The 141214-nt window shown below is 43.3% G+C and overlaps 9 protein-coding genes across 12 annotated transcripts in view; 1 reads left to right on the top strand and 8 right to left on the bottom strand.

Annotated features, from left to right (window-relative positions):
* LOC120536502 (tripartite motif-containing protein 16-like) overlaps positions 1–5270 on the bottom strand; it is an 11326-nt gene extending 6056 nt beyond the window's left edge. The window contains exons 1-2 of the mRNA XM_039764896.1: positions 3570–5270; positions 663–758 (exon numbers count right to left, since the gene is read on the bottom strand). Of these exons, the coding sequence (XP_039620830.1) occupies positions 663–758; positions 3570–4157 (684 nt within the window). The 5' untranslated portion in view covers positions 4158–5270. The remainder of the gene's footprint in view (positions 1–662; positions 759–3569) is intronic.
* Positions 5271–9845: 4575 nt separating this feature from the next.
* On the bottom strand, positions 9846–13851 carry LOC120536501 (E3 ubiquitin/ISG15 ligase TRIM25-like). The gene is made up of 6 exons (XM_039764895.1): positions 13240–13851; positions 12149–12310; positions 11623–11778; positions 11410–11529; positions 11285–11318; positions 9846–11087 (listed from the first exon to the last, which is right to left on the bottom strand). The coding sequence occupies exons 1-6, from the start codon at positions 13825–13827 to the stop codon at positions 10546–10548; spliced, it is 1602 nt and encodes a 533-aa protein (XP_039620829.1). The 5' UTR covers positions 13828–13851; the 3' UTR covers positions 9846–10545.
* A 13877-nt stretch (positions 13852–27728) lies between these two features.
* LOC120536500 (tripartite motif-containing protein 16-like protein) lies at positions 27729–35065 on the bottom strand. Of its 2 annotated transcripts, none has more exons than XM_039764892.1 (6): positions 34475–35065; positions 33331–33426; positions 32539–32772; positions 32287–32446; positions 32150–32209; positions 27729–30320 (listed from the first exon to the last, which is right to left on the bottom strand). In XM_039764892.1, exons 1-6 carry the CDS (start codon positions 35006–35008, stop codon positions 29770–29772), a joined length of 1635 nt encoding a protein of 544 aa, XP_039620826.1. In that variant the 5' UTR covers positions 35009–35065; the 3' UTR covers positions 27729–29769. The 2 variants fall into 2 exon arrangements, with proteins under 2 accessions (XP_039620826.1, XP_039620827.1); XM_039764893.1 differs by having other exon boundaries at positions 32296–32446.
* A 7276-nt stretch (positions 35066–42341) lies between these two features.
* Positions 42342–60715, bottom strand: LOC120536499. Of its 2 annotated transcripts, XM_039764890.1 has the most exons (7): positions 60586–60715; positions 49964–50059; positions 49462–49695; positions 49210–49369; positions 43873–44099; positions 43264–43448; positions 42342–43026 (listed from the first exon to the last, which is right to left on the bottom strand). In XM_039764890.1, exons 1-7 carry the CDS (start codon positions 60688–60690, stop codon positions 42342–42344), a joined length of 1692 nt encoding a protein of 563 aa, XP_039620824.1. In that variant the 5' UTR covers positions 60691–60715. The 2 variants fall into 2 exon arrangements, with proteins under 2 accessions (XP_039620824.1, XP_039620825.1); XM_039764891.1 differs by lacking the exon at positions 49964–50059.
* Positions 60716–68272: 7557 nt separating this feature from the next.
* Positions 68273–79266, bottom strand: LOC120536497 (E3 ubiquitin/ISG15 ligase TRIM25-like). Its single transcript, XM_039764887.1, has 6 exons — positions 77977–79266; positions 73568–73663; positions 71467–71700; positions 71214–71373; positions 71062–71118; positions 68273–70372 (listed from the first exon to the last, which is right to left on the bottom strand). Exons 1-6 carry the CDS (start codon positions 78556–78558, stop codon positions 69828–69830), a joined length of 1674 nt encoding a protein of 557 aa, XP_039620821.1. The 5' UTR covers positions 78559–79266; the 3' UTR covers positions 68273–69827.
* Positions 79267–82450: 3184 nt separating this feature from the next.
* Positions 82451–90986, bottom strand: LOC120536498 (tripartite motif-containing protein 16-like). 2 transcript variants are annotated; one of them, XM_039764889.1, is made up of 6 exons: positions 90236–90986; positions 88168–88263; positions 87154–87387; positions 86902–87058; positions 86744–86803; positions 82451–83768 (listed from the first exon to the last, which is right to left on the bottom strand). In XM_039764889.1, the coding sequence occupies exons 1-6, from the start codon at positions 90647–90649 to the stop codon at positions 83173–83175; spliced, it is 1557 nt and encodes a 518-aa protein (XP_039620823.1). In that variant the 5' UTR covers positions 90650–90986; the 3' UTR covers positions 82451–83172. The 2 variants fall into 2 exon arrangements, with proteins under 2 accessions (XP_039620823.1, XP_039620822.1); XM_039764888.1 differs by having other exon boundaries at positions 86902–87061; positions 90236–90983.
* Positions 90987–94378: 3392 nt separating this feature from the next.
* On the bottom strand, positions 94379–103504 carry LOC120536496 (tripartite motif-containing protein 16-like). Its single transcript, XM_039764885.1, has 6 exons — positions 102961–103504; positions 100484–100579; positions 99785–100018; positions 99538–99691; positions 99375–99434; positions 94379–97071 (listed from the first exon to the last, which is right to left on the bottom strand). The coding sequence occupies exons 3-6, from the start codon at positions 99893–99895 to the stop codon at positions 96530–96532; spliced, it is 867 nt and encodes a 288-aa protein (XP_039620819.1). The 5' UTR covers positions 99896–100018; positions 100484–100579; positions 102961–103504; the 3' UTR covers positions 94379–96529.
* Positions 103505–112302: 8798 nt separating this feature from the next.
* Positions 112303–117119, bottom strand: pagr1 (PAXIP1 associated glutamate-rich protein 1). Its single transcript, XM_039764884.1, has 5 exons — positions 116834–117119; positions 114509–114730; positions 113518–113824; positions 113338–113426; positions 112303–112754 (listed from the first exon to the last, which is right to left on the bottom strand). Exons 2-5 carry the CDS (start codon positions 114726–114728, stop codon positions 112552–112554), a joined length of 819 nt encoding a protein of 272 aa, XP_039620818.1. The 5' UTR covers positions 114729–114730; positions 116834–117119; the 3' UTR covers positions 112303–112551.
* Positions 117120–123087: 5968 nt separating this feature from the next.
* Positions 123088–138625, top strand: kif22 (kinesin family member 22). The gene is made up of 14 exons (XM_039764883.1): positions 123088–123240; positions 132847–133048; positions 133166–133293; positions 133432–133592; positions 133717–133935; positions 134023–134253; positions 134634–134787; positions 135159–135282; positions 135378–135510; positions 135609–135810; positions 136919–136995; positions 137213–137413; positions 137488–137547; positions 138540–138625. Exons 1-14 carry the CDS (start codon positions 123210–123212, stop codon positions 138567–138569), a joined length of 1953 nt encoding a protein of 650 aa, XP_039620817.1. The 5' UTR covers positions 123088–123209; the 3' UTR covers positions 138570–138625.
* Positions 138626–141214: the final 2589 nt, after the last annotated feature.

The raw sequence follows: 141214 nt of genomic DNA, 5'->3' as shown, positions 1-141214 counted from the left end.
GAAGACCGGAGCACATTTTATGACCAGCTAATACATTAAAGTGCTTTTTCCTGCTGCTGTACACTTCCTGACATTACAATTCATTGTCCGCTCATCTTCCCACTCCTGTATGCTGCCCAGATCCCCCCGTGATTGATTGATTACACTGGTTCTGTGTTGTCTTCACTTTCACACTCTGGTACCGTTGTCACACTTGCCCAGCTTGTCATTCGGGTCCTCATCAGATCAGCTGACCCCTGCTGGACACCACTCTTAACATCACCTAATTCAAATTACATTACTCTTCCCATAACTCTTTCTTTCGTCTTTGAGCCAATCTGTCAGCCATTTTCATGCTGTGCCTTGCATTCCCATTTCCCTGAGGTTGATCACCAGCCTCTCTTATCAAAAACTTTATAAAATCCACATAAATTATATCATATACTGCTCACTGGTGATTTGAGTTTATTCCTTCCTCTTGTGCGGTAACCATATTTAAGTTAACCATTTAAACGCATGCCAGCTGTGTACTTGTCGCCTGTTCTTGCCATGCCATGCCCAATTGTTTCCTTAGTACACGTGACAATAATGACACTATAAACCGATAATAGCCCAGGATTCTTCTTAAGCTTACTGTCTTTATTTCCATGCGGTGTGGTTTGTGAATTGGACACAAGACTCACCTGAATCCTCCTTTCAGTCTCCTTCATTTCAGCCAGCTTCTTCTCTTTCTCCTGGACTCTCCTTTTCACTTCTTTTGTTGTCTTTTCCAGCTGACTCTGTGTGGAGACAAAATGAATGTGAGAAACCTCAAGGAGAGGAGAGTGATGGAAACAGATACAGTATCCCTAAAAAAATCAGCCACCCATCTGACTTGTCAATGTCTCCCATCCCTTCTTCTCTACTCGTTGTCTGTTATTTTATTTCTTACACACTGCAGGCATCTTTCACTGTTTCTGAGGTAATGGGTGAAAAGTCAGAAGGTTAGGTGAATCAGGCCGAGGAGAGCTGAATGTGTGAAGAGAAGCAAAAGTGGAAGAGATTAGACCAAGAAGGACAAGATAACCATACTGAATATCATCAGACAAACTCGTCTTAGTCAGCACAATTAGTTAGTACAATTCTAAAGAGGACAGGCTATTCATCCCAACAAGCTAATTCGGCCTTCTTCCTAGCGTTTCTCCCACTACTTTGCAGGATCTGTTTTATCTGAGCAGATGCAGTGCACTTTTTTCTTCCATGAAGAAGATAGAAGTACCTTCTAAACAGTAATAAATCATTTTAATTTCACAGGGTCTCATGCATTTTCTGAATTGGAGAAGGTGACAGTTCCTTTAAGGTCTGATTTGACTTGTCGCTTCGCCGCATGGCTAACTGCACGTGTATTCAGCTAGCATGCAAAATGGCGTAGCGGCGAGTGAGTGAGTGAGTGCACAGGGATCAGCTTATTATTCTGTCCCTCATATTATATTCTCTAATGTGCCAGTCAAGTGAAAATACCAGTGGGAGACCAAAACAGGAAGTGACATCACACATGCCCAAAGCCAATCAGGCAGGAGTGTAGAATGTGAGTTGGAGTGCACTGACGATACACGTGCATGAGAGTTCTGCCAGCTCTGTGATATCATGTGCGTTATGGAGTGCTGGGAAAAATAATTCACCTTAAAAGAGGACCGGTGTCTGTGTGTCCATCGGGTTGCTATGTCTCTTTCAGTCCAACAGATGGCACATCACAAACCTTTGTAGTAATAAAGTGCATTGGCATATCGCAAACATTTGCTGTAAAGCATTGTAGTACTAGAAATGTTTGTGATGCACCAACTGTTGGATTGACAAATGCAATGCATTTGTTTACAACATTCATTATAAAACCCATAGATGCTGCACTGCATGTTAAATGTTAAAGCTGAGGTCTACGTTTATTACGTAGATTTCAATCCATCTTAAATGATTAGCACAGCTAGTATTCCACTAAATCGGTTATATTCATAATTTCTAGGAAAATATTTGGCAAATGAGGTCACCATCGAATACAGCATATTCGTTACAAAAACATCTCAGCTAATTTCACTGATCTTCACAACTCATTGAATTTCTCCCCTTATAAAAATACCAAAAGGACACGTGGGTATATTACTTGTACAAAACAACTGGCACTAACTGGCATGAGTTTAAAGAGGAATGTAACGTCAAGTCCTTCGTAAAAGGATCACCTTTCCAGGTAACATTCTTGTTACAATTTGAGAGGAGTAGTTGCTCGTTTGCAATGAATTCCTTTCTCTCAGTCACGGCCCCAACTCTGGCACTAAGTAGTCGTCTTTACGTCACAATTAGTCGGGCTGAAGCTGACTGTGGGGTCTCCCTTGGGTGGTGGCAACTCCCAGTTTCACCTGAAATTTCACCACCCTTAGGATTTCAGGCACCTCCCTTAGGCTGTTCCCTGGTGCCAGCTCCATATTCTCTCTGAAGACCTTTGACAGAAAAGAAAATGAAGTGCAGCTCCCTGCTTGAAGTTCAACTTGTGAGACTGTAAACCCGAGACACTAATGATGACCAAATGGCAAGTGAGGAGTGGGCATCAGTGCCCTCAAATAGCAGAATCAAATAAAAGTCATTTTCTCAAGTTTCCTTCTTTGCCACCACCTCTCTTTCCTGAAGGCCAGTGCTCATGGCTCCCCAACCACAGTTCACAGCCCTTCCGTGAGAACCCTAAATCCAAAGAGGACTGTTTCATTTATGTGAGGTAGAATGCCCAGAGGGGACTGGGTGGTCTCATGGTCTGGAATCCCTACAGATTTTATTTTTTTCTCCAGCCACCTGGAGTTTGTTTTTTTTTTTTTTGTTTTTTCTGTCCACCCTGGCCATCGGACCTTACTCTTATTCTGTTAATTAATGTTGACTTATTTTATTTTCTTATTGTGTCTTTTATTTTTCTGTTCTTTATGTAAAGCACTTTGAGCTACTGTTTGCATGAAAATGTGCTATAGAAATAAATGTTGTTGTTATTGTTGTTGTTCTTCCATCCTGCAATTGGTTTTTCTAACCTGGAGCTGCAGCTCACCTGGCTCAGGTTGCCCAGGGGTGTGACTTGGCACGTCAGCTTGGCAGACCTCTGTGTGTTTGTCAGGACTGAAATATGAGCTCGATCTGCACCTTGACATGCAAAGTGCTGTGAGGTGAGCTTTGACAAGACACCTGCTTATTAGAAAACAAAAAAGGAACCAGAATAGAAGAGAATAAACAAGTGCCATTTGCATACAATGTGTCTAACTAAGGAGAACATCATCTAACTTATACAAAGCATCAAGAAAATGACATTAGGTTGCAAGTAAATGAAATAGCGAATAGCGAGAAACAAGAGTCAGGTCACTAACAGGCAGTGATGAGTGATGGCCTTCTGCATGAGGATTCTGGAGACACCAAAGCAGAGCTGCTGCCATTCTTTGATTGACTTTCACTGAATACTGGATAGCATCGGATATCTGGGGGTAGCTGGGCATGCCCAGTAGTGACATATCTGAACAATCCCACATACAGCACCCGTGTCCTGGAGTGCGGGTGACTTGTCCCTACCCCGGTCCGCTCCTTACCTTTCTCTCAGTTATCTCTTCAACAAGTATCTTGGTGTGGTGACTCTTGTGCTCAGTCGCTGCACACATCGAGCAGATGCAGATCTCGTCGGTCCTACAGAACATCTCCAGGACTTTCTGGTGCTTTGAGCAGAGTTTCTCTTCCAGGTTTCCAGTTGGGCTCTCCAGTTTGTGTCTCTTGAAGGCTGCCGAGTCCAAGTGTGGCTGCAGGTGACTCTCGCAGTAGGAGGCCATGCAGGTCATGCAGGTCTTTGAAGCTCTCCGTTTTCGCACTGGACACAAGTCACAGGGCACATTGGCAGGTTCTGCATTACCATGAGGTGAAGCTCTGATGACTCCTTTTTCCTTTAACTCTCCTATCAGATTTGTGAGAGTCATATTTTTGTGAAGCTTTGGCCTTGGATGGAATTCCATTCTGCACTGAGGACACCTGTAAATCCCCTTTAACCCTGACCGATCCCAGTGCTTATTAATGCATTCCATACAGTAGCTGTGTCCACATGAGATGGTGACCGGCACGTTTAGGACCTCCAGGCACACTGGACAGGTGTAGTGATCAGTGGACAGAGGAATTTCAGCTGCTGCCATCGTGAGAGAAGATGCCGTCTGACACACGGGAGTCGATTCTGAAGAAACGAAAATAAAAGGAACTCGACTGCTGATGACAGAATGCAGTCATACTGGTATTTATAGTCTGTGAATGCGTCACACTGCAGTGTCATTGAAACAACAACCTCTGTTACACAAATAACAAACAAATGACCAGTTACAGAGAAACTAGAACCATCTTCTTCCATATTACTGGAAACAGAACAACAACAACCGCAGATTTACATTAATGGAGTCAGGTGAGGACTTCACATATGGAACAAAGAAACAAATCATGAAAGACATGGATCAGCAGGAGGCTCCTGGACTCAATCCTCTGAGAAGCTCATGGACATCCCTAAAGTGCATCTGCATGAACCAGGGCTGATGAACAAGTGGAAAAATTCAAACCTCACCAGTGAGTGACTGTGGTATGCAGGGCAGAACATGAATGACATGACAACCTGAATGGCTGCTTTATTAACATGAAGGGGATACCGAAGAGATACGAACCGATACTCCTGACGTGGTCTCCCAGCGACAAAACCTGATAAATTACAATGTACAATGAAAACAGCAGCTTTGAGAAGATCTACCAGGACACAGGCATCCAAAGTAAAAGCTGGGATCAAAACAGGTGGCGTAAAGCCACAAAGTCAAAATGAAAGCCAAACTCCCAGGGCAAGACATGAAACAAACATTAAAGGCAAGAAAGCATCTGACAGTAAATCATTAATCTAAAATCTTTTTAAAGCATTACCACTTCACCGTGAGAGGTTTAATTGTATTAAGTTGAAGGAGCACCGCCATCCTAATTTCTGGCCAGGAGGTGAAGTTCATTTCTGTGAATACTGATCATCAAACATCAAACTCCATGTCAGACTCAATCAGGACATTGACAGTAAGCATCAAAAACCAGAATCTTAAAAAAGAAGTCAAACACAAAAGTTTTTGTGATTTATTCATAAATCGTTTCCAGCAACAACCCAAGCTTTTCCTAAGTGGTCTCCCATCTAAGTGCTGGCTTAGCTTTAGGTAGGTTACCAGCTCTGAAAAAAATCTGAACATCAGAAGAATCTGGACAAGAAGAGGCCATTCAGCCAAACAACCTTGACAGTCTTGTTCACCTAATTCTTCTAAAATGACATCAAGTGGAGTTTCAAAGTCCCTCAAGTCCTCCTGTCCACCACACCACTTGGTCACTTACTCCATGTGTCTGTGGTTCTCTGTGTGAAGAAAAACTTTCTAATGTTTGTGTGGAATTTACTCTTCACAAGTTTTCAACTGTGTCTCTCGTGTTCTTGATAAGAAAAAGTCTAACATGTGTCTGTATGTCATTGGGGGGCTTATCAACGAGAGTCTGGTGGTGGGCATGAGGGCTACGTGGGTGTTTAGGAAACTCGGTGGCATTTTTAACTGCTCTTGCTCTCGTTTTGCTTTTTAATGTTTTGGAGTACAATCACTTTAGTAAATTAATTTACAGTTTTTTTCATTGGCATTTTGGACTTTGCCGCTGTTTTTAAACTTCCAGATTTCAGACTGGCTTTGTCTTTTGTGTTTTGGAAATAATGATACAGTGGAATCACGTATAAAATGTGCCCACTCTCAAAAACATTTGTAAGTCATTTCTTACGCAAAAGTTGAGATTTATAAGACACGGACTTGGAGTGAAAATTTGGTTTTGTGTTTTAGAAAATTTCAACATATCCAAAAGTTCTACGTGACTTTTTGGTGTTGGCGTTTTAGGAACTCCAGGTGGCAAAACAATGAAGCAACCAGAAAATCTCATTTCATTGCACATTTTAGTGACACGTCAGTCCCATTCTCATGTTCTTGATGTAATTCTATCACAGTTAACTGCCGTGTTCTCCCAGAACTGCGGTCTCCAGTGTTGGTAATAACACCTCCTGCAAATGCATAACATTAATAACCTTAGCGTGTAGCCTGTCGATTTTTTTCTATAAAACGGGTGAGACGTGTGTTGTACGACATAACTGGCAATGGCAGCGTTACCCAGAAGCCAACTATCACACACAGCATGACTCAGAGGTCTGCTTCCCTCACTACTATTTAATAAAACAAAGGAATTGTGGGTTCAGCCTGTCAACATTAGTCAGGCGTATCTGAGCATCATGTATTAGTACATAAGTATATTAGTATTGTCACACACGTGCAAGTAGGAGGCACCTAAAGGGTCTGAGTAAGGGTAATGAAACATCTGACCAGGGGCAGCGGAGTGCACTAACTGTCTTTCTCAGTTCCCTACAGAGCTTTCCCGGGAAATCCTGCAAGGGTCCTGCTCCTCAGAAGACGTCACTTCCGAAGCTGTCCCCTTTGATGACGTCACTTCCGAAGCCGCCCCCTTTGATGATGTCACTTCTGGTTACGGCCCCTTTGTTGACATCAGTTCCTCTCCAGACCTTTAAAGCCTCCATCTTGGGCTACTATAGCCAGTTCTGTTGTGGACTCTGTGATATACACATCGTGCTTCAAAAGCAAACTTTTGCAGCTGGAAAAAACAATATACGGGTGGCTGCCCGAAACCTTTATGATGTCTTTGGTGTATTATTATCACATTATACAACATATATAATATATAATTAGTATATTAATTAACCGAATGCAAATTCATTCTGTGCTGGTGTCTTTATCACAACACGTGTGCAGTCGATAGCACTGATGACATTAAGAAAATCTCAAACTGCTCACCCTGACTGCAAGGAAACTGGGTGTCTCTGGGCAATTATGCCATCCCGTTCAGTTGGCATGTGACACGGCTCAGTGATGGCCGCGAGATCCCTGACTGGTCAGCCAGTTCTTACTGGTTATTAAAGCCTGTGACAGAACAGGAATTTGGAAAGGGAGCGCACACAGGGTGTTGCCCCCTGACCACAACTAAGCAGCGTGAAGAAGGAGATAGTGACATAAATGTGCAGAAATGGGACGCAGTAGGCAAAAGGTCCATAGGGAAGGGTTTATGAAAGAGCAGAGTGGCGGCAGGCGGCCGAGGAAGGAGATGTGAGCTAGCAAGACAGAGACACATCGGCTCTCCATGTATTAGGCCACCAGCCCCAGTGATGATAACATGGCTGCTGAACAAACTAAAGACGTATCCAGAGTGATTTGTCATACAGTACAACCACCAAAGGACAGGATCAACACAGAAAACGTAAAGGTCACTTATTATTGGTATTTGATCCCTCTTTGGTGAAGCTTGGCTGCTGCCCTGGTGACAACAGATTCAGTCTGACACATGGGGCGTCAACTCGAAAGGAATTAAAGTGAAAGCAACGTGACTCAAGAAGCAGAATGGAGACGCACCCACCATTACACTTAATGAATTAGTCATTTGGTAGTAAAGTTAAAAACAGAAACCTTGCCTCCAGAAATGCTTACATACGTAATGTTCTGCATTGAGCAATTCAGGTTACTTTAGGAGATGGAATCCCAGTTGTGTAAGGACACAGCAGACACACCTTTACTATAACAGTTCGACTTCAGGTCATCAGGTACAGCGCACGTCACGTGGGATTCAAAGAAAATCTCAAATAACCCAACGTGCTGATTATTCAGATCAGGGAATGAGAAGAGTCGTCGTCCTCCAGGTTTGGAGTCCATAAGTTTATATTCAGACGTGACCTGCAAACAATGAAGCCAAATGAAGCGACTGCCTTTAAACAGAAAGTGATTTATTAAAACACATGAAAAATGAAACAAAGTCACATTGTTAAGATGAAAAGAATTTTAAAATTAACAATAATTAAAAGAAACTAAAGGCAAATAAGAAGAAGAGATGAGATCACAAAACAGGGACGGAAAATAAGCTGATTTAGAATAAAAGACAGAGACCCCAAAAGATGGAACCAAACTGTGGAGAGAATTATTAAAGAAACTGAAATAAATTATCAATAATACAAGTGGAGCTTAGAAATCTTCACATAATATCAACAAAGTGTAGGATTAGCAGTGAAAAAAAAGTTAATTTGATAATTAAATAACAACAAAAACTGAATTAGGACACTCCAAAAAAATGAAAACAATTAAAAGGATTTTTATGCACCCAGTAAGCTTAAAATAAAACGCAATAACTCAGCAAAGTCCCCGAGCTCTTAGCACACAGCAGACTTGAAGAAAGAGGACCTGACGTGCTGATGCTGTACTGATTCAGCTTTAAGATGTCCTCCTGTTTAAAAAACAAACTTTCGAGAAGCTAATTATTGGCATTGCACATAAATCTACCATGAGGTGTGGACAGTAAGGACGACTGAAGTGGCGCCATCGCTCTTTACAATGAACTTCTATTTAGATTTCTGCTCATACTCAGGTCACTCACACAGATTATGTGAAGACATTTTCTTTCATGAAGTTGTTTCTGGTAGATAAGCTGGGATCACCAAATCGTGTTGCCTTTCCTATGTGAGGGAATCACTTTTTTGTGTTTCGATTTACACTCAAAAGTATCCTGGAAAGTCTGATTTCAAGACTTTTGATTTGTGACAATAAAATGCCTTGAATTTAAGACACACGTCAATTTTAAGTTTACAAAACTAATAAACTAACTAATAGTAATAAAGATCAGTAAAAACAAAGGTAAAAAAAGAGAAGGGAGCTGGGATCAGAGCACAATGGCTACAGGACACAATGCTCGAGCACTCAATTAGAAAAACTGCTCCGACTTTTTGATTTCAAGACTTTTGATTTGTGACAATAGAAATGCCTTGCATTAAAGACACAATTCAATTTTAAGTTTAAAAAACTAGTAAACTAACTAACAGTAATAAAGATCAGTCCAAAAAAAAGTAAAAAAGAGAAGGAAGCTGGGATCAGAGCGCAATGGCTACAGGACACAATGCTCGAGCATTTGATTAGAAGAACTGCTCCAACTTTTTGGTAGGAGATAGCCAGGGTTTGGGAATGTCACAAATTTAAATATGTACCTCATTTTTATTTTAGGTACATTTTGGAATGTGAATATTTTAAACATTGTACTATTAGCATTCCCACACCACCATTTTCTTTTTTTACTGCCACCACCATTTTGGAGCAGCCTGAAGCGTAAGTCACAACACATGACACCTGCGGGATGGTGATGTTAAAGTCAGCATCATGGACTTTCAGCTTGACCACAACTGGATTCTCCCAAAAACTTTTGCTAACATTTATTTTAATTTCTCAATCCCTGTTTTTTGAAATTCTCGCTATGCTTTGTCACTGTGATTAATGCCTAACAAGTTGACTTGGGTTCCTTTTTCGAGTTTTTGATTTTTGACCTCCCAGACCATTTCTTGATTACAGTTCCCCTTGCATGTTCTGAGCTAGTTTGTTTGATCATTCATCTTTCTATCGCAGATCACATATAATTCCTGTAGTTTATTTACTAGGGCTTGTTTTCCTGCTCTGTTTATTTCATTTTGAATTTTGGATTACGTGTTTAAAGTGGGGCGGCACGGTGGCGGAGTGGTAGCACTGCTGCCTCGCAGTTAGGAGACCTGGGTTCGCTTCCCGGGTCCTCCCTGCCTGCGTGGAGTTTGCATGTTCTCCCTGTGTCTGCGTGGGTTTCCTCCCACAATCCAAAGACATGCAGGTTAGGTGGATTGGTGATTCTAAATTGGCCCTAGTGTGTGCTTGGTGTTTGTGTGTGTCTTGCGGTGGGTTGGCACCCTGCCTGGGATTGGTTCCTGTGTTGGCTGGGATTGGCTCCAGCAGACCCCCGTGACCCTGTGTTTGGATTCAGCGGGTTGGAGAATGGATGGATGTTTAAAGTGCAAGTTATTGCAGTCTTTAGAGCATATGAGTGTGTCCCGCAAATTGGGTTTGGTGCTGGATCACTTGTCTTTTCATTTAATTTCCTTGTTCAGTTTTTATTAGTTATGGAGGATCAAAATTAAATTAATATAAATGAACGAGTCTACCAGTCAGCTCTAATTTCTGAATTTACACTTGCCAATTAACATATAGAAAACAAATTAGGATTTAATTTTCAGGATGAAATGGACTCTTCTTACGTGTCCCTTCTGTCCCAACAGCTTTATTTGCCTTTTCACTTCAGAATGAATTCAAAGCTTAAACAATTAGGAGTGCGCCACCATGTGGTCATTAACAGGTACTGAGCATAAACTGGAGGTGAATGGGAACCCCGATGATGAAGGGTTTTCAATCTGAAGTCAGACAAATGGAAATCAGCTCACTGTTATCTCTTCATGCCCTTGATGGAATATCTACTGACCAAAGGGAGAGATGACATGGTGGCAGTGTGTCTAAGTGTGATGCACCAGGAATTAAATAATGAATGAACTCTTGCACAATCCATGGAGTTTTCCTCTTCACTCCAAAATAACAAGTAGGCCGGTGTGAAAGAAGACATGAGGTGACCAGCAGATGACACCAGTCACTGCTTAAAGGGGTACAGAGGACAGATTGTCACACTGGAGTAGGGTGAAACCCAAAACCCTGGATAGAGCGGCCCAGTGAAAAAGGGGTTGAACCTGTACATGAGGGTCGCTGTGTCTGAGACGCTATAAAAGGACAGAGAGCCAGCAATACAGTCCAGAAACACACCTATTCTGCGACTGAAGGGGGCAAGAAATTGAATCTTCAAGCTATCATGTGACACAGAGAAAGAGGAATAAGAGCAGGACAAAGACCAGGACTTGTCATTTAAGCCAAGAAGACACTTGTCACTCCATTGTTTCTTTCCTATTCCTTTATAGGTGACTCCAATCTCGACCCTCTCTCCTCTCCACTCGACCTCCCAGTAAAAGCAACTCTCGCTCAGACCCTCTTTGCCCAGAACTTGGAAACTCCCATCAAATCTGTCCGGATGGTCAGGGTAGCCAGTCATTGTCCTGACAAATGTCACCTTCCTGTTTTCTTCAGACAGTTTAAGCCACCTGTTTGCCGTGTTGGGGTCCAAGGTGAGCGGGAAGGAGTCTGAATAGAGAGAGGAGAAAAGAAATCAGCTGACATGTGACACGGGAGACGAGCTGAGTTGGAGCCATGCAAAGCGGTGGCACGTGACGCTTCTGCACAAGAAGCCAAGACTGTTTCTGTCAGGTGACCAGGCTACTAAATTTTTTTAGCTTTTCTTAAATTAATTTATTTTAGTTCTCCAGGAAATGTTGACTTACATTTTAAAAGCTCTGTTCTATCTGTCGTATTGAGCTGGAAAAGAAAAAGAAAGAAGCAGAATGAGTGGCTTGAGTGATCCCAGACTCCTCTCTGGATTGACTGAGGAGGCCACAACCCCACCCACCTCAGTGGTCTTCAGAAAGTTCCCGCTGCTGATCTCGTCCAACACCTTCTTTAGATCAGAAAGGCTCAGGCTCAGACGATGAAAGAGCAAACTTCTATCTTCATTAACGTGAGAGAACTTCTACATAAGAAGGGGAAAGGAAAGCAGAACATGAGAGACAAAGACTTGTGTGCCAGACAGGCCTGCTGGGGTCTGCTAGATTGGCATTCTCACATTTAGGTCGTTTGTCTGTGGAGGTGCGGCATTTGTCATCTTTAGATTCTCAATGTGGCTTTCGGCTTGCTTGATGAGTATTTCAGCTTTTCTCACCTCCTTCTCTTTGCGATCTCTAATGCGCTCAGCGATCCCCAACCTTAAGCTTGTAAGGAACTGAATGAGAGACATGAAACAAAACAAGGCAACGTCAGGGTTTCAGAATCTTCTCAATGCATTCCACAAATTACTGAAGCTCCCTTCACTTCGTGTTCATTTCCAGGTGAAGGAGCTGCTATGGTCCACTGTGGGTAAATTGGGAGACACCTGAACAGAAATATGGAAAGTGCTCAGTCTTGACAACGAACAAGAAACAACCATAGTTTAGTGAGTTGATGGAATTTACACACATTCATTCATTATTGTGGGCTTGTCTAACACTGGACAAAAGTCATCCGTATTTCAAAAATTGTCACTCAAGGGTTCTTTGTGCCTCATTACTACACTTTTGTTTAACTGGTGCCTCTGAGCGGGACGCAAAACTCACCTGAATCTTCGCTAAGGTGTCCTTCACCTCCTCCAGTTTCTTCTCTTTCTCTTGAATCATCTCCTCCAGTTTCTTCTCTTTCTCTTGAATCATCTCCTCCAGTTTCTTCTCTTTCTCTTGATTCATTTTTTCCACTGCTGCCTTTCTTCTCTTCGACTGACACTGTAGAAAAGCAAAATGGTGGAGAGACAGCTGAGTAGCAGGCAGAGAAGTCAAAAACGAGCCGTCGGGTGAAAACGAGAGCGGGGTGGAAGGCAACTGAGGATGGTTGACTTTGTATTCAGTGTTTGAGTTTGTGCAATCAGGCAGAGGTGCAAATGCTGCGCACGTATGTCGGCCCAGTGGGACAGCTGTGGTTTTGTTTTGTCTCCTTGATTTTGTTCATTTCCCCCTTCCTTGTCATTTGTATCCCCTTTTCAATTTTATTGCCCCCCTGGTCTTCACTCCTGGTTTGCAGGACAGCTCAAGATCCCCCCCCCCTACTGTACACACTGAAAGAAATCCCCTTCATTCCCTCTTTCATCTTAAATCAGTTGATAGAAGAAGCATTGCTCTGTCGTATTGACAAACACAAATCAATAAGATCACAAATTTCCTAACACACAGGTGCATTAGGGAGGCTCTTTGGAGAGATGGAACATTTTTTATCTGCCTCTTAGGTATCTAATGAGGGACACCATCTTCTAACTTAACAAAGTGACAAGTGTCACCAGAATTGTATTATATTACTTGTAGTTGAAACTGCAAATGAAGACAGACAAGGGTCATGTCAGTAACAGGCAGGAATTCTGCAAATATCCAAACAGAGCAGCTGTCCTCCTTTGGTATAATTCTAAGGAGCACTGGACAGTAAAACATTCAAGGCCAGCTAGACCTGCTCAGTACTTGTACAGCCAGAGCACAGGCAGGTGAAGTGACTTGCTCGGTGTCACTAATAATCAGTTGAAGAATTTGAACCCACGTCCGCAGAGTTTGAGGTCCAAAGCCTTAACCACCACACTACACACGGTCTGGGCCACTCTGACTGGTCATATATACAGCAGCCTGTCCTTCACTCCTGTGACTTGTCCCTACCCCTGTCCACTCCTTACCTTTCTCTCAGTTGTCTCCTTATCTAGCATCCTGACGTTGTGACTATTGTGTTCAGTTACCGCACACAGTAAGCAGATGCGGCTCTTGTCGGTCCTACAGAACATATCCAGGACTTTCTGGTGCTTTGAACAGAGCTTCTCTTTCAGGTTTCCAGTCGGCTCCAGCAGTTTGTGTCTCATGAAGGCTGCCGAGTCCAAGTGTGGCTGCAGGTGAATCTTGCAGTAGGAGGCCGTGCAGGTCAAGCAGGTCTTTGAAGCTCTCCGTTTTCGCACTGGGCAAAAGTCACAGAGCACATCATTCCGTCCTGCAGTACCCTGAGGTGGACCTCTGATGGCTGCCGTTTCCTTTAACTTTTCTATCAGATTCATGAGAGTCGTGTTTTTGTGGAGCTGTGGCCTTGAATGAAACTCCATTCTGCACTGAGGGCACCTGTAAGTCTCCATTAAGCCTGACCGATCCCAGTAACTATTAATGCATTCCAGACAGAAGCTGTGTCCACACGGGATGGTGACCGGCTCCTTCAGGACCTCCAGGCACACCGAGCAGGTGTACCCATCAGCGGACAGAAAAGGTGCAGCTGCTGCCATCGTTGGAGAAGATGTCGTCTGACACAGGAGTCGATTCTGCAGAAACGAAAATGAAAGGAACTCGAGTCCCTCAGGCAGAGCACAGCCGGCCACACCTGCAGTCACTCTCTGTGAAGGTGTCACGCGGCAGTGTCACTGAAACAACACCCTCTGTCACAAAATGTACCGAGATGAACGGATACACAGAAACACATTCCTGGAAACAGAACAACAACAAACGTAGTGTGACATTGAGGGACATTGAGGGGACCCTCATATAATATTAAGGAAAAGAAATATAAAGACTTCAAGAATAAAGAGTTTAAGAAATATAAGTTGATTTAGTTAAGTAGAGAGTTTCTCTGAAATGCGTTTTTGTACGTCACATATTTACATTTGGTGTAAGATGATGACACTGTAAGCACATTATAAGCACTTAATATTAAAATATGGGATAAATTATTTATTTTATGTATTTATGTAATTGGATGAACATTTAATGATAAAGTCATTTAAACTTCTGCAGCATTGGTTTTTTATTGAGTGGGCACCACAGGAGATGTGGACGCTTTATTGTTTTATCTGCTCTTTTCATTAGAGTGCATGGCACGTTAATGACAGAAAGCATACGTTGAACTGTATCATGTCTGATCAGTTTGTTATTCTCGGTACTTCATATAGTTCATTCATTACACTTTATAAAAATAATGTCACACCAATAAACTAGCCCGTCGTTGTTAATCATATTCTCATGTTCGCAACTGATAACTTCAATATCACAATCAGAACTAGAAGACTGTCCTTATAAATGCTAGTCATTTAGGAAAACTAAGATATTCAATAACATTTTGCCAAATTCATTGGCGAGACGTCTTATTTTTATTTTTTTGTGTCTCTCTTTTTATTACAGGGTATTGGTCAAATGAAACCACCTGACCAGTAACAGCTGCTGTTACACCTTGGAGATGAGCTGTCATTGGTCCAGCGCTGGGGTTCTTAACTGTTTTAATCTGAAGACTCAAATAAGAACACCAGTGCCATACTGGGACCCAAGAAGCGGATCATTACAATAATGACAACAGAGCCACAAACAGACAAATACCAATAGCCATTTAATAATAATGATAAAACAATAAAGGTTTTGTTTCATTTCATGCATATTTCATATATAAGTAGTTCTAAAAAAGAAAAAATAGAAAGTAACCATATTATAAGTTGTAAACAGGGCCATGTTTCACCCAAGTCTTTATAAAGGTGGACGGCCTCATGCAGAAGTAAAACAAACTCTGAGTTCATAGACTTTAAAATAGAAAATTCAGATGTGCTTCAAGGCCTCCATCCAGTGAAGCCTAATTAAACCCCTGGACCTGATGGGATCCTCCCAACTGCATTGAAGTAAATGAAAGACGCCATCCATAATCGCTTACTGGGCATACTGTAGCAGTCACTTCAGACAGGAGAAACACCTGAGGACTGGAAAGTTGCAAATGTGACTCCAGTCTTCAAGAAGGGAGCCAAGATGGACCCTAGGAACGACAGGTCAATAAGTCTTACTGTGCCATGGGAACTATAATAAAAACTAAACTAGAAAGGTACCTGAATGAAAATAGCGGTCATCATGGGTTTATGAGGGGAAGATCTGGCCAAACCAGTCTTTTAGATTGTGTTTAATGAAGTAACCAGAATAACTGACAAAAGGGAAGCATAAGACACAATTGACTTTGATTTTCAAAATGACATTTTTGAGCCAGTCGTCCCAAGCAAAGGGACCTCTGAGAAAGATTTAGGGGTTAATGTTGGCACAACATTTTCGTCAGCTAATCCATGTGCAGGGATGGAGGAGTTGTGGAGAATAGTTTTTATATTCTCATGCCATAGAAACAAAAGCTCTCTGTGAAGGGTTAATGACGCTGCCTTGCACTCTAAAGCGAGAGCTGTATAGGCCTGGTGCTTGGACTAACTTTATTACACAGTCCTGTGGCGGCCCACCACAAGTTTGTAAAACAGCGGTCATACTGTAATCGGGGCAAAGAGGCTGATTCCATTCCTCCATCTCTTGCACCCACTGGGTTGTTACAGAATAATTGATGGAATATAAATTGAAGGAATGCAATTTGAAGAATACAAAGTGTGCTGATGTAACGTCAGACGTTGTGTGTGTGGACACTTTTTCTATAGTATCGTTTCTTGTGACTGAAGACAGAGAGATATAATTAAAGTTAGTAAAAATCTTTAATTGATGCACACCAGGCAAAGGCAAAATGACAGAGAAGTACAGTCCTAGGACACCTGCCCTTCGTCTGCCCTGAGGGGTTGGTGTCCCACATTTTTATAGGGTTTTTGTCTTATGACTTTAGTTACACAAGTATTTCAAAATATTAGCCTGAATCAGCACTAACAGAAATCTACAGGTGGAATACATCTGTTAGTTTCCTTAGCTTGGGGCTGGATGAGTCCACACTTGTGGTTTTTCTTTTGTGTAGTATCCTTAAAACAAGAAGTAGCACTTAGCACGCATACTTTAGGCACGCAGGGTCTTCATGACCCTTGTCACGTACACCAGATTGATCAAGCTGTTTTGTATTTTTCCACATTCCCCCCTTTTGAACAATCTGTGCGTGACAAGGGATAAGGGAAAGTTAGACGGCGGAGGCAAGAAGTGGGGAAGGAGGAGGAGAGGGGAAAGGGGATGTGGAAACTGAAGAAGCAATTTGGAGTATACATTCCTCGTGTAACATATAGGCCTTGGCCATGGAAGCAGTGAAGTACTTAGATACAATATAGCGAATAAGATGAATGATGCAACATCCAACAAGGAGAAGGACGATAAATGCTACTGCCAAAGAAATAAACACTGACTTTAGCCATTGGCCCCAGGACCCGAAAGTGGATGTAAACCACTGATCCCAAGGGTTAGGGATGCCAGGGTTAGCAGCGAGTTCATTAGAAAGGGCAGTAAGCTAATGAACGAGTGATAGAGCCGTCAGGAGCAGTATTATTGGGAATGTAGGTGCAGCAAGTGTCTCCAAACATTGCACAGACTCCGCCTTTCTCTGCTAAAAGCATATCTAGGGCCAACCTGTTCTGCCAGGTCATTAGAGAGGTACGATCCAACTGCTCATGAATTCCTTCAACGGCATCTTTTGTGAAATTAAGGAATCGTTGTTGGTGATAATACAAATAATTGATCCAATCGACATTTTTATTAATGGTGATCTGAGGTATTATGGACTCGAACCCAGCAGCTACCTGATCCCTTGCTTTAAATTTATCTGGGACTCCTCTGCGGACTCCTATGGAATCAATATATACTCCTGGGCCGTGTAGGGAGAAACTGGAAGAAGAGTCTGGGAGAGAACGGGTTCGGCGGGAAAAGTGGAGAGCTGGGAATAAGAGGGGTGATACGGAGGGTGTGAAGAGGGTAAGGACAGTAATCGGAAGGGCATAACTAGCTGTACAGGGGCACAAGTGCCAGACCAATCGGAGGGCAAGATATCGAATAGTTTTGACCTGCGGCACATTAACCAAATATCAGACCTACGGGTAGTTTGGGAAAGCAAAAATTTTGAAGAGTAGAATTAAAAGAGGAGTTGACATGGAAGGTTTGGGAGCAGAAGGAAGAAGGTAATTCTCCTACCCAAGCAGTTCCATTTGATTTAAAACATGTGAAATTGCCTTTGTGAGACTGAAACATGGGGGTAGTCATATGACGGGTGGGGGGAAAAAGAAAAGATAGAGTAGCACAATTGGAATTAGTGGGGATTTTGGGGTTAGTAAATAAGTAGAGAAGACAAGGTAACCCAGTGGGGTCAGAAATGTTGGATAGTGGGAAAGGGACTGTAGCTAAATGAGAGCGTGCAGCTGCCCAAGCGTAGCAATGTGAACGGTTAACCTGTTTTGCTGAATAGATTACCCACTGCAACCATCTATTCTGATCCCCATAGCCTGTCTCCACAGAGAAAGTGCTGGTTAAGGTATTTAGATTCAAAATCTGAACCAGGGGTGTTTCGTCGCGTGGAGACACAGTGGTGAGAAACTGAGTAGGAGAGGGGGACGGGGGAGAGAGAGCGGGTGTCCTGACCTTAATTTGGAAAAAATCCTCGGGGATCATAACCACTTGCATATGCAGCTAAGACATAAGTTCCTGAATCATGCAAAGAAGGATTCTTCAGAGTAATGATTAATGGATTACAATGATTCTCGGCACACTCATGAGGAGCGTGTCCTTTTAAAATAGAGAATCGAGTTTTCAGGCCATACTGTGTAGCCTGCCAAGGTTCATAACCCCAGTCATTTGGTCCTGTATTTGCAAACACGTCGCTCCAAAATCCACATTCAGAGTCCTCTGAGGAGGAACCTGAATCAGAGTCATACCAAGGGTAGCTTACACAAACATATTTGTCAGGCCATTCCCATTGTTCCTGTCTGCCAGTACAGGGGGCAATTGCACAAAAATCAATCTGGAATGAGGCAGTTTCTTCCACCTGGAAAGTCAGTGTCACCCGTGAAGTGGATAATGGAATGGAAAACAATAAGATTATGTATATTAAGGGTGCCATCTTTTGCAGTGTGAAGCGTGAATCCAGGCGGACAATCCTTAAACCTTTACGGCGTGTGGTATGGACAGAAGAACTTGGAACGGTCCTCTCCACCTAGGCTGATGCCAATGTTTCCTCCGAGTGTCCCGAACCAGGATCCAAGTACCCAAGGGAATTGATGAATCCTTAGTAGGTGGGCTGGTCCTCCAGGCCTGATTAACCTGCTGGTGGATGTCCTTCAATGAGGCTCGGAGACCTGCAAGACTGGAGAGAAGATCTTTGTCCACAGTGTGCAAATTCACATTACCCACAACCATGGGACGTCCGGTCAGAATTTCAAACGGTGATAGACCCAATTGTCGGTGTGTCCTTCCTCTCAATCCCATTAGAGCCAGGGGTAGAGCGTCCGGCCAAGATAAATTGGTTTGTTCACAAATTTTTGCAAGTTTGGCTTTTAGGGTACCATTGCACCGTTCCACGATACCCCCACTCTGTGGATGGTATTTACAATAATGATGTACATTGATTTGAAGCCAGGTAGTTAATTCATTTATAATGGAATTCACAAAGTGAGTGCCATTATCTGTTTGTAATTTCTGCGGTATGCCCCATCTAGGAATAATTTCTTTAATCAGAGCTTTGGCTACTGTTTTAGCATCATTGTGTTTAGAAGGGAAAGCTTCTACCCATCGGGATAACACATCGACAATCACAAGGCAATAAAGGAAACCTCTAGATGGTGTTAGCTCAATGAAATACATTTGGAGATGTTCAAACGGACTCATTGAATTAGGAGTAACGGCGGGACTTACCTGGGTGCCTTTACCTACATTAAACTTTTGATATAATGCACAGCGTCTATAGAACTGCTCTGCATATGTAGAGAAGCCTACAGCTTCCCAATGTTTTTCAACATCTCGAACCATGGCATCTCTTCCAGCATGGTCGAGGCCATGGGCAATTTTTGCCATACCTGGAAAGGAAGCCTTTGGGAACAAAGGTTTGTTAGTTTGCTTATGAGTCCAGACTCCATCAGAGAGGGACCCTTCTTTAGACCATTTTCTCTTTTTAGTGTCCGTGGCTGCACTCTGTAAAGAAATAATTTGATTATCAGGGTCCTGGTCATTTCTCTGTTGGAATAAAGAGATTGGTGTGTTACTGTATGCAGCCTTTTTAGCAAAATAATCTGCTAATTCATTTCCTTTGCTGACAGGATCCTGTTTTCCTGTGTGAGCTTGACATTTAACAATCGCTAGCTTTGATGGTTTAGTTATGGCTTCTAAAAGGGATTCGATTAGCTTTTGATGTTGGATGGGCTTGCCAGTACTGGTCTTAAATCCCCTGAGTTTCCGTAATGCTCCATGATCATGGCAGACTCCAAAGGCATATTTGGAATCTGTATAGATGTTATGATTTTTTCTTCGGACAGCTGGCATGCTCTGGTGAGTGCTATTAATTCAGCTGCTTGTGCACTTAAACTTGATGTAATTCGATTTGCTTCCAGCAGGCGGTCCCCTTGGACCACTGTGTAACTGGTTGAGGGTGCTCCATTTTCCAATCGCAAGGAACATCCGTCCACAAAAACCATTTCTCCATTTTCTAAAGGTGTTTCCTGTAAATCTACTCTAGGCTTTACAACCTTTGCTATTTCATCATGGAAATTATGCGGTTCACCTTCGTTGTAAGTAGGGAGGAGAGTGGCTGGATTTAAGGTGATCATCTTTCAATCGTAACGTTTGACAAAGTACAGAGTACATTCTGATAGTGTATTGCCCTAGCAGTAGTGAGATGTGAGGTCTTAGCCTGTACTAAAATGGAGTGTACAGCGTGAGGCACCTTTACTGTTAGGGGGCTCATGAGCACTATATCTGTACTGGCTAGCACAGCTTCTGTTGTGGCAGCCACAGCCCTAAGGCAAGGCGGAAGTGCTGCAGCCACTGGATCCAATTTTTTCGAAAAATAAGCTATTGGCCTTTGTTTGTCCCCATGTATTTGTGTTAGGACAGCATTCATATATCCCCCCTTTTCGTCCACAAACAGAGTGAATGGACGAGTGTGATCCGGAAGGCCAAGCGCAGGCTCAGAGATAAGAGCACTTTTTAAGTCACAGAGAGCCTTCTCAGCCTGTTCATTCCATTGCACCTGGCCAGAGAGAGGGATGCCAGGGGTATTAGCCAATTGTTGCAACGGCTGTGCTCTTTCAGTGAAATTTAAAATCCATTGCTGGCAGTAACCTAGAATGCCCAATACAGACAGAACCTGTTGTTTTGTGACAGGTCTTTGAAGATTTTGAATGGTGTTAATGCAATCGCTAGAGAGAGCTCTTGTTCCACGTGATGTCATGACCTAGATATTTTACAGTTGTTTGAATTAACTGCAGTTTAGCCTTTGAGACTTTATGACAATTGTCCCCCAGAAACAACAATAGTCTCTGAGTGTCCTGTGCACAATCTTCTTCCGTAGCACTACATAACATAATGTCATCTACATACTGTATTAATGTACTACCTCGATCTGGCCAGAACCCTTCTAAATTTTGAGCAAGCGCTTGTCCATATACACAAGGGGCTTCAGTATATCCCTGAGGCATGACAGTCCATGTCCAGCGGCGGCTTTGGAAAGTAAAAGCAAACCAAAATTGAGAATCAGGGTGTACAGTAATAGAGAAGAAAGCATTGGCTAAATCAATCACTGAAAAGTAACGAGCAGAGGGAGGGATTGTAGAAAGAATAGTGGAAGGATTAGGAACAATAGGGGCCCTAGGAAAGATTGCAGAATTTAATTGTCGTGAATCTTGAACAAAACGGCATGAACCGTCAGCCTTTTTTATAGGTAAAATAGGGGAATTGACCGGAGAATAATTAATTGGAATAATCGCACCGCGTTTCACGAGATCAGAATGTACGGCGGAGATGCCAGCCTCTGTTTCGGGAGACAGAGGATACTGGGCACAGTGCGGGTGGAAGGAAGATTTTGGGTAGATCACCAGAGGCTCACAATTGGCTATTCTTCCATAATCATTCTTTCCCTGGGACCACAGTGAATCAGGAAGCATAGAGAGCCAAGAAGGGGAAGTGGTTTGCATGAAAAAACAGAAAGGGAAGTGCGGCACAAAGCACGATTTACTAAAAAATCAGTTTGAAGCACAACTTTAGTTATTGAATGGTCTGAGGTATCAAAAATACCAGGGGCAACTTGTAACCAGTCTGTTTTATTAAGACATTGTTCTACCCATGGTCCGATTTCCACCCAATGAACAGAACTTGATTTGGCTAAAGAAACATGGGGTACTGCACCTCCAAGATAGAAAATATGCTGTGAACACGTAAGATGGACGGACACAGCAGCTCTTGTGGATGAAATGAAGATACAGGGGATGTGAAGGGTTTCGGGGCAAGTGCCTGAAGAAAGAAAAGATTCTAGTCAGGGGTGTCTACTTCTACAGGGAAATATTGAGCAGTACAGTGTAAAGTGTCAGGGACCTGTAAGTGGGGAAAAAGACAGGAGGGAAAAGAGTGAAGGGCTTTAAGAAGAATGGTGTGTGGGGAATATTTAGAGTCCAGGCTGCAAAAGAGGGTTTGGGGTGAGGGGCGATTTGACACAGTAACTGGGGGGACGAGCAGAAAAATCCTTGGTCAGTCATAGAAATAGAGAGAGAAAACTTCATCATGAGATCCCCTCCTAGAAGATTAACAGGACAGAGCTGATTTAAAAGAAATTGGTGTGTTAAAGTGGAACCACCAGAAAGCAGCTGAACTCGAAGGGGTTTTGAGACCAGTAAAACATGTGGTTGTCCAGATGCAGTAAGCACAGTTACAGTTTCGCCCGAGGCAGGGACCTTAGCCAGCGAGAGGGTGGACCGAGTGGCCCCAGTGTCAACTAGGAAAACAGTCTCAGCGCCATTGACAAGCAACGTCAATAAGAGATCAGTCTCTGACTTATGAGTGAGCAGAGGCAACTGAAGCGAGTGGCTGGGGGTCCCTGCGTGTTCCTATGCCCAACGCTGTTGATCCGGTGTGTCTGGAAAAACAGGCGGGGGAGGGGGTGCCGGGGATTGTTGCTGTTTCTGAGGACATTCCCGGCGGAAATGTCCAGGTTCGCCACAATTATAACAGGAATAAGGAGTCATATTGGGATTAAAGGAGGAGGGTGTAAAGGGGTTTCTTGATTGTTTAACGGACGGGGCTCCAAAGCCTCGGCCTCACCCTCTTCCTCTTCCTCGACCCCGAAAACCAGCTCCTCGTCCTCTTGCTAAAGCCCCTCCTGTGTAATAGTTCATCTGGGCGGCTATTAGCTTAGTCTGAGTGTCAGACTCTTTTTGCTTGCTTTGTTTTTCAGCATGTTCCGCGTGTCGCTTAACTTCCTCAAATGTAGCGCTCTCCCATCCAATACAGGAAATACGCACTTTGGTCTGTATGTCAGATCTTAGTCCTGAGACAAAAAGAGGAACTGCAGCACGAGTTCGATCATCTGCATTCTCCAAACCTGAGTGATTAGCCATAAGGTCTTGAATTCTATGTGCCCACTCATCAACTGTCTCGTCTTTCTTTTGTTTAGCGGCCGAGATAAGGGACCAGTCTGTGCCTTTCTTATATTTTTCTGAAATATTTTGTCTCAATGACTCCAATTGTATCTCAAAATCAGCTTCTCCACCGGCACCCTCTCCTCGATGAAAGCTTTGATTCCACGCCCAAGGCGCACCGTTTCTATGTCCCCAACTCACAGTCGCCCAGGTGGTGCCGAGTTTCCGTCTTAATACTTGCGTCCACTCTGCAGCATTAGGCTTATACATGCTGTCCAATTGCTCAAGCTGTTCAACAAACTTCAGTCCCCCTACGCCCTTAGGATCGGGCAGCTCAGAAACCACAACTTTTAATTCTTGAATGTACCAATTTCGATGAATCATGACAGTAGTAGGGTTCTGGGGTCCCACAGCCAGGGCGGGGTTATAACGAGGATTGGGAACCTCTATGAGTGGACATGTGAGCTGGGGAACAGGCGAGGTCTTTTTTCCCTGTCTTGTGCGATGTGCTATCGGGGATTCAAAAAGTACTTCATTCCCAGAAGAGTCGTCCTTATTGGGGTCATATCGATATTGCTCATCAAAGAAACCTGGTTCATCTGTTACTTGGGGTGCTGTTGGTGCATTGGGAGGTGGAAGTGGAGGGTCATGTGGTGGTGGTTGGTAAGGTGGGGGAGGGCAAATAACAGGGTACAGGGGATCTTTGCTATTGTTACTCTTCTTCTTTCTTTTAACTATCTGTGGTCCCGGATCTGTCTGAACTTTCTGCAACGCAATCAACAGCTCTTCCTTTTCTTTTCTAGCCTTTCCCTCATTTGCTTTCAACAATTCATTCTGTTTCTGTACCGTTTCCAAATTCCGATCTTTAATAACCAATTCCCATCGATCGAACATATCCATCCGATACAGTCCTCCATTACAACAACCTTGTGTATTTCGACATAAAATCTTTCTTATTTCCTGTATCTCACTTGCATCACCTGTCCCTTCAAGCGGCCAACGCCCACCGCTCTGCTGATTCCACTTTTTACATGCCTTTTTGAAATCCAGCCCTGTCCTTTTCTCTATTAACTTCCTGGGTGACCCATGTTTACGTGGCGTCTGTTGATCCTCCGAAAATAACCCTTCCAGCATAAAAGACTTCGAACTCCCGGAGCGCCGGTTGGCAGGCTTGCTGTTATGTGTTCCCATTATGTTCCCTTGCCTTTCCCCGAGCCCTGTGTCAGATTTTCCTTTAAATACTTATCCTATTCCTTCCCCTGTCCAATGAACTATTGGAGCGCTCAGTGTACCACTCACCCGCCCCCAATGTTCCCCTTAATATTCCCAGAGGAAGCGTACCGCACTATTTTCTTACATCGACTGTCACAGTGCACGGCGAAAACAAAGTATGTATATTCCAGTATATAGATAAAAATCTTCCTATGTTTCCTAACAGCAAGCCTATGCCGGCGGTGTACAAAAATGGGGATTTCCCCAGTACTTACCCCAGCCTGGGAGTATTTGAGCTCTGTCTGGAAATCTTTTCAGTCACCGTGGATCAGCCGAAGAGGAGACCGGGGGGCTCCTCACGCAGGAGCCGTCTCCAGGAACTGTAGTGATGTGTTCATGTTTTCTTGTTCTTGTAATAATTCTTGCAGCAGCATTTTGGATTATCTGGAGGCTGAATAAAGAACAGTTTGAACATCCAGTGAACACCGCATTGCAGGAGTCAATCTTTCTAGAAATAAATGCAGGAATTAATTTCTCAGTATCCTGCATATTTAGAAAGTGCCTTAATTTCCCAACATTTTTAAAATGAAAGGAAACATGTTTTGGACAATTTTGTAATGTGTGATTTAAATGACACGCTAGAGTCAAAGATAACTCTGAGATTGTGGGCTGATTTAGGAAAGCTAATGGTGATTACAGCTGAGCTAAATAATGACATAATAACATTGTGATTCCCTCCAATAATTACCATCTCAGTTTTATTTGTGTTTAAAGACAAGTAGTTGTCATCCATCCACTCCTGTAACTCATTCACACATCTAATTAAGGACAGCAATGGAAGTGTACAGTTTAAGCAAAAGACGATTAACAGGAGACCTGACAGGAGTGTTTAAAATTAGTCCAGTGGATCGAGACGGTGACTTTAAAATGAATTCATCAAGGACACGGGGACACAGTTGGAAACTTGTGAAGGGGAAATTTCACACAAACATTAGGAAGTTTGTCTTCACACTGAGAAACACAGACACATGGAGTAAGCGACCAAGTAGTGTGGTGGACAGGAGGACTTTAGGGACTTTCACAACTCGACTTGATGTTAATTTAGAGGAATGAAGTGGACAGGACTGGCGAGCTTTGTTGGGCTGAATGGCCTGTTCTCCTCCATATCATTCAAGTGAGTTTACAGCTTTTTTAATGTTTTTCATAGCAGTGCAATCTGGTGGGGTATGGAGGCCAGGACCCCACCAGCCCCTTAAAGCATAAGCTCAGTATTTTTCAAGTCCAACTTATTTCTTCACAATAATAGTACTGTATGTTTGCATTTGCCACATAGATTTGTGTTCTAAAGTTAAACATTTTCTATAAATTTTAAAATATACATAGCCAGTCCTGGCGTTTTTCATTAAATCCTATAGGGCATGGGGCGTAAAGCCTAAAAATGTACCAAATACGTCCATTTCTCAAGACAAGACAGTTGTGGAGTATCAATCTGTGTCTTGTGATTACACGCACATTTTAAAAGAGCTTGTCCTTTTGGAACAAACAAACACCAATATTATGAAAGTCAGCCATTTTGAAAGAAGACCCGTGTTGCGCACCACCTCAGCGCTTGTCTTCTTCTACAATAACCTTTCACCCCCCCGGGTAAGTGGCTTCCTCCTGACAGATCAAATCAAAAAAAAATTAGATTGACTTCCAAAAGCTCAACGAGACTAACCCAAGAATATTGCCTCAAGGTCTTCTACAAAGTAGTGAATTAAAGATCGGAAGGAAGAACTCATAGGAATGAGATTTCAGTTTTTGATTTTTAATACATTTGTAAATAAAAAATATTATATTATGGCAAACAACAAATCCCCCTCAAATGAACAACAGAAAAAAAATAAAAAGAATGAAAAATACAAAGAAAGAGTGTGTCTGACTTGACTTGACTTGACTTGACCAGTCCCAGTTAAGAATGATACAGGTGGAATGCTGTTGGTATGAAAGACCCCCGGTGGCATTTCTTGGCCCACTTCTACTGAATTATTCTTTCCTCTGAAAGTCCTCAGTGTTGGTGTGTTAGAGAGAGGATGTGCAGCTTTGTTCATAATGGCACTCATTTATGTTTTTATTCCACTACAACCTCCAGCAGGTCCAGAGGTTGTCCCATAGCTAAACCTGCCCTTTTAATGACCCTGTTGATTCAGCAGGCCTCTCTAGAAGTGATGTGACCAGCCCAGACCACTACACTGGCCATCACAGAGTTGTAGAAGATGTGAAGTATGTCACTACCCACATTAAAGGAGCTCAGTCCCCTAAGGAAGAAGAGCCCGCTCTGCCCCATCTTCTCCAGTTCCTTTGTGTTCTGAGGCCAGTCCAACCTGTCATTAATGTGGACCCTCAAGCACCTGTAGGAGTGGACCACCTCTACATCCTCCCCTTGAATAGTGACTGGCCATAGAGGCTCCTAGGTGCTGGGAAAGTCAATAAACACTTCCTTTTTTGTCAATGTTCAGTTGCAGACAATGCTCCATGTTCTCCCTGTGACTCCCCTCCTTTGTTTCATCCCCCTTATCAATAGACCACTGTGGCAAGTGGCTGGGGTGGTACCCAGCCGGGACACCCAGAAGGACCGGAGGAGGGCTTATGCCTCCTCCAAACCACGAGGGGGCAACTGCCCTGGTGGCTTTGGGGACCACGGGAACTGAGCTTGGAAGCTCAACCCAATGCCTATGGAGCCCTGGCCCTCAGCACTTCCGCCACACCTGTAAGTGCTGGGGAGATGAAGACCAGGGACACCCCATAGTGCTTCCGGGTGCACACTCGGTACTTCCACCACACCAGGAATGGGCGGCGGAAGCTCATCAAGAGGCACCTGGATCCAGGTGTGTATAAAAGGGGCCACCTCCCTCCATTCGATGGCTGGAGCTGGGTGGAAGAGGACGGAGCTTGGAGGAGAAGAGCGGAGATGGTCAGGAAGAAGGAAAAGAGGCATTGTGTGAAGGGCCTGGACTTTGGGGTGATTGGTGCTGCAGCACTGGGTTTGTGTGTGTAACTATTGTAAATAAACGTGTTGTGGTACTTTAAAATCATGTCTACCTGTCTGTTTCTGGGCTGTTTACCACACCCCATAAGTGCAGAGTCATCTGGGAATGTCTGCAAGTGACCAGACCTGCTGTTCTATTTCTAGTCTGAGGTGTGCAGAGCGAAGAAGAAATGGAGACAGGCCTGTTCCTTCAGTTCTCACAAACTGTGCTCTGCCCGACAGATGGTCCATCATCCAGAGGCTTGTCTATCTGCATATCTCTGTGGTGACCCCTTAACAGGGGTACTGAAGGTGCTGGAGAAATCAAAAAACATCATCCTCAGAGTGCGGCCCGGTTTCTCCAGCCTTGTGGAGCAGATACATCATGGTATCCTCCTCCCCTCTGGTCATTGTCCAACAGGCAATATCTGTCTGTTGTGGTGGTCTACCACAAGAGGACTCATGCAGTTCAGGGACAGCCTGTCAGAGGTCTTCATGAGGTCCACAACAAACTGAAATGTAGAGAAACAACTGGAGTCCAGAACCTTCCTGAACTCACTGCAAGTTTGAAATGAATACCCAAATTTTCACAAAAACATTTAAATAGTCATTTCCTTTATTTAGTAAAGAACACTCAAAAGAATAGCAAAGGAGCCAGCATTTCCAAAGTTACATAGAACATTAGGAATATTACATGAAATACACAGTAAGAGATTTAAATTAAAAAAAAGAAATACTAAGCAACAAAAATCCTAGAAAAAGAAAGAAAGACAAAATATAAAATAACAATCCAATATTTGAAAAAACCAAACGTCACAAGTGAAATGATGAAAGTAAAAAATGGTGGGAAAAAGACCATCAGAAACGAATTTACAAGAAGGGAGCCAAAGAGCAGCAGCAAGCGCATAACGGGGGCAACACCCAAAGACCCTCATTGAATGAACCTGAGGAAAGGAACAGGGCAACAAAAAACCGTACCGTCAGTACACTAACTGGAGTATTTTAATTGAGAAATCACAAGACGGTGATCAAACAAAAAGGGTCAAAGCTGGGAGATCAATGGAACTAAAATTGAGCAAAAACGAGCGGCAAACTCGACGACAAAAGACGAAGCACAAGGCCAGCCCTGCAAAAACAACAAGAGAGAATTTAACGAAAGACTTGGAAAGGATTTGGATACGCAGATCGGATTGGATACAGTCGACCTTTGAACCTGATTACCAATGGGTCATGACCTTTGAGGCCCTGCCCCTGACAACACTGGACGCTGGCCTAGCAAAACAACAGCAGCAGCCATAGGAACTCGAAACGGTGGCGAAAGCAGACTAAAAAATAACATAACTCCATAACGATTTGGAGAATGAAAAGAAAAATCTCAGAAAACCCCTTAAACGATCATGACAAACAATGAACAATATAGAATAAGAAATGAATAACACAACCCATCACATGACAAAGACCAAGTATTGAATGATTTAAAAGACAAAAAACTATGAAGGACTCAAAAACACAGTCCTTGCAACATCTCCCAATAAACGCCACATGTCATTATGGGATTTGGAAGTCTCTGTCAGGTCAGGTGGTCTCGTGCAGTGTTTCCCAAACGCCGGTCTACTTTAGGCCAGTCTGTTATGGCGTGTATATAAACGCTGTTATTGCCTATTGGAGGTCCACATAAAGCTGACTATGAAATGTCGGCACTCTGCTGAGCTCTTCTTTTAGTGAATCTCGAAGCAATTCACTCTTCTATTAATTGTTAACTGATCGAGCTGCTCAAAGTTCCAAGTTGGACCTTCCCTGCCCCTCAATAAAACGTTATTCAATCGAGCCACTTGAAACTCCAAAGGGAGACCATCAAAGGTCCACAAAGAGATTCTAAACCCAAAAATGTCCCAGTTATCATAAACATTGAAAGACACAGATGTGGTGCATCTGTCCATCTGCTGAGGTCAAAGCTGCTGATACAATGGTGGTCACCACCTTTTTGTGTCCAGCAACAAAAGTGAAGAGAAGATATGAAAAGGGTGGGGTGGTCATCCAAATCACGGTGTTGTGAGGAGCATCGGTCTGTCCTGGTCACAATGCAGGAACAAACACTGGTTAGGATGCCAGCTCATGACACTCCTGCTCGTGCCCATTAAATACTAATTTTGTGGCAGCAATTTTCCAAAAGCGTGTTGCACTTTGATCTAAGAGGGAGACTGGAGGAATCAGAGAAAGCAGGATATGGACATCAGGAGAACATGAACATTGAACTAAGTGTCCTGAAGCTGTGTGGCAGTAATGGTAAAGGGCAGGACAGGATTAAAATAATTCCATATTTACTATTTACAGACAAAAGTAGAATTTCTCATGCTGAGTGACAGGAAGTCCCATGTCCTTATTGAGTTTGAATTTTTAAAGTATCAATAGAGCACCAATGGCCATTGAGAAAACTGAACATAAACTGAGAGAAAAGGGAAATCAACTAATGGTCAGGGGGTTTCCCTCTGATGTCCACTAAATGAAAGTCAAGTCTGGTCATCTCAGGGGCAACCCAGCAGAAGAAATGGCAGGTCAGCGAGCAGGAGTGTGAGTCAAGTACCAGGAATGAAGTGACAAAACCTCTCTGACACGGTCCGTGGAAGTTTCTTAATGACTCTAAAGTTGTGAGACAGCCTGTGTGACAGAAGACATGAAGTGACCTACAGATGATAGCAGCTGGACTGGTTTGGAGGGCAGATGGCTACAAAGGATTCAGATCCAAGACGGAAAGCTGGATAGAGTGACTCGGTGAAGGAGGCGCTGAACCTGTACAGGAGGGTCATTGAATCTGAGACGCTATAAAAGGACAGCGAGCCAGCAGAATAGTCCAGAAACACACCAATTCTGTGACTAAAGGGGGCATTGATTTGAGTCTCCTTCTTATTGTGCCATGCAGAGCAGGAGCAATAAGAGCAACTCAAATTCCAGGACTTGTCATTGAATCCGAGGACACACTCATCACCCACTCCTTTCCTGCTGATTCCCTTATATGTGACTCCAATCTCAACATTTTTCCCACTCCACTCGACCTCCCAGTAAAAACGAGTCCCTTTCAGCTCCTCTCGGCACAAGACTTGCTGCCAGTAGTCAAATCTGTCAGGATGATCATGATATCGGCTCTCTTTTTCCTCTTGGGTCACCTTCTTTTTCCTTTCAGACAGGTGCAGGTGTTTGTGTGCCGTGTTGGGGTCCAGAGTGAGAGGCCGGAAGTCTGAATGGAGAGAAAAGACAAGAAAAAGAGTGTAGAAATCATTGTGAGTCATAAACCTGAGGGGAGAAGAAGATTGTTTGAGAACATCTGCATTGGTCAAGTGGACCAGCACAGGGCAGCACCTTGGACTCTACATTAATACCTGTAGTAGCTGTACTTGGATGTCTGATGAACTTCTGCAAGTGACCTGACCTGCTGTGTGAACATCTATCTATCTATCTATCTATCTATCTATCTATCTATCTATCTATCTATCTATCTATCTATCTATCTATCTATCTATCTATCTATCTATCTGTTATATAGTGCCTTTCACATCTATCTATCTATCTATCTGTCTATCTATCTATCTATCTATCTATTATATGGTGCCTTTCACAACTGTCTGTCTACACTCACCGGCCACTTTATTAGACACTCCTTTCTAGTACCAGGTTGGACCCCATTTGCCTTCAGACCTGCCATAATTCAACAAGGAGCTGTAAACATTCCTTCAGTCCATTCCAGTCCAGAAGATGGGGACACTGTGGTCATAAAGGGATGGATATGGTCAACAACAAAACTCAGGTAAGCTGTGACACTTGAACAATACTCAGTTGGTACAAAGGGGCCCAAAGTGTTTCAAGCAAATACTGTATCTCCCACACCATTACACCACCAGCAGCAGCCTGAACCGTTCATAGAAGGCAGGATGGATCCCTGCTCTCATGTTGTTGATGGCAAATTCTAAGCTTACCATTGAAATGTCACTGCAGAAATTGAGTCTCATCGGATTGTATGATATTCTTCCAATCTTCTGTTTTCCAATTCTGGTGAGCCGTGTGAATTGTACCCTCATTTGCCCATTCTTAGCTGGCATGAGTTGGCTCCCAGGTGTGGTCTCCTGCTGCTGAAGCCCACCTGCTTCAAGGTTGGACATGTGTGTATCATATAGTGCCTTCCACTTCTACATACCTGTTTATTATATAGTGCCTTTCGTGTCTGTCTCACTATCTATAGTCAGACATGTGTGCTTGGTGAGCTCATTTCAGGGTTTTGTTACACAAATGTCGTGACAGTTGTGCCCCGATACCTGGTGTTATTTCAAATCCTTTCACTGTGGGTGTTGGACTCCATCAAGGCTGCATCTTATCATCTCTCTTTGTTTGTGGTTTTCATGGACAGGAAATCAGTGTGCATCTGTGGATGTGAAGGAGTGTAGTTGAAGAGGCCAGAGATGGCATTGTTGCTTCATGCAGAGATGTTGTCCTCTTTGCGTCACCTGACTGTGACCTTCACCACGCACTCAGGTGTGAAGTGGCGGGATGAGGATCAGCGCCTCCAAGTCTGAGGTTGTGGGTCTCTCTTGGAAATGAATGAATTTCTTTGCCCAGGAGAGGGGGTGGACAACTGACCTTAGCTGGAATTCTGGTATCTCAGGATCTTGTTCACAAGTGATGGATAAAGGGAGCATGAGATTGACTTGCGGATAAGAGCAGCAGCAGCTGTTGTGCAGTTTGTGGTAGTAAACTAAGAGCCGAGTCTAAAGACAACCATCTCGGTGTGCTGGTTAAACTACATTCCTGTCCTCGCCTGTGATCATGACCATAACAATGAGATCACAAGTACAATAAGGAGAAGTGAGGTTTCTTGGCAGGGTGGCAGTGCTGAGAGTCTGTGACAGGGTGACAAGCTCACAGTAGGGTCTCTGCTCCTAACCAGTTGATAACATGGCCACCAATGTAACATCATAAAATCAGATTATAAAAGACCCTGCGGTACCGCTGGCCTCCACTAAATGTGTCGTTATTTAGTAGAATATTCAGACTCAATAGTAGAAGAACGCTTACATTTTAAAAAGTTGTTTCTACTTCTCAGGTTCTTCAGGACATCCCCTGAAACAACAGCCCCTAAAAGAGAGGAACAGTGAAGCAGAATGTGAGCTACCAGCTCATGTGATTAGGACATCTGAGGAAACACAACCCACCGGTCTTACTGGTCTTCACAAACTTCCAGCTGTTGATCTCCTCCAGTCTTTCCTTCAGAACGGTAAGATTCTTCCTCTTAGAGTCAGGAAGGAAATCTCCATTACCAGCATCCTCAGGTGAGCTGTCATCTTCAGGAGGGAGACTGAGAGATGGAAGTTTCTAAAAAAGGAAGGAAGAGAGATGGAGAACGTGATAGTCAAAGACACGTGTGTCAGAGGACCTGCCGGTGTCCTTTAGATCATCCCTCTCACCTTTAAGAAGTAGATGTGGTTGTCTGTCTGTGAAAGTTCGGCCAGCTCAGCGTCTCTCCTCTTCAGCTCCCTGATCTCCTTCTCCAGTCTCTTAATGAGCTCTTCTTCCTGTCGCACTTTCTTCCGCTTTTGATTTCTGATCATGTCGATCACAACTAACTTCAGTCTCTCAATGGACTGAATTGCAGACTTGAAGGTTTTCTGGTGTTCCTGCACCTCTTCTTCTGCAGAAATCTGAACAAGAAGACAAGAAACATTTCAGAGAAGACGTTAAACAAGACATATTAGCAGACAAGGGACAATGAGGACAAAGTGGAAGGCCATGAGAGAGGAGAGTCCTGACGGCACAAATACAGAAGGAGTGAACATTTCATGGCAGTGCCTTCCTCTCACCTACTGAATCATCCCCCAAAAGCCACATCATAAAATCCTTGGACAACACCTTTCCAACTTTGCCAATCCTTGGCCACTATGGACACCAAGAATTCTATGTTGTCATGTCTGAAAGAACTGACACTGCTAGACATCCACTAAGTCTTAATTGGTCCCTGCAGTACTAGGGTGTTGTACCGTGTTAGCCATTATGAATGTAGTGAGAAGTCAAGCAAAATGAGCCCTTTTATTGGCTAATTAAAAAGATTACAATATGCAGGCTTTCGAGGCAACTCAGGTCCCTTCTTCAGGCTTTGTCTTTGCTGGAAGAGAAATGTTCTTGAAAGGCCTGTGTCATCATTGTCTCATTTCACTGCTCACTTGACACTCTTCCCAGCGTGCTGTTATAAGGGGACTCACCTTGATACTCGCTGAAGTCTCCTTCAGTTTCTCCACTCTCTTCATTTTGTCCTGGAGTCTCTTTTTCACTTCTTTTGTTGTGCTCTCAAGCTGACTCTGTGTGGAGACAAAGCAGAGGAGATAAGTTTGAAGGAGGCTGAATCCTGGCCATTATTCTGTCCTCTCCATGTCCACTCCTTACCCGTTTGATGAGTCAATAATCATCTGCATTGTTCTGACATTTGTGTTCATAAGAATGACTTCTGAACTCGTTGAAATCACTTCCATTATTGGTCTGGCATATGACACACCCTTGGACTCGTCTTGATGTCTAGTTGTGTAAGAAGTCAAGCTTTCTTGGTGTCTAATCCTATGTTTGGTCCTCTAGACCCAAAAAAACACTCATTTTAGGTCTTCTTTGGACCATATTTTATTCAGGAAATTCCAGCCTTAGGGTGTCATTCTGAGAGAGTTCTGATGGAGCTGCACCTCTTTGACGCAGATGTAATGAAGGAAGGATGGGTGTGGATGGGTGTTCCTCACCAGCACCTCCTCATAACAAGGCATTCTGTTTCAGGACTAACAAGTCTATTTCTTGGCCTAAACCTATCTTTCCTCGTCTACATATCCTGACCATCGAACATTTGTAGAATTCCTTCATCCTTCCATTCTTTTTGTGCTGCATCTCTGCTCAGATTCCCTGGATGAGTGTGATTTAACAAATCGACTTGTGTGTCAGGACTGAAATACGAACTTTATCTACCCAACACGTACTCAACGTGCAAAGTGAGATGGGCTTCAACAAGAAATCTCCAAATTAGGCCAAATGCCACAGAACAGATCCTGCTAAACAGACGTTAACAGTATCTAACGTACGTAACTTGGGACAAGATCTCCTTACTTTAGAAAAGAATCAGAATGACATTAATGATGACAATTTGTGTCAGTGACAGTTAGTCACAACTGATATCACTGCTGCTTCATCATTACAGAACATCTAAGCCAAGCAGCTGCCATTTTTTGATTTCACTCAACAGAGCAATGGACATTAAAACATCTGAGGCCAGCCGGACGTGGACAGTACTGACAAATCTGAATGATCCCACATACAGCCCCCCCGTCCTCGACTCCAGGTCACCTGTCTCTTCCCAATTCCTTTCCTTACCTTTCTCTCAGCTCTCTCCTCATTGAGCGTCTTGGTGTCATGACCGCTGTGTTCAGTTACCACACACTCTGAGCAGACAAACACCTTGTCGGTCCTACAGAACATTTCCAGGACTCTCTGGTGCTTTGAGCAGAAGTTCTCTTTGAGATTTCCAGTCGACTCCTCCAGTTTGCGTCTCTTGGGGGCTGCAGACTCCCCAGGATGCTGCAGGTGACTCTTAATGTTGGAAGCCATTAAGGTCATTGAAGCTTTCTGTTTTCTCTTAGATGGAGTTCTTCTGACTCCATGTTCCTTTATCTTTTCCATCAGATCTGAAAGAGTCGTATTCTTGTAAAGCTGTGGTCTTGGGTGAAACTCCATTTCACACCGAGGGCACTTGCAGGTCCCCTTAATGTCAAACTGATCCCAGTGCTTATTAATACATTTCAGGCAGTAGTTGTGTCCACATGGGAGAGTGGCCGGCTCCTTCAGGACCTCCAGACACAACGAGCAGGAGTAATGACTCACAGAGAGGGAAGAGAGAGCTTCTGCCATCACCAGCGACGATGCCGTCTGACACCCGGGGATTGACTCTGCAGTAATGAAAGTGAAAGGAGCTTGAGTCCCTCAGCAGAATGCAGTCGCTCTCGTATTTATACTCTGTGAACTCATCACCCATTATAATCACTAAGACAACAGGCTTTGTGTTGGAGTTGACGTATGCTCTGAGTTACAGGGTGTGCAGAGTTTCATATTCCTGAAAAACAAAACTAAAGCTTCAGGTGAAGGAGAGCTGGGCCAGGAGATCACAAATTGACCGGACAGCAAGACACAGACAAGAACATCGTGAAGGACCCGACATCTTCCGCCTTCAACCTGAACCTCATCTGCACAAACCTGGGCCAGTTGACATAGCAGGTAATTGTGGTGTCTACAACAGACCACGTGACTCATGACGACCAAATGACAGATCTACAGATACAAAGGAGATATGAGAGGAACACACAACACCACCCTGACATGAAGTCCTGACTAGAAAAGATGGTAAAAAGAAATGGAGAGCACAATCAGCACTGCATTTATTGAACAGGAAAGGGTCGTGATGGGTATCAGCTCTCCATATTTGATGTCCACTCATCCTGGTGATGGTTGTAGTGGTGTGAGAGTAATGAGACCCTCTGGTTAGCAGGCCAGAGGGTACAGAGATGGTGATCAGTGGTCACATGACTACACTAAGCCCTAATTCACAAGTCGCCACTCGTCTCTCCTCTCTTCTGATTCTCTGTTATGCTTTGAGCTTCTTTGTCATTTATCTTGGGTTTTGCTGAATCTGAAATCCTCGTCTCGATGTCATATTGAGGGGCTTTACCACCCAACTCTGCAATCTGAATTTTGTTTAGAGTTTGACTGAGAGGTTTGCCAGCATAATTTGGTTTTGGGGATGGCGCTGCTATTTGGTGGGTTTGCATGATCCATTTTCATGGGGATTTCCCATAAACCACCGAGACTGCCTCACAGCTTGTGATGTCATCAACGAACCATTAAGAAGATCACAGCCAAACAGCAGCAAGATTCTAACTTAGTGCCCTGCTTACCTTGAAGTGTGATTTAAGTCCGGTTTTTTCCGGCGGCTGGCGCCACCACCACCTACTCAAAGCATCATGAGGCACCTACATTGATGGACTAAAAGCCAGAAGTCTAAGTGACCATCATCATCAGGTCCTTCCATGAAAACCCTAAATACAAAGAGGACTGTTTGACTTATGTTAGGTAGATTGCCCAGAGGGGACTGGGCGGTCTCTTGGTCTGGAACCCCTACAGATTTTATTTTTTTCTCCAGCTTTTGGAGTTTTCTTTTTGTTTTTTCTGTCCACCCTGGCCCTGGCCACCTTACTTATTCTATGTTAATTAATGTTGACTTATGTTTATTTTTTATTGTGTCTTCTATTTTTCTCTTCATTTTGTAAAGCACTTTGAGCTACATTTTTTTGTATGAATATGTGCTATATAAATAAATGTTGATTGATTGATTGATTAAGGGGGTTTAGAAGCAAACCTCCGCCCTGTGACTACCGTTTTTGGTGTATGATTTAACTTTTTTCAGTGTCAAGGAAAGAGGTCCCTGGCAGCTTCAGGACTTGTGTGCCAATGCAAAGCAAAATGGGTGATTGCAGTCCATCCTACATCACCAGCCAGGAAGAAGCCAGCAGCACTGGGCACAGATTCACATACCAGAAAGGGGGATGGCAGATGTATCCAGCAGGGGGCGCTAGCTCCCTTGTTGTAATGAGCTCTTTTGTGTATGTGGCGTGTTAATAATCCCAATCTATATAGATATGATATTAAAAGGCGATACTCCTCCCTTAGTGATACGGTGGTAAGAAATCACATAGGAGAAATAACTTTGCTTTCTTTAATGACGGTTTACGCGGCATAACAGATGAAGGAAGCCATGACAAGACCTTCAGTAGTAGGAGCCCGATGTGTAGAGTCTGTCATTTTCGTCATTGCGTTTGAAAGATTTTCCGAATCGGATGACGTTATCTCCCATCTGTCTGTCGGCTTCAAAGGTGTGCCAGGCAATGTGCCAAGGCTTTCTACTCTTTCTTCATGTGCAGGCCCCCACTTATGTAAACCATGCCAATCCCAAACAAGGCAAAGAGGATAGCGTTTCATGCTGACGTTGATGTTTCCCCAGCTGTCTTCATCTGTCTTGTCTTCTAATGCTTGCCTAGCAATTCCAAATGTTGAGCCCCTGCGCTAACCTGGCCTTGTGTTAGCTGGCCATGTGAGTAGAAAGAAAGGTAGATTTATAAACTTATATTTGTACAGAGCACAGTGACATAATAAACTTCTACGCTTATTACAGCAGAGAACGTAGAACTTGGAGTGGAGTTGCGTTTGCCATCCTAGTAATACGCGTCACAACAGCGCCATCTGCAGGATCAAAGACGCTACTGGAAATCAGCACGGCCAGTTATAGGACATCGTGAATTCCTGCTGCTTGCCGTTGTGGTTCTGCCAGGGCTTTATGCCCACCTTTAGTTTCTTTAACTCTTAGTTGTTTACTTTGTTACTTTTTTTGAGATTTATTTTATTATATTTATTATTGAGAATGTGTCTGTTGATTTCTTTCTGTTCTGGTGGGCCAAGATAAACACCATGCTGCAGACGGGAAGAAAGTTTGGTGCCCCAACCCAGTTGTCCCCATTTACTTTTAGAAAGGACTACAAAAAAAGTAATAATGCATGATGGCATGGAAGCGAAACAAAAGAAACTTCCATTACAAAATGTGGCTTTCAATAACGCGACTGCATTGACGCTCTCTGTAAGTTGGGGAGCCCTTTAGTTCTGGTCTCTCCATCTTCTTCTACTTTCATTTAATGGACGTTTTCAATCCAACTTAAGGTGCATTACCACCACCTACTGGACTGGAGTTGTGATTCAAAAAGGAAAAAACAAAAAATTTTGACTCCAAATACCTATATCTCCAATTAGATTCTCTCAAATAACTTTATAGTTTTTAAATAACTGAATATGAAGCTATGAATCAGTTTACATCCATCTTTATACCTTAATAACTGATCTAGCGTCAATTTACCATTTCCCAGGATTTAAATGTTGACCTCATTGTAATTTACACTCCATGCACCCTAATAATTCATGCTTAACTGTTTCTAGTTGATCTCATGGTCTACACACTCCAGACCGATGCTGTCCTATCTTGAATTGCGTATAATTTAGACTAATATGTCCATTCTGGTCTCTCTGGCCTCTCAGGCGGTCAGATCTCTATGAATTTGTCGAGTTTAGAGGAGCAGCAAAACATGGAGGCCTGCTGTGAAATTACCAGTGCATCTTTGAGTCATCCTCAGGGCTCCTCTGCGGTATGTGACACCACCCCAGGTCGAGAGGGGGCACTCTCGATAACCACGTCCCCTCCTTTTCTTCCTGCCCCCTGCGGGCACCTGACTCCTTCTGTATTTTCCTATTTATCACGAGTCCGGCAGGAGGTCTTAAAGCAGAGCTCCGTGGCCTTACCTCAATTTGACCCAAGACCCCCCTTTTGCTGTTATTACTTAGTGGACGCCTGCAGTTTCGTTAAAGTTTATAGAAGTTAACGTGGATGATCAATTTGTCCCCCCAACATTTCCTTGTCTGGAGACTTGCAGATCGTCCACACATCACAGATGAGAACTGAACGTATGAAGGGGAGGCTGAGCTTAGCAGCAAGGAAAACATCAGGGCAGCTTTGTGTCTAAATGTTCAAATATTTCAAAGTGGACAAATTCAGCTCTAACACTTTCAAGCCGGGTGTCAACAAAAGTCGACATCGAGGGCTAGAAGGACAAACTTTGTCTGGAATTTATTTTTGGTTTTAGCCTCTGAATAAAGCAAAGGCCATGAGATAAACTTGAATTGCCATCCACGGCCCTAACAGCACAGTCGCTCTTGTCAAAGTAAATCATTGGCAGAGGACGATTTGTGCATTTTCGACGACTCATATATTGAGAAAATGGTGTGACTTAGCATTTGTTTTATCATGAAAAAATATTCATGAGAGACACTCTAAGGCTCTTTGATATTGGTGGGCAAGTTAAAGTTAGAATTAGAAAAGCCTTGGTTTACATGTACAGCCCACTATTGTATGTGACATTCTGTCACCTCTTTATTCTTCAGACACAACAGTGGCCACAGCCCGGTCGCTGGCTCTGCCAGCTTACACATATGGCACTCTGCACCCGGTGTGAGGGTATAACAATAACTTCAAATACAACCCAAGAACACCTTAGCAATGGCTGCAGTCGGCTACCTCAGCTTCAGTACCTTTAAAGAGGATCTGCTCATGAGCCGCACTCCTGCTGGGCGCCTTCAGCTCCCTCATGGTTACCCCCTGAGAGGTCTGCACTTCAAACTACTTTAGCAAAGGCCAAGGGCTGCTTGAAGATCTGCAATGCCAACTGGGTGGCCTTCCCTTTGAGGGACCTGCATGGATGGTCTAACAAAGACCAGTAGAGCCTCCTGCCAGGTTACCTTCATGCTTTGGATCCCAGAATGCTTAGATATCTCTAAATATCTCTTAATCATGTGAAGATATCTTGAAATGCATCTCAAATTAAGATATTTTTAATGCACTTCAAGATATCTTTAAATGATTTGCAGATATCTTTAAATAAATACTTGTACATTTAAAAATATGTTTACATGAATTACAGATATCTTCAAATGAGCACTTATATATTTAAAGATATCTTTAAATGATTTGCACATATTTTTAAAACGAATTGCAGATATATCTAAATCACTTGCTCTTTATTTAAAAGTTATATTCTTTATTCAAAAATCACATGACTTCCTGTGAACGGCTCCCGTTATTCGTTTGCTTATTACAGAATTACAAATATACTTATATTGGTATTTTCCAACGTAAAGGAATAGTGCAGTCTCACAATCACGCCCCAGAGCTATTGCACAACATTCATTTTCTAGTAATTTTTCACAGTTTTAATTATAAACAGCACCGTTTCACGTGAAATCACAATGGCAGCTGCCGCACGTTTGGGTTTCTTAGTTCGAATAAAGGCGGACGTTTCCAGTCCGACTCCTCGATATTTTACCTTTTTATCCTGGCGTTAGTATTTTTTTTTTTCCATATTTTTTGTCCATGTTTGTAGAATATGAAATATGAGAGCGACTGTCTGCGCCGTTTATGTTTGCTGTGCATGAGTTGCTCTCAGCGCTGGTGTTTACTTATTTATATGAAAGGCAATTTCAAATGTTTATCATGCGGCTTTCCTACGTAGACGACATTTACATAACTGTGTGCTTCTGTGTTCTGTTTGGCTTTCCTTTTGCAGATCACATGTCCAGAGAGAGGGGTGACGTCCAGCGAGTGTTAGCCCAGGCGCTGACATCCGGACATCAAGCAGAAGACGAACTTGGAGCAGACATGGAGGGGCAGAACTCGGCTGCAGATTCTGAAGCGGCCGCATTGGTTCGCGACACATGAGCCTGCAGAGGAGGTGATGACTAAATAACTTCCAGATCGTGATACGGAACAATTCACTACATCATTAAAAATTGGACGTTTATCACGATTCATTCATGATGGAGCTTTATACCCACCTTCCTTTGCAAGTTTGTCAGTCAGTCAGTCAGTCAGTCAGTCAGTCAGTCAGTCATTACTCAACCCGCTATATCCTAACACAGGGTCACAGGGGTTCTCTATTGTAATTATAATGAGCGCATACTAACAAAAATGTGATGTATTAGATTTAAACTAATTTGTGAAACAGAACCTCCCACTGTATTTTAATAGGCAGAAAATATAATGGACAGGTTAGAGGAAATATTTGGAAAACCAACTTGTTTCTGTTACAAAAACATAATGAAGACTTTGTCCTCCACCATTAGAAATGGCCAGGATGACAAGAAATGGTCTAGGTTAGTAATTTTAATTTATAGGTGTCTATATTTTGGCAGGTAAAGTATTAATTGTATTAATTATGAAGTGATTTCAACATCTGTAATTACATAGTCTATAACTAAAACCTCAAAAGCGTTGTAAAATATAACACTACAAAGAAATGGCTGTAGTTAACAATTTCAAATATTGCAGGTGTTCCTAAACATGAACATCCCGATTCTACTGAAAGATATGGCTCAAGATCAATAATTCAAAGGAAATGGAATTTCTCTCATTTTGAGAAGCTTTCCTGAAGCACCATTGCATTTGACCGGCTTCACCTTTGCAAAAGCAGAAAAAGGCCGACGTCTTAAAAAACTTGCTGCAACAACAATACATGATTTAGAATTGGAAATTGGAAAAGGGAAGATTTGTGTAGTCCCCGGACGAGATACACCTCTACCAGTTCAGGTTTGGAAGCAAATGAATATTGATAATAAAATTGTGAATATTTTTTTTATTTCTTTCATTTTCACAGTAACATGTTGGAAAAGAAATCAACAGGCAGCTAAATTATTTCATTGAAAGTACAAAGTTGCAGGTCTGTCAGCAATAGCTAATGTAATATTTGATCCTGATGTCTTTATGTCAGTAAAGTTGTCTGGTAAAAGAAAATGATGCAAGTATCTATCTATCTATCTATCTATCTATCTATCTATCTATCTATCTAATCCTGCCGACTACATCTATCTATCTATCTATCTATTATATAGTGCCTTTCATATCTATCTATCTATCTATCTATCTATCTATCTATCTATCTATCTATCTATCTATCTATCTATCTATCTATTATATAGCACCTTTCATATCTATCTATCTATCCATTATATAGTGCCTTTCACTCTATCTATCTATCTATCTATCTATTATATAGCGCCTTTCATATCTATCTGTCTATCTATGATATCACACCTTTCATATCTATCTATCCATTATATAGTGCCTTTCACATCTATCTATTTATCTATCTATTATATAGTACCTTTCATATCTATCTATCTATCTATCTATCTATCTATCTATCTATTATATAGCGTCTTTCACTCTATCTATCTATCTATGCTGTAGATAAACCAATATGGTGGAAAGAAAAGTCTGTCATGAACAGGCAACCACATCTGGTCGAGTGTGTGGCCTTATTACACTTTCTTACAGCAGCACATGTATTTTAAGGCAGTATTTTACAGCATCAGGAAATATAAGACATACATTTATTAAGGATGCAGTCAAAGAAAGAGACTGTTTACTAAGCATAATTGTAAACCTATTATATTTACTGCCAGCATAATATAAACTGTAGGAAATTAAAAAAAAATGTAACATGAAATGATATCTTTAGGGTTCTTCCATTAATACCAAAACTGAAAATGAAATCATATTACTTTTGTCAACTCACTTAATCCTTTTTCCAATATGCTGTTAAGCTGATGACGTAGTGCTGTCTTCATTAAGCTCAACAACACAATGGACACATCGAGAATTGTCATCCTGTAGTCCTTCTCCATGCTGAAACTCAACAGAAAGCGTTTCCATCTGCTGATTAGTTAAATTTAATGTGTCGGGTGACTCGTCTGCCTCAATCACACCTGAAGAAACTAAAGCTGGCCCCCCAATTCTTTGTAAGTTTTCTAATAAAAGCTGCTCAATAGTAACATCTGGTGGAGCAGAATTTGTGATGAGAAGCCCATCTGACCAAATCTGTTCTGGTGTTTGGTTTCCTTCTGTTCTAATTCTGCGCATATTCCAACCATTTCTAAATAGTTCAAGTCGTGTGTTGATTTCATTACGGTACACTAAATGAAGACAAGCTATGTGTACATTATTGTCTGCATTCAGAATAAGAAGATCCTCCATTTCATAGAACTCCTTGTAAAATGGTTCAATGACCTGTGAGAGTACGTCTTTCCAAAGCCTTTCGATTCTTTGGTTACGTACTGATTTTTCTCCTCTGTGATCTGATCTTACTCGAGGTGGTAAGCTATACTTCATGACAGCCTTGCAAAAAACTTCTAAAACTCTGAACGATTTGTTATCCAATGCACAATTTAAATAAAGAATAAGACGCAAGACTCCATCAATGCATCCAGGAACAGTAAATCTCCATCTACAAAAAAAAAAAAAAATTAAACCAGAACATAAATTATATACCCTAAATATTTTTTGATCAGAAAATCCTGATCATTATGTTGATTGACATTACTTTTCTCAAATTAATGAGATTGCAATAAACTGGCTTACTTTGCTCAGATCAAATTCAGCAATAAATAATGCGGGTAACTAAAAGTGTAAGAGCTACCTAATATACTATACAGCAGGACACACATGTACAAGAATGATTTACCGTATCAACTTCACGTGGCTGTCCATGTGCCAGAGACGGTTTGGGGATACAACTCGGTGGGATCTTCTTTGGATTACCTCGGCCCGTCTTCCTGCGGTACTCAGAGGCTCAGTTCTCATTAAAGAGCGGCGTCTTCTTTTACTTTGTACATTTAATCCCTTTGCTTTACGATGTCCACTGATCATCTGTTAGGAATTCATACAGCAGAAACCTAAGTTACACTAATATGTCGTGTGTGTGTATAACCACAGGATTAATTAATGAAAGGCTTCTTCTAACTTTTTAAAGTTATGCATAAAAATACCACATGAAACCAACTTAATAAGCGATTGCAGAGAAGCCGAGGTCGCTGGGGCAGAACTACTGGAGGTTAAAGGAAGGAAGAGAAACCGAAGCCAAGCCTATGAAAGAGTAGAGCTACACACATTCACCCATCACGTTCCAGATAAGATTAACGTAATATCCTTGGCCTTTGCATTGTGAGAAAAAACACAGACAGAGACAACACAAACACGGGGAAAACTTGTAGACTCCACATTGTTATTAATACTGTATATCAAATATGCACAGAAACATAATTCAGCTATTTAGAAGCTAAAAAAGCCTCACCTCTGTCCCAGAATTTGGACATTGAGAATGGAGCAGTTCGACTTCATCATCAAGCTCATTGTCAGTAACGCCACTGAATTTACGGCGTGCAGACAGGCCTTCCTTTGTAAGCCCCTTGTAGGTACGTGACGCAGGACAACCTAAGTGCTCAGCCGTCTTCTGTTCAGTGTATCCTCGTATTTGAAGATGTCCTCCAGTAATCAATTTCTTTGGTAAATCATGGCTACCTGTGTGTTATATTGTTTGAATAAGCATGTATTCTAGGTATTATTTTATATTGCATATTCTGTTAAATATACACTAACAGTATTACTGTATAGGAAAAAAATAAAACAGAGAAAAATCGACATAGATTTTTGTATTGCAGTTGTACCTACACTCACCTAAAGGATTATTAGTAACATCTGTTCAACTTCTCATTAATGCAATTATCTAATCAACCAATCACATGGCAGTTGCTTCAATGCATTTAGCGGTGTGGTCCTGGTCAAGACAATCTCCTGAACTCCAAACTGAATGTCAGAATGGCAAAGAAAGGGGATTTAAGCAATTTGGAGCGTGGCATGGCTGTTGGTGCCAGACGGGCCGGTCTGAGTATTTCACAATCTGCTCAGTTACTGGGATTTTCACGCACAACCATTTCTAGGGTTTACAAACAATGGTGTGAAAAGGGAAGAACATCCAGTATGCGGCAGTCCTGTGGGCGAAAATGCCTTGTTGATGCTAGAGGTCAGAGGAGAATGAATGGGCCGACTGATTCAAGCTGATAGAAGAGCAACTTTGACTGAAATAACCACTCGTTACAACCGAGGTATGCAGCAAAGCATTTGTGAAGCCACAACACGCACAACCTTGAGGCGGATGGGCTACAACAGCAGAAGACCCCACCGGGTACCACTCATCTCCACTACAAATTGGAAAAAGAGGCTACAATTTGCACGAGCTCACCAAAATTGGACAGTTGAAGACTGGAAAAATGTTGCCTGGTCTGATGAGTCTCGATTTCTGTTGAGACATTCAAATGGTCGAGTCAGAATTTGGCGTAAACAGAATGAGAACATGGATCCATCATGCCTTGTTACCACTGTGCAGGCTGGTGGTGGTGGTGTAATGGTGTGGGGGATGTTTTCTTGGCACACTTTAGGCCCCTTAGTGCCAATTGGGCATCGGCTACCTGAGCATTGTTTCTGACCATGTCCATCCCTTCATGACCACCATGTACCCATCCTCTGATGGCTACTTCCAGCAGGATAATGCACCATGTCACAAAGCTCGAATCATTTCAAATTGGTTTCTTGAACATGACAATGAGTTCACTGTACTAAAATGGCCCCCACAGTCACCAGATCTCAACCCAATAGAGCATCTTTGGGATGTGGTGGAACGGGAGCTTCGTGCCCTGGATGTGCATCCCACAAATCTCCATCAACTGCAAGATGCTATCCTATCAATATGGGCCAACATTTCTAAAGAATGCTTTCAGCACCTTGTTGAATCAATGCCACGTAGAATTAAGGCAGTTCTGAAGGTCAAACACCGGATTAGTATGGTGGTCCTAATAATCCTTTAGGTGAGTGTAGTTGGAGAGCTTGGAACAGCATACTGTACATTACAAAGCAAAACAGCATGATTGTTATAAAGAATAGTAAGTAGTAAGATAATAGAAGAAATGTAACAGCAAATATATCATTTACCAAGTTGCATATTTAATATTTTAAAGTTGCATACGTAATTAAAATATTTTTAAAAAGCAGTGAAATCGTACTGCACATCACGTGCATCTAACCAAAGGGTGACTGTTCCTAGCATAGAATATAAAGGAGTGAACTTCTTCTTGGCCTGTTTAGTTCAATTTAAACTGAACAGCATTATGGCCATTCATCATATCATAAGTAACTCATGAAACAGTGAAGCACTGTGAGCTCATTTTCAAAAGTCACTCAAGTAGTTGGCTTAGCGCGGTCAGAGTGAGGCACGTTGGTCCTTTACAACTCCATGTTGTCCGAGTACATTAACAATTGTGTTTGGTGAAGGAGAATACGATAAAAGGGCTGCTGTGTTCAGTGAACGTAACCCTCTCTCTGCTAAACCCGCATAAACCTCACAACCGCAGGTGTTATAACATTCATCTCTTTTTACAAGAAGATACAATACGTCCAGCTTGTGGTCTCGTCTTGACTATTTAAACTCACAAATTGTAACTGACATATTCAAAGTTTAATGTGAAATGGACGTACAGTACATGTTACTAAAAGCTGACATATCATTTTGAGATTAAATATAAAAACATATAAGGAAGAGTGAGGTAGACTGACTGTCACATCCCAAATAGTGATTTTAAATGTTTTTAAAGATGAAGTAGGTTATTACATTAGGTGACTAGTCATTCAAACCTACGCTGTTTACATCACATATAAAATCTTTGTGGTGCCTTGCATTGTCCTTTGAGTCAAAATTAGTTTCACTTCCTTCACCACATCTTGACTAACATTCTCCTTGACTAGAAATTAAGAATAGTTAAATATCCTGAATTTGCATTGTTTTTATTTCCTTTCCTCAAGAAGGATACTTAGAACAAAATATTAAATTAGATTTTGTTCCTCTATATATAGGACTTATGTAGTATACACATTCCATTCATTTATTTTAAGATAACGTAGCTTCTCGTCTGTGATGAGTTGTAAAAGTACTACTGCTTGACTGAATTATCTCAGAATCTTCCATATCTTCAAAGAAACTCAACAAATCCTCGAACGAATGTGATGTTTCTGTACAAATGTACTCTGGTATTTGTGCTGAAATTCTGTCAAACTGTGCTTTTGTCATTGGAAGCAACCTCAAGTCAGAAATGTTCATTTCCAAAGAGTCTTCTTCGGCATTTTGCTGAAAGGTTCTACGGATATTTTTAACTTCTATGGGAACAGAACGTGCTCCTGATGTTTCTGCCATGATTACTGGTTGATAGAAAATAAATATGATCCAGAAATGTTGTCAGTTGAGCAGGAAGTGATGTAAACATAAATTTAAATAAGGAGGAAGTGATTTAAAGAAATCTGTAATTCATTTGAAGATATCAGTAACAACCTTGACTGAAATATTCTAAGCCAAAGTGACATTTGTAGATATTTGTAATTGATTTGAAGATATCTGTAAATCACTTAAAGATATCTTTAATAGCATTTCATAAAGATATCTTTAAAAGATTCAGATGTATCTTACAATGTTTTCAAGATTTCTCTAAATGATCATTTGGCTTGCCATACACCTTGGTTGTAACGAGTGCTTATTTGGGTTCCTGCTGCCTTTCTGTCAGGTCAGACTAGTCTGGCCATCTGACCTCTAGTATCAACGAGGTATTTTCGCCCGGAGAACTGCCACTCACTGAACGTTTTCCCTTTTTCAGACCATTAACTGTAAACCCTTGGGGTGGTTGTGTGTGAAAATCCCAGTAGAGCAACAGTTTCTGAAATACTCAGACCAGTCTGTCTGGCACTAACAGCCATGCCATGTTCAATGTCACTGTAATCACCTTTCTTCCCCATTCTGACTCTCAGTTTCAACTTCAGCAGGTCATCTTGACGACTACAGGCTGCAATGCTTTGAGTTTCTGTAATGTGATTGGCTAATTGGATATTTGTGTTAACAAATAGTTGAGCAGGTGTACCTAATAAAGTGGCCACTGAATCAATCAATCAATCTATCTATCTATCTATCAATCTATCTATCTATCTATCTATCTATCATAAATTGCCTTCCACTCTACATACCTGTTTATCATATAGTGCCTTTCACGTCTGTCTCTCTATCTATAGTCAGACATGTGTGCTTGGTGAGTTCATTGCAGGGTTTTGTTACACAAATGTCGTGAAAGTTGTGCCCCAATACTTGGTGTTATTTCAAATCCTTTCACTCTGGGTGTTGGACTCCATCAAGGCTGCATCTTATCATCTCTCTTTGTTTGTGGTTTTCATGGACAGGAAATCAGTGTGCATCTGTGGATGTGAAGGAGTGTAGTTGAAGAGGCCAGAGATGGCATTGTTGCTTTACACAGATGATGTTGTCCTCTTTGCGTCTTCTGACTGTGACCTTCAGCACGCATTCAGGTGTGAAGTGGCAGGATGAGGATCAGCGCCTCCAAGTCTGAGGTTGTGGGTCTCTCTTGGAAATGAATGAATTTCTTTGCCCAGGAGAGGGGGTGGACAACTGCCCTTAGCTGAGGAATTCTGGTATCTCAGGGTCTTGTTCACAAGTGATGGATAAAGGGAGCATGAGATTGACTAGCGGATAAGAGCAGCAGCAGCTGTTGTGCAGTTTGTGGTAGTAAACTAAGAGCCGAGTCTAAAGACAACCGTCTCGGTGTGCTGGTTAAACTACATTCCTGTCCTCGCCTGTGATCATGACCATAACAATGAGATCACAAGTACAATAAGGAGAAGTGAGGTTTCTTGGCAGGGTGGCAGTGCTGAGAGTCTGTGACAGGGTGACAAGCTCACAGTAGGGTCTCTGCTCCTAACCAGTTGATAACATGGCCACCAATGTAACATCATAAAAATCAGATTATAAAAGACCCTGCGGTACTGCTGGCCTCCACTAAATGTGTCGTTATTTAGTAGAATATTCAGACTCAATAGTAGAAGAACGCTTACATTTTAAAAAGTTGTTTCTACTCCTCAGGTTCTTCAGGACATCCCCTGAAACAACAGCCCCTAAAACAGAGTGTGGAGGATGGCCAGCCGTTTATCCCGGCAAATACCCCCAAGCCACCAGGTGGAGCCCTCCTTGCAGCATGGAGGTCCCCAGAACACCAGCAGGGCATCATGGACAATGGAGTTTTTATACACAGCCCTGCTGGATGCCATGGGGGCCACAAGAGGGAGCTGCAGGGAGGACCGAAGACTTCTTCGTGCCCTACGACCCGGAAGTCCGTCATAGGAAGAGCGATGGGCTTCCAGGATGAAGAAATGAACTTGCACCTGACCCGGAAGGGATTAAGAGTCACATGGACTGGGGATTAGGAACACTTCCGGGTCAGGGAATATAAAAGGACTGTGGGAGCTCCCAGACGGCAAGCTGAGCTGGGTGGAAGGGTGGCAACGCGTCTGGAGGATTGGTTTGTTAGTGATTATTGTGTAGTATATGAGTATTGTGGAGAAGAGTGTGCTTTGGGCACTGTGGCGATTAAATAAAGTCAACTGTTGGACTTTTACCTGGTGTTTGGAGTCGTGGACAGGGGTTCAAGGGAGCGAGAGCACCCCCTATCTACCAGAAGAGGAACAGTAAAGCAGAATGTGAGCCACCAGCTCATTTGATTAGGACATCTGAGGACACACAACTCACCGGTCTTACTGGTCTTCACAAACTCCCAGTTGCCGATGTCCTCCAGTCTTTCCTTCAGAACGGTAAGATTCTTCCTCTTAGAGTCAGGAAGGAAATCTCCATTACCAGCATCCTCAGGTGAGCTGTCATCTTCAGGTGAGAGATTGAGAGATGGAAGTTTCTAAAAAAGGAAGGAAGAGAGATGGAGAACGTGATTGTCAAAGACACATGTGTCAGAGGACCTGCCGGTGTCCTTTAGATCATCCCTTTCACCTTTAAGAAGTGGATGTGGTTGTCTGTCTGTGAAAGTTCGGCCAGCTCAGCTTCTCTCCTCTTAAGCTCCCTGATCTCCTTCTCCAGTCTCTTAATGAGCTCTTCATCCTTTCGCACTTTCTCCCGTTTATATTTTCTGATCTTGTTGATCACAATTGACTTCAGTCCCTTCATGGACTGAATTGCAGACTTGAAGGTTTTCTGGTGTTCCTGCACCTCTTCTTCTGCAGAAATCTGAACAACATTTCAGAGAAGACGTTAAACAAGACATATTAGCAGACAAGGGACTTGAAATGACGAAAAAGTAGACAGCCGTGAGAGAGGAGAGTCCTGACGACACAAATACAGAAGGAGGAGTAGACATTTCAAGGTAGTGCCTTCCTCTGAATCATCTCCTAAAAGCCACATCCTAAAATCCTTGGACAACACCTTTCCAACTTTGCCAGTCCTTGGCCACTATGGACACCAAAAATTCTGCATGTTCCTAAATGTATTGACTCACCTTGATACTCACTGAAGTCTCCTTCAGTTTCTCCACTCTCTTCATTTTGTCCTGGAGTCTCTTTTTCACTTCTTTTGTTGTGCTCTCCAGCTGACTCTGTGTGGAGACAAAACAGAGGAGATAAGTTTGAAGGAGGCTGAATCCTGGCCATTATTCTGTCCTCTCCATGTCCACTCCTTACCCGTTTGATGAGTCAATAATCATCTGCACTGTTGTGACATTTGTGTTCATAAGAATGACTTCTGAACTCTTTGAAATCACTTCCATTATTGGTCTGGCATATGACACACCCTTGGACTCGTCTTGATGTCTAGTTGTGTAAGAAGTCAAGCTTGTTTGGGGTCTAATCCCATGTTTAGTCCTCTAGACACAAAAAACACTCATTTTAGGTCTTTTTTGGACCGTACTTTATTCAGGAAACTAGCAAAATACCCGCACTTCACAGCGGCGAAGTACTGCCTTAAAATTTTTATTAAGAAGAAAAGTAAACCTTTTTAAACTGAGGGAAAATATACCAATAATTATTTGTGAAGGATCTCTTTGTGTACCACATTGTGAGTTCGGCCCTCCGGTTGTAATATGACCAAGCTGTGCGCTGAGCTTACTCTGAGCATGTAACGTACAGTTGGCCATGTGAACAGTAATCTTGTTTCAAATCTCACAGCTTGGATTGCTGCTGTCGTAATCGGTTTGAGTTTCATGGTTTGTTTCAGTGACGACAGTATTTGTAGGACTTGTTGTGTTGAAGTGACATTCGGCATCTGTCAAGTGTTGTAAGCACACAACCGGTTTTATCGATAACTTCACATCCAGCTTTTGAGAGTTTAAACATTCATAAACATCAAAGTGTCCACTACTGAAATCGTCACCTGTCAGTCTAAGATGTTTAAGAGGCATTGGCGGTTGTCGAAAGGTGTAAAATATTTGGCCATTTTGGTACACTTGAAAGCGACAACCGAACAATTCAGCGGCAGCCATCAACTCACATGCAGATCCATAGGTGAAGGGCTTAAGCATTTCACTCTTCTAGTGCTCCTGTGTAGTCTAATTATCTCCTGTACGTCATCAGTCCACACCTTGAACCTGTCCAGTCATTCAATACATAAGACACAATGGATATCAAGAGTGAGCCTGATATGGCCGTGCAATATGTAACACAGAGAATGGAAAAGGCAGGTGGCATCTCCGGGCATGGAAACCACTCGGTAAGTGACAGTTCTTTGATCGATGGTGATCACCTCGATAGACATGTTAATGGGGTACAGTTGGAATGATAAAGGAAATGGGGACCTGAACAATGTAAAGTAAGTCTAAAATACCTACACAATAACTATAATCGTAATAAATGAACAATAAAACAGCGGAGAAGCCGTGGATTAAATAAAAAGGCTGTAGTTATCAGCAGGGAGACGGGAATCCCGTGGCGAAGCAAGGAAGGGAATGTAGAGACCGGAGCGACAGACGGCCTTATATAGGCAGGCAGCCAACAACGTGGGAGGCGTTAAGATGGGGGACCCAACGCTGCCTCACACGGTGACCGAGCTGCAGGCTATGGACGTATATATGTATGTAAGTAGGATTCAGTTAGCGTTGGGAACCCGCGTACCAAATTTCTTGAAGATGGGCCCATAAGTAACAAAGACTGTTGAAAAGTTCAATATGGTGGCCGACAGTGGCATCATACCACCGAAATAAATACGTACATTGGTTTGGGTTAGCGCAGGGAAGCAACCTACCAAATTTTGTGAAGATGGGGCCATAAATAAGAAAGTTCAACATGGCATTGTCGACCGTTATGACCATTACATTTAGAATTTCAAAATGAAACCTGCTTAACTTTTGTAAGTAAGCAGTAAGGAATGAGCCTGAGAAATGTCAGCCTTCTACCTACACGGGAAGTTGGAGAATTAGTGACGAGTGAGTGAGGGCTTTGCCTTTTATCAGTACACTAGCAGAATACCCGCGCTTCGCAGCGGAGAAGTAGTGTGTTAAAGAAGTTATGAAAAAGAAAAGCAAACATTTTAAAAATAACGTAACATGATTGTCAACGTAATTGTGTTATCATTGTCATGAGTGTTGCTGGCATATATATATATATATATATATATATACACATATACAAATATAGACATATATATATACATATCTACATCATGTATACACACACACATATATATATACACATATACATATCTACATATGTATATTAGGGGTGGGACTCGATTAAATAAATTTATCTAATTAATTAGAGGCTGTGTAATTAATTAATCTTGATTAATCGTATGTAATCACACATGAAAATTTGCCCCGAATTGCAAAATGTTGTTTTTTAATTTAAAAGGGTTTTAGTGGGCGACAGAATCAAATAACAGACATGGACATGAATATTGTAAACTCAAGCTGTTTTAATTTCTGAAAAAAAAAATGCTTTTAAAATGCATTTCAATTCAAATCAGAAACAAAAATACCATCCGTGGCTAAAATTGGGCAGACTTAAAAATAAAGTGATATTTTAATTACTTTAAGTACATGTTCAGAATGGTATTGTCTTTAAATAATAATAACTAAAATGTCAACATAAAGTGCAGTTTTTCTTCTTAATAAAATAAGGCAGAATTTGACCAACTTCACCTTTAAACTCTGAGTAACCTTAGCCAAAATTATTTTGTACATTCGTCTAAAACAGTGTGATGATTGAACATTTTGTAATTAGATGTAATTAGAATTACTGACGGTCACGGAAGTCCAATGATCCCCAGTAAGAGCCACAAAGTCCGCTTTCTGTAATTCATCTAATTTTGATTGTTTTTCAGTTTGCACCAAACCAGGCTTTTATCAAGGCTTCGCTCAGGTAGTCTTTTGAAATGAAATTTGCCTCCGATCAGTCGTAGGAACGTGCTTCATTCCAACTCTAACATTTTTGTAGCTCTGATGTGTGCATCAATGTAATCGATGTACCAGGAAATCATGCATTGACAAAAGTTCCCCTTTGCTTGGAATTGAAAGTGTGATTAAATGCGTTATTTTTTTTTAACGGGTTATGGAGTACATGCATCGAAGCTTCTCAGCTGTGCTTGTGCTAAGAAAAGGAAAGATTTTAAAAATAACATAACACGATTCTGCGTTAACCGCATATTTTTTCATACGTCTCAAACCAAGGGGATGCGAGGGTAAAATGAATCAGGAAGCGCGCGTACATACTCAGTGCACCCCCTCTTGGGAACCGAACCTCGGACGTCGGCGCTAGAGGCGAAGCCTCTACCATTGCGACACGGTGTGTAGCTTATCTATTTGAGAGTATGTAGATCGGGGTATATATATATATATATATATTCGCAGCGGAGAAGTAGTGTGTTAAAGAAGTTATGAAACAGAAAAGGGAACATTTTAAAAATAACGTAACATGACTGTCAATATACAGTATTTGTTTTGTGAGTGTTACTGAGTGTTGCTGTCATCAAGGATTTGATTCTCATTATTTCTTTCAATCAGGTTCGTATTTGTAGGATGTGTTGTGTTCAAGTTACATTCCGTGTTTGTCAATCGTTGTAAAGATGACAGGTTTCATTCATCGATTCGTTTCTTACTACATCAATAAACAGCTCAGCTCGTCTTCTTCTTTATCTGAGACCTGACACACTGCATGCACGGGTTTTTTTTACACTGTCTTCCTTTAGCGGGACGTTGACTTTTTCCAGCGTGTGCTTTGTTTCCGCAGTAGTTGCATTTATGAATATGCTTATCAGACGCTTCATATTTTTTGCTGCCTTTTCAATTGTGTAATTCGGTTTTTGTTTAGAGCCCTTTGGAACTGTTGCCTTTTGTCTGTGCACTGCGTTAGTTCACGTGAGCCGCTTGGTGTACATACATTGAAGGTTCCCAGCTGTGCTGGTGCCATCTTGTGCGATGTCCATGGCTGTATTTAATGTTAGCTCAGACCCGGCACTTAAAAGTTTCTCTCACAGTTTCGCTGAGTTTGTGCCAAACACCACCCTGACCATCTCATCTTCCTCTCCATAAGCACAGTCCTTCACCCGTGAATATTTCGTGGCAGTGTTTCTATTGGATTGCCGCTGACGGACGGCCTTATATGGGCAGGCACTAAATTACAAACGCCAGCGGCAGCCTGTCTATGAACTTAATTTACATTACATTAATTTGCCATTACACTGCAGCTCAATCACCTCCATCTCAATCTGCACAGGTGCAGTTTCCACATCGACGGCAAATGGGTTGCGAAACAACTGAAAATTATTTTTTTGTTCTTCAAAGTCACCAAAGCGCCGTGCGAACTCAGTGCGCAGTGTGCTCAGTTTATCAGCAAAGTGCGTATTTGGGAACACCGTTGTGCCAACTTGGTTCAACATTACTTGGCAAAAGGGAAAGTGGGGCAAGTTGCACTGGTGCATTTGTGTCTCCCATAAAAGTAGCTTCACTTGAAGTCACTTTGTGATTTTGTACGGGTAAAAACGTCTGCTGAAGTGTCAGATTCTTCTTTAACTCTTCTGCTTTCTGTATCTTGTGCATTGCATTCAGGTGTTTCAGGTTATCCTGATGTTTTGTCTCATAGTGCCGTCTTTGATTAAATTCTGTAATTACAGCCACATTAGCTCCACAAATGAGACACACGGGTTTATCGGCAATGTCAGTAAACATATACTCAGCCTCCCATCGGTTTTTAAAGGCTCTATGTTCAGAATCACCTTTTCTCTTCGACATCATGTGAGCTAGCTTCACAATAACTTTAAGCTAGACTTGATTAACGGGGTAAGTGTTCGGCAAGGCAGCTGAAGCGCTGCATTATGGGATCTGTAGTTTATTGTGTTACCAGCGCTTCACATCCCCGGGCCATTAATAACAATAATATATAAAACTAGCCAACCCGCGGCATACCATTTTTAAGCACAGGGAGAAAATTTAACATTTGCAAAATCGGTAAAGTAATAAATCAGCAAGAAAAGCAACATTGTAACAATGCACGGAACGAACCAACACACAATCGTCCGTGCGGGGTAGCGAGGTGGGAGGGCGGTGTGTACAAAGTGCAGGAGTATCTAAGAAGACGCATGTTTGTCGCGGATGCGAATTGCTGTATGTAGCGTGCACAACACTTAGCAATGCTGCACGCGGTCGTGCGTCGTAACCGAAAACTCGTTTTTTAAAGACTGCTCACTTCATTGTGTTTTAACCTCAGTTGTAAAGGAATGTTTTAATGATCCCATGGGATACTCCTCGCAAACAGTTTTACATGCTGCATATGGCGATTCACCTCCGCGAGAAACACGCCTCTATGAACAGTCAACGTGTGGGAGGGGGGTGTGTACAAAGGGTAGGGACGAAAACAGTGGGAGCGTATGAGTCGCACTTAGTGGCAATTCCACGGTTTGCAGCCCGAATGGGGTCCAACAGCTTACCCACGCCTAGACACACGCTCAGTCTCATGCATAATTATTTATTGAAGGGTAAACACTTCTGGAAAGACACGGTTGTCTAAAACGGGTTGGTGTGAGAATACAGCAGCAAGTAAATGAAAAGATGGAACTCTGGAGAGAGCAAAATACAACACAATAGTAAACACGCGGCATAACAAACGCCGCATAATTATTTATTGATGGTTGAACACTTCTGGAAAGACACAGGGACACCCTCAAAACTGTTCTACACGCCGCATACAGCGATTCACATCTGCGACAAACAAACTGTTTTACACACTGCATACAGCGAATCGCATCCACGACATGATTTTTCCTAGATGGTCCTGTCGCGTACTCCCTTGCACTCGAAGCATACACACCGCCTGCTCATGTGCCCGGTCGCAAGAGAAACTCACGGAGAGCCGCCCACCAGCTGCCTGTGTGTGCGCCTCTGTCTGTCTCTGGCGCGGCTTTCTCTTGCGCTGCCTCTGTGTGAACCGGTCAGGCACAGAGAAGGTCAGCTGCTGACAGAGCGTCCCGACTGTTGCAGGGCCTGAATTGGTGAAGCAGGTGAGACGGTAATGAAACAGAGGCACAGGGCGTATTGGTTTTTAAAGACTGATTCCTTCATTGTGCTTTAACCTCAGTTTTAAAGGATTGTTTTAAGGATCTCATGGGATACCCCTTGCAAGCCGTTTCACACGCTGCATATGGCGATTCACCTCCGCGAGAAACATGCCTCTATGAACAGTCCACGTAGCTCGGAGGTACATGATATTAACCTGACCTGCACTGCATGTGGCCTCTACGACAGACGAACATAAATGACGCCATTTTTTCTGTGTCGTCGCGTCCGAGTTGGTGGGCGTGGCCCTGCGAGTTGTTGCGAGTTGTCGTCGTATCCAATGGTCTTGGAGTTGGTGGGCGTGGCCCTGCGAGTTGTCGTCGTATCCAATGGTCTTGGAGTTGGTGGGCGTGGCTCCTTCCTGTGTGCGCCATAGGTGTCTTACTTGTCGGCAGCTTAGTGAATCCACTCCCCTTCCGGCGTGCTTTTCATGGTTGTCTTGCCTTAGTGAATTATATATATAGATGATCTCGCAGGCCGGATATAATTACACGCCGGGCCGGATGTGGCCCGCGGCCCTTGAGTTTGACACATATGGACTAAATAGAACTTGAAAAGATATATTTTTTCGAATGTGATCGCGCAATTCAGATCGAGTTGACGTGCACTACAGTACATCGAGCCCGCGTGCTATTGTGTATTTCTGCGTTAACAGCATATTTTTTCATACGTCTCAAACCAAGGGGGAATGAATCGGGAAGCGCGAGTACATACTCAGTGCACCCCCCTCTCGAAAATCAAACCTCGGCGTTAGAGGCGAAGCCTCTACCATTGCGCCACGGCGTACATGGGAAGTTGGAGAATTAGTGATGAGTGAGTCAGTGAGTGAGTGAAGGCTTTGCCTTTTATTAGTATAGACTAGCAGAATACCCGCGCTTCGCAGCGGAGAAGTAGTGTGTTAAAGAAGTTCCGAAAAAGAAAAGGAAACATTTTGAAAATAACGTAACATGATTGTCAATGTAATTGTTTTGTCACTGTTATGAGTGTCGCTGTGATATATATATATATAGCAAAATACCCGCGCTTCGCAGCGATGTCATGTGTTAAAGAAGTTATGAAAAAGAAAAGGAAATTTTTAAAAATAATGTAACATGATTGTCAAAGTAATTGTTTTGTGTATTTGGCGGCAGCATCACAAAGTTTTTTTCGTCTAGCTGCATCAGAAAATGTACCACGACGTCTGACACGCCTCCTTTTTACTGTTTTGTCATAATGGGTTTGAGTCTACATATATATATATATATATATATATATATATATACACACATACATACATACATACATACATACATAAATACATATATATATATATACATATATATACACATACATATCTTAATATCTACATATCTATATACATATCTACATATACACACACATATATATATATATACATACATACCTATCTACATCATATATACACACACATACATACATACACACACACAAATATATATGTGTGTATGTATGTATGTATGTATGTGTGTGTGTGTGTGTGTGTATATATATATATATACACATACATACATATATATACACATACATATACTTGTGTGTATGTTTGTATGTGTCTATATGTGTGTGTATAGCTTTGGTCACTGAGTGCAAGGGAAAAATAATAAAATATAGTCTATAAGTTATTAAACAGTAAAACATTAACGTTTTAAGAAGTACAGGTACATTGAGCACTACTGGAGTGGTTGTGGGTAAACTACATTTTAAAGACTGTGTAACACAACAGGTAAGTAACTAACAGCAGCTAAAATGTATATGGATCATCTCTCAGTAGTAGATCCCTTTTGAAAGGCGCTACACGACGGCTGTGGTATAGAAATTACATTTTCTATGTGAACGTTCAAATTTGTGCCTCTGGTAATGTGCCTTACCGGCAATTAAAGAAAATTAGTTTTGTGTCCTCTGCAGTGTTAAGAGAGAAAGGCTTTGGTTTGGGATAAAAGGAAAAAGGTGTAAAGAAAGGAAAGTTGCCTTTTTCTTTTATATAGTATAGAGAGATGTGTTCGCTGACGTTATGATCGCCTTTTGGGGACAGTCGCGGTGGGTCTTGTGTAGACTGGTGAGACGTCCCCGCCATTAATCGGCTGTGATGGCACTGTCAGTCCTCCACTCTGTGCGTGTCTTCATAATCCGAGCTGAGGACCTCATAATCGTATCGTGCAAAAGAAAGTGTGAATCGCCTTAATATTATTTTGCCGTGGTGTAGAAAAGGGGTCCCGTGTTTGCACTTGTCTGGGCTATAGCGCAGGGGAGGATGAAAAAATTAAAAGTGCTCACTTTGACTTAAGGCAGAAGCGCAGTCAGCGTCTCAAAGGCCAGCACAGCTATGCACGCACTGGCTGCTCGACTTTTGCTGGGCAGGAGACCCCAGTTTTTGCAGACACGTTCATGATATCAAAAGTCTCAGCGCTCTTTGGAGGTCATTCATATATTATATATATAGCAAAATACCCGCACCTTGCAGCGGAGAAGTAGTGTGTTAAAGAAGTAATGAAAAAGAAAAGGAAACATTTTAATAATAACGTAACATGATTGACATTGTCATGAGTGTTGCTGTCATATATATGCCTGCCTAAATAAGTCACCTCGCTTTGCTCTTACTTTATTTACCGCTCATTTAATCATGGCTAATGGCGGAAAAATTATAAAATGGAAGGAGGATGGCTTTACCAAAACAATTATTGATGGCGAATCGATTATTCATAAAGCTTGAATTGGTGATCTGTTTTTCTGTGTTAACCTCATATTTTTCATACTTCTTCTCAAACTAAGGTGGTGCGAGGGTAAAATGAATCGGGAAGCGCTGATCAATGTAATCGGTGTACCAGGAAATCATGCATTGACAAAAGCTCCCCTTTGCTTGTAATGCAAAGTGTGATTAAATGCATTATTTTTAACGCGTTATGGAGCACATGCATCGAAGCTTCTCAGCTGTGCTTGTGATAAGAAAGGGAAAGATTTTAAAAATAACGTAACACGATTGTCAATGTGACCTTTTGTAAGTAGTGCCTGGAGGATTCAGTGTGGAGAAACTCTAGAGACAGCGTGTGTATTAACTTGTGGATTTTTCTGTGAGTATTTGGTGGCAGTCTGACGAAGTTGCTTCGGAAGACAGCGTTAGCCGCGGAGCTCAGCTCAGAGTGAAATGAGGTAAATGGGAGGGGAGATGATGACGTGACTCCCCCACCCACCTTAACTGTCAATCCCCCACAAACACAGTCTCGGAATTTGCATAAGCACACCCCTTCACCTACAATTTTAACTTAGTTATAAAATGATCAAAACTCTCGTTTATATCCTGCGTCCTCTTATTAAACTTGCATCCCACATTACCTGTGGGCATGTGAAACGCCAGTGGTAGCCTGTCTATGAACTTAATTTAAAGTTTAGGTTTACACCTTGCTTTCTTTCCGAGGTAGCAGCACTCATGAATATGGTAGTATATGTCACTCGCTCGCTTCTTATTGTTTCACTGCCTTCTCAATTATATAATGCATGTTTTCTTAAGCGCTTTTTGGAAGTCTTCCTGATTTTCTACGCACTGCGTTGACAGTCAGTTCACGTGATTACGTGGGCGGCGTGATGATGTCACACGAAACTCCGCCCCCTACGTCATTCCAGCTCAACTCCATTACAGTTAATGGAGAAAAATACCTTCCAGTTATGACCATTAGGCGTAGAATTTCGAAATGAAACCTGCCCAACTTTTGTAAGTAAGCTGTAAGGAATGAGCCTGCCAAATTTCAGCCTTCTACCTACACGGGAAGTTGGAGAATTAGTGATGAGTGAGTGAGTGAGTGAGGGCTTTGCCTTTTATTAGTATAGATTACACCCTTAGTTTGTCATTCTGAGAGAGTTCTGATGGAGTTGCACCTCTTTGACGCAGATGTAATGAAGGAAGGAATGTGGATGGGTGTTCCTCACCAGCACCTCCTCACAACAAGGCATTCTGTTTCACAACTAACATGTCTATTTCTTGACCTAAACCTATCTTTCCTCATCTACACATCCTGATCATCGAATATCTGTAGAGAGACCCCTGAGCAGAATTCCTTCATCCTTCCATTCTTTTTGTGCTGCATCTCTGCTGGCTCAGATTCCCTGGATGTGTGTGATCTGACAAATCGACTTGTGTGTCAGGACTGAAATACGAACTTTATCTCCCCAACATGTACTCAACGTGCAAAGTGAGATGGGCTTCAACAAGAAATCTCCAAATTAGGCCAAATGCCACAGAACAGATCCTGCTAAACAGACGTTAACGGTATCAAACGTTCGTAACTTGGGACTAGATCTCCTTACTTTAGAAAAGAATCTGAGAATGACATTAATGATGACAATTTGTGTCAGTGACAGTTAGTCACAACTGACATCACTGCTGCTTCATCATTACAGAACATCTAAGCCAAGCAGCTGCCATTCTTTGATTTCACTCCACAGAGCAATGGACAGTAAAACATCTGAGGCCAGCCGGACGTGGCCATTACTGACAAATCTGAATGATCCCACATACAGCCCCCCCGTCCTCGACTCCAGGTCACCTGTCTCTTCCCAATTCCACTCCTTACCTTTCTCTCAGCTCTCTCCTCATTGAGCGTCTTGGTGTCATGACCGCTGTGTTCAGTTGCCACACACTCTGAGCAGACAAACACCTTGTCGGTCCTACAGAACATCTCCAGGACTCTCTGGTGCTTTGAGCAGAAGTTCTCTTTGAGATTTCCAGTCGACCCCTCCAGTTTGCGTCTCTTGGGCGTTACAGACTCCCCAGGATGCTGCAGGTGACTCTTACTGTTGGAAGCCATTATGGTTGTTGAAGCTTTCTGTTTTCTCTTAGATGGAGTTCTTCTGACTTCACGTTCCTTTATCTTTTCTGTCAGATCTGAAGGAGTCATATTCTTTTTAATCTGTGGCCTTGGATGAAACTCCATTTTACACTGAGGGCACTTGCAGGTCCCCTTAATGTCAAACTGATCCCAGTGCTTATTAATACATTCCAGGCAGTAGTTGTGTCCACACGGGAGAGTGGTCGGCTCCTTCAGGACCTCCAGACACAACGAGCAGGAGTAATGACTCACAGAGAGGGAAGAGAGAGCTTCTGCCATCACCAGAGAAGATGCCGTCTGACACCAGGGGATTGACTCTGCAGCAATGAAAGTGAAAGGAGCTCGAGTCCCTCAGCAGAATGCAGTCGCTCTCGTATTTATACTCTGTGAACTCATCACCCTACATAATCACTAAGACAATAGGCTTTGTGTTGGAGTTGACGTATGCTCTGAGTTACAGGGTGTGCAGAGTTTCATATTCCTGAAAAACAAAACTAAAGCTTCAGGTGAAGCAGAGCCAGGCCAGGAGATCACAAATGGACCAGAAAGGAAGACACAGACAAGAACATCCTGAAGGACCTGACATCTCCCACCTTCAACCTGAACCTCATCTGCACAAACCTGGGCCAGTTGATATAGCAGGTGATTGTGGTGTCTACAACAGACCACGTGACTCATGACAATCAAATGACAGATCTACAGATACAAAGGAGATATGACAGGAACACACAACACCACCTTGACATGAAGTCCTGACTAGAAAAGATGGTAAAAAGAAATGGAGAGCACAATCAGCACTGCATTTACTGAACAGGAAAGGGTCATGATGGGGATCAGCTCTCCATATTTGATGTCCACTCATCCTGGTGATGGTTGTAGTGGTATGAGAGTAATGAGACCCTCTGGTTAGCAGGCCAGAGGGTACAGAGATGGTGATCAGTGGTCACATGACTACACTAAGCCCTAATTCACAAAGTCTGAGCACTTGACTCTCCTCTGTTCTGATTCTCTGTTATGCTTTGAGCTTCTTTGTCATTTGTCTTGGGTTTTGCTGAATCTGGGATGCTCATCTCTGCAATCAGAATTTTGCTTGGAAGTCAATTGAGAAGTTAAATATTTCTTGCCAGCATAATTTTGTTATGGGGATGGTGCTGCTGTTTGGTGGGTTTGCATGATCCGTTTTCATGGGGCTTCACAGCTTGTGATGTCATCAACACACCAGTAAGAAGATCACAGCCAAACAGCAACAAGATTCCGTCAATGGATCTAACTTAGTGCCCTGCTTACCTTGAAGTGTGATTATGGGGTTTAGAAGCAAACCTCCACCTCCGCCCTGTGACTACCGTTTTTTGTGTATGATTTGGCTTTTTTCAGTGTCAATGAAAGAGGCCCCTGGCAGCTTCAGTAATTTTGTGCCAAAGCAAAGCAAAATGGGAGATGGCAGTCCATCCTACATCACCAGCCAGGAAAAAGTCAGCAGCACCGATTCACAGATTTATATACCAGAAAGGGGGATAGCAGATGTATCAGGGCGCTAGCTCCCTTGTTGGAATGAGTTCTTTTGTATATGTAGCATGTTAATAACCCCAATCTATACTGATGTGACATTAAAAGGCGATACTCCTCCCTTAGTGATACGGCGGTAAGAAATCACATAGGAGAAATAACTTAGCTTTCCTTAATGACGGCTTATGCAGCATAACAGACAAGGAAGCCATGACAAGACCTTCAGTAGTAGGAGCCCAATGTATACAGTCTGCCATTTTCGTCATTGCGTTGGAAGGATTTTCCGAATCGGATGACATTATCTCCCATCTGTCTGTCGGCTTCAATGGTGTGCCAGGCAATGTGCCAAAGCTTTCTACTCTGTCTTCATGTGCAGGCCCCCACTTTGGTAAATCATGCCAATCCCAAACAAGGCAAAAAGGATAGAGTTTCATGCTGACGTTAACACACAAAAAATTGGGCACGTTTCCCCAGCTGTCTTTATCTGTTGTGGCAGTAGGGGGCGCTAGTGCTCCCTTGAACCCTCAGGTACAACTCCAGACACCAGGTAAAAGTCCAAGACTGTTTATTTTTATCCACAGTGCACCAAGCACCTTCCACACTACTCATAAATCACTAACCAACACAATAACCACTCCTCCTCGCCCAGACACTTTGCTCCTCTCCCACCCAGCACAGCTCAGTGTCTGGACTTTCCCCAGAGTCTTTTTATAGCCCCTGACCCGGAGGTGTTCCTGCCCAACCAGTCCACAGTTCCTTATTCCTTCCTTGTCAGGGTAAACAGTCCTTTTCTTCAACCCGGGAGCACGTCGTTTCTTCCTGTCACGTGACCGTGACGTACTCCCGGGTTATAGGGCACATATGAGCCCACGAGCCCCCCTACAGTGACTCCCAGCGGCCCCCAAGGTATCCAGCAGGGCTGTGTATAAACACTACAAGGTCCATGATGCCCTGCTGTTGGGAGAGCTCCTCCTGGCGGCCTGGGGGTGAGGACCGGAGTATGAAGCCGGCAGTCCTCCACAATTCCCCCCCCTTAGCGACGACTTCTGGGGCGGAGCGTCCAGCCCCGCGAGGGACGTCCTCCTCCAGGAGGACGCATCAGCCGGGCCTTGGCTGCGTTGCCCCTGTCCTCGAGCAAACCTTGGGGGGACGGTGTACCTCCTGTCTCCCCGGGGACAATGGCGCCACTCGTGGCCCGGTCGCCAGCAATTGTAACACCGACGAAGTCCTCCTGGTTGCTTCCCTCTGCAGGACCAAAAACATCTCAGGAACTCCGTCAGTGTTGTCTCCACCCCTTCATCTGCCAAGGAGGGTATTACAGCCGCTTGGCTGCCCTTTGGCCTTCGCTCTGATATGTCAGGAGACCAACGCTTTATTTTGGGGATCTCCTGTTTCATCTGGGGCTTGTGCTCAGCTTGAGGCTCTCTATGGGAACGAGAGAGCCTCTTTGCTGTTTGCACGCCCGTTGTCCTACGATTATTAGAAGGCGGCGTCATTAGCATCGCTTCGCCCCGGGGAACAGCACCATTCAGCTTCCCCGGCACGAGCGGCACTTCCCGGCGCTCCTATCGTTGGCGCTACCTCGCACATACGACCAGTTGGAAGCTGGAGACGTGTACAGCTCCAGGCGGCCACATCACACGCATGCCCCAGACCGTTTACTCCTTTTACCAACCGGTCGGTCATTGTGCCCCTCTCTGCAGTCGGGCACACGGTGCTTTGACACCCGCTACTTATTCTCGGCGGTGTCGGATCGCACTGTGTCCCCTTATATTCTACGATACGGGACGGACTCACCTGTACTCCCGCATCGATCATCTCCGGAGCTTCCCGGCGCAGCCGCTGCACGAATCCCATCAGAGCCTTCAACGGTGCTGCTGCCGTCGCTCCTAATTCCTCCACACGTTACTCAGTTCACCATATTCCTGTAAGAAACGGCGTAGGGGCGCAAGGTATTCCTCGAGCCCCCGTAAGTCTAGACAGTTAATGTTTACGGCCGGCGTTATTTTCGCTTCCGCGTTTTGCTTACCCTCCGGCCGAGAACCAATGAGCATGTCCCCTCCTGGCACGTGTTCAGCTGGGTCACGCAAAGGCTCTTGGGACTTGGAGTTCTCGGAGGGACAGCTGGCCACTACAAGCTGGCTGAGATCTGCCTTTTTCCTTCCGACTGCAGACCCTTCAGCCACAACCCGTCCCTCCTTGACGGTTGCAGCTTGTGTTGGCGCTTCTTTGCACGCCTTCCCCTCCCCTTCCAGGAGGCTCGGACCCATCAGTGAACGAACGACCTCGTCGGAGGACTCCGAGTGTCCGTCACCTTCCCGGCATGCTCCGCGGGTGACCAGTCTGTTGTCCTCGTATGGAGCCGTCGCTAGCCGTCTCGCGTCCTGGCCTGCCTTCTGGGAGCCGCGGCCATTTTGCCGAAGCATGAGGCAGTCATCCGAGACGCCGCTGCGATTCTCTCGGCGGGCATCTGCAAAACATGATAAAAATAAACCCGAAACGTCGGGCGATTTACCTGCAGCTCCCTCCGTAGCGGATGGCGGAACCCCCAGACTGTCTAGGGAGCTCGACAGCGGTCCGTGTCCCGATTGATGCGCTACCCGGGCTAGCTTGGCCCGAATTAGCGCTCGGTCCTCCTCGCTCCCGGTCAGGTAAGTCCAGGTCCTCTCGCCGTCCGTCAGGCCCTGCAGCCCGCTAGGACTGACCTTCTTTTTCCCGGTCTTCTTGCCCATGGCCCTGCAGAACGGGATGGCGTGCACAGTTGCAGCTTTCTCGGTAGCGGGTGGTGTTTGCACCTCCGTGGGTTGATGAGGGTTCCCCTTCCCCTTTCCCCTTCACTAGGGTTGTCTGCCCACGCAAAATTTATTTTGAATGCAGGTCCCCTGCCAACAGACGGCCAGAGAATCCTGCTGACTACGCCAGTGTGGCAGTAGAGGGCGTTAGTGCTCCCTTGAACCCTCAGGTACAACTCCAGACACCAGGTAAAAGTCCAAGACTGTTTATTTTTATCCACAGTGCACCAAGCACCTTCCACACTACTCATAAATCATTAACCAACACAATAATCACTCCTCCTCGCCCAGACACTTTGCTCCTCTCCCACCCAGCACAGCTCAGTGTCTGGACTTTCCCCAGAGTCCTTTTATACACCCTGACCCGGAGGTGTTCCTGAACAACCAGTCCACAGTTCCTTATTCCTTCTGGGCAGGGTAAACAGTCCTTTTCTTCAACCGGGAGCACGTCGTTGCGTTTGCCATCTTAGTAATACGTGTCACAACAGCGCCATCTGCAGGAGCAAAGACGCTACTGGAAATCAGCACAGCCAGTTACAGGACGTCGTGAATCCCTGCTGCTTGCTGTTGTGATTCTGCCGGGGCTTTATATTCAAATTTAGTTTCTTTAACTCTTAGTTGTTTACTTTGTTACTTTTGAGATTTATTTTATTACTGTATAATTATTACTGTCTGTTGATTTCTTTCTGTTCTGGTGGACCAAGAGAAATTTCATGCTTCAGATGGGAAGAAATTTTGAGGCCCCAACCAAGTTGTCCCCATTTACTACTAGAAAGGACTACAAAAAAAATAATAATGCATGATGGCATGGAATCGAAACAAAAGAAACTGCCATTATAAAATGTGGTTTTCAATAACGCGACTGCATTGACACTCTCTGTAAGTTGGGGAGCCCTTTAGTTCTGGTCTCTCCATCTTCTTCTACTTTCATTTAATGGACGTTTTCAATCCAACTTAAGGTGCATTACCACCACCTACTGGACTGGAGTTGTGATTCAAAAACGAAAAAACTAAAAATTTTGACTCCAAATACCTATATCTCCAATTAGATTCTCTCAAATAACTTTATAGTTTTTAAATAACTGAATATGAAGCTATGAATCAGTTTACATCCATCTTTATACCTTAATAACTTATCTAGCGTCAATTTACCATTTCCCAGGGATTTAAATGTTGACCTCATTGTAATTTACACTCCATGCACCCTAATAATTCATGCTTAACTGTTTCTAGTTGATCTCATGGTCTACACACTCCAGACCGATGCTGTCCTATCTTGAATTGCGTATAATTTAGACTAATATGTCCATTCTGGTCTCTCTGGCCTCTCAGGCGGTCAGATCTCTATGGATTTGTCGAGTTTAGAGGAGCAGCAAAACATGGAGGCCTGCTGTGAAATTACCAGTGCATCTTTGAGTCATCCTCAGGGCTCCTCTGCGGTATGTGACACCACCCCAGGTCAAGAGGGGGCACTCTCGATAACCACATCCCCTCCTTTTCTTCCTGCCCCCTGCGGGCACCTGACTCCTTCTGTATTTTCCTATTTATCACGAGTCCGGCAGGAGGTCTTAAAGCAGAGCTCCGTGGCCTTACCTGAGTTTGACCCAAGACCCCCCTTTTGTTGTTATTACTTAGTGGACGCCTGCAGTTTCGTTAAAGTTTATAGAAGTTAACGTGGATGATCAATTTGGCCCCCCAACATTTCCTTGTCTGGAGACTTGCAGATCGTCCACACATCACAGATGAGAACTGAACGTATGAAGGGGAGGCTGAGCTTAGCAGCAAGGAAAACATCAGGGCAGCTTTGTGTCTAAATGTTCAAATATTTCAAAGTGGACAAATTCAACTCTAACACTTTCAAGCCGGGTGTCAACAAAAGTCGACATTGAGGGCTAGAAGGCCAAACTTTGTCTGGAATTTATTTTTGGTTTTATCCTCTGAATAAAGCAAAGGCCATGAGATAAACTTGAATTGCCATCCACGGCCCTAACAGCACAGTCGCTCTTGTCAAAGTAAATCATTGGCAGAGGACGATTTGTGCATTTTTGACGGCTCATATATTGAGAAAATGGTGTGACTTAGCATTTGTTTTATCATGAAAAAATATTCATGACAGACACTCTAAGGCTCTTTGATATTGGTGGGCAAGTTAAAGTTAGAATTAGAAAAGCCTTGGTTTACATGTACAGCCCACTATTGTATGTGACATTCTGTCACCTCTTTATTCTTCAGACACAACAGTGGCCACAGGCCGGTCGCTGGCTCTGCCAGCTTACACATATGGCGCTCTGCACCCGGTGTGAGGGTATAACGATAACTTCAAATACAACCCAAGAACACCTTAGCAATGGCTGCGGTCAGGAACCTCAGCTTCAGTACCTTAAAAGAGGATCTGCTCATGAGCCGCACTCCTACTGGGCGCCTTCAGCTCCCTCATGGTTACCCCTGAGAGGTCTGCACTTCAAACTACTTTAGCAAAGGCCAAGGGCTGCTTGAAGATCTGCAATGCCAACTGGGTGGCCTTCCCTTTGAGGGACCTGCATGGATGGTCTAACAAAGACCAGGAGAGCCTCCTGCCAGGTTACCTTCATGCTTTGGATCCCAAAATGCTACATCTGAAAAAGAATCACTCGAACGAGCCCAACTTGCTGCACTGCGCTCAGTCGAGGAGGATGATATCAGTGAAGAAGGCCAGTCAAACTTGAATTTAATCAATTTTAATATTTAGTTGCAGAAACACCAGGCCAGAAGCCAGAAGCAGAAGAGCACATACAACCTATAGACGAGAGAGAGATTCCCATGTAGATTAAATCAAGCTACGCTCCTATTTCTCCATTCAGACGTCTTTCCGTATTGTAGATGGTGTTGTCCTTTCGTCCTTTGACAACATGATGGTTCAGAACTGTCCACACCCTTTCTCTCCAATACCAACCCTCCATCTCCCATATCAAACGGCGAGTGTCTGCGTCAAGTCAGCAGGGTCTCCGTCTCTCCTACCTTGGCTTGATGGCTACTTTAGTAAGTTGTGAAAAGCCGGACAACTGAGAGCAGCCCTTAGTCTTGCTACTTGTCAGTGAAGTCATTTCAAGCTAATTATGAGATACAAGTTAACAAAGTTCCCAAGTTCCCTCTAGTTTGCATCTTTAACAAGTATATACACACTGGTTAGTTTATTTGAGCTTAAACAAGCCACTTCTAACAATAAGATTTACTTTTAACATTTGCTTTTAATTTGCTTATATCTCCCAGAATTCCTGTCTATTTGCATAAATAAGTCCCAGAGTTCAACACTCTGCTCAAACACATTGTTATTCCTATCAATTTGTTTAGCATAAATACAAAGAAATGAAAAGAAAAAAATAACAATACAAAGGAAAAGAAAAGAAAAAAGATTCAAGCCTCTTCCAAAGATACAAGTAGTCAAATATTACAAGGCCTGTTTAATAATCTGAAAATATCTTAAATGTTTGTCCGCAATACAGCATTGCATCCAGTGGGCTACCCAGGGTGCAGGTGGGAGACGGAGAAACGGATTTTGCACCTTTTGAGGACCGTCAGATGTCCCATGGTCTTATTTTGTGCCTTACTAGCACATTGGCACTCATGGGACATTAAACAGGATTCTAATGAAATTAACAGAAATGAAAAGCTCTAAGCAGTCAGCTCTGATTTCTGGTTTATATTCACTATTTAATATTTACAAAGTAGTTTATGTTTCTTATTTTAGGCGACTCTCATGTTTTTTTCTCCCCACAGCTTGGCTTGCTGTTCTGTTTAAGGCTGAGCTGAGCCTATAAATCATAAAGACAGCGCCGCCGTGTGGCCACTGAGAGTACTGAATGTCCTTTCAGACTGATGTTCACTGATGGTCAGCCCTCCTAAATGTTTCTGGTAGATAGCACCCCCATGAGCTACAGTGGTCCAGGGTCATTCTGGCAAGAGAAATAGCAGGATGGCCAGTGACTGTGTGTGTGTGTGTGTGTTGTCATAGAAGACACGAGTTGACTGGCACACTGGCCATGGTGGATGGTTCCTTACCCAGCTAGGAAGCCATGATAAAGGAAGGACATTGATGTCCGGAAATCCAGACTGGATTGGTTAGTGGTGCCTCTCCATTATGAAAGAAGGACAGAGGGCGACTGCCTCCTGAGGCTTTGTGTTTCGCCCAGAATACCGGGTGGCAGTGTCCCTCTGGGATGTCTCCTGTTTGGACACCTGCAGGGCTGAATGGGAGTTGTAGTTTTGCTGGGCAGCCCTGTTGTGGTTCTTGGGTGCCACTAGGGGGAGCTGCTAATCTATTATGAAGAGGTTCCACCAGACCTTTCAGGTGACAATCCTGTTGCACCAGAAGTAGTCCAGGGTTTGCGTTGAAAGGAAGTCACTCCAGCAGTCAGAGTCGGGAGGACGTGGACAAGGCCTGCTCAGAGTAGAGTGGAGGTGGAAAAGGAAGGGAAAGAAAAGAAGCTGTCAGTGATCTGTCAGGTGATAATAAGCCTGTAGTGGGTATGTCTTTTGAATAAAACTTCTTTACTTGAACCAATGATTGTGTGGTTTGGTTGTGTCTGAGTGTTTGGGGTGCAGGTGCAAGGTACCAAAAAGGAATTGAGGAATGAACTCCAGCATGATCTCTAAAATTTAAAGATGCCCCTTTGCAATTGAAAACATGAAGTGACCTACAGACAAAGCCGGTCACTGGTCAGACCGCTTCAGAGGGCAGATCGCTACGCTGGAGTTTTCTCGAATCCTAAAACCCGCATAGAGTGGCTCGGTGAAGGAGGTGTTGAACTTGTGCAGGAGGGTCATGGTGTCTGAGATGCTATAAAAAGAAAGGGAGCCTCCTGCATAGTCCAGAAACACCCCTATTCTGTGACTGAAGGGGGCGCTTATTTCAGTCTTCCTCAAATTGTGCCACACAGAGAAACTGGAATCAGAGCAGATTAAACTCCAGGAGTTGTCATTGAATCCAAGGAGACACTCGTTTTCTGCTCCTTTCCGTTTGATCCTCTTATACGTCACGCCAACGTCAACCCCTTGTCCACTCCACTCGACCTCCCAGTAACGGCAAGGAGGGCCACTCAGAGCCTCGCTGCACAGAACTTGGGACCAACTGTCAAATCTGTCAGGATGATCAGGGTGCGGGCCGTCTGCTCCCATAAATATCACCTGCTTTATCCCTTCAGACAGGTGCAGGCGTCTGTGTGCCGTGTTGGGGTCCAAGGTGAGCGGACAGGAGTCTGAATGGAGAGAAAAGAAAACGAGGGAAGAAATCAGCTGTCATTATGACATGGGAGACATGAACTTGGGGGGCAGCAGAGCCTGAAACACAAAGCACTTCATTTGTGACCTTCATGGACCTGTGAGAGTCACAAGATGGCTGTGATATCCAAATTGTATCTATCTATCTAATCCTGCCTACTATACCAAATTCTATCTATCTATCTATCTATCTATCTATCTATCTATCTATCTATCTATCTATCTATCTATCTATCTATCTATCTATCTATCTAAATCCAGGGCACCTGGTGTGGGTAGACAGCCATTTCTCTCCCACGGGCTAAGCAGAGCGTGATATGGATAAGAGTAATGCTCCATAGTTAAGTGGTGTTAAAAAGGTGCATCAGCCTCCATTGTCTTGAGGACACTTGGTGACCCCAGTCTGGTCTGTTAAAGCCAAAGCTGGTGAGTAACCAGTTGGTGGAGAGGTCACCAGAATCAGTGCTTACATGATAAGGTCCTTTGTCTGTGATAATTTTACTGTGCATGAAAGTAAGTGAGCCCATAGTAAATGTAGTGAGCCCAGCTCATCCCATAATAATACAGGCACCAAACATGATAACATTACAGGCCTGCACTTAAGAATAGGAAATTAGGAAATCTTTTTAGGTAGATCATTCCAACTCATTAGTAGAAGATGACTTACATTTTAAAAGGTCGTTTCTATTCAGCTTCTTAAGGACGTCACTTGAAATGTCACATCCTGAAATGAAGGAACAACAAAACAAATTATGAGCCTCCAGCAAGCGTGACGAGCACCTCAGTTTCATCTCCCACACAAGAATACACACAACTTACTGGTCTTTTTGCTCTTCACGAACTCCTTGCCAGTGATCTTCCGAAGACTCCTCTTCACTCCAGACAGTTTCTTCTTTTGAGTTTCAGGAAGGAAATCTGCGTTTACAGTGATGTTAGGAGCATTGCCATCAGCAGGAGGGACACAGACATCACGCGACCTCTACATGAAAAGAAGAGACAGAAGAAGAGCATGAGAGTCAAAGATGTGTGTGTCTCACTGGCCCACTGGTGTCCTTTGGACTGGTCCGCTCACCTTTAAGAAGTGGATGTGGTCGTCTATCTTTGAGAACTCGGCCATCTGGGCTTCTCTGCTCTGCAGCACCTCAATCTCCTTACCCAGTACATTGATGAGCTCTTCTGCCTTTGTCACTTCCCTCCTCTCGTGATCTCTAATGACCTCAGAGACTTCTGACTTCAGCCGCTCAATGGACTGAAGGAGAGCCTTGATGGTCTCCTCGTGTTCTTGCTTTTTTTTTTCTGCAGACTTCTGAATAGGCAAAGGTAGCAGACATTTTAGAGGGGCCATGGAAGAAGAAGACACAGCTACTAACTGCCATGTTAACAGACAGGAGAGTCAGAATGAGCAAGAACTTGAGATAGAAACACAGGGCCGAGTCACTTGAAATGCTCCCCTAAAGCTTCATCATAAACCCCTTAGTATAAACTCTTCTAACTTGCTGGTCCTTGTGGACACATAAAGGATCACACGCTATGTTCCTAAACACATTGGTATGGAAAATGCAATCCTTCTCTGAAAGAACCAACTCTGCTGAATATCCATTGTCAGACGTGTGCTTGGGGAACAACCTAAAGGCTTGGGTGATTGTAATTTACTGCTGAGACATGAGAGGGCACCATGTTATAATATTCTCTCTTCTCCTTCCCCTCCTGTAGAAAGGAAGACAGACATTCCACCAGCTGTGATGTCATTTCCGGGGTCAGACCACCTGGACCCGCCTCTTCCTCCCAGAATCCAACTTAAGAAGAAATAAGACTATCTTGGGCGCTGTACCATGAACGTTTTTTCACACCTTTTGTGTACCTTTTAATAGACGGGGTTTGCTTTCAGGTCCCCCAGACCCTTAATTACACCATAAAGTGTTAATTGATCTTCTCTGAAAGGGAAATGTTCAGGGAAGGCTTGCATCAGGTTCCTCTGATTTCACTGCTCACCTGACACTCACCTGAGGTTACACACTCACCTCTGGTTCTCAGTGTGAAGAAGAAACATCTAATATGTGTGTGAAATTTACCCTTCACACATTTACAATGGTGTTCCTGCTGAACTCATTTTAAAGTCAATGGACTAGTCCCCATTCATCATTTTAAACACTTCAGTCATGTCTCCTCTTAACCTTTGTTTGCTTAAACTGGAACTTTTCAGCCTCTTCATGTTCTCCGTCATCCAGAATCAGCCTCCTAGCTTTTCCCTGTTGTTTCTCAAGTGCTGCTATGTTCATTTTGTGAAACGGAGACCAAAACTGCACATGGTACCTCTGGTTGGGCCCACCTAGGGTGTTGAATAGCTTAAGGAAACCCTTCCTTGACTTGTACTCTTCACATCAGGACATTCTGTCAGCTGTCTTGATCACTTCTGTCCACCGCCTGGAAGTTGATAGTTTCAAGTCCACTATGACCCCTAAATCCCTTTCATCAGGTTTCCTTTTGAGTTTCAGATCTCCTCTTGTTTATTCAGATCTAACTTTTTTGCTTCCCACGTGTAATACTTTACATTTACTTACATTACATTTCATCTTTCAGTCTTATAAGTGGAGGTTAAATTCTCAAATACTATCTATCTATCTATCTATCTATCTATCTATCTATCTATCTATCTATCTATCTATCTATCTATCTATCTATCTATCTATCTATCTAATCCTGCCAAAGTGGTGTGAGGCCTTCACAAACACCCAGAGAAGCAGGCCTGAATCCCACCAGTTTACCCAGAAAAGGTGCCCACAAACAGCTGCCCTGCTCCCACTTTAGTGGCCTCCTTCAGCCTGCACCATTCCACCTGTACTTCACAACAGGTCCTTATCTTGGAGCTAAGAGGGTTCAGGCCTGGCCAGTACTTGAATGGGAGGCCATGTAGCAAAAGTTTGGGTTGCTGCTGGAAGAGTCCTTGGCTTTTGTTGATTCTCCCATATTTGTTAAAACCAATCACTCCATATGCACCTAGGCTGACTTTTGCTAACACGCCTGTTTTGGCCACATGACACCTGATTGATTACACGTGTGCACATGACAATATTGACACTATACATCTGGAATCCTTTTCTTCCATGAATTATCCCATGATGTCTCTTAAGCTTATTATTTCTCCTTAATGTATTTATACTCGAGAGACTCACCTGAATCGTCTTTGAAAACTTCTTCAGTTTGGCCACTTTCGTCTCCTTCTCCAGGATTCTCCTTTTCACTTCTTTTGCTGTGCTCACTAGTTGACTCTGTGGAGACAAAATGGAGGAGAGAAAGTGAGGAGATCAGAGTTCTCAACGCCTCTTTCCTTCCTTCTGCTCTTCTTACACTTCATCCTCACAATGCAGACGGCATTCACGGTTTCAGAAGTAAAGGTGAAAAGTCAGGAGGTGAGGAACACCAGACTGTGCGGTGATGGAGGGCAAGAAGAGGAGATGGTACCATCAGATGAATGAGCAGTAAGAACAATGGTAAGGAGGAGAACAGGCCACTCATCTCAGCAAGCTTCCTGTTCACCTAACAGGATTGAGTCTCATTCTGAAGGTCCCTAAAGTCCAAACCTACACCACACTACAGAGTCACCATCTAGTAAAACTTTCTAACAGTGTTGCTAAATGTCCCCTTAAGTTTTTGTTGACATATTTATTTTGAAGTAACAGTCTTCATCCACGCTACTGATTCCTATTGTCATTCTAAACACTTCAGTCATACCAGGGAGACCGAGAAGTTCCTGGAATTCTTATAAAATGTGCAGCGATTCCCTTGTAGTCGCCTTCAAAATACCCTCCTTGAGATCCCATGCACTTCTCCCTTCCTGTTAGCACTCCCTGGACTCATCTTTTGTTACCGTGCGTAGATCCTTCTGTGTCTTTCCTGGATTTCCTCCACTATAGCAAATCTTCTTCTCTTGAGTGTAAGCTTTCATTTTGGAAACAAAAAAGAAGACACAGAGAGCGAGATCTGGAGAATTCGAGGAGTGGGAAGCAACATCCACATTGCTTTTAGCTGATCACTAACAACAATGAGGAAGCTTACTGGGACGGCACAGAGAGTCTCTCACAGGACAACAGTCCACTCCTGAATGTCAGCGAGACAAAGGAGCTGATTGTGGATTTTGGGAGAAACCAACAGCAACGCTACCACCCTTCAGAATTAACAGCACTCTAGTTTCAGACATCTTGATGTTCACATCACAAAGAACCTGACCGGACCAAACACGGCGACACCTTGGTCTTTACCAACTTCAGACACCGCGGGGATTTCGGGCTGCCCACCCAGATACTAAAGTACTTCCACTTATCTGCCATCAAAAGTATCCTGACAGGAAGGAGTACCGTCTGGTTTGGAAACGGCGTGCTGCAGGACTGCAAGATTTGTAAGAATAAGAAAGAAAGAAAGAAAGAAAGGTTTGGGGCAGCCACCTGTATATTATTTCCTGGCTGAAAAATAGGAATAATTGTTGTACAGATGTGTACAGATCAGAGTCCAACAGAACTGATTTCGTAGCAGAAAGATGGCAGCTTTAAAGGCCAGCAGAGGAAATGATGTCATCAATGGGGCCAGTACAGGAAGTGATGTCAGCAGGGCCAGGCAGAATTTCTCGTAACTGGTCTGCAGAGAAGTGAGATTAAGTGTACTCTCAGTGTACTCTGCCACCCCCTGGTCTGGCATGGAATCAAAGCAGAATCGCTCAGGCCCTCCCATGCACACGTCTGTGACGAAAGAAAGAAAGAAAGAAAGAAAGAAAGAAAGAAAGAAAGAAAGAAAGAAAGAAAGAAAGAAAGAAAGGTAACTAAATATTCTCAGGTTCTTTTACCGCATATTAAAATCAGATTTCTGGACAGGTGGTTCTAGGTAACCAGAAGGACTCGGTTGTTTGTGGTGCTGTCAGTTTTCCCAGCAATGTACAAAATGGGGCATCACCTTTAAAAAACACACTACACTCATTAATGACGATGTGAACGAGGGCCATGAAACAGAATCCATTGGACTGGAGTGTTACGTATTACACATCTGTGGAAAAAATAAAAAGTAGATGAACACAAAAGGATGAACGATTGCTTTAGGGAGCAAACCTTGTTGTTGTTTCTGCTGCAAAAAATTCTGAAACAAACAAATAAAAGAATAAACGCATCATAAGGGAGTTTTGCAGTTTGTGTGCATGAAAGTAATGTAGTGTCTATTAAAAAACATATACAGTATACAAAACAAATCCCATTCCTTTTTCCTCCTGATCATCATACCAGAAGGACATGTGGGTGTCATCTTTTTACTGTTCAGTTGGTACAGATTGGCATGGATTTAGAGAGAAACGTAAAAGTCAAGTCGTGAGCAAAAGGGGTGACTTCTTCCAAGAACAATTTCCATCCATCCATTATCCAGCCCATATATCCCAACTACGGGGTCACGGGGGTCTGTTGAAGCCAATCCCAGCCAACACAGGGCGCAAGGCAGGAAACAAACCCCGGGCAGGGTGCCAGCTCACCACAGGTCACACACACACACATCAAGCACACACTGGGGACAATTTAGGATCGCCAATATACCTCACCTGCATGTCTTTGGACTGTGGGAGAAAACCCACGCAGACACGGGGAGAACATGAAAACTCCACACAGGGAGGACCCAGGAGGCAAACCCAGACGGGTCTCATAACTGTGAGGCAGCAGCGCTACCCACTGCACCACTATACAATACAATACAATACAGTTTATTGTTGTATAGCCCAAAATCACACAGGAAGTGCCGCAATGGGTTTTAACAGGCCCTGCCTCTTGACAGCCCCCCAGCCTTGACTCTCTGAGAAGACAAGGAAAAACTCCCAATAAAACCTTGTAGGGAAAATGGAAGAAACCTCGGGAAAGGCAGTTCAAAGAGAGACCCCTTTCCAGGTAGGTTGGGCGTGCAGTGGGTGTCAGAAGTAGGGGGTCAATACAATATACAGAACAGAACAATTCCTTAAGACAGCATAATAATAAAAATTTTTAGAATTACGGTTTAACAGTAGATGATATGACATAATTAGGTTTGGATATTTTTAGAGTCCTGGAGACCATCCATCTAGCTGCCTCCCCATTTGGCCATGCCACGACTGAAACGTTGCTCCGATGAAAGGACCCCTATGCCACCCCAAGAACAATTTGAGAGGCCTAATTAATTATTTGCAATGAATGACTTTCTCTGAGATTACGTCCACACTACCACATTTTCATTTTTAAAATCGACCTCCGTCCACACTGGCATCTTCACAGCAATAATGAGAGGGATGGGAAGGCCGCTGGCCATGGGAGTGACTGCTAAATGATTTGCCTCTTTTAGATCTGATATACTTTTTGAATCCCTAGGAGGTCAGACTGCGGGGTCGGCCATTGTGACAGCGATTCAAGCGGTACAAAACGCAATTTAGTTGCATAGAGGTGAGCGACACAACCAGTGCCATAGAAAGCGACCACTCTGTGTCCGCTAAGAAGGGATTTGGTTTACTTTAATGAAGAGTGACAATGAAATGTTGATCCAATCAGGGTAAGGCCACGTGCTAAGCGTGAACAAATCAGAGCACAATTAGGGTCTTCATTCTCACCCAACCACATTGCAACGCCAAGCCAACGTTGGCAGAAATATACGACTCCGGAGAGCATTTTAAAAAGTCTCTTTATGGGTATGAAAACACCAGGGTTGTGTGGATGAACAGCAAAAATGGAGGCTACTGTCTGTATCTTTAAATGAAAGCTTAGCAGTGTTGAGGTAGCCTGAGTCACAACACCAGCTCCGGTACTGAAGCTCAGAGTCACCCGAGATCTCAACTCCCCTCAGAATTTCAGACGCCTCCCTGGCGCCCACTCTGAGTTCTAAGAAATGTTTGAATTCACCTGATAGAAAAGAAAAGAAACGCAGCTCGCCGATTAAGATATACTTGTGAGGACATCTACACGAAGAGATGTTGTGTTGTGTTATGAGAAAAGCCTCTTTGACACAAAGAAGCCACGAATGGTGAGAGTCAAATAAAGAGCTGGCATTCGTGCCCATCAACAGCAGAGTCACGGCCCTCCTTAAATTCTCTCAAGTTGTTTCTTGGCCTCCGTCTCTCGTTTCTCGTCTGCATAACCTGAACATCTGTAATCAGGTGGGTCTGCAGCCAACCCTGGGGTTTGAATTAGCAAATCAACCTGGCATCCATATGGGCATCAGGACTGAAATAGGAGCTGGATCTGCAAAATGTGTGATGTGGAGTGGACTTTATCAGGAAACGTCCATATTGGACAACAAAAAGGAAGCAGAATGGAAGAAGATAAAGAGGCGTCAACTGTCTGCAACGTATCCAAGTAGGGACAATAATCAAGAGAGCCACATTACAATACAAGTAAAGGAAGGAGGAGAGCCGTGACAATGACAGGCACTGATGAGTGACCGTCTGCTGATCCATCCTGTGGTGAGACTTCTGGAAACATCAAAGCAGAACAGCTGTCACTCTTAACTCCATTTTACTAGATGGTGAAATGTCTGACATAATTTGAAGGGTCTTACAGTCGGCCCCCTGTCCCTACCCCAGTCCGCTCCTTACCTTTATCTCAGCTGTCTCCTCATCGAGCATCCTGATGTCGTGACTCTTGTGTTCATTTATCGCACACACTGGGCAGATGAGGCTCTCGTCGGTCCTACAGAACATCTCCAGGACTCTCTGGTGCTTTGAGCAGAGCTTCTCCTCCAGGTTTCTAGTCGGCTCATCCAGTTTGTGTCTACCAAAGGCCTGCGATTCCAACTGAGGCTTCAGGTGAGTTATACAGAAGGAGGCCATGCCGGCCTTGGAAGCTTTCCGTTTTTTCCCAGGACAAACATCACAGGACAAATTGCCTGGCCCTGCGTTCCTCTGAGGTGGACCTCTGATGACTCCCTCTCTCTTTAAGTCTTCGATCAGATTTGTGAGAGTCGTATTTTTTTGAAGCTGGGGTCTTGGATGGAATTCCATTCTGCACTGAGGACAGTTGTAAGACCCCATTAAACCTGACAGATCCCAGTGCTTATTAATGCATTGCAGGCAGTAGCTGTGTCCACACGGGATGGTGACCGGCTCCTTCAGGACCTCCAGACACACCGAGCAGGAGTACAGATCAGCAGACAGAGAAGGCTTAGCTGCTGCCATCATGAGAGGAGACGCCTTCTGACACTCGGGAGTCGATTCTGCAGAAATGAAAATGAAAGGAACTCGACTCCCTCAGGCAGAACGCAGCCAGCCGCGCCTTGTAGTTGTACTCTCGTGACGGTCGTGTCACTAAAGCAACAGCCTCTGTTTTGTTCCTGGTTACACACTGAAAATGAACGCCTCCACAGAAATCAGGGCCTTCCTCTTTCATGTGGCTGAAAGCAGAACAACAGCAGCCATAGCTTCACATTGACAGGGTCTGGACAAGAAACACATGCAGACCTGAATATGCTGGGATTCTGAGGAGCTCTGGATGTCTCTTAACTGCCCAGGCCAGATTCACAAAGCTGACACAGAAACGGAAAATTAAAATCTCGCCTGGATGTGACGGTGGTGTCCAGAAGAGTCCATGAATCACATGTTACCTGATCTACGACTGCGAGGGAGACACCACTGTGCCACACACCAGCACCCTATTGTGATCTCCAGGCTAGAAAACCTGGTAGGAATGGGGACAGCAATTCTGAGAAGGGCGGTCAATAAAAAGACACAGGAAACTGTTGTACTGACTGCTCATGATGGCTCTGAACAATGGACATCTGGTCCACGGTTCTTGAAGCTGATCCTCCAATTAGCTGTGAACCCTCCAGCCACACTGAGATGGCACAGGTGGTGAACTAGCTGAGGGTAGGGAGGGCTGTGGGGCTCTGTGGTGTTCGGGGTGAACTTCTCCAGGCTGGTGGTCATCAGTCTGCCCTCCTGACATTGCAAGCAACCTTTGTTTCCGTTTGGGAGATGGGCATTCAACCCAACTGACTAAAAAAAGGGACTTGTCATCCCTATCTGGAAAGGGAAGAGTGATCGCCTGGATTGTGGCAACTACAGGTGGGTCAAACTGCTCTCAGTGTCGGGTAAGGTCCTCACTAGGGTACGTCCTCAATAGGCTCCATGATCACTTGCTGACCTACCAGAAACTGGAGCAGGCTGGTTTTACACCTAAGAAATTGACCATCAACTGCATCCTGGCACTGAGGGGTCTCATGGAACACAAACGTGAATATCAGCAGAGTTTTTTTGCAGCCTTTTGTCAATTTTGATAAAGCGTTTGACTCAGTTGATCGAGCTGCCCTGTGAGACATCCTGAGACTTTGTGAGATCCCCTCGAGGTTGCTGGATATCATGGCCGGCCTGTCCACTGGGACTGTGAGTGCTGTGTAGACTGAAGGCAGACCCTCTGTGTTTTTCCCAGGTGATTCTGGAGTCTCTCAAGGGTCTGTTCTGCTCCTACTCTGTTCAATGCTTGCATGGACTGGGTGGTGGGCAGGGTTGTGGGGTCCAGCGGCTGTGGGGCATCTGTTGGTGAAGAGAGATTCACTGGTCTTGACTTTGCTGACGATGCTGTGATCTTCGCGGAGTCAATGGAGGCTCTGATCGGGGCGCTCGAGATACTGAGTGAGGGGTCTGAGGGTCTGGGCTTGCGAGGGTTCTGATAAAAACTAACATCAGGCCTTTAATGACCTCTTGGGCACGGCCATCAGGAGTGTGTCTGTCTGTGGAGAGACTGTTAAATTTCGTCATCGAGAGGTTTACTTACCTTGGCAGTGACATTCATGTGACTCTGGTGACTCTTCCTATGAAGTCAGTAGGCGGATTGGGAGAGCATGGGGGGGTGGGGTCATGAGGTCGCTGGAAAGGGGTGGTTGGTACAAAAGGACGAAGGTCCAAGTCTTTAGAGTCCTGGTGCATCCTGTTTGTGAGACATGGACGCTATCCAGTGACCTGGGATGAAGACTGGACTCCTTCATGTGTGTCTCTCTGGAAAATCCTTGGGTACCGTTGGTTTGACTTTGTGTTGCTCATGGAGTCCCGAATGAGGCACATGACCTGCATTGTGAGCGAGCGTCACTTACGGCACGACAGCCATGTGGCGCGATTACCCGAGAATGATCCCGCTCATTTTTGATAACCTGAGTGCCTGGACGCCCACATGACACCTGGCTGTGGCAGATAGATGGTCATTTCCGGAAGGTTGGACTGGACCACATGTCTATCTGGGGGGTTGCCAACCAGGATCCCAAGCTGTTTCGTTATGTGGTGGGTGCGGCAATGCGTTGTACCAATGCCTGTTCCCCAACTTGACTTGACTTGACTTGATGATGGCAGAAGGTTTAAGTTGGATAGAATTAGAAGATATAATGTAAAAGTAAAAATGAGCCGAGGTCAAACCCAGGAGGAAGAGGTCAATTCAAATAAGTAATGGCCAGGACGTCAGATGAAACTGTAAGGTTGAGAACGAAGCAGAGAGAGGGACAAGAAACAAAACATTACAGTAAATAAATTAACGTAGTCTGTGGTGTGAACTGGGAGTCCCAACATGTTTCAAAATCACTTCTAAAGTTGCCCACTGGATGGAGGGATTTCAAGAGACTGAGTGAGGGTCTGGGCTTGTGAGGGTCCTGATAAAAACCAACATCAGGCCTTTAATGACCTCTTGGGCACGGCCATCAGCAGGGTGTCTGTCTGTAGAGAGACTGTCAACCTCGTCATCGAGAGGTTTACTTACCTTGGCAGTGACATTCAAGTGACTCTGATGACTCTTCCTGTGAAGTGAGTAGATGGATTGGGAAAGCAATTGGGTCATGAGGTTGCTGGAAAGGGGTGGTTGACCATGAAACCCCAGCTAGAAATGAGAGCAAAACACAAAGTCTTTATAAAACTCAAAGGTTTATTCTGACACAATGCTCAGTCACACCATGAGGCTCCATCGAGAACACAAAGGCAAAAAGGAGCTGACAGCAAAGCAATCCCAGTGAACAAAACATCTCAAAAGTTATACATTTATTCAAGTGTTCTAGATAATAATGAAAAATTAAAATAAAATAAACTGAGTATGGCCAGACTACCATTACAACACAAGCAGCAGCTCATCGTGTGTCCGTACACTTAACTTACTACCAGGTGGCTCTCCGTCTCATGAGTCTCGCGTCTGGTGTGGTTTGCTGCCTCGTGGCCTTTGGATGGAGTGAGCGACGGTTTGGTCTCCTCCATGAATGGGAAACAGCAGAGAGGAAAGTGGGCTTTTACAGGCCTCGTTGATCCAGTTGACAAGTGGGGGTGCGCAGCCCCCAATGACTCAGCCCATGCATTCCTGCAGGAGGGCGAAGGGGGGGGCATCATAAATTTCACTTGTCACTTCCATTCAAGGCTACACCAGCCTCTTAATGGCTTGTCACCTCAGCCTGTTGTGACCTGAGGGATACACAGCAGGTGAGTCCCAAACAATTCCAAAAATACCCACTAGAGGGGGAACTTTCATCAAAAACCCCAGCCAGTGACACAGAGGGCCAGGTGGATTCTTTATAAATCAAAGAGTGTGAGAGCGTGAGGCTCAGAAGAGCACAAAGGGCATAAAGGCAACGCCTGCCAAAACGGCAAACAAAGAACCAAAATAGAAATCCAAAAACACGCAGAGCAGTAGGTGGGAAACATCCAGAAAATCACAAAGACATAAAAGACACAAACTAAACCATCGACTCCCCAGCCTTTATAGGGCAGACCGTAGTGGGGGTGGGCAGGTGGTCTTGCCTCTTGGGGACCACCCACAAAAAATGAAAATTAGTAAATAGCAAAAAAGTAAAACTAAATCAAAACAACAATGGAAAACTAAATCAAAACTAAATAAAAACAAAAAAAGAATGAAAACCTGAAATTAGAAAATAGCAACAAAACTAAAACTAAGCAAAAGAAAGTGTAAAATACTGAAATTTAGAAAATGTCAAAAAAAACAAAAATTTAACAAAAGCTATAAAAAAGAAAAATCAAAAATAGACAAAAACTAAAATTCAATAAAAAAAGAACAGAAAGCTAAATAAAAACTAAAATGAGAAAATGGTGAGCAACTAAAACAAAATCTAAAAGTCTAAAAAATAAAATCAAAAACTAAATAAAATCTCAAAGGTGTGGCCGCAGCCTGAGTGGTCTCAAGGCCGGTATGGCCATCGGACGAGATGCCAGTCCATTGCAGGGCACACTCATGCCTGCCCGTGAAGTCGTGTTTCTGTGGTGCCCACATAGCATTGTAATCTGAGGGGTAAACTTGAATAATCAGACAGAGCTGCACATGGCACCAGGAGAACACGGCCAATCCACACAGGCAGAGATTTGAACCGAGTGTCCAGAAGCTGCATGGCTGTGGTGCTAAACTCTACGCCACCCGACAGGAATATAAACAAGTGAACAGTTCTGATTCACTCTCACTATTTCATATTTATAAACCAAATGATGATTTCATATTGTGAGTGACAGGACCCTGACTCTCATGTCACATCTGTCCCCACTGTCTCTACTGTACGTCACACTGAGTTTACATTTTAAATTATTAAGAGAATGCAACTTGAGGGCACTGAACATAAACTGAGCCGTAGGGACCGGGTCCACTATTGGCAGGGGTTTTGCTCTCATGTCCTCTGAATGGAAGTCGACTCAAGTCATGTTGACCACATTGAAGGTGGGTGTCTGCTGACCACGACTGTCCAGGGTCACTCTAGTAGGAAGAATGGCAGGGCGGCCAGCAGGTGTATATGTGTGTGAGTGTGCGTGAGACTTTCTCCCTTGACTCTAAGACTGTAAGACTGTCTGTGTGACAGAAGGCATTGAGTGACCTACAGACAAAGCACAGCTAAGCTGCAATGGAGGGCAGATTGTCACAGTGGAATCCAATCCAAGACCAAACCCTGGGTAGAGCGGCTCATTGAAGGAGGTGCTGAACTTGTGCAGGAGGGTCATGGTGTCTGAGACGCTATAAAATGAGAGGGAGCCACCTGGACAGTCCAGATAGACGCCTATTCTGTGACTGCGGGGGGCTCTGATCTGAGTCTCCCTTTTGTTGTGCCATGCAGAGTAACTGGAATCACAGCAGTACAAACTCCAGGACTTGTCGTTGAACCCGAGGACACACTCGTTTCCCACGCCTTTCCTTCCAATTCCTTTATACGTCACTCCAATCTCAGCCTTTTTTCCACTCCACATGACCTCCCAGTAGCAGCGGGTCCCGCTCAGAGCCTCTTTGCACAGAATTTGCTCCCAACAGTCAAACCTGTCAGGGTGAGCAGGATATGAGGCTTCTGTCTTCTCACAATTCACCATCCTGTTCCCTTCAAACAGGAAGAGGCGTCTGTGTGCCGTGTTGGGGTCCAGGGTGAGCAGACAGGAGTCTGAAATGAAAAGAAAACCAGTGAAGGAATCAGCTGACATTGAGACGCTGGAGACTTGAGCTGAGGGGAACTTGTAGAGAAGCTCAAACAGCCAGCATGTCATTTAGGGCTGCGGTGAGGGAATAAGTGAAGACATCAACTTGAAATCAAAGTTCTGAGATCAGCAAAATGAAATGATTCATCGTTGCTGAAGTCTGAGTCAATGTGCTGAGCATCAGAGGTGTGGTGTAAACAGTAGACCAGCAGGGGGCAGCACTTCCATTTGTACAGCAGTGGAAGCCTGATCATCCCACCTACAGAGTGCAGTAAAGTTCTGACCAAGACATCACCACTCTCTGGCACCAGGGTCTGTAGTGTTGGTGCTTTTTACAGTTAGTTCAATAAGACTCATTATAATTAATTTGTGTAAATATTAGGATTATTTACAAAGATGCAGATTTACAAGTGAATGAGTGGGGAAGCTGATATTATTTCCAATTGTGTGTATTTAAACAGGAGTTTAATAGAAAGGAGTCTTTTTGAGCACAATGTAGCACACAACAGTGTGTCATAGGACAACAAAAGAGACAAAGGATACTGGAATGCATGCCAATAAATTGAAAAATACTGGTAGATATGCAAATGTAAAAACAAATACTAAAAGTGTTATTAAAATGTATATACAGTGATCCCTCACTATATCGCGCTTCGACTTTCGCGGCTTCACTCTATCGCGGATTTTAAATGTAAGCGTGTCTAAATATATATCACGGATTTTTCACTGGTTCGTGGATTTCTGCGGACAATGGGTCTTTTAATTTATGGTACATGCTTCCTCAGTGTGTTTGCCATGTTGATTTCATACAAGGAACGCTGTTGCAAGATGGCTGAGAAGCTACCCAATCAGAGCATGTATTACATATTAAATAAAACTCCTCAGTGATATACGATATGTTTCCCGTGCGGTGCTTCGCATACTTGAAAACCCAAACAGCATGTATTGATTTTTGATTGTTTGCTTTTCTCACTCTCTCTCTGACATTCTCTGCTCCTGACGGAGGGGGTGTTCGCACAGAGGATACGGACGCTCCTCTAAAAAATGCTGAAAGACTACCTTCACATTGCTGCCTTCCTTTAGCTGTTTGTCCAGCGGTGTCTCGCATACTTAAAAGCCCAAACAGCCCTAATGATTTTTGATTGTTTGCTTTTCTCGCTCTCTCTGACATTCTCCGCTCCTGACGCGCACTCCTTTGAAGAGGAAGATATGTTTGCATTCTTTTAATTTTGAGACGGAACTGTCATCTCTGTCTTGTCATGGAGCACAGTTTAAACATTTGACTAAAGGGTGTTATTTCATGTCTAGAGGGCTCTAATAATGTTAGAAAATGTATTTAGAAGGTCGTAAACAGGTTTTCTATGCTCTAACTGCGAAAATATTCGATTTGTAAATAAGGAAGCCTACTTCGCGGAAATTCATTTATCGCAGCAGAGTCTGGAACGGATTAACCGCGATAAACAAGCGTTGACTGTATACTCAGGCACAGATAAAGTAACCAGTGTGTATACGCTTGTTCACTGGCTCTTCAAATCATTCTTTATACAGCTTTCAGTTAATTCAAAATGCTGCTGCAAGAATTATTAAAAGAACAGGAAAATACAAACACATAACCCCAGTCCTCAAGTCCATACATTGGCTCCCAGTTAAGTTTAGGGAAGATTTCACAATCCTCCTTTTAACATACTGTATAAAGCCTTCAATGGCCAAGGTCCAGCTGAACATGTCATTACTTACAAACCTGAGTGCACCTTAAGATCTCAAAATGACTGCCTGCTTATGATTCCATGGATTAATAAAATAACAGTGGGAGGTTGAGTGTTTAGTTACAGGGCTCCAAGGCCTTGGATTGGTCTTAGTGTAGTAACACTCTTATTGGCTCCTCAGGAAAAGCACAGAAATACAAAAAATGCTTGACTTAGGGGAGGTCGAGGAAAGCACCAGTCCAAGGTTAAGCCCTGTATTTCTGGTACCAAAACCCAACAGATCACGTCATTATGTAAGGATTTCAGAAGTCTCTTCATGTTTTGATGAATACCAACTGTCACAGATTGGTGGTCTCATCAAGAGACTTGATAATGTTCACATATTAACCACTATAGATGTGGCAAAAGGATTCTAGCAAATTCCTTGACCCTTTGAGGCTGAAAAGGAAAGAATGGTATCTTGAAGCCCCAGTGGACATGCAGCTCTTTAGGCTACAGGGCCCACAGCACATTCCCTGCTTCTGGTGGATAGACTACTAAGGGACCATAATGTGGCCGCTGTCTCCCAAGGCAATGTAATTGTCTACGTCAGCATTTGGGAAGAACACCTACGCCACCTTCCGGCTGTAGAAGGAAAAAAAAACAAATCCATAGACCAAAACATGGTGCAGGCAGAGTAGAATTTTGAGAAAGAATCCGGAGAAGAAATTATAAATAGAACTGGTCTGAAGCCAAAGAATCGAGATGTTAGGCCCAAAACATAAAGCTAAAGAGATTGTTGAGAGAAAACCGGCAATGAATTTGAGTACCAGAAAAGGAAGAAAGCTGTGTGGATTGAATCACTTGAATCTAACTAATAGTACCTTTCAAAGTAAGCACCCTAGTGACAAAATTAAGTCATAGCCATATCTCGGAAATTAATTTGCTAATAAATCAGGGGTTTTGTCTTGGAAATGAATTGCACAGCCACCTTATATAACAATCCCACAATGCAGGACCATAGCAACCAGATAGACAACATGCCAGTGCCCATGAAGATTACACACACAAAATGGAGGGGTCCATACACACAAAACACAAAATGGCACCAGCAGTGATGACACCATCATAATAATTAAAGATATAAACACATGAGAAAATAATGAAAAACTGTGAATCACTTTACAGGTCACCACCAATAAGGAAAGCATATTTGGCAGAAAAATCAAACTCATTAGTAGAAGAAGAAGGCTTACATTTTAGAAAGTCATTTCTGCTCTCCAATTTCTGCCAAACATCACCTGAAGTGTCACCTCCTAAAGGGAGAAACGGCAAAGGAGAATGTGACCTTCATCTCCCACCACCTGGTCTATCTCAATGTTCTAAAGAGGTCACCTGAGCACACTTAACCCACCGGCTTCACTGGTCTTAACAAAGTGCCAGCCATTGATCTCCTCCTGATGTTTTTTCAGGGCAGACATTTTCTTTCTCAGGGTTTTAGGAAGGAAACCTCTTTTAACAGCAACCTCTTGTGAGGCTCCATCTTCAGGAGGGAGACTGAGATGTGGAAACTTCTTTAAGAGGAGAGAAAATGAAGGAGAACGTGAGAGACAAAGGCGTGCGTGTCAGACATTCTTGCCAGTGTCCTTCAGATTGGCCCACTCACCTTTACGAGGCTAAGATGGTCGCTCGTCTGTAACAGCTCGGCCAGCTCGGCATCTCTGCTCTTCAGCTCCCTGATCTCCTTCTCCAGTTTCTCAATGGGCACTTTAGCCCTTTGCAGTTCCCTCTGCTTATGATTCCTGATCATTTCGGTGACGTTTGACCTCAGTCTTTCAAGGGATTGAAGTGCAGACTTGACGTTTGTCTCGTGTTCCTGTACTTCCTTGTTTGCTGACCTCTGAACAGAAGAGAGAAGTCATTTTAGAGAGGCCATGAAACACAAAGCCATTGATACCTGCTGCTAAATCAATGGACAGGACGTTAGAAAAAGAAAGAGGCAGACGGACTGTGAGAGATGTGAGTCTGGCCTCCACGAATGCACTGGGCAGTGTGGACTTCATGGCTTTCGCTTCCAATACCTTACTTGATTGTTTCCAAAGGCCACATTATAAAATAGTCCTTGGCCATTGTGGACGCTGTCACACACGTGCACATGGGAGGCAGCTAAAGGCCTCAAAAGAAGGTAGTTCCATGCCAAACCAGGGGATGGCAGAGTACACTAATCCTTTCTCTTTTGTCCCTGCAGACCAAACACGGAAAATCCCGCTTGGACTTGATGACATCACTTCCCGGTTCTGGACCCAATGACATCACTTCCGGTTCCTGCCCAGATGACGTCATTTCCCTGCCTGACTTTAAAAGCCGCCATATTCCTTCTGCCAGTCAGTTCTGTTTTAGACTCGTATCGGTAAACGACCTCTCATTTATCTTTTTTTTTTGGCCTATTTTGCAGCCATACTTCAGGTATATGGGAGGCTGCCCTAAAAATTTTTCTGTGTCCAGGCGTATTCTTTCCACAACACATGAATCATTTTTTGTTTCCTGAACACACTGATACAGTTGAACGTTTGCTAATTCTTACTGGGTCATTGCAAGAAGGGAGATGTTCGTCACATTTGACACTTGTCCCAGGCTTTGCTGAGTCTCGGTCCCAGAATGCTGTGTGATGAGAACTCACCTGAATCTTCACTGAAGTCTTCTTCAGTTTGGCCACCATCTTCCTTTTCTTCCGGAGTCTCTTTTTCACTTCTGTTGTTGTGCTCTCCAGCTGACTCTGTGTGGAGACGAAACGGAGAGGAGAAGTCTAAAGGACTGGGAATTCATCCAAGTTCTCGTTTCCCCCTTCAAACCTCCTTACCTGTCATCTGTTCTTTCATTTCCATCATAATGCAGGTGGCTCGTACAGTTTTGGAGGTAAAGGTGGATAGTCAGATGGTGAGGAGAGCCAGAATGAGAAGGTGTGCATGTGGGAGGAAGAACAAAGCGATGGAGGTGAAAGGCCTTCCTAGCTCGGAAGTACTAATGGATTACGACGACGGAAGTCCCAAAGTACTTCCGGGCTGATTAAAAACCTGAATTCTCCGTCTGACCAATAACGTGGCAAATAACATGGGAGGAAGAAGAGAATCACTTCCGGGTCAAGGACTATTTAAACCCAGCAAGTGATCCAGAGTCGGTGGAGGTGGACAAAGCTTGCTGGGAGGTGTGGAGGATAAAGACGAGAGAGAATTGTGAATATTTTTGTGTTTATTTGATTGTATATTGTGGCTGTGGTGCTTGGGGAGCACTGCAGAAGAACAAGAAAAGAATTAAACAACTTCTTGGTGCTTTTAACCCGTGTCCTGTGTGTCTGTCTGTTGGGTTTAAGGGGCAACAGTGACCCCTATTATCCACACCCTACATAGACAAAGGGTCACATAACTAACAAAGGAATTCGATTGAACATTTGAACAATCTGGGCGAGAACAGGCCATCTGACCCATCAAATCTCCCCAGTCCTATCTGCTTAATTCTTCCAAAACAACATCATGTGATCATTATTACAAGTCCCAATAAACTGTTAAGTCTCCCTAGGGTGGTGTTAATGGTTCACTTTCACCTGAAATCTCATCAGCTATCTAGAACTTCAGATGTCTGCCTACAGCTTCTCCAAGGTGCCCATGCTGATTTCTAGGAGAAGTTTGCAAACCCCTGACAGAGAAGAACAGAAATGCAGCTGGCTGATGAAGTTATGCTTGTGTGGTTGGCAGTCAGTGTGAGCCCAGAGTATTCCGAGAAAAACCTAACATGGTGTCAATGATAACTGGTGGCCTTCAAGAGCCAAGTCATTATGTTCACGACTAACAAATCCATTTCTTTGCCTCCACCTCTCTTTCCTCATCTACAAAATCTGATAATCTCTAATCAATCCCCCCGAGACATGTAATTCCCTCAAGCTGTTGTTCATTTTACTACACTGGAGCTGCAGCTCAGATTCCCCAAGGCAGTGACTTGGCAAATCAACATGACAGGTGTCTGTGTTAGAATGAAATGCAAACTGTGTGTGCGACACATGTAGAGAAGTGCAAGGCGGCCATTAACGCAAAATCTCCATATTAGGCAGAAAGGATCCAAAACAGAGCCAGCTAAACACTTGTCAGTTGTGCATGACGTATCTTACTCTGGGTAGAGTCTCCAAAAATTTGAATAAACAGAATCGAGAGAAGGGTGGCACGGTGGCGCAGTGGTAGCACTGCTGCCTCGCAGTTAGGAGACCCAGGTTCGCTTCCCAGGTCCTCCGTGCGTGGAGTTTGCATGTTCTCCCCGTGTTTCCTCCCACAGTCCAAAGACATGCAGGTTAGGTGTGGATTGGCGATTCTAAATGGTGTGTGTTTGTGTGTGTCCTGCGGTGGGCTGGCACCCTGCCCGGGGTTTGTATCCTGTATTGGCTGGGATTGGCTTCAGCGGGACCGTGTTCGGATTCAGCGGGTTGGAAAATGGATGGATAGAATCGAGAGATCTACGACTTGTGAGAAGTAACGGAAACAGCTGATCAAGCGAGTTGTGTTAGTGACAGTCAGTGACGAGTGACTGACTAGTCTGTGTCATCACCCTTCTGGAAACATCAAAGCAGACCTGCTGTCATCTTTAACTTAATTTTATTAAGTACTGGATGGTGAAATGTCTGATAAAATCTGTAGGGTCCTACAATCAGCCCCCCGTCCTCATTTTCAGGTGACTTGTCCCTACCCCAGTCCGCTCCTTACCTTTCTCTCAGTTGTCTCCTCATCGAGCATCTTGGTGTCGTGACTCTTGTGCTCAGTCGCCGCGCACAGTAAGCAGACGCAGATGTCGTCGGTCCTACAGAACATCTCCAGGACTCTCTGGTGCTTTGAGCAGAGCTTCTCTTCCAGGTTTCCAGTCGGTTCCTCCAGTTTGTGTCTCTTTAAGGCTGCATAGTCCAGGTGTGGCTGCAGGTGAGTCTCGCAGAAGGAGACCACGCAGGTCATGCAGGTCTTTGAAGCTCTCCGTTTCCTGTCTGGACAAACATCACAGGACACACTGTCCGGCCCTGCAGTACCCTGAGGTGGAGTCCTGTCGGCTGCCGTTTCCTTTAACTTTTCTATCAGATTCATCAGAGTTGTATTTTTGTGGAGCTGTGGCTTTGGGTGAAATTCCATTCTGCACTGCGGGCAGTCGTGAGACCCTTTTAACACCAACTGATCCCAGTGCTCATTAAGACATCCCAGACCCTAGTTGTGTCCACGCAGGAGTATGGCTGGCTCCTTCAGGACCTCCAGACACACCGAGCAGGTATAGTGATCAGCGCACAGAGAAGGTTTAGCCCGCTGCCATAATGAGAGGAGGTGCCGTCTGACACTCAGGAGTCGATTCTGCAGAAACGAAAATGAAAGGAACTCGAGTCCCTCAGGCAGAGCACAGCCAGCCGCCCCTGTCATTATACTCTCGTGAATTCTTTAGAGGGCCGTGTCACTAATACAGGCCTCTGTTCTGTATTGTATATTCACTCCTGTGAAAATGAACACCTCCGCAGAACGCAGGGTCTCCTTCTTTCATGTGGCTGGAAGCAGAACAACAGCAGCCATAGCCTGTCTGAATAAAATGTGAAAGGCCCAGCGCAGAAGGCTGATGGCCTCAAAGTTCTGAAAAGTTTGTGGTCACCTCTAAACCTCCAGATTCACATCATTAGTCAAGAAATCGAAAATGTAAAACTCGCTAATGTGGGCCGAGGTATCTGGAACAGTCCATGCAAAGGTCTGGGCAACCCTGGTCAAAATGTCTGTTACTGTGAATAGTGAAGTGAGCAGAAGACGAACTGATCTCCAAAAGGCTTCAAGTTAAAGACGAAGCATTATTTACAACATCATTTTAATCAAGATTAGTGTGTTATTTTTGTTTTGTACAATTGTAAGGTGAAAAAAGGAAAGGAGCACCATACAAACGTTTGGGCAGCCCAAGAGATTTGAGGTCGCAGATGACTTTTCCTAAGGTGGTCTTGGACCTTCAATAGATTGTTAGGGCTTTCTATGGCTTGTTCCCTCAGGTGATGCAAACTCTTCACAACTCGTCCCAACAATTAGCAGCCATGGGCTCCCCTAAGCAGCTGACTAACACTCTGAAAATTAAAAGAATTGAGGCTCACAGAGCAGGGGGAGGTGACAAGAGGATAGCAAAGGTAGCCATTTCCTCAGCTCATAATGTAATTAAGAAATAATAATAATAATTCTTTACATTTATATAGTATTTTTTTCACTACTGAAAGCACTTTTCATAGGGAGTGGGGTGCCACTGTAACCACCACTGATGTGTGGCATCCACCTGGATGATGTGACGGCAGCCATTTTTGCGCCAGTACATTCATCACACCTTAGCTATCAGGTGATGAAGTGGATAACCAGTTAGAAACAGGGGATGATTGGGGGGCCAGAATGACCAGGCCATGGAGGGCAAGGATGCACCCTTCTCTAGACCAGGGATGCCCAGAGATCTTTTATGACCACAGAGAGTTTGGACCTCAGTTTTACGTCTCATTCGAAGGACGTCGCCATTTTTACAGCTCAGAGTCCCCATCGCTGAACTGGGGCATTGGGATCGACATTCAGATCACAGGGTAAGTGCCCCCTGCTGGTCTCACCAACACCTCCTCCAGCAGCAACCCAAGCTTTTCCTTGATGGTCTCCCATCCAAGTACTGGTCAGGCCTGAACGTGCTTAGCTTCAGGTTGATATGACAGTTGACAGGAACAACAGATGAAACTGTGAGGGCTGGAAGACCAAAGAAGCACTCTGAGTGAACTGCTCGTTAGATTGCTAGAAAGGCAAATACAAAACCCCGTTTGACTGCCAAAGACCTTCAGGAAGATTCAGCGGTGCCCTGTTCAAAGTCATTAGCAGTAAACCTGTCCTGAGTCTCCACCGCACAATTTCAGCATCAGAAGTTTGCAGATGAACATCTCAACAAGCCTGACGCACTTTGGAAACAAGTCCTGTGCGCTGATGAAGTCAGAATAGAAATTGTTGGCCTCGTTGTGTAAAAGTATGTTTGGAGAAAACAAGGGAGCAGAAATCCAGGAGAAGACCGCGTCTCCAACTATTAAACATGGCGGTGGATCCATCAGGCTTTGGGTTTGTGCTGCATAGGGCTCATGTTATTGGTGGGGTGGGGGGGAATGGATTCAAATAAACACCAGCAAATTCTGAAAAGGTGAAAAATCCACAATGGACTACTTCAGGAGGCACCAGTGGATGAAGGGTTTGGCCTGGCAATCACAGTTACTGGGCATAAACTTCATCAAAAATCAGTGGACAGACCTCAGGAGAGCAGGGCATGCAAGACGGGCCAAGAACCTCACAGAACTGGAAGCCTTTGGCAAGGATGAAGGAGCAAAAATCCCCCAAAAAAGAACTGAAAGACTCATAGCTGTCTAGAAATAGCGTTTACAGGCTCGCGATAATAATAAAATAGAGATAAATATCAAAGAATTCAAGGAATGAGGGGAGAGGTGGGTCTTCAGTTCAACACGTCAGTCCCATCAGGCCGCAGACTCCTGTTTATGATGCGTATTGATTGTGTCAGAAGTATTCATATATTTAACATTATTTCAGCAAACAAAAACGTCTTTTTGTGCGTACGACCGAATGACGGACATGTGGATCACCAGTAACGTGAGATCTGATTTTCCTTTAATGCACAGTCTGTCACATCATTTGTTGCTGGTTCTGTTATTTTATACATTTTTACCCTCCATCACTTCATACTACATGGGGTGAGTAACATAAGCAAAAATGACTTGTGTGGAATATTAAGTACGTGAAGTCTAATGACGGACAATTCACTTACATGTCACTTCAGCTGGGAGACGTCTCCTCCAGAGCACATTAAGCGGCTCCTTCATTCTGTGGCACTCTTCTTGTTTTTTTCTGTTCTTCATCATTCTTTCCTTCTTTTATTTTCTTCTTCTCATTCTCTGATTAATCAGGCCTCCCGCGTGGAGCAGTCAAAGGCGCCATATGCTGTAAAGATCTGATTAGTCCTCTTGTCTTCAGAAGGTCGCCTCAGCAGCTCCTCTAAGACGGACCTTACTTTTATTCTATGTTAATTAGTGTTCTCTTATTTTAATTCTTACTTTGTCTTTTTTTTCTTTTTTCTTCATCATGTAAAGCACTTTGAGCTACATTATATGAATGAAAATGTGCGACAGAAATAAATGTTGTTGTCATCCTCACAAACGCTTTGCTTGACACTTTTTCATTCAATCTTGCATTTCCTTCCCATCGGTTGTGATTATCACTGAGGGGAAAGGTGAAAACTGTCCAAAATACGTTTCCCAAACACAAAAATTATGAATGTTTAATGTTGCATTTTTTAAATAAAGAAAACTAAAAAGCAAGCCGAAGGATTAAAACATTACCAAAGGTACAAACTTATTATTATGTTATGTTACCACTAGAATTTAGCCTTCGCTTTGCACAGAAATGTTTTTTATTTTCATCCTCAAAGGCAGGTTCCCTAACCAACCACCCATCATCTCATTAAGTAATAAGAAATTGGATCTTTTTCCTACTGATTGTATTTTTAAAATATCATTATGTCTGCAGGGGTCTGACCTCCAGCCCCTTCATCAAGTCAGCAGGAGGAGGAATTTCAAATGGCCGCCATTTTGAACGTGGTGGTAGGAGATCAGACCCCTTTATGGTTCTGACTGACAATATGAATTTTTTTAGTCAGAATTCTGGGGTCACAACTCCAGAAAATGAAAACTCTTATTCTAGACAAAGATCCTTCTCTTACCTTTTATTATATAGATTAATATTATATTAATATTACAAAAATTCCAACTGAAAAGATTACATTTTAATATTACCAAATAACAAAACTAAAGACTGGAAAATAATATAAAAGAATAAAAAAGCAAACCAATAATTGACTAAATCATGTCTGCTAAACTGAAGGTTTAACAAGAAAACTCTAAGGAAAAAACTCTGAAAAGACCACCCAATTACAAAGAAGAGCTGCCTGAAGTGGGACTAAAACCTGAGGAAAGGAGCTGGGAGAAAATGACCAAAAACACAAAAAATAAAAGACAATGGAGTGGGGAGAGGGTTATTAAAAAAAGACAAAACACAAAAAGGACCCAATAACAATGACGCCATTCCAGAACAGTCCTTCTAGAAATATTTCAGCTTCCATTGGCATCAGAGCTGCACCTGTGTCAAGGCTGCTATGTAAATTGGCCATAGTGGTCCAGTGAGTCCACCTGGTGAGGGACATCCACCACTGTGATGGTGATCTGCACCTTAGTAATGCCAGCCAAGTCCAAAGAAATGCAACAGTGGATGGTAAAAAGAAATGGAGTTCAGCGTTCATCCAACTCATAGTGCTGGAGGCTCAGGAACTGCAATGACTGAACAAAGCAGTCAAAAGAAGAGCAACGGGACAAAGAATGGGGCCAAGAAATAAAGCAAAGGCAGTCAAAATGGAGAGCGAGGAAAACCAAATGACAACCCAAAGTCATCTCAAGAGCCCGAGACCAGCGTTGAAAAGAATCACAGATGGTCGTCTGTCATTCGAGTCTCAGATACAAGACAACCCCTTCACCGATCGTCCCTTAATGATGTGACCCCAGAGCAACCAGGGCCCACCTCATGGCAACTCAGATCATCAAATCAAAAACCAGTCTGAAAAGAAATTAAGATATTTGACTCCAATCAGGAAAATACTTATAGCACTGAATTCCCTAAAAACCCCAGGAATGGCACCAAAATCATTTTTACACCACAAGGAAAGCCCAAGAAGAACTCACAACAGGAACAAACACTGAATAGAATGGCAGCCCACCGCAGGACAAACAGACGACAATGTCAGTGTCAGTGTATCGATGGAGTGTGTTTGAAACAATTAATTTACATAAAAATGTACAATAAATACAATAAAACTAAATACAACTAGCGGTAAATTGAAACAAATAAATGACTGAGAGGAGAGAATATCACCGAAAGTCACAGAAAACTAGAGAACAGAACTGCGTCATCAGTCTCATTTTCATAAACAGCTCAATGGAAGTTGACCCCTTAGTGTAATTAGGTAAAGAACTCCACAGATGAGGCGCAGCAGCGGACCCCCTTAGTTTTGGGACAGCAAGAGACCACTGAGCGGTAGATCTGAGCTCTCTGGATGGCTGGTGTACAACACGCAGTTCAGAGCAGACCCAAGAATTGATTTAAAAACCAGCAGTAAAACTGGAAAGTCAGTTCCGAAAGTAATGGGCAGCCAGTGCAAAGAGACTACAATAGGAGCTGCAAACCAAACTTTCTTGCTCCGACCAAAACACAAGCAGCAGCATTCTTCATGCCAATGTGACTTACCCTAAACCTAATAGCAAAGAGGTAGAAATTGGAGAAATCAGAGAAAACTCCACATGGACGCCAGGAGAACATGGAAACTCCACACAAGCAGAGTCCAGGCTGAGTTTGAACTGAGTGTCCTGGAGTGGTGGGGTGGACCTCTAAATGTTGTGCCACCAGACAGAATTACAATGAAACACAGAGAACTGAAGAGCATGGAGCAGTCAATCAGTTCGGACCCCTGACTTAGGTTTTCTGCTTAAGGTTTAATAAATCAAATCAGGAAGGACTGACTCTCATGTCCCGTCTATCTCCACAGCTTTGCTCAATGCTGTCCTTCAGGGTGACTTTCATTTGTAAAGCAATCAGAGAGCGCCACTGTGTGGCCATTGGGAGTACTGCACATAAACCGGGGGTTCAATAACTGAGGGTTCCCAAATGGTAAGGAGTCTTCTGTCTGATGTCCACGGAATGGACATTGGCACACAGTCACATCTCCTCATTGCTTTCCTGATGATGACCCCATTGAAGGATGGAGTCTCCACTGTCCACGGTGGTTCAGGGGGCACGGTGACAGGACAACCAGTGTGTGTGAGTGAGTGAGAAATCGGGACTGGAATTGAGGAACGATGACTTCTAAAATTAGAAGACATCCTATGTGGCAAAAGATATGAAGTGACCTGCCAATGACACTGGTCAGTTGCCAGACCGCTTCAGAGGACAGATTGTTAAGCTGCAATGATTTGCAATCTTAAACCCTGCATAGAGCGGCTCGGTGAAGGAGGCGTTGAACCTGTGCAGGAGGGTCAAGGTGTCTGAGACGCTATAAAACGACAGGGAGCCACCTGGGCAGTCCAGATAGATGCCTATTCTGTGAATGTGGGGGGCGGTGATTTCTATTTTTTTCTTATTGTGCCATGCAAGGCAACTGGACTGAGAGAGGTACAAACTCCAGGACTTGTCATTGTATCCAAGGACACACTCATTACTGTTTCCTTTCCTTCTTATTCCTTTATATGTAACCCCAATCTCGACCTTCTCTCCACTCCACTCGACCTCCCAGTAAAAGCGACCCCCGCGCAGAGCCCTGCTGCACAGAACTTGCGGCCACATGTCAAATCTGTCAGGATGATCAGGATACCGGGTCACCACCCTCTTGTCCGTCACTTTCTTGTTCCTTTCAGACAGGGTAAGCCATTCGTTTGCTGTGTTGATGTCCAGGATGAGAGGACAGCAGTCTGAATGGAGAGAAAATGAATCAAAATGAGTAAAGAAAATCAGGTAACATTTAAATACAAGACATTTGAACTGGTGGGGAGCGGAGAACCAAACACAAACTTCATTTGTGACCTCCGAGGGTCACGTGACTGCTGTGATGTCATTGACTAGTCAAGTCAATCTGAAATCAAGTATGTGTGACGGTGCCAGTCCTGCTCCATGCTCCCTCTTCCCTTTTAGGAGCCTCTCCAACCCAACACTGTCGGTAATGTAACCAGATGAACTGGCAGATGGGGACAAATCACACTGAGCAAGAGGATGGTGGACAGGTGCAACTGTGCTTTTATTAGTACAAAAACAAAATCTACAGCTGTCTCGCCATACCAAGTCTCAGGTTCCCCTACGGCCAGGACACTCATGCTGTCTTATGTGGCGAGCCGTCCATGATCCTGGTCACTCCAGCTCCTCTGAAAAGCTCAACAGGAGGGACTCAAGCCAAGTGACAGCCTCACACCCTGCCAGCTCCTTCCAGCTGCCTGCCTTCGCTCAAGCGAGCCTGCTCTGTCTCTCTCTTGCTCACTCCCACACCGGCTGATTCTCTCCTCCTTCCTTCTTCTTCTTCTTGTCTAACCTCCATTCCTTTTCTCTGATCCTTTTTAATCTCTCTCTCCCTCCTCACTTGCACTTCTCCTATTTATAATGGGGCATTACACAGGTGTGGTGATTAGCAGCTCCCAGCATCAATTGCAGAAACAGGAGATCACGCACCTGTGCAATGCAGTGTGGAAATGCCCATATCATGCCTGGGAACTGCTCTGACCACAGTACCATGCACCCTCCTTAAACCGTGATTATTTATTGAAAAACTGGCCATCCATTTCCAGCCGTGGTCTTGATATATCACAATATAAGATTAATAAAATCTATCTGTCTAACCCTGCCTACCATACCAAATGCTATCTATCTATCTATCTATCTATCTATCTATCTATCTATCTATCTATCTATCTATCTATCTATCTATCTATCTATTATATTGTGCCTTTCACTCTATCTATCTATCTATCTATCTATCTATCTATCTATCTAATCCTGCCTACTATACCAAATACTATCTATCTATCTATCTATCTATCTATCTATCTATCTATCTATCTATCTATCTAATCCTGCCTACTATGCCAAATACTATCTATCTATCTATCTATCTATCTATCTATCTATCTGTTTTCACCTTTTTATACACTTCAAAAGACTCATAATAATCGGGGCTTGTGTGGATAGAGTCTGCGTGTGGTCTTCTATTCTTTTTTTGTGTATTCATTTTAGGGTCCCAAAGTACACCAATCTAATGATGAACTTCTACTCATCCCACAATAAAACACCCATAAATGAAAACCTAATTTGTGAAGAAGCATTTTGACCAGAAGTGAATGGAATATTGCAGAAGAAATACAATACCAAAAGTGTATGATGATAAGTAACTAAGGCTTCACGAAACTAACAAACTTAGTACAAGAGAAGCACAAAATGGAGCCAAGGAGCACAGCAAGAAGCTGATGCCACAACAAAAAATAGTAGTAACACATAAATAGAGATCTTGAAGTAAATGAGTGATTGTGAGGAAATGGACAGCAGATAATAAGGGCACATGAAAGACCAAGAGACAGAATCTTAGTTGTGATTATTTGCTTAGATCATCTCGAACATGAACAGCACTCCATGATGGTACAGAACAGTTACACAAAAGGTCATCTTAAGATTTTAACAATTAGATCACAAGCAGACCCCCATGGCCCTGTAGTTAGGAGATAGTGGGTTGGATGATGGATGGATGGATGAGTCACAAGCAGATGAAGCAAGTCCCTCATTCAGTGCACTCAAGGTAGAGTATTAAGTCATAACCCTTGTGGATTTTAAAGACGCTAAGTGATGTGTTTTGGCTCGCTAACCCCTTGGCTTTACAACACCCTCTAAACAAAAAGACAGAAGTTTGTAACCTGAATCCTCCAGAACGTGTTTAGCTCAAGAACGAGTTCTTCTGTCAAGTCCTTTACTTCATAGTAAAGGCTGGAAACACCTTTTACCACACTACCGTATTATATCACATGACCGATACGATGCCACAGGGCACACCATACGTATGTGATGTGTCTTTCAACTATGCAGCCCCACCATAGCCAGACTCACGACATGACAGTGCGCATACAAACAGCTACACAAAACAGCACCAGCAATGCTGTCACCAGTTAACAGTTTAATTGTAAATCAGAAGAGCCTTTCAGGCTGATTATTCAAACTCATTAGACAAAACAAGGCTTACATTTTAGAAGGTAATTTCTACTTCTCAGGTTCTGCAGAAAATCACCTGGATTGTCGACCCCTGAAGAGAGAAAGAAGCAAAGGAGAATGTGAATCTCCAGCACGTGTGATGAGGGGTACAGCTTTGTCTCCCATCACGGGGTCACCCAGAACATCCCACACACCGCTCTCACTGCTTTTCACAAATTCCCAGCTGCTAATTTCCTCCAAATTCCTTTTAAGATTAGACAGATTTGTCCTCAGAGTCCTAGGAAGGAAATGTCCAGCATCAGGAACCTCAGAGGAGTCTTCAGCAGGGACGTTTAGTGATGGGAACTTCTATATGAAGAGAGAAGAAGGAAGGAGAACATGAGAGTCAAAGGCTTATGAATCACCTGGGCCTGCCGATGTGCTACAGAGTGTCCCTCTTACCTTTATAAACTTGATGTGGTCGTCCATCTTTGAAAGCTCCACCAGTTCAGCATTTGTCTTGTTCAACTCCTCAATCTCCTTCTCCACCTGCTCGATGTGCTCTTCAGTCATTGTCACTTCCCTCGTCTTATAATGGCTAATTACCTCAGTGACCTCTGAATTCAGCCTGTTAATGGACTCATGTATAGACTTGAAGAACTCCTTGTGTTTCTGTATTTCTTAGTATGCAAATTTCTGGAAGGAAGAAGAGAGTAGTAGCTGTTTTAGAGAAGGCATTAAACAAAAAGAATCTGCTGTCTAACTGCCGTGATAACAGACCAGAGAGCTGAAATGGCTAAATGAATAGAAGGACATAGAAGAACTATAACCCAGCACAGTGGACTTCATGACACTAAGGTCCTGACTTTTATTGAATTGTCCACAAAACATACACTATAAAACTTTTAGACGACACTTTTTCAGCTTTACTTTGTCCTTGGCCACTGTGGCCACATATAGAACATTTGGCATGTTTTGAGCACGTTGGCATATAAATGTAATTTTCCATCTTCTTTTCTGAAAGAACCAATGCTGCCGAACATCTACAGATTCTTACTTGGTCATTGTATGGAATGAAATCTTAATGACAGGCTAACGTCTTTTTTGAATCCTCATTTCACTGCTCACTCAACTCCAGTATACTTGTGATAAAATACTAACATGAATCTTCATTTTAGTGTCCTTCAGTTTAGTTACTTTCCTGCTTTTCTCCTGGATTCTCTTGTTTACTTCCTTCATTGTGTTCTGGAGCTGAGTCTGTGGAGACAAAATGGATGGCAGAAATCTGAAGAAGGGGAGAGTAAAGGGAATATAAATCACTGAAAACGCTGCTCATTCATCAAACTACTCAATGCCCTCATCATCTCGTCTCCGTTCCTCCCCATTTATGTGTTGTTTTCCTTTCATTATAATGCAGATGACCTCCACTGTTTCAGAGGTAAAAGAATCAGCAAACTTCATGAACAGAAAATCAAAGCCCCACCTAGAGCGCCGTCTCACCCCTCGTTTGTTTGTCAAGGGGCCTGTCTTCACTTCAAAAAGTCAGTCCCATGAGGCCTTGGTTCCTGTTTATGACTGATGTGCACTGATAATTCCAGACATATCAGGAAACACAGAAGTTCCAAAACACCTTCAACAACAGCCCACTAGAGGGGGAAAAATACCATCAAAGCTCCGTTTGAAATGAACCACCAGGAACTATGGAAGGCCCTCCCATAAACAGGGGCGGGGCCACTTGCCAATCACCACCTGACCCCTTACACGCTGGCGCCACTTCCGGTTCCTGTTCCAAGAACGTCACTTCCAGCTCCGGCTCCAGATGATGTCACTTCCGGTTACCTGTTTCTATTATTACTCAGTTTCTCTTTGCAACTCAACTCGTGCACTTCTGTGATGCCAAAGCTCCATTATTTGCAGCCTTACTCAAGTATACAGGTGGCTGCCCAAACCCTGTTTTGGTGTCAAGGCCTACAGATGATGTAAAGCGACATGACCTTGGACCTCTGAAGGAGATGTTTTCATATCGCTCACCAGGCCAAAACAGTGAAATGGGACGTGGTCTCCTCATCTAACGTTTTCTTTCCCCTCAGCTTTGGACAAAAGCGTCTTTGATCATTTTTGCGTATTTAACTTGTTAGTTGTCAAAAACTACCCAAACCTCAAATGAATCACAAAGATCGACATGTAGACTTAAGGTAAACACCCGTCAGTCCAATTTATGTCACTCTTGTATCTTTAAAACCCTAATGCAGAAATCAAACCGCTCCTTTCAAAGTTTTGGAATAATCTTTTGTTGCTGCGATTTCTAACCAGTTATGCGATAAAGTGTCTTCCTGACAATTGTATTCTTATTTTCATTTGGTATTGTTTGTTTAAACAAATCAGTTTTTCAGATTACAATAGTTCTAGTCATTCCACTTGCAATTTGTTTAGCTTGCATGAATTTACAAAAGGCCAAAAAAGAAAATCATTTTAGTGAGTTGTGCGTTTTGCATATGCTGAACAAAGTTGGGTTATTTCACCCTTTGGAAAAGGCTGACGGTGTTGTCCTTGGCCTTTCATTTTTCTGTGGCTTTACAGAGTCATGAAATCATCGGACATTAGGAATGGGAGTACGTTTTCTGGGAGGTAATCGGTAACGCAGTACCATTAATTAGTCATTTGTAATGGAGGACTCTTCCAGTCACCACGTACCCCAACTCTGGTACAAAGTATTTGTCGTTACTTTATTGTTCACCGCGACTCACACTGACAGCCACAACTCACTTGCGTGATTGTAACAACTCCACACCAGAGCTTCAAACACCTCCACACAGCCGTTCTCCGACTTCCATTCTGAATTTTCAGTGTGTCTTTAACAGAAAAGGAAAGAAATCGAGCAAACTGATTAAGTTCTACCAGTGGGGTTTTGAGCCGCAGGGCTTTGAATTTCAAACAAAAATCTGTTTTGTCCCAAAGAAGACATTTGTGAAGGTCTGATGATAAGGGAGGAGCAGACATCAGTGGCCTTCAAGCACTTGTTGAAGTTCAATTCATTTCTTTGCCTCCACCTCTCCTTCCTCAATTGTAAAGCCTGAGCATCTATTATATAAAGTGTAATTATTTCTACCCCAACCAGAATTCTTCCATCCTGCAGTTGGGTTTCCTAAGCTGGAGCTGCAGCTCGCCTGGCTCAGGTTGCCCAGGGGTGTGACTTGGCACGTCAACTTGGCAGACCTGAGTGTGTTTGTCAGGACTGAAATGCGAGCTCAGTCTGCGTAATGCAAGTTTAACAGGAAAATTCCTTATTAAAAACTGAAAAAGGAACCAGGCTGCAACAAAATCAACAGGCATCAACTGTACAGGACATTTCTAACCGGACACAATAGCTCGTCAATTTAAGAAACAATCAAAAGAATTCCATTACAAGCAAATGAAAGCATAACTGATGACAGACAGGAGACAAATGTGAATGACAATCAGCGACAAAGAAACGTCAAAGCAGACCAACTGTCATTTCCCAGTTTGATGTTGTTGAATACCGGAGATCAGCCGGCTAAGCCCATCGCTGACAAATCTGAATGAACAGAACGAAGGCCCACCATCCATAACTGGCTCCTTTCTCAGTGACTCAGTCCCTACCCCGGGTGACTCCCTACCTTCCTCTCAGACATCTCCTCGCTGAGTATCCTGGTGTCGTGGCCGTTGTGTTCAGTCGCCGCACACATGGAGCAGACGCAGATCTTGTCGGTCCTGCAGTACATCTCCAGTATTTTGTTGTGTTTGGAGCAGATTCTCTCTTTGAAGCCTCTGACCGGCTCCTGCAGTTTGTGTCTCTTGTAGGCTCCAGATCCCTTGTGTTCTTGGAGGTGAAGTTCACAGTAGGAGATCATGCAGGTCAGGCAGGTCTTTGAAGCTTTCCTTTTTCTCCCTGAACAAACATCACAGGCTACGTCAACAGGCCTGGCATTACTCCGAGATGTACCAGCACTGCCTTCCATGTCTCGTAGCTTCTCGCTAATATCTGTCAGTCTCAGGCCTTAGATAAACTGAGGGCCGTTGTGGACCCCTCCTGTATTCAGTCGTTTCCAGTGGCCTGTAACACAGTCGAGACCTCAGTTGTGTCCACAAGTGCAGCTCACCAGCCACGGCGAGCAGGACGACTGATCAACATGGAGGGAAGGATGAGCTGCTGCCTTTAAAGAGGAGCTCCAGTGTCATCCCATGGGTGTCACCGCTGACAAAATGAAAGTGAAAGAGGACATCCCGTGAGGGCATAAAGACACACCTGCTGTCATGGTGTCTGTCACGGTCCACAGTTACCTTTTATTTAATGAAAGGATCTTCATGTTCAGCTTTCTGTCATTCCACTTGTTCTCTGCGATTGAATTGAATTCTCTGTGAATCAGTGAGGTCCGTGGCCGATTGGCATTTTAAATAAATAGTCGGCAGACTCGTGTCTTCAGGAGGGGACGTGGTAGCGTGGTGAGAGCGATGCCCGTGTGGGACGGGAGTGCACAGGTTCAGGAACGCCCAGCACCCCTAACTGACGCTGGACAAGAAAATTGACAAGAAACAAAAAGCGGAGGCTAAATGACGTGAGAAGAAGAGAGGCAGGAGTGTGAGAGCGAGTGAGCGAGGAAAGGAAGCAGATGGACGGGTATGGAGCCCCTAGGAGGAGCGTGTGTGGCCAGTAGCAGGAGCGACCATTGGGCTCAGGAATGGGAGAAGCGGACAGACTGGCAGCGGTACGAGCGGAGCAGGGCTCGGTGGCTCCGTGTGACGGTGGGGACACAGGCCAGGACAAGAAGTTTGTCTGCGTCTGCTGGTGGACTTCTCCCCCTGTCTGCAGGATCCACGAAGAGATAAGACAAGGAGGGCACCGAGGAAAGACGTTTCCTGCCTGCGTTTTAACCTCTGCTTTTAATGATATTTACTGGCATTGTGTTAACCTCCACTTTCCCTTCTTTTATGGGTTATTGATTTCTTTAGGACTTTGCACTGCACTTCTTGGAACCCTTTGTGATTTTTAATAAAAGCACTTGAGCACTTTTCACCATCCCCTTGCTTCATGTGTGTTTGGTCCTCATCTGCCAAGCTCATCCCCGTCAATGGTGTTGGATTCAAGAGGGCCCCAGAACAGAAGAGGGAGCAGGAGGCCGAGCCACAGCGTCACACTCTGACATTGTCACTCAAGTCTGACTATTCAATTAGGATTCAATACAATTTTAACTTTTGTTTTCTCCTAAACTCACCACAGTTCTATGAAAACGGAGCTGAACTCGCCCATACTTTATAGAAGACAAAATGTCAAGTAGGCTTTGTGTAAAATGGATTCCTCCCGCAGTCTTCAGCCCCTCCTGAACTGGTTAAACACGTTGGCACTGAAAGTCAAGTCACGTTTCTCATCCTCTTTGTTTCACATATCAAGAGATTAAAAAAAAAGAAAAAGATTTTCTTCATTATATTGGCTCCCCAATATACAGACCCCCGTGACCCAGTAGTTAGGATATAGCGGGTTGGACAATGGATGGTGTGAACTTGGACCCGGACACAGACAGACGGACATCGTTGGCTCCACCACACACTGTTTATTTACAATACTATTTACAAATTGGACGTGCACAAACCCCAGTGCCTCCAGCACCGATTCCCCCACACAGGCCACACAGTCCTGTGCCTCTTTTCCTCCTGGCCTCCTCCAGTCCTCACTCCAGCTCCGTCCTCTTCCACCCGACTTCTGCCCATGACTGGAGGGAGGCGGCCACTTTTATAGGAACCCGGATGGGCTCCAGCTGCTTCCCGGCAATCTCCCGCGAACACACCCCCGTGTGGCAGAAGTGCCGTCTGGGTGTCCCCTGTCGTCTTCCCCCCGGCACTTCCTGGTGTGGCGGAAGTGCCGTCCGGGTGTCCCCTGTCGTCTTCCCCCCGGCACTTCCGCTATCGTGATAATAAGGCATTGGGGCACCGCCTGGCGGTGGTTACGGGCCCCTACAGGGCTGGGCTTCCAAGCCCTCTACCCGAGGCCTCCAGCATAACCAGGACGGACGCCCCCTCTCGGTCTGGAGGAGACACAAGCCCTCCTCTGGTCCTCCTGGGCGTCCCGTTCATTATTGTACCTGTTGTTAAAGTACCAATGGAAACGCGACTTGATTTTTAAAGGTATAAAGATGAGGTCAACATGGAGATGCAAGGGACGACACTGAAAAGTCCTGTGGGGGATGAAGGACGTCAGGGAGGCGAGTGCACCACCTCTAAGGGGGTCTTTCTATTTATGGTGCATTCAGAAAGTACGCAGACCCCTTCATCCATCCATCCATTTCCTATCCAACCTGCTATATCCTAACTGCAGGGTCTGCTGGAGCCAACACAGGGCACAAGGCAGAAAACAAACCCTGGGCAGGGCGCCAGCCCACCGCAGAGACCCCTTCACTGTCTTCATATTTTGTTATCATTTCAAAGCATTTTATCTCCACATCGAGAGACGCTCAACGCCCCCGAATGGCCAAACAAAAGCAGCATTTGGACATTTTGGATCATTTCTCACAAAACTGAAATCTCACATTGACACCAGTTTTGAGACCCTTAAAGTCTGGCTGAGGTGCGTCCCATTCTATTGATCCTACTTGAGATGTTTCTACGCCTCATTTTGAGTCCACCTGTGATCAGTTTATTTGGTTGGACTGATTGGGAAAGCCCCCCATACATACACACACACCCCTCTGCACCAGGGTGGGCAAAAACGGAGGCATGAGGTCGAAAACCATGTGTGCAGAATTTAGAGGGAGGATTGAGCTGAGGTGCAGGTTTGAGGGAGGCCACGGCAAGTCCTGCAGCATTGAAGGGTCCAAAGAACGCAGCGGCCTCCAGAATTGTTAAATGGAACAAGCAGGGCCCCCCTTGACCATCTTGACCCACGGGAGTGGATGGTCTGCCTGCTCCACAAGGCTTCTTCTCAACTTGGACAACGCTGGCCAGAAGAAGACTCGGGGCACTGGCCGCTGTCAAGGGGGCTTCAACAAAGCCCTGAGTAACACTTGAGTCAGTGGGACATTTCAGCTTTGTGTTTTTAATGCATTTGCAAACCTTTCTAAAATCCTGTTTTCTCTTTTTCATTCCGGGGTATTGAGTGTTTCTTGATGAGGATTTAAAATAAACGAAATGATTTTAGTGCAAGACCGCGATATAAAAAAAATATAAAAACTGAAGGGGTCTGAGCGCATTGTCAAGTGCCTTTCATATCCAGCTGTCTCTCCATTATGCCACTCGGCGCTGTTTTCTGGAAACACACTATTTCCTTTCATCTTTATGCAGACGACTGGCAGGGTTATTCCCCTCTGAAGCCCCCCGGTCCATGCTCTGCCAGCCCCCTGCTTGATTGCCTTATTAACATCAGGAGTTGGCTGGCATAAAGCTTTCTTAATTTTAATGAGAATTGAATGGAAGTCAGGCTGTTTAGACCCAATGGCACCAGCGGGACCCCCGGCATCGACCTCTCCACTGGGGCTCAATATGAGAAATGCAGGATCACAAATTGAGGTGCGAAAATGAATTCTGCTTTAAAACTTGATGGCCATGTGAGCTCAGCGGTAAAAACCTCGCTTCTTCCATTTGAGGCGGCTGTTTGGTCTAAACGCACCCTTGAAGCAGGGATGCCAGCTTTTATAACGTCTCGTCTAGACGACTGCAAAGCGCTTCTTTTTGGAGTTAGCCAGGCCTCCATTGCTCACCAAAACGCCGCTGCTCCATTTTTAACTGGCACAAGTAAGCATGAGCACGTGACCCCGATTGTGGCTTCCCTTCACTGGCTTCCAGTCCGTTTTCGATTCCATTCTAAGACCCTTCTAGTTGTTTTGAAAACCTTTAATGGTTGAGCCCCATTTTATCTGTTGCCCCCTTATGTACCGCCTCGCCCCCTCAGATCAGCAGACCAGACGCTTTAACTCGTTCCTAAGCCACGACGCAAACTCCGAGGTGATCGAGCTTTTTTCAGGAACGATTTGCCGTTGCACGTTAGGCAGAAACTTTACTTGCTGTCTTTAAATCTTATTTATTTGACTCCCTGGCCTTTGACCCCGTGTGAGATGTCGACGGTCTTTGTACTTTTTATTATGAATTTCTTCAGCTCTTATGTGTTTGTTTCTGTTTCTTTTACCCTTTGGTTATTATTGTGTGTCTTATATGTTAGGTTAGCCTTCATTGATTTTAAAGTGCTTTATACATAAATAAATACATATAGTGCCTTTCATGATCTATCTATCTATCTTTTACATGGCGGACAGCCCACCAGAGCCAGCAGGACTTGTAAGCAGTTGTCCTAAACGGCCTCATCGCTGTGACTCAAGTGTCACTCAGTCAAATGAATTTACAGGCGGGCAGAAACCAAAATATGACAAGAGGACAGCGGCAAAGGACATATTTCTTGTGTCTATTTACTGCATTATTTATTCAGTTTTGATCAATGTACTGCTGTGTAGCAAAGTGTTTTTGTGGAAGTTTAAAATGTGGCACTGATTTACAAATATAATACTGTCAGTATAGCTTGTATAGGCCAACGTACCAACAGGACCGGGCAGCTCATTCAGGCCGGGAATCCCAAGTGTCACCCAGCCAGGCCACTCAGTAGACATCAGTCTTCTTGTAGAGGCGCAGACTCAGGAACCAACAGACATCACTTTATTTTGGGAATCTTTGATGAACGAGGAGAGGAGATCGTAGATTCAGCTTTTACACACACATATGTCACTCTTAAATAATTAACCTGTGATAAAGTGTGGAACAACACTTCATAAATGAATAAACCATGTAGTTCTATAATATTTATATCAAAACAGATGTGCAAAAAGCAGTGAACTGTAAAAAGTAGTCACTGTCAGAGGACAGAGATAATGGAGTCCTGAATCTGCCGTCCGTGTCTCGATGGTGACGCTGGATATTCGGCCACAAAGTGTTGGTCAAAAAGACCTCTTTGGATTTCTTCAACAGACTCAAAAAATGTCTCTTGTGCCACAGAATTCTGACAGGCATATTTAAAGCAGTAAACCACAGACGATGAGCTATTTCGTGTCGCCTGTTCAGTCCGTCTGTCACCATAGCGCTAAGGTTTAACTGTCGAAGCGCGAGAGACGCACTTTAAAAATATTTAAAGAAAGTAAAACCAAGACACGTTCAAACTTAGCATGAAATAAAGAACAACAGGCACATTTCAAAACACAAACCATTCAACTTCATTAATAAAAAATATAAAACATTTGGCGTTGCTTATTCGGTCTCTCTGAGGGGAAAATGAAAAAAAAAACGTTAAAAATGTGACCCTATAAGCAACACTTCATTAAAATTTGAAACAAAAACAAATAAATACACAGAATCAAATACCAACACCCTACAACATCCAAATTTAATTCAAAGTACATTATAAACTTTTAAACAATCTCCATATATAAGTTTAATCACAGAAGCGCCAGACTTGCGCACCTCTCATCACTGCGCTCCTGTTTAACTGTCAGAGCGCGAGATGCACGCGAAGTCAAAAAAAATAAAAACCAGAAAAGAGACCCCAAAGGTGGATTTGTGCCCACTGCCGATCAATAACGCCTGCCCGTTTTCCAGTATAATAACATTTTATAATGTCACCATTAGTTTATTTCACTGCTTGCTCTCAGTGTTAGGCCAGGCCACCGGGGAAGCTCCCGCTGGTTGTAAACGACAGTCCGACTCTGCCTGCGTACCAACAGGACTTCCAGTTTAGGACGAATCGCTAGACGAAGCTGACATTACAGTCTGAATCCGCCCCAAATACTTAGCCGATTACCCCGTAAGGTGCGTTTGACGTTAGTAGCCAATTCCTGCTGCTAACGGGTCGCACTTATTTCCTTTGTTTTTAATTGATTCACTTTTTTAAAATCCTAAACCCCACATTGCTACATTTTGCATTAACACGTTATTATTGACCAATAAATACTGAACTGCTTGACGCCAGAAATATGTAGATGGTGTTCAAAGAAAAAGGAAATGAACACGAAATGCAGGAGACGTCTGATGTGTGCACAGTGAGTGCAACCGCGAATTTGAGGTGGTCTTAGGCAGAGCTCCCGGTGGGCTGCAACGGCTTTGGGTGTACTGTAATCATTGTTAGAATTAGAAGGGCTCAATTAACGGGCTCGGCAGTGCAGTGTCTAAGCAGCTCCTTCAATTGGCTGCTCATGCCGTGTGGAGCACTGCGGCGGAGCCACAAGGGCCGTCTGAGTCGGCATTTGCAGGATTGCGCCACTAGATGGCGCTGTTGCTCGCTTCTTTCTTCATTTCTCTGTCGCGAACTCCGCCTCCACGGGTTGTTTTCTGCCTGCAGGTTCTCTCCATTGTTAGCGCGATGTGTTCTCCGCTAGCTGGTCTCACGTTTGTTAAGGGTTTATGGTATCTTTTAAGTGCCCCTTGTAGTCCTGCCGCCAACGGCTTTTCCTCACAGGGCAGTTCTAACATTACATCTATTAGAAGCTCGAACAAAAACCGAGAGATCAAGCAGCCGCAAGTTTCATTGAGGCAGGCCATTCAGCAGTAGGAGAACTGGGGAACAGGTGATGGACTTGTTTCATGTCTAATTCTCGTCAACATCTCAATGAAGGGCTTCACCAACAACATGCCAATGGTGGGCATCGGTCCACTTTTACGGCATCCTTAAAGAGACCCCCACATCCAGAGCCGTCAATTACTCTTCAGTGGGTTTGGTGAACTGGTACTGCTAAACTGGCCAGTTTGGGTGTTCTGTCTGTAATGGCCTGGCTCCACGTCCAGGAGGTATTCCTGTCCTGACCCCCATGATTGCTGGGATGGGCTCCAGCAGCCCTGTGACCCTGCCTGTAGATAAGCAGATTAGGAAGACTGATGGATGTTGGCAGTGCCCGACTGACAACCACCCTGCATTGCGACAGACTGGCAGAAGAGCTGCAGTGACGTCAAATGGACAACCCCACGTTACCACATGCATGGCCCCTGAAGAGGGTCTTTTTTTTATGGTCTTCTCTAAATATTAACAAAGCTTCTTCAAACCTAATAACCTTTTCTGCAGCCCTGCGTTTGTTGTACCAAGCATTGCCCCCTACTGGTCAGGATGAAGTAAAAGACCATATGTGGAGTCAACCATCAATATACAGGAGGTCAACGTGACACTCTGGCAACAGGTTTCATTTCTAAATCATATTTGAGCATCACGAGGAAAGTATTTTGAAACACATCATATGGGGAATTAGGAAAAAAAAAGGTTCAGGGAACAAACAATGAAGGGAAACGAGATGTGGGATACTGCAGCAGGATGTGAGCCTGACGGGGGCACCAAGGACCACAGAGGGAGAGTTCTGGGAGATGTGAACAAAAAGAAGTGGAGCCTTCAGGCCAGTCAGGAAGGCAATGGAATCGAGTCCAGCGTCTCTGACCTCCAGCCCTCAGCTCGACTCCAATATGTGTAAGATTAGGATTGTGGGAGGGGAACCTGACTGAAATAATGACAACTGTCCATTACGCCAATTCCAGGTACTCTTGGGGCTTCAGGATGGAAGTTCTGGATTTCAGAGATAAATATTGGCCTGAATCAGAGGTCTAGTGTGGTGCGTCTTACAAACCTAGTGAGCTATGACATCGTGCCGGCCTTCCACAGATATCAAGCTCTGTTATAACCAAGGAGTTCAGAGATCTTCCACCTAAAGAAGACAGGAAGATCTGCTTATGCTGGTACCAGACAGTGGCATGTTGATTAGTACATGCAAGTAAGATCTTCGGCAGTAAAGACCAGATAAACCTAAAACTCTGCATAACCATCTATTAAACAGGGTCTTTTACTGCTATTGCTGCTTTATAAATTATTATATTAATATCTATACACTGAGGGATTATAGAGGGGTCTTGTTCAGAAAGCGGACACCACTTAGACTGGCTTACCCCCAATACAAACCCTGAACTTAAGGCCAGGTACACCAGGGTCCCTAATCTTAAAATAGTGTAAGGATGCCTAGTCTTAAAGTTAGCCCTGGTGTTTACTTTTGATTTTTGGTGTCCACTTTCTGAAGAAGAGCCTTATAGAGTAGGCATGACTACATTAGAACAGCACCATATATCTGCCTCACATGATACATCAGGCTAGCTATTGTGATGGACTGAACACCACCACCAAGATGGAAGGTCTTCACTTACCTGGCCTGGAGGCCTCAGTTATGGGTGGACAGCTGGAACGGATGGGCATCCTGGCCAGGGCGAGTGCAGCAGAGATGATGGCCGGACATTGAAAGACTGCCTGTATGAAGGTAAATCAGTAATTATCCACACTTTGGTGATAACTGTTTGGGTTGGCTCTAGAGCTTTCCCTGCGCACATTTGGAAACATCTGTGGTCACGGTGGTCAAGTTTGGACCTCCATCAGTCAGTTGCTCGTATTGTAAACATGGCCGCTCCACTCTGCACTTGCACCAATGAAGAGCGCTGAGCTGTTTTTACGGGTAGAAGGAGCACCAGGAGTTAAAATCCTTTTTGCTTCATCCAAATCATGGTATAGACTTGCTCATTGTTCTCATCGGTAGAATGTGAACTTCTCCATCCATTTGTAAATATATAACACAGTTTCTGTAATATGCAAAAAGGATTCTGTGGATTTGGGCCCGTGATATACCTTCAGTCCATAAAAAGTGGATCACTGCTCGCTGCTCTTCTTTGGTGCAAATGTTCACTCTTAGGAAGCAACAGGAGAAACTGACTGGTGATCGAGGTCCAAACTGGGCCACTGTGACTAAAGACACACCGTGTGTCCACATGTGTGGTAAAAGATATGCAGCCAACCCAAAATGAAATTGTTGACTTACCGTTACACACTGTATATATTTTTTTAATTCACTACTAATTAATGTGGCAGCACTTGATTTCGATCCCACATAGCGTAAATGTCTCTAGTGCCCCCTATCTGTAATGTTTAACCTGCAGCCCACGGCACAGAATAACATTACAGTATATGACACAACTTGCAGCTTACATTTAAAACATTTTAATTTACAAAACACAAACATCTAACAGTTCGACGTTTCATATTTACACACTGCCCTCCACAAGAGGTGTCCACAAAGACACAAAGTCCACACAGTTTTACGACTGTCCCCCAGGCCTTTAAACACGCAGCAGCTGAGAGCACACAGGGTACAACCTCAAGAGGTGCCATCACTCCTCGAGAGTCCGAGTCCATTCACTGTCACCCAAAGCCCCAGCTTAGCATTTCAGTACTTGCGCTGCCTCGGGGAGAATATGTCTCCTGGTGCTTTTTTGGGCGTGGAGCCGTCCTTTTCAGGCTCTGGAGGATCCAGTTTGAAGAGATCGTGTCCCGTTCGCAGGATCTGCTCCTCTATCTTTTTGTGTCTCTTCATGTCTGACAGGACCTTATCAAGACGGGCCTCTCTTCGCTGAGAGCGGACTGACGAACCTGGAACAAGAGAAGATGATCTTTAGCGAGAGAAAACAGATGCGCAGAGACGAGATGTGGAAGAGATGTTCACTTCACCTCCTCCTGTCACGATGTAATCTTTCTCTGGCTCATTTGGGAACCACATGAGGGATTCGTTTCTTTTATCTTTGTGTTAAGTTAAGATCGTTCTGATGGTTCCAAAAATATTTTGTTCTCTTGCAGATTCCGCCAATTATATTCTGGCTTTTTGTACTGTTGCTTGTTTTTTTGCTACTACATGTCAAGCTTAAGGTTGGCATTGCACATTTTCTGGTTGTCCAACATTTTGGATTTTTAAAAATGGAAGAAAACCTTTCAAGGTGTTAGCAGTGTGTTTGCTTAGAATTTCTACGTTCATCTTCACCTTGATTTTTAGTGTTGTGTATTGGGATTTGTATAATCTGACCTTCATATTGACCTTTAACTACTTTTTTTATTCTGATTTTTGTCACATCCGTCCCTTTGTCCTATTTTTCCTTTACCGCAGCCAAAACTCCATCCTAGGTTGAACACCTCTAGTCACTAAACAAGATGTGAGAAAAGCTAAATGCAATGCACTCACCTGGAGTTCTCCTTCGATCCAGGAATGAGTTTTTTGGAGTGCTTGGCACAGGCTCGTCATCAAAGTCAAACTCTGTTGGACTGGGAGCCCTGCCAAAAGCAAAATGGGAAAGCATGACCATAAATTCACATATCAGCCCACAGTGGTCTCACCAGCCCCAGCTTAACTCTGTGAACTGACCTCTCCCTATTCCGAGCCTCTCGCTCCTGCCTCTCCCGCTCTTCCTCAGAATCTTCGCTACCACTACTCATGCCATCTGGGTCAGGCTCTGGGGTTGGGGGTCTTCGAGGGAGGATTTCCATTTCTAGCTGAGGGACGTCTCCCTTTGAGATCATGTCATAAAGTCGCTTAATTTCAGAAACTGGGGGCATCCATTCCACAGGATCAGAGATTTCATCATCACTACAGGGCAGGCACCAGTCATCATCATTTTCTTCATCGGCTTCCTCAGTCTGATCTTGTTGGTCGTCTTCTCGTTCATCTGCCTCTAAAGATTAGAAATTATTTCAGTACCAATTGAGGACAATGCTAAGTTACCGTATTTTAAGGTACACACACTACAAGACCCCTAGTCGGAAAGTCTGTCACACTTAAAGGATTTGGTCACCTTGACCACAACTAGAATTCACAGCATATGACAGCTTACACCACTGCTTCACGACTTCTTAGTTTCAAACTTTCTATTGTAAGCTAATCACATTTTCCCAGCCAATTATTGTTGCCTGACAGCACCAGTGACCGAATGAATATTTCCCAGGAATGGTGAGTCCAACCACACTCTCTGCTCATCATTTTCCATTCTGTTATGTTACAACAAACACGACAAACCTTTCTTCTGTTTGCTCAGTCTAAAAACAATCGCTTTCGTTCTTTCTTTGAGACCATATTGTATGTATTTTAATTCTAGGGGTGGGCTAAATCATTTTCAACTCTTAAACACGCAGCAGTCCACTCTTACAAGTGAAAAGAAAAATCAAACCGGTTTTGATTTTTTTTCACGAGGAATCATAAATCACTGTTACCGAGTCTGTGGAGATGTCACACGGCATGAGTGGCAGTGACAAGCACACTCCACAACTCAAAAAGATTATGGAAATGAAGGCCACAAACGGAAAATATCTGTTAAAGTCGTGTAGTGCAACAATGGCCTAAGTAGCACAGCATGACCAACCTCTCTCCTGCTCATCAGACTCCTCTCCAGCCTTCATTCCTTTCTCTTTTTCCCCTTCCTCCTCATTCTCCTCTTCCTCCTGCTCTTCTCTCTCTGCCTCGTCTTTCTTCTCTCCTGATTGTTCTTCAGGCTGATCCTCTTTCTTAGTGTCTTCAGTCTCAACAGCTAAAGACTCCAGACCCTCCTGGACTTCACTGGTTGAGGCCTCCATTGACTGCATTCCTACACAAAAAAGAGAGATAGAAGAAACAAGAGAGTCATGAAAAAGTTTTGAGCCTGAAACTTAAAAAGTGAATCAAAATGCTAAAGATAACTTCCTATTTGCTACAGTAAAAAAATTCCAAGTTACTCTCACCTGTGTTTGGTATGTGTGTGTCGCTTGTTTCAGAATCAAGTCAACAAGGATGACGAAAACCACAAAGCCAAGTACTGTGCTCTTACTGAATTTCTAGCACTGAAGAACAACACGCCTTCAGGGATTATTTCTCGCCTAATCGAGACCAGACCCCATCATTCACCACAATACATGACATGGACTACAGAATTCTGCCTTGACAGGACATCTCCAGAAGTTTACTCACAAGGCATTCAACATCAATAACAGAATACTGTCACCATTTAGCGGAATGCAATGGAGAACTGAAGTGCGACGTTGTGCAAGATAGCAGACAGTTTGGCTCAGTTCAGTCTTTAGCTCAAAAAACATTAAACATAAGCAAAGTCTGTGCACATAGACCGCTCATAAGGTTTACTCTTCAAATGCAGCATAGTCACATCCAGTGTTCCAAGGACTTAATGGATTTAGACTGGGGCTTCATATCTGGAGATGTACAATTAAAAATTTCACATTGAATAAAGTGGACTGCCCATGTTCACAGATTCCTCAGATGCCTCTGTATCAATAGCCGTCATTCATCAATAAGTGCTAAAAACACATGGATTCAGGAGTACTCTGACAAAATATTATAAAGCAACGCAATACGCAGTTACATCCACAAATGACACTTGTATAGGTTCTGTGCAAGAAGGAAGCCGTGTATTAACAGTGTCCAGAAGCATCATTAACGTCTCTGAGCTCAGAGGCATCTGAGATGGACCATTACACAGTGGTAATGTATTCTTTGGCGAGACAAATCAATATGTTGGGTCTTTTTTTGGGGAAAATGCATGCCATGTTCTCCAGACTGTCACCAGGTACAAGTCCAGAAGATAGCATCTGTGATTCTATGGGGCTGTGAGAGTGCCTTAGCCAAGGGTAACTTGTACTTTGTGAATGCATCATTAATGCCAAAAAGTACGTACAGGTTTTGCAGCAACATATGCTGCCTTCAACATGATATCTCTTCTATGGACACCCATGTATATTTCAGCAAGACAATGCAAAACCACATTCTGTGTGCATTACAAAAGCATGGCTGCTTAGGAAGAGGGTGCAGGTGTTTGTCTGGCCTGTCCTCAATTCAGAATGTGTGGTAAATTCTGAAAAGCAAAATACAACAACCCCATACTGTTGGACACCTTGTTTGCAAGAACAATGGGACAACATAATACCTGAAAGACTCCATAAACTGCTGGTGTCTTCAGAGTCTAAACGAAAGTACTGTGGAAGGCACGGCAACGTTACAAAGTGGTCTAAACTTTTTTTTTTGCAACATGTTGCTAATATCAAAATCACAATTTTATTTTCAGAAAAAAATATGTTTCATTAGTTTTAACATCAAACAATGGACTCTTAAATCGTTTTCAGATCAAAGATCAATATCAATCGCTGCTTTGTTTAATTTGCATTTTTCTAAAACGTTGGATTTTACATATATATTTAAAGTTGTATTATTACTTAAGCTTGACAATGCGTCACCTGCAGTGTTTTCTTACCTGTCACGAACTGACTCAAGGTGATAAAAAGGAGAACATAGCAGAATGATCAGCAGAAACGTTTCAAAACGAGCATTCAATGGCAGAACCTGCCCTGCACACAAAACAGAAGCTGGTGTAGGATGACAGTTGCCATTGACTTCCGCGGAGAATTGATATTAAAGGATCAGCGGGTCTGAAAACGGATGAATGGATGGAAGCGATACGGATTACAGTGAAACTTGCATGTTCGCTGTATTGCCTGATGTTAAAATGATCACGCAGGCTCCCCAGTCGGAGAGATGTTACGTGTTAACAGCACAATAACAAACACTGACGCGACAAAAACCAAAATGAACTCCGCGGTCGAGTCTATCCTGGGCGCTGGTACAAGGCTACTGTACAGCAGTACTGTGTGCTATTAAGAATACCGAGAAAGCCTCTACCCATTAATCGATCTGTCAACCATACCTGCACAGGTGGCCGCTGCAACGTCGAGTCAGTCCTGCAGCCCAAAGCTCCGCTCGTCTCGGCGGCAACAGTGTCTGCAGACAGCCAGTGACGTGTCTTCGCGGACCTCCTCCGCTTCTTCTCGAAGTTTACGCCACAGCGTCTATGGGCGACATTAGCTTATAAAAGAAACGCTAAAATGAGCGCACGAAGACTGAGCACAAAATGCAAGGAGGAGCAGCGAAAGCGGCACGGCACTCCAGCAGCAAGTCAAATTTCCGCCATTTCTCCCGACACGCCCTGCGCGCTAAAGAGGCGGGAGTTACTTCAAGTGGGCGGGGTGAGTGAGCCGAAGCGGAGGCGGGGCTGCATTGAATTGGGCGTGGTGAGCGGGCAGATGAGGAGGAGGCGGCCTCGAAGGGTATTGGGGGAGATGGCGAGACTGACGTGAATGATGCGGGGCTGTTATGAAAAGGGCGCCTCAAGATGGATACCGGCACCACTAGGCATCGTGCGCCTGTGTAGGTCTGCATACAATACACGTTTAAAACGCAATTAAGCCGTGCGACGTTAACAGATGTTTATCCTGCACGAGCGTGCTTTGTTATGGACGGCCGTGGTCTTTATGTTAACAAACACAGGGCCTCCACTAAATCATCCCAGTTTACTTTAACATTGTTAGTAACAGTGTGGGCCTCTTGAGGCCTGACATGGGGAAATGCACTGAATCTGAATGAATATCATATTTTACAAATTATAAATTAGCACAGAGACCTTCTGATTTCATGAAGCCCCTGATGCACACACCATTCTTGTGCTGATGTTGCTTCCAGAGTCAGTCTGTTGTGAGTGATGCTACAGGGAAGTGGCCATTTTTACGCACTTGAGCACCCACTCTTTAAGTTTACTTGCCTTCCACTGCCAAAGGGGCCGAGTCTAATAAATCCACAAAAATTCCTAAAATCCTGTTTTCACTTTGTCATTTTGTGTTACTGAGTGTTGATGAATTGAAGCAATTTCAGCACAATTTCCAAAAATCAGGAATCAAACCAAGTCCAAGAGCAAGGAAGCGTCAATGCTACCCACTGTGCTCTCCACAAAATGGAAATTATAAAAAGTAATGCTGAATGAATCACAAACAGGAATACAGCATTTTGTATTAACTGCATTCTGTGCTTCTCCCCCCAGTTGCCACCACGCTTGAAGAGTGTAATCTGATTGTAACTGTTTATAAAGAAACACAAAAGGTAATTACCGCACAAGGATTTTGCTTTACTATTGTCATATTTTGAGTATGACAGTCTGTTACTCAGGCATGGGGCTTTATAGGGACAGAAAATTCAAAAAGCCCTTTGAACAATGTGAGGTACTGTACACATGAGGCACAAGTGGATGTGAAGATGAAGAACGCATCAATGAGCCTTAGTAACAAATCTAATCTCACCATGCATAATCACTAAGTATGTGGAAAAAGGGGGATCAGATCTATTAAGAAGTGCATTTATTTCCACAGTATTATGGCATCATTCTCATCTGAATATGTTTAGTACAAAGACATCCACTCGTCCTCCTCCTTCTTCTAAAGCTTTCCCACATTCACACGGGGTCGCCATATTGCACCTGCCTCCTCCATTCTCTTCACCCAACACCTGCACCACATCTCCTTCAGGTCTCCCTATACACCATCCACTTACTCTTTGGTTGTCGTCTTCTCCTCGCACCTTTCTTCTATTTTGAGATTTCCCAATCTTTTAACTGTACACCCCGATTGTCCCATTCCTGATCTTCTCAAGCTTCGTTGCTCCGTGCATTCTTCTCAACATTCTCATTGCTGTAGACTCCAACTTCCTTCAATGTACCTTTTTAATGGCTCTGGATTCTGATCCATACAGCAATGGCAGTCTGACTGCAGTCTTGGTACACTTCACTCTAGCTCAGATGCTTTGGTCACATAACACAAATACCTTTCTCCAATCGGACATAATTCTTTGGTTTGTTTTTACATCTAGCAATTCACTCCAAGATCATTTCATTAAAATCTAGTTCTAGAATTAAACACTAAGGTCTTAGTGTCCAGTCTCTCAGAGGAATCTCATCAGTCAGTTTGGCTTTGGTGATGTGACAAGTGTGATTGTGAGATGCACGAGAGTCACCTTCAAAGACAGAAAGTATAAAACTGGAGATGAGGTAAGAAAGGCATCTTGAAAAATAATGACAAGAGTCGGAGAAGCGGGTTTTATGAAAACTCACTTGAGAGATGGAGCGGCGGTAAAGAGACGTCGATACACATGCAAATACAGAGGAAAGACACTGAAAGTACACATAGGGCAAAAGACAGCAAATATTTTAAAATGATTCTATTATCTATCTTTGACAGGTACTGTAGTTAGTTAGTATGTTTGAGTGTGTATATATTATATATATATATCTATATATATAATTCACTAAGGCAAGACAACCATGGAAAGCACGCCGGAAGGGGCATGAATTCACTAAGGCGCCGACAAGTGAGACACCTATGGCGCACGCAGGAAGGAGCCACGCCCACCAACTCCAAGACCATTGGATACGACGACAACTCACAGAGCCACACCCACCAACTCAGACGCGACGACACAGAAAAACCGGCGTCATTTATATTCGTTTGTCATAGAGGTCACATGCAGCTCCGACCCACGTTGACTGTTAATAGAGGCATGTTTTTCGCGGAGGTGAATCGCCATATGCGGCGTGTAAAACTGTTTGCGAGGGGTATCCCATAGGATCCTTAAAACGTTCCTTTACAACTGAGGTTAAAACACAATGAAGTGAGCAGTCTTTAAAAAACGAGTTTTCGGTTACGACGCACGACCGCGTGCACCATAGCAAACTGTTTTACACGCTACATACAGCAATTCGCATCCGCGACAAACATGCGTCTCCTTAGATACTCCTGCACTTTGTACACACCGCCCTCCCACTGTGGTCGGGTGTCTTGGTGGATTATATATAGAACGGCAGCCAAAACCGCACAGAGCAATGAAAAGTCTACATGAGTCACAGGTGCATCTGGACTGTACAAAGACGACAAGGACTCGAGTGACGAGTTGGAGGTGGGCACATGAGCAGGCAGTGTATACTGAATGAGAAACCAGCAGACTAGCATGACTGAGGGAGCGGAGTGGACGTCCTTCTCCTCTCCTCCCATTCCACCCTGAGCGCCGCACGGACGATTGTGTGTTGGTTCGTTCCGTGCATTGGTTAAAACCCAATGAAGGAAGCAGTCTTTAAAAACCAATAAGCCCTGTGCCTCTGTTTCATTACCGTCTCACCTGCTTCACCAATGCAGGCCCCGCAACAGGCGATCCGGCGTCGTTCCCATGACCCGCGGGCAGCCAACCGGGTAACCAAAGTCTTTGGGTTCAGGGGGGAGTATGGTTACAAAGCTGAAACTTAAAGGAATTGACAGAAGGGCACCACCAGGTGTGGAGCCTTTCGCTTCATTTGACTCAACACAGGAAACCTCACCCGGCCCGACACAGACAGGATTGACAGATTGATAGCTCTTTCTCGATTCTGTGGGTGGTGGTGCATGGCAGTTCTTAGTTGATGGAGCGATTTGGCTGGTTATTTCTGAAAACGAACGAGACTCCCGCCTGCTAAATAGTTACACGACCCAACAGCGGTCGGCCTCCAAATTCTTAGAGGGACAAGTGGCTTTCAGCCACGTGAGATTGAGCATTAACAGGTCTGTGATGCACTTGTATGTCCGGTACTGCACGCGCGCTACACTGAATGGATCAACGTGTGTCTACCCGGCGCGGGGAGGCATGGGTAAGCCGTTGAACCCCATTCGTGATGGAGACCGTGGCTTCCAATTGTTCCCCACGAACGAGAAATTCCCAGTACGTGCGGGTCATACGCTCGCACTGATTACGTCCCTGCCCTTTGTAACCCCCCATGGTCGGGTGACTTGGTGGATTATATATATATATAAAAAGCAGCCGGAACCGCAAAGAACAATGAAAACTCAACGTGGAAACCGACTGAGGCGGTGTTTGGAAAATTGGCAGTCAACGTGACTCACAGGTGCGTGTGGACTGTACACGGGTAGGGAGTTGGGGACGGGCACATAAGCGGGCAGTGCGTACTGAACGAGCGCCGTTTGGAAGGAGAAAGCGCGACGGCGCTCCTCCGGTTATCAGTCACGGACAATTGTATGTTGGTTCGTAGCGTGCATTGTTGCAATGTTACTTTTCTTGGTGGTTTATTAAATTACGAATTTTTCAAATGTTTACTTTTTCCTCTGTGCTTAAAAATCATTTAAAAAGCGGCCTGATTATGCAGCGTATGCTACGCCGCGGGTTGGCTAGTATATATATATATATATATATATATATATATATATATATATATATATATACACACTGTATGTGTATACAGTGTGTATATACGCTGTGAAAGCCCGTGCTGTAAAAAGCTTGGGGTCCTAGAAACTATTGAAATCATCAGAAAAAAAACTGAAATGTACAGATGTCAGGTAATTGAAAGGAATCCTAGGAGGATTCGTTTTGCTGATGTGCTCACATCACTTGTGCATTAGCAGCTGAGCGACTTTGTCTTACTTCGGAGGTTTCATTTTGCCGACATGGTCGCCTTGCTTGTGTATTAGCGGCGAGAGGAAAAGAAAAAGGAATACCGTTTTGCCAATGTGTTTGCCTCGCTTCTGTTTTAGCGGCTAAGCAAATGACTCTTTCTTCGGAGATGGAGCCCTCACCCCGACTTCACCTCTCACTTCCCAACCGGACAGACAGACAAACACAATTCCACGCATAGACGTTTATATATAAGATATTTCTCTCCCCTAGCTTCTCTAGATGTTGTCATTATTTGTTGTAGTCAATAATTTGGGAATACCTGTGTATAGATCACAATGAATGGTGACAATATGAGCCAAGAAGCACAACAGTTATCTATTATAAACTAACAGGGGTATCCAGCACTGCCCATGTTGGCAGTTCACTCCAGCCTCTGCATCATCCAGGACTAATGTGGATCTTGTAGACAGACAGAAAAGAAAAACCTTCTAAACACCCACAGTGGGTTAACAATCTTAACAGTTCACTACCACTACCCAATGCACTGAGCCCACCTGGTGTTTTACCTATCTGCCCTTTATTGGAATGTACCACTCAACTCATGAGGTGGCATCACAGCCCAATATTAAACTACAAGCATACACATTATCCATGTCACCTACACAAAATAAATTCCTGCTTAAATTTTACAAAGCATGACGTTAAAACTCAGTTCAGGTACCTGTCCAATTCAAAGAGCCATCTTTCACAAACTTTTTCTTTCAACCCCCTTTTCTGAAAGTTGGCTGTGGCCAAAAAGTTTAAATAAATCAATGACACACACATTCCTCTGGTATGGCATTTTATCAAAAAAAAACTAAAACTCTCCACTGCTTCACAGCCCTGTAGCAAGCCAAAGGAAACTTCCATCCTTTTAAACATTTTAAAGACTGAAAACTGTATAACCCCTAAAACCCATTTTTTCCTACTTCCGTTGTTTCAAAATTGAAGAGTACATTACTGGCTAACCCTAATTAAATAAACTGGCTCCATGATGTTGTAATGTTAAAACCAAATAATCCACACACCAGTAATAAAGGTGGTGGCTTACTGGCCATCACAGGTGACACCAAATAATTTTTTTAATGTAGCACTTCCTCTTCATCCTCTCTCTGACACACCATTGTGGAGGACTTTAAGCAAAAGAATTGTACAGCAAAAGTGTGGCAAGAAACACCACTGGCTATCCTTCCTAACGACAGCAATACATCTTTATAGTCCTCTCTGTGCCTGTGACTGCCAAGTCTTAAGTTTTTTAGACATACTGGCGTATATTTGAGATTGGTTTGTTGCTTGTTATAATATGCATTTATTGATCTTCTGTAAAGCTCCTAATTTTCCCCTGGGAGCAAAAGACGCTCCATCTATCTACTCATTGTGAAAGGCGCTATAAAGATATTCATTAATTCCTACACACCCAACGCTACTTAAAATGTAGTTTCGTATCAGACCTCCAAGCGGAATAGCACACTAGTATATGTATTTATTTTTAATTTCGCGGTCGACGTCAGCCCCATGGCTCCATCCCAAGTCATTCCCTTATCTGTAGTCCCGTTAGACAGCTGCTGCCGATAAACCTAAGATGTCGGTTTTAGGGCGGGCGGAAGTGAGTATTTGGTTTGTGATGTCATGTCCGATTCCGTTTTGATTGGCTGAGGCGGAGCGCAGGGTCGGACGGAGCTGAATTTAAAAAACATTCGACGCAGCCATTGAAGCGGTTGAGGCGCCGGAAAGAATACGGGGGTTAGTGTTCTAGGAGAAAGGCAGACGGGCGGTGGTAGATGGAGAGAAAAGAGAAGCCGACAGAATTAGGTGAGTTAAGAGTAGAGTTACGAAAGTAGCCATCTGGAAGTATTTCTTGATTTTAATGTTTCACGAGCTCGATTAGATGCAGGCCATACACGGATTTAGGTGTTCGCAGTGAGACTCCAGTTCTTTACTGTGCTGTAAAATGCAACGAGTATGGAAGTCGATTCTTTGATCGGATGAGTTGATTGAGTAGAAAGTGCGGGTGTGTGGCGGCTTTTGTGTTTTATTTGCCGTTCGTCGTGGATTTGTTTACCTTCTATAAGCGGGGACGTTTCCGATACGGCGTTCGGTTGTCTTCTCATCTTTTACGCGGATACGTCTTTATTGAATTAGTTCCCCTGTAGTGGGCCTCAAAGTAGAGTCCGGGATCTAAAACTCTGCAAATGTGGAAAGTGGTGAGCTGTGTTCAGCGAAGCCTGGTGGAGCTTGTGAAACATCCGGGTTATCCCTCCTTAGGTTTGCTTCGTTTCTTAGGCTACACCACGACCCATTACTGCCACGAGAGTCGAACATGTGTAGAACATTTTACGTTGAGATGGGCGAAAACATTTTGATTTCTTCATTGTCAATTATTGGTTCATAAATCATGCAGCAGCGTGCCGCTGAAATAAAGTTCCATCCAGTGATCCACAAGGGCGTTGAAATCAATTGTCCTCGATGTGGCGAGCTTGGTTAACCTATACTGTAATCCGTAATAAAATTCCAAAATATAGAGTGTTACATTTAAAAATAAAGCATAATACAGAGTGAATAATTAGTGCAAAACGTGTTTATTCTTTTTTTCAAGTGAGGAGTGACAGCAAGCGTACGTCGGGGTCCCCAGTCCGCTGTTGCGAAAAGGTGGAAAGATAACTATAGGAGACCATTTGTATTTGGTGCCATTCTTTAGCCTCCAGTGCGCTTTACATATACGGAGCTTTAACACATCCATTGACGTTTTCATAGCTAGATAGCAGGGAATTGAAATGACTTATGATCACAGGCGTGTAATGAACGGTGGTCCTTGGGGATGTAAAGTCCATAACCACCATGCCACATAGCCTCGGTTTAGCAATGATGTTCATTTCAAAATCATTGCAAAGTGATCTGTGAGTGAGGATTGTTTTGACTAATCGAGTATAGATAGAGATCTTGTCAGTTTATAGAGATTGTGTGTCCTGAACTTGTGACTTTCATTTACAAGGGCTATGAATCATGAGAACATTTTAGTGGTAAATGCTTTTTTTTCCACGTCTGGTGCACCATCAGAAGATGCCTTTCTTTGAACGGTGCGTTTAAATAAACTGGTAAAGTGTCAGATCAAAATCATTTATTTGTGAGTACTTGATGTGGAGAAATATTACTTGGTAGCTTAGCAGCTCTGTGGTTCTTTAGTTAGCAATTTTACCAAAGTAATATAAATTTGAGACATGTTATATATATGGAAAATCTGATGGATGTGTTTACCAGTCTCGGGCCTAGGGGAATCCTGGGCCAGGTACAAGTACAGCGATATTGTGAAGAGCATAGAAAACAGGCAGCAGTCCCGAGTCTCGGACCATACTTCTGTTCTTTCTTCTCCTTTACCCAGAAAAATATAAATGCTTCGATTTCTGCATAGATCAACATGACAATCGGTGAAAAGTTGGTGCAAGCCAGTTTCCTCTGCATAACAAATAGTGTGCACACATTTCTTTGGTTTAACATTTTAGTGTTTTGGCCAGCTATCAGAAAGTACTTGATTAGAAGCCACTGTCCCCAGAACTCTGTAATTTTCAAAGGTAATAGACAGTTCTGTATCCCCACATTGTGTGTAGGTGTGATACTAAACCAAGCAGGTGACTCTTTAGAAAGACAGGTAAATATGTACAGTGTGTCCTGTAGACAGCCATCAACAATACCCTGTAGCAGAATTTTCCAGAAATTCTGCCTTTTCTTTAAAACACTGGTTTATAGCCCATTACACTGAGCAACACACAGAAATGTCATTTTCTTTAGAATACTGAATTCTCGCCCATTACGTATGCATATAATTAAGTCCCTTTTTTATGGCAGCTGTGCTTGTCAGAGTTATGGCCTCCCTTCTGTCATTTTACTTTGCATCAGACTTTATTATAAATGTCCAGTTATACTTGCACATGCAATATGAGCCATTCTCGAGTCCTAAAGCCTGGGCATTTGTTGCACAGTAGGAGAGCTGAGTCTAGGTAAGTATTGAGCCAGAACGATGCAGCCTGTCTTGTACCTCAAACGCCTGTGCCAATGGCACCAGTGTCTTCAGATCTACAACATGGCTGGTCTTGTTCTGTGCTGTAGTCTTCTTTTTGACCCCAACATTCACACATGTTGAAAAATAACGCATGTCATGTGTTGAAAGCTATTTTTGTGTGTGCAAAGAGAGAGTGAAATGGATGGGGTCAGTTGGGCATAAATGGGAATATGTTTTAAAAGCTTTAGTAAATGTTGAAAAAGTAGCGGGTACTAAAATGACACCTGATATTGATATTTATTTAATCTGGTAAAAGGAGAGGAGTTATGTTGTGCAGAATAACATTTATTCCAGTAAACTTCTAAGTGTATCAATCTTTTAAAAGTCTTTGGCATCCGTCTTAAACACAAGCAAGATTAGAAGGTTTTGGAATTTTATCTGGGGGGTAAAAAAACAGTTCTGGAAGCTCGCCGTGGTGTTTTGGGAAGTGTTGTTTTTAAAGGCTTCTTGAAGTGTTGCAGGAATTTGTGAATGCAAAGGTTTCATAGAATTAAAAGTACACCAGGATATTCCTCTCTACATTCATTATTTTGTCAGTTACAGAGCATTTTCAGGCTATACCCAGTGTCGCAGATCCTAGTAGTTTTAATGTGAGGTCTGCTAAGGAAGCAGTTTTTCAGTCCAATTACTGGGATTAGTTGAGTTTAGCATTGACTTTGACGTTTCTGAGGTGCAGTATGGTGGTTGATGGCGTTTGCTGAGAGCTATCATAGGCTATCCCTGTCTTAGGTTGTCTTTGAAGTCTGCCTGCATAGGTTTACATCCCATGTTACTAAGGTGCTCTTGTTCGTTTCATCAGTAATTGTATGAGCGAGTGTCTGTTTCTGTACCGCGGTGTCCAACAATGGAGTGGCACGCAGTCTGGAGTTGATTCACAAAAATACAGCGATAGAGTATGTTCATTTACTGAACTGGCTTAATTTTATAAATTATAGATAAGGCAGGAACCAATTGTGCTTTTAAATACCGGAATACACACACACACACACCACTCCGTATTCATTGAGCCACAATTTTTACTTGCTTTTCTATATTCCTTAGAGGTGACCAACATATTTTGCTCTGTAAATTTGTCTCACGTTGCATTTCTTTCTTCAAAATGTTTGTGGCTGAATGGTGGAGCTTTGTTGATATTCTGCATGAAATGAGCTGGGATGGGCACATTGTCCAGGTGTTTGTGGAGTCGCTGACGGCATGGCAACTTACAAAATGGGACTTTCTCAAACAGCATGTGTGCAGTTATTTTTAATTGTGATGCGTACCTCCTCAATCACTTTAATCAGTACTTTTGAATCATCTCTGGTGTTCATAGTCCATTCATTTTGTGGATTACAAGGTCAAACTCAGTTTGGAATGGAATTGAAGGTTTTTCTTCTAAAGAGCAGATTTGGGTGAGTGTGCATGTTCTACGTGTTCCTTTAGGTCCTGTCGGCTGAAGTGTTCTGTGTCACTGACCAACTCTTATATGCTGAGTAAGATGTTGCTTGATCCCCCAAATATGGGGACCTAATCTTTTTGTTCAAAGGATAAGTATATTTTTTGTAATTGTCACTTTCATTTGCCCTTTTAAAATTGTGTTCTACAATGATTTTTAAAACGTGAAATGTTAATTGTACAAATCTCCACCAGCAGTTTGCATTGGTGGTCTGTGGGGGCAACATATCAAACATAAAAGAAAAGCAGTTCAGTCTTACTAAATGCATACATTCCAAGCAGCAAACCTTCCTTCTGTGTTGTAGAGGTAGGTTTGAGAACAAAGTGAAGCTGGTAGTCATTCATTTATCTCCGCACCGTGGCACCCTCTCCTAAGTGATGGCCTTCAGTGGAGTTTTTGTAAGCAGCCAGTACAACAAAACTTAGATACTAGAAGGTTGTATCATAAAAAAGAAAATAGTTTTGTGGTTCTTTACTGGAGTGTTTCAAAAATGTGCGTACCTGAGTTGTAAAATAAAACTGAACTAATGAAGTGGCTCTATTGTATCCTGCTTGTTTGTGGAAAGTGAAGCACTCCAGAGAATCTGGGGAAACCCTCGGGCACCACAATGGGTTGGTAATTTGAGGGGTCTGGGGTGAGTGATGTGCTGTAGCTGTTAGAAGTTTCGACACTTGAATTTACTCGATTGAAAGCTGTCCTTTTTGTTTCAGCTTTTGCCTTTCATTCCAGTTTAGCTTTAAATAATGAATCTCTCCAGATGTCCATGACTCATGATACTTTGAGAGTTGTCCCAATCAGTAACACTAAAAACTGCTTTGTTTTCCTGCTGGAGTTGTAAAATCCTCTCACTCTCTACAGCAAAAATATGAGGAGGAGTATGCAGGCCTTGTTACATTTTGCCGATGGGCACCATTGCCAGTTTGACTGTGCTTCACCAAGACATCACACTGAATATTTCCTTATTTACAGTTTTGCAGTGTATATTCTGGTGAATGTGTGTGTGGTCATTGTCATGCCTATCTCTCTTGTAAAATGATGCCTTGTTAGTGTGAATGGGGGGTTAATATTCACTAGAAAAGTGTAGTCTAGTTGGTCAAATCTCTACCAAAGTACGTCTGCAAAGAAGCTCCCCACAAAATGAGTTACAATAAAGCACAGCCGGAGGGTGAAAGGGTACCGTAAAGTAAAGAAACAAACTTGAACTTTTTGACTGTAATGATGCACCCTTTCTTAGATGTGTTGGCCTCGAAGGGCATTATACTGGGTATGTTCCAAGGCTTCTATTTCAAGTTCTTCTTATGCCCCATAGACTGCTACAATAGGTGAAATGGGTAGACTGTTTTAATGAATGCGTCACTTTAGTTTCTGGGACAAATACATGCCTCAAGTGTAAAAAAAAAAAAAATCTTCAAAAATATAGAACTTATCCAAAACATCAATGAAATTGATCCTTTGGAATTATTTTAAATCCTAAATTGCATATTCCAAGGCACCTAATGTAGACTTAAGCAAATGTCACAATAGCAAATTTCTGTTTAGGGAGGATGTCACACTTGACCGCTGCATTTGCTTATCTTGTGGCCCGAGTTTGTCCTATTATGTGGCTAGAAATTGGAGGGTTTGTCAAATATGACAACCGTGTAATGACCTCCAAGCACAGTTTCACATTTCAAAGTATCGCAAGTGTCCCTTTTTTTTTTTTCTGACGACCAATAACGTGTCACCTGACAGAGCCGCTGCCCATGAGAAGGGTTTACAAGTGTGGTGAGTTTTATTTCTCCAACCATTCATGGTCTGTAATACACAAGAGTCTGTTAGTGATGTCCAGCACCTCATCTTTCATTACTCCTTGCATCTCTTGTATCTGTGGTTGAGCACACATTGGTTGTCTGATCTCTCCTATACACCCATGCCCGTCCTTGGGACTAAAACAAACCAGTTTGGTTTTGTCAGCATGAGTGCCAGACTGGGTCACTGGGTACCAACTTTTCCAGCAAGATGTTTAATTCCCCCACATCGACTTACTCCATTGATATCTGTAATCGCAGTCATCGTGTTTGACATCCAGCCTGATCAGAAGCTCTCTGTTGCGTCCATCTTAAGCCAATGTCACATTAAAGTACTTGAAACAGAGTCCTGACAGCAACTCATACAGTATCTTAAGTTCTTGGGGCAGTGGATATTAGATCTCCCATCAAGACTGTTTCATTGTCTATTTGTGAAACTATTGTACATCTTGTGGATGTGCTGCCAGGATATGTCATCGGCCCTTGTGTGTCTGAACTGTTAGGCAGGTACAGAAGATCTATGGATGCTGTGACTATTCCTCCCTTTGAGCAAAATGTTAAACCCTTTTTATAGCTGTACTCAAATAAGGAGAATTGGTGATACGTTTTCCTCGAAAGAAGAATTGAACTCTCTACTCCCAAATTGGTTTTTGTTTTAGTAGCCCTGCCATGAGCTGGAGTGTTTAAGGCGTTGTAATTATAATGTAGACTCGGCACAGCCATAGTCTGCTAAACTGCTACTTGCTCTTTGTCAGCATGGGGGCTTCTAAACATTCAAGCAAAATCTCCAAATATGTTCGTATCGCCCAGTTTTGGGGGCGGGTGGATAGTAATAGAGACCACACAATTCATACAAACATATTTGCTTTGGACTCAAAAGAATCTGTTCCCTTGGATGCTCCAAAGGCTGATCATTAACCAAGTACGAATGCTGCCATTAATGCCGGTGTCTTTAAAACATCAAGATTAATTTCATCTTGAGCTCCTAATCGAGTGTCTGCTTTCGCTTCAGATGTTTTTATTTACCCATTATTGCATTGCTTACAGGAATAAAGCAACTCTCTGGGCCAAAGTGTTAATATCAATTTAACTTTTGCTAATGGCCCAGAGTTCTACCAAAAACAAACTTAAATACCAAGACCTTGTATATTTTATAGTGAGCAATTCCATTAGTTACACTAATAACACATTAGACAGCTTTATATTTTGTTCGTGCGAGCAGGCAGACGGTTTGCCGTGACTAATGCGTTAGGCTGTAAACCACAGCAAATATCTCCTCTGGTCAATTATCCTCCCATTATAGAAATGCAGAAACAATTGTGCCATTGTGATTTAGACAGGTAATATGTGTGGCCTTTGCTTTATTGCAAAAGAATTTTCAGTCCTTCTAGTGTGACTTTTTTTTTTTTTTGTGCTTTTTATAATGCCGTTTGCTTAGGTAAGCATCTTTTAAACCCATAAATGGAACAGTGCCATGCTGATTTACATTTTCCAGTGCTTGCTTGGCCTTGCCACCCTAGCAGAAACATCTTGATATTCTTAATGTATGGTTTTGCCCCCCCAATAACTAAGCAGCGTGCATATACCAAAATAGTCAGCCCACATGATGTAGAGATGAAAGCCGTATTCAACAGTGCCGTATATATGAGGATGTGTACAGCTCAACATGCATCAGGTGGATTGTGAGCCCTTCAATCGAGGTCCCTTTGAGGATAAATTCAGAAAATGTGATTTCAGCTTCCTTTAATAGAACTCTTATATTAGAAGGTACCAAAGGGTAAAAATACGTTTTGTGCTGTTAAAATTCAACAAATAGTTGATAAGCATATATCTACCAAGCTTATTTTAAAGCTGGAGAAAACTGTACTTTTTTATTGTTTCTTTATTTACTTCCGTTTTTATTTTTGTGTAAACCAAAACTGAAGCATTTCCTTTTCACATCTTTAATTTGGTGTTTAGAATCTGAAGTGAATTTCATCAGTGTTGATCCATAATTCACATCTTAAACATTTATACATGCAGTGAAACCATTAATTTATAAAGTCGGATGACAGTGCCTGAGGATCTGGTCTTCACCAATTCTTCTTCATAGGCATGGAGTTAATCTAACGTTAAATATGATGGGGACTGTGTGAGTGAGTGTGCAATAACTACAGAAAGACCCCACTTTAGAATTTCCTGACAATAGTTCGGATGACTATGCGCAGGGCAGTACAAATCCGGTGTTTTTAGAGGTGTCGAAAATAAGCTAAGCCATTATCAAGGTGAATACTTAAAGTATGTTGCTTAGTTCTTTAAACACATTTGTTTGTTCCCTAAACAACGTTCTTAACTGAGAAGAGGTGAAATATTGTCTTGATAAGATGCCTATTGTCACATCTGCAGAGTTTAGTGAAATTCTTACTTGCATCAAATATTTAGAAACAAATCACTTTTGACATGGTACAGGTTGAATGGCATATGCAAGTATTTTTGCAAACACCGACCTTGGCTTGTGCAGCTTTATGGTTTTGCTTGGCTTGATCATATTTACCCAGAATTGTTTTCAGATGATAATAAGCATGACAGCATAATACCAGCTAGGGGGTAAGGCATTCTTGAACGTTGCATCTTATTTCATTGGAATTTTAAATTAAGCTAACTATGTTATAAAGCTTTGCCTGGGAAATTTCTTACAACAATGGCCCTTAGTGGTGGTTCTTTATACAATATTTGTGCCCCCCCACCGCCCATATTAGTTCTTGAATATGTCGTTTTATATGCCTGCTTAATCCTAAGCAAGATTTGTGGGCAGGAAAAATCCCTGGACAGGGGGGATCAGCCCATTGCAAGGTGAACACGCATCACAATCCATTTTAATGTTACCAATTCACCTAAGCTGTGTGTCTTTAGCTTCTGGGAGAACATGCAAACCCTGCACAGGAAGGACCCATATTATGAACCCAGGCCTCCTTACTGTGAGGCAGCAGCACTACATATACTGTAAATGAGCTCGGCAAGCGGAATGGTGCCACTGTACAAGCTGGTGCTGTAATCTAGCAGAGAAATGGGGTGTCTGGCCAGTGAAAAAAGGGCATGCCTTCAATTCAGCATACTCCTCCTCACCAAACTGGCAGCCCGTTCAGCCACTCGCAAGCCAACTACAAGAACAGGCAAAAATGTCCAATTTCTATCGCAGGCTGATTTCTACTGGTAATGCAAGAATAAAATATGAAAGAGAGGCAGATCCTAAACACCCGTATATTTAAAATACATACATACATAAATAGGTAGATAAGTAAATAAAGAGCTTCTGTAACAAGTCGAATTTCCCCCTAGTGGACAACATTCTGTTCCATCACACACAATTAAGAATTTCACTGTAATCTATACTTTGACCAATACTGTTTTGCACCTCCTACATGCCTATCTGAATAACGTTTTCTTTCTGTATACCAAATGTGTAAGCTTTATTCTTCCAAAATATTTTTAAACAAGTTCACTGCTCGAAGTGTTAGACTCATTTTAGGGCGATTCAAAGTTCAAGGACTTAGAATGGCAAGCAAGTCTTTAAACGTGTGTACTACTGAACCTCCAATGGATCCAGTCCTACTGATGCATTAACACAGGGGCCCTGCAGGTGGAGCTTGCAGACTTAAATAACCTAAAGATGAATTGTCTTAAAGCGAGTTCATTCTCTGTGCATGCAGCATCACAAGTGAGAATGTGTTCAATAGATACTCTGAATATCTCATAGTGTTACGGTGCAGAATTCAGACTTCCCTGCCTGGTCACAGTACTGTTTTGGGGGGGTCACTTTTGCTTAAATTTATTCCTTAAAAGCTGCAGACAATTGTAAGCACTTTTATAGGGTAATGAATGAATGAATTCATGAAACAACTTTAAAGGTGTAACATAAAAACCATAACGAGAGATTAGACTCTTGCTGGCTGCTCCGTCCCCCACAGCTATAATGTGGCTATTCGTGTTTCAGCATATTTAAATTTGCATCCCTGGCACTAAAGGCAACTTGTAAATCCAGTTTTTCTTTGTTTTGTGGTTTTTTGTGTTGGGACAGGGTTATTGATATTGTTATATAGAAACAATCATTTCTGTATACCACCTCTGACAAATTTGCCTTTTCCTTCCTCTCTCCATAGCAATGGCAAAGCGTGTGAGCATTTTTGAAGCAGGGCTGAAGAAACCTCAGGCTTCAACTGCTCGAGTTCGGGTGTCTGTTAGACTTCGGCCTTACATGAGCCAGGATGATGAGAAGAATGAGGGTCCATGTGTCCGTGGTACTGGTGGGAACTCCCTGGAGATTGTGAACTGGAGAAATACCATGGAGACGATGCAATATCAGTAAGTCGTGAAGCTTCTTGTGGTTTGCTTATACACTGTAATCTCATCTTAAAGTGACCGCTGTTGAATGTTACACCTCCCAGTTTTGCCTAATTTTGTGGTATTTTGTGTCTGCAGGTTTGATGCTTTTTATGGTGATGGTTCCAGTCAGCAAGAGGTTTACTTGGGCTCTGTGAAGCCTGTTTTGACTCATCTTTTGAGTGGACAGAATGCTAGCATTTTTGCTTATGGGCCCACTGGAGCAGGTCTGCTTGTCTTTTGTAGTTGGATAGTACTAATTATTCAGGACATGACCAGTTTTTGTGTAAAGGAAAAAAGTCTTCTCAACCTAACCTTTTGTTGTAATTGCACATTTTTTTTTCATTTCTGTAATATTTTATTAGGTAAAACACACACTATGCTTGGAAGTCCAGATCAGCCCGGTGTGATACCCAGAGCGGTCAGGGATGTTTTCCAGATGGTTCGGGAGCAAAGTGTTCTTCCATCTAATGAAGAATGGGAATTTACCACTACAATGTCTTACCTAGAGATTTATAATGAGAAGGTGTGTCCAACATGAATTTTCCATGGGTGATGATAGTTATCCATCCATCTTGTGTGTAAATATGCAAGTTCGTGACTGGATTTTTTTTTTTTTTTCTTTCCCTCCTCTCCTTTTTCTTATATAGGTTCTTGACCTGCTGCAGCCCAAAGACCTGAAAGATCAGGACCTGCCCATCCGGGAAGATAAGGACAAAAACATACTGATACCTGGACTCACTCAGAAGCTTATCTCCTCTTTCACAGACTTTGAGAGTCACTTCATCCCAGCCAGTCAGAATCGCACTGTGGCGAGTACAAAACTGAACTCCCGATCTAGCCGCAGCCACACCGTCCTCCTCATCAAGGTAGTGTTTTGAAATTTTGTAAGATCTCTTCGTGCCTGTATGTGGATTTCTATATGTAGTGGCTTATTTTATACCTTCTGCTTACAGGTTGTCAAGTCTTTACGCAGGCCTCCATTTAGACAGTTGACTGGTAAACTCTATTTGATTGACCTTGCTGGGTCAGAAGACAATCGCAGGACCGGAAACCAAGGCATTCGACTGAAGGAAAGTGGAGCCATTAACTCCTCTCTCTTTGTGTTAAGCAAGGTGGTTGATGCGCTCAACCAAGGACTTCCTCGGATACCTTATAGAGACAGCAAGCTCACTCGACTGCTGCAGGTAAGTGACACAATTCAGTCTCATCCAAGTGAAAAGGGTTAACATCAACATATGTTCTCGACAACAGTTAATATCAAATGCTTTCTAAATTTTTGTTTAAACCCCAAATGGAAAAGTTTCCACCTTTTAGCATGCATAGGAAAACCAAAACGTTTTGCTGCTGTTTGAAAGGATACAATTTTAGATTTGTTGCTTTCTCAAACCTACCTCTGATCATCAAGTTGGTGTTTGTGTATTAAATGATCTTGAACTGCTATAGAATAGCTGTTTCAGTTCTTTTCAGTTTGTTGCATTTCTGGACAAGTGCCCTTGTGATCTGCATGCTTGGTAGCTGGTTGTTTTATATCCTCTTCAGCCATGTTTACTTGCTTTCTCTTTAGGACTCCTTGGGTGGCTCAGCACACAGCGTAATGATCACAAACCTTGCTCCAGAGTTTAAGTATTATTTTGATACGCTTACAGCACTGAACTTTGCCGCCAAGTCAAAGCAGATAATCAACAAACCATTTACAAGAGAAACTGTTCAGCCTACAGGTAAGCTTGCTATATTTGCCCCCAAGATCTTGTCTGGGAGGGCAACATTTTTGGCACACTGTGTTGAATATTTGGTTTTAAAATAAATAAATGTTTTAAGTATCTAGAAAGTTAACAAAATCTTGTCGGCATGTGATCTATTCAGCTGAATAACTTGAAAATGAATGTATTTAACTGCTGGGAATATTCCGGTCAACATGAAAAATCTCTCTTGCATTCTTGCCCGTAGTTTTCAGCAAGTATATTTGTTCAATGGATATATTAAAATATCTTAACATCTTATCTTCACAACATGGGTAGAGTATTTTCCAGCGTATACCAATTTTAATTCATTACATTACTGTTGTGCCCTTTTAAATTCCCCTCTCAAGCATTGAAAAGGCCAAGAGAAGAGTCCCCAACTAGGATCCCTGCCAAGAAGAAAATGGAAGCACAAAATATCAGTGGAGAAGTTTCTACAGAATCTGCACCAGGTGCTTCTGTGTCATCTAGAAGGTAGTAACTTGATTGCATTGTGCCTCCATTTTTCTTTTAAGTGAACATGCAAAGAATTTGATCTGAATTTGTTTATGGGGCTTTGCTTTTGTTAGCTCTCAAAATGAAGTCTATGATGGCAGTGTGATGGAGAGGTTGTTAATGCTAGAGAAAATGATGATGGGAACTCCTGAGAGAGAAAGACTTGCTCTTCTCAAGACTGTCCAGCAGAGTCGTAAGGAAATTCAGGTGTGACAAGAGCTAGCTTCTTCCTTCACAGAAAATGGTATGGACTCTTACTTGGCTGATGTATTGAACTATTTTATTTAATCATTTGTTTTTGCCAGGAGCTTAGAGAGAAGCAGAAAGAGCTAGAAGCCAAGGCACAAGAGGCCCAGTCTCTCCTTGCTCAGCAAAATGTCTTGCAGCCCTCCAATTCTTCAAATGCAGAAGGCAGAGTAAAGAGAAATATCCGTCCTCTAGCAAATAAGCCTATATCTGTCGCTGCTCCTTGCTCAAAGCAGCAAGCTGTGGTGTCACCTCTGCAAGGTATGCAACTTGAGGAACCAAGCAAAGTGGGTTTAAGCATGATGTGTGTGCATACTTGCTTTTTACTAAGTTGAAATAACGGGTTGTAATTCTGATCCATTTCACAATATGAAGGCAAAATTGTACTAGTATATCGTCTCATCCTGTCACTTGCAAGATGGTAAAATGACTACTTTTTAATGCGCCCTTGGTGAGTTCTTCTGGGTGCCATCTTGGGTGTTAATCTCTCCTTCTACTTGAATCCCTGAGTGAAAACTTTTACTTGGTGGTTTTTGGGTTTCTGCTCCTTTTAAAATGACTTTTGAGCAACAGTGGTGTTTTTTTAATCCCTCCTCCCCAGATGGTGATCAATGGTTTTATTTAAAAATGGTTGTTCTTATATGGCTATGAAGAATAATGCAAAAATTATAGAAAAAAATGTTGGCTTCCATTGGAGGTGCACCCTGAACTTTTGTTTCTACTATTGCTGCACACCTCTGCCCATTAGACCATCTTGAAAGGTTAGTTGTTAAGCAGGTAGCACTTGGCAGAGTCAGACTGGCACAAGGTAGTTGCTGTCCAGTTACTACAGTCTCGTTTCACGGCATTCTATAACAGTAGCTCACCTTGTGAATAATTGTGATCACACCTGATTTTAGTTTGTCTACATTTCCCTTTTAGCCAAAAAAAGAGGAACTTTATTTTGAAACACGTTTTAGATGTGTGAAAAGTTTAACTGCATTTTAAGATATGTGAGATTGTTTCTTCTTGGTGGTATGAATTAATGCATATGGATGCTAGTTTGCTTTTAACCACTGACTTGTGTGCTTGATGAATAAAATCGGCAAACTTCAATATGTATTCACTCAGTCCAATGCAATATAAAAATTCCATAAGGTCAATACCAAAACTATTTTTGTGGTAAGTATGAGAGCTCAAGGGGTGATTCTTTAGCTGTTTAATCGTGACAAAGCTAGGGGTGTTTGGTGGTGTGTGTGGGTTTTTTTTTTTTTTTTAAATGTAAAGATATTTATCTCCAGATCATTGTGGAGCACAGTTCTACATATTTTACTGCTGTTATATCTATTACTGCTATATTAAATTCTTGCACCTTTTTATACCCTTTTAGTATCCCGAGTGAACCCTCTGCAGCAGAATATAAGTGAGGTTGAAACTACTAAGAAAACAAAGACCTCCAAGAAGGTGGTACGTACTTCCCTTTTTACTCTTGGCTCTATCTGCCCTGATGCCTTTTTAGTGTGGGTTATCACTGTGCACTGTTTTGTGTTTATGTGTGTGTGTGTGTGTGTGTGTGTGTGTTTAGTGTTAATACAAAGTCAACTGTAAGTGTGCTTAGTTCACTGTATAACAAGCACACTTATAAACTGAATGTATTCAGCTTGTTGCATGTATCCCTTCCCAGACTGAACAGCTTGAGGGCAAAGAGAACATGGAAGAATTCCAGTGCAAAGTCAACTCTGGATTACTGAAGAAGTCGGAAGAAATGATCCTAAATCTACTCAACACCGGGTCATTGCAGGATCTGAAAGAGCTACAGCGTATTGGAGATAAAAAGGCCAGACTCATTATGGGCTACAGAGAGCTGAATGGGCAGTTCAAGCAGGTGTGTTTACATGGAGAGGTTTCTGTCTGTCATTTTTAAGGATTGCAGATGCTTACTTATCTGTCTCATTTAAGGTGGCTGATTTGGCAAACATTGCTGGTTTCTCAGACAAGCAAGTTGGAACATTTTTAAAGGTGAGGTGCTGCCAGCTTACATTCTCAGTTTTTGGCTTTATAATGTCATATGCCTCCTTTGTGCGCCTCCCGTCCATGTTACTGGAACCACTAGTGATTTGTGTTAAGTATGCAAAACCAGCATTGACAGGAATATTGATCAGACCATAGTGATGATGTTGAAAACAGTTTGTGACTACATGTTCCAGATAGCCAACAAGACCAGTGTGATTTGAAGCATCATTGTTGTGGATAGTAGTCTTGGGGGGTTATAATCTCTTTAGTGGTTTTGTACAGCACTGAATTGTTGATTGTTAAACTGAATCATGGGTCCTCTGGACAGCATATACTGCAATTTTAGGATCATTTTGTACCAGCAAAATACTTGGTCGGAAGGTTCTACGTTTTCTATTGCAGTCTTATTTAGCTATTAGTATGCAATGAATGTCTTCATCCCTTTTTATTTTTTTCCCTGATGCAAAGAAACAATTTTTTAATTGGTGTGACATGCCAGACCATTTTTATGCGCGCTCCGCACCAGTTTCTTTGTACTGTTGGTGTGGCTTTGAACACAACTCGGCAAAAGACTGCAAGCGCTTAGTGTGGGGTCCACTATAGTGTGTTGGGGTGTTTAAGACCCTATTTAGTGAGTATTGCAAAAAAGTGAATTTTACTTTTAAAATGGCACTCCCAGTAATCCAGCAGTACTTCTGTTGTGATCTTGTCATCTGCTTAACATGGCCTCTAATGGACTGTTGAGCACTTTGCTATAGTATCCTTAAAGACCATCCTGTCCGCTTTGGGCCCTTATATTTATGTAGGTGTCATGCATGTTGCAAAATTTTACAGGTACTTTCAGGACCTTGGAAATAACAGGCATTAATCTGATTTCACCTGGTTCTTGGCATTTTGGAGAATGCAGTGTGATTGACTCTGAGATCTGATCAAATACTTTTTAGATTTTGTTTTTCATATTCATTACTAATGTGTTGTGTTTTTCTTTTTTTCTCTAGGCAAACCTTCTGAGCACCATTGCACGGTGAATGCTGCTTTTTGACCTTCTGTATATAGCTTGTAGTGCGCTTTTTTTTTTTTTCCCTCCGCCATTCTGTAGGAATTTCCATTTAATGTTTTTACTGTATTTTAAATAAATTTTTTTTTTTTTTGGATGTTTTTGTTCATTTGGAATGGGGTATGGTCTGCTGATTAAGTTGAATGACGCCTTTCTCTCGTGGGATACCCATTGGGTTGCTTGTCTTCTGAGGCAATAGACTCCTAATAACTGGACCTTCTGGTCATCTGACATAATCCAGATTCAAGTGTAGTAACAGTTTTCTGCAAGTTTGACTAAGGTTCATGTTTAGCCCTGTAGTCAATGTGCAAGGGACTTCTTAATGGTTTGGGAACTTTGGGGATCATGTCCATGGAAAATGAGGAGTATTTGGATAAACTTGCACTGGTGGGGAAAGTCACAGATATGGTGGTGGATGGAAATTTGTCTAAGAGAGACTGGTTACAGATGAATCTAATGAATTCATAGAAAAGGGTCAAGGCAGTTCACGCTAGAAAGGTTTGGTTAGCCATTGGAATTGCAAGTGAAACTTCATCTGCTAGCTTGGTTAGACTAGTAGGATAATGCCAAACCCAACTATTTTCTCAAGTGAATCCTTTCTGTCCTGGATTGGAAGTAAAATGGTTGGGGTATCTAAAGTGGTGTGTGTGTGTGTATATGGTGTTTTATACTATCTGCATGTGGTCTTCAGAACAAGCAACCTGAAGAGACTAGCAGTTTTACAATATTGGTGAACTCGTAGAGTCATCAACCGGGACAGGTCGTATTTTATCCTAGACGAAGGTGTAGTTGAGGGCAGCTGTGGCACAGATTGAGCAAGACGGGCTGGAATCTGTCTCGGACAAACATACAGTAGCTCATTGTGTGAATGTACCACAAAGCTGAATTTGTCTTCCTGGGTTGAGTGAGAAGTGGGGTGCATGCTTGTGCTATCCACCCAAGTGTAAGTCACATCTGTTGAATTCACACCAACTCTCATGACTGTGAGGAAAGCAGACTGATTTTTATATATATATATATATATATATATATATCTCTATCACACACACATTCACCTTTCGTAGTGAGAACTGAGGTGCATGCAAGTGCCATCTAGTGGGTGAGCATAAGCAGAGAAGAGTGCTCCATACAAACACAGGTCTTTTGTTTGTGTGTAATATACTGTATATAACTTTCAGTTCTGCACTCACTGCTGTAATTGGAAAGAAGGTAGACCGTTAAGCAGAGACCTTTTTATCTATTTTTATTTTTTCCCCCAGCTCTAAATGAATTGCTACTTAAAGCCCACTTACCCTTGGATTTTGCCTAGTTGGCCTCTGACCTCCATGGATGTACACCTGGCACTTTCTTGGCTGTTGGCAGGATTTGCTGAAGAATATACCCAAAAAAACGTTGCCCCAGGACTGGAAATAACTAGATTTGCAAGCAATAAACCATTTATACATTTTTTTTTTTTCTTTTTTGGGGGGGACCAGAGGAGAGTTCTGGTGTCCCTTGATGTTTACCACAGCACTATATCCCGTTGGAGGTAAGCACATCAAGTGATTGACAATTGAGTAATTCGAGCGTCTTCTAGTTTTTGAATGGGGGCGGCCTAAGACCCCCCCCTTCTACCTCCACCTCGTTCCCAACATTTACTCAGTTGCTTTTTTCATATACCTGTGGTTCTGTGTGAACAAAAAATTCTTAACGTTTATGTGAATTTTACCCTTGACTTTCCAGCTGTGCCCCCCTGTGTTTTTTTGTGAACTCGCTTTAAAGTACCTGCCAGGATCCACTATACTAATTCCATCAAAATCTTAAACTCTTCAGTTGTGTCAACTCTTAAATCTGTTTTCTTAAATTTTCTGGTCGGTCTTTAGTGCTGCTATGTCTTTTTTTGAGAGGCTGAAGTAGAAGGACCTTTTTGCCCGCAGGTGAAATTCTGTACCTTTTTAAGCTTGACTTGTGCTCCACACATTGAGATGCTGTATAATCTAACGTTCTGAGGCTTTATAATGGCTTCTGTCCATTACGTATGAATGTAGATGGTGACCAGTTCACTCTAACCCAAGGGTCAATTGAATAAAGTGCTTTGTTTGCTGACGAAAAATGAATGTAAGATGTAAAAATGTACATACTTGAAGATGAAAGGATAGATCATTTTACATCTGTCACTCTCAACCTGCACATTGTACCTCAAGTATCTGCACTGTGAAGGCATTTGGCAAGTGTTAAACTTCTCAGTGTTGCCATCATTGGTTAACAGAGCGAGCTACTGAACAATGAATGGTTTTATTTTTTAATTGGTGGATTGCAGCTCATTTGAGAAACCTTTAGACCATGTGCAGCATTATTATTTTGACCTAGTTGGCTCCATTTCTTTTGTTGCTCCAACTGGAGCACAGACAAGTGAAGTGACTTGCTCAAGGTCACACTGGATCAGCAGGATTTGAACCCACGGCCCCTCAAGTGTTTGACGTCCACACCGTATTGACCACCTAATATTATGACATCTTACTTAGACTTCGTTCCTTCAGCACATTCAGCACAGGGTGACCTGTTGGATGCCAAGCGATTACCATTAAGATATACTGAATGCCATTCTCATGACATACCATTTGTAATTTTAAAAAG

This window comes from Polypterus senegalus, chromosome 10 (assembly GCF_016835505.1).
Source record: "Polypterus senegalus isolate Bchr_013 chromosome 10, ASM1683550v1, whole genome shotgun sequence".
NCBI classification, from domain to species: Eukaryota; Metazoa; Chordata; class Cladistia; order Polypteriformes; family Polypteridae; genus Polypterus; species Polypterus senegalus.
The sequence above is the reverse complement of the archived record's forward strand: the minus strand, read 5'-3'. Positions and strand labels throughout refer to the sequence as shown.

What these genes read in the sequence shown, in the direction of transcription:
- kif22 (XM_039764883.1), top strand. Translation starts at nt 123,210, where the DNA reads ATGGAGAGAAAAGAGAAGCCGACAGAATTAG. An exon ending in TTATGGGCCCACTGGAGCAG is followed by an intron (nt 133,294 to 133,431) that starts GTCTGCTTGTCT and finishes ATATTTTATTAG; the next exon opens with GTAAAACACACACTATGCTT. An exon ending in CAAAGACCTCCAAGAAGGTG is followed by an intron (nt 136,996 to 137,212) that starts GTACGTACTTCC and finishes ATCCCTTCCCAG; the next exon opens with ACTGAACAGCTTGAGGGCAA.
- LOC120536500 (XM_039764892.1), bottom strand. Translation starts at nt 35,008, where the DNA reads ATGGCAGAAGCTCTCTCTTCCCTCTCTGTGAGTCATTACTCCTGCTCG. An exon ending in AGGAGAGAGCTGAGAGAAAG is followed by an intron (nt 33,427 to 34,474) that starts GTAAGGAAAGGA and finishes GTCTCCACACAG; the next exon opens with AGTCAGCTTGAGAGCACAAC. An exon ending in TGTGAAGACCAGTAAGACCG is followed by an intron (nt 32,210 to 32,286) that starts GTGGGTTGTGTT and finishes CCTCTCTTTTAG; the next exon opens with GGGCTGTTGTTTCAGGGGAT.
- LOC120536498 (XM_039764888.1), bottom strand. Translation starts at nt 90,649, where the DNA reads ATGGAATTTCACCCAAAGCCACAGCTCCACAAAAATACAACTCTGATG. An exon ending in AGGAGACAACTGAGAGAAAG is followed by an intron (nt 88,264 to 90,235) that starts GTAAGGAGCGGA and finishes GTCTCCACACAG; the next exon opens with AGTCAGCTGGAGAGCACAAC. An exon ending in ACCATCTTAGCCTCGTAAAG is followed by an intron (nt 87,062 to 87,153) that starts GTGAGTGGGCCA and finishes CTCCTCTTAAAG; the next exon opens with AAGTTTCCACATCTCAGTCT.
- LOC120536499 (XM_039764890.1), bottom strand. Translation starts at nt 60,690, where the DNA reads ATGTTCTGTAGGACCGACAAGGTGTTTGTCTGCTCAGAGTGTGTGGCA. An exon ending in AGGAGAGAGCTGAGAGAAAG is followed by an intron (nt 50,060 to 60,585) that starts GTAAGGAGTGGA and finishes GTCTCCACACAG; the next exon opens with AGTCAGCTGGAGAGCACAAC. An exon ending in GTCCAAATTCTGGGACAGAG is followed by an intron (nt 43,449 to 43,872) that starts GTGAGGCTTTTT and finishes AATTCCTAACAG; the next exon opens with ATGATCAGTGGACATCGTAA.
- LOC120536496 (XM_039764885.1), bottom strand. Translation starts at nt 99,895, where the DNA reads ATGACTGAAGAGCACATCGAGCAGGTGGAGAAGGAGATTGAGGAGTTG. An exon ending in TGTGAAAAGCAGTGAGAGCG is followed by an intron (nt 99,435 to 99,537) that starts GTGTGTGGGATG and finishes TTCTCTCTTCAG; the next exon opens with GGGTCGACAATCCAGGTGAT. An exon ending in TAGAAATTACCTTCTAAAAT is followed by an intron (nt 97,072 to 99,374) that starts GTAAGCCTTGTT and finishes CTCTCCATTCAG; the next exon opens with ACTGCTGTCCTCTCATCCTG.
- LOC120536497 (XM_039764887.1), bottom strand. Translation starts at nt 78,558, where the DNA reads ATGATGGCAGCAGCTAAGCCTTCTCTGTCTGCTGATCTGTACTCCTGC. An exon ending in CGTGAAGAGCAAAAAGACCA is followed by an intron (nt 71,119 to 71,213) that starts GTAAGTTGTGTG and finishes CCTTCATTTCAG; the next exon opens with GATGTGACATTTCAAGTGAC. An exon ending in TAGAAACGACCTTTTAAAAT is followed by an intron (nt 70,373 to 71,061) that starts GTAAGTCATCTT and finishes CTCTCCATTCAG; the next exon opens with ACTCCTGTCCGCTCACCTTG.
- pagr1 (XM_039764884.1), bottom strand. Translation starts at nt 114,728, where the DNA reads ATGCAGTCAATGGAGGCCTCAACCAGTGAAGTCCAGGAGGGTCTGGAG. An exon ending in GTCTGATGAGCAGGAGAGAG is followed by an intron (nt 113,825 to 114,508) that starts GTTGGTCATGCT and finishes TCTAATCTTTAG; the next exon opens with AGGCAGATGAACGAGAAGAC. An exon ending in GAGGCTCGGAATAGGGAGAG is followed by an intron (nt 113,427 to 113,517) that starts GTCAGTTCACAG and finishes TGCTTTTGGCAG; the next exon opens with GGCTCCCAGTCCAACAGAGT.
- LOC120536501 (XM_039764895.1), bottom strand. Translation starts at nt 13,827, where the DNA reads ATGGCAGCAGCTGCACCTTTTCTGTCCGCTGATGGGTACACCTGCTCG. An exon ending in ACTTTCTGAAGACCACTGAG is followed by an intron (nt 11,319 to 11,409) that starts GTGGGTGGGGTT and finishes TTTCTTTTCCAG; the next exon opens with CTCAATACGACAGATAGAAC. An exon ending in TAGAACAGAGCTTTTAAAAT is followed by an intron (nt 11,088 to 11,284) that starts GTAAGTCAACAT and finishes CTCTCTATTCAG; the next exon opens with ACTCCTTCCCGCTCACCTTG.